This window comes from Leucoraja erinacea, chromosome 2, assembly GCF_028641065.1.
Source record: "Leucoraja erinacea ecotype New England chromosome 2, Leri_hhj_1, whole genome shotgun sequence".
Classification (NCBI taxonomy): Eukaryota; Metazoa; Chordata; class Chondrichthyes; order Rajiformes; family Rajidae; genus Leucoraja; species Leucoraja erinaceus.
Window position 1 is genome coordinate 135,148,758 of NC_073378.1, and position 141,178 is coordinate 135,289,935.

General features: G+C 52.0%; 4 protein-coding genes across 4 annotated transcripts in view; 3 read left to right on the top strand and 1 right to left on the bottom strand.

Moving 5' to 3' along the window:
• The first annotated feature begins 8,997 nt into the window (after positions 1-8,997).
• LOC129706124 (ubiquitin carboxyl-terminal hydrolase CYLD-like) lies at positions 8,998-33,947 on the top strand. Its single transcript, XM_055650125.1, is given in 13 exon segments — positions 8,998-9,291; positions 13,533-13,695; positions 14,352-14,490; positions 15,601-15,664; positions 15,667-15,713; positions 16,382-16,460; positions 18,055-18,248; positions 20,814-20,946; positions 24,702-24,810; positions 27,885-28,003; positions 29,598-29,810; positions 30,042-30,252; positions 32,687-33,947. Coding segments are annotated over 13 exon segments (1,920 nt in total). The 5' UTR covers positions 8,998-9,027; the 3' UTR covers positions 32,872-33,947.
• Positions 33,948-46,143: 12,196 nt separating this feature from the next.
• Positions 46,144-71,156, top strand: LOC129705584 (E3 ubiquitin-protein ligase TRIM7-like). Its single transcript, XM_055649190.1, has 6 exons — positions 46,144-46,624; positions 52,058-52,153; positions 55,248-55,478; positions 58,910-58,932; positions 63,316-63,449; positions 65,700-71,156. Exons 1-6 carry the CDS (start codon positions 46,259-46,261, stop codon positions 66,218-66,220), a joined length of 1,371 nt encoding a protein of 456 aa, XP_055505165.1. The 5' UTR covers positions 46,144-46,258; the 3' UTR covers positions 66,221-71,156.
• Positions 71,157-79,562: 8,406 nt separating this feature from the next.
• gars1 (glycyl-tRNA synthetase 1) lies at positions 79,563-115,413 on the top strand. Its single transcript, XM_055649433.1, has 17 exons — positions 79,563-79,830; positions 88,790-88,891; positions 92,378-92,480; positions 94,432-94,573; positions 96,424-96,512; positions 97,171-97,247; positions 99,517-99,662; positions 99,794-99,943; positions 101,110-101,272; positions 103,167-103,331; positions 105,459-105,566; positions 106,809-106,954; positions 108,207-108,292; positions 110,147-110,256; positions 111,595-111,688; positions 113,210-113,398; positions 115,104-115,413. The coding sequence occupies exons 1-17, from the start codon at positions 79,573-79,575 to the stop codon at positions 115,220-115,222; spliced, it is 2,247 nt and encodes a 748-aa protein (XP_055505408.1). The 5' UTR covers positions 79,563-79,572; the 3' UTR covers positions 115,223-115,413.
• Positions 115,414-117,147: 1,734 nt separating this feature from the next.
• LOC129705575 (E3 ubiquitin-protein ligase TRIM21-like) overlaps positions 117,148-141,178 on the bottom strand; it is a 25,722-nt gene continuing 1,691 nt past the window's right edge. Inside the window, exons 2-6 of the mRNA XM_055649178.1 lie at positions 129,288-129,383; positions 126,717-126,974; positions 121,286-121,308; positions 120,343-120,476; positions 117,148-118,225 (exon numbers count right to left, since the gene is read on the bottom strand). Of these exons, the coding sequence (XP_055505153.1) occupies positions 117,705-118,225; positions 120,343-120,476; positions 121,286-121,308; positions 126,717-126,974; positions 129,288-129,383 (1,032 nt within the window). The 3' untranslated portion in view covers positions 117,148-117,704. The remainder of the gene's footprint in view (positions 118,226-120,342; positions 120,477-121,285; positions 121,309-126,716; positions 126,975-129,287; positions 129,384-141,178) is intronic.

Genomic DNA, 141,178 nt, shown 5'->3' on the forward strand with positions numbered 1-141,178 from the left:
AAAAGTCTGTACAAGATCCTCACCTACCCCCCTTGATGTTAACATGGTTTTGGGCCGCGGTCACAGGTTTGGTTCACTAGCGGTAGAGTTGCTGCTTTAAAGCGAATGCAGCGGCCGGGTCAAAACCCAGATACTGGGTGCGTCTATACGGATTGCACGTTCTCGAGATATTTGTGTTCCTCCCACACTCAAAGACTCCAAAGACACCCAAAGGTGGGAGGTACATTAGTAAAGTAAAAATGTACCTGTGGGTGTAGGGATAGTGTTAATGTGGGATCGCGGGTGTCGCACGGACTCGGTGGGACGAAAGGCATGTTTCCGGAGCTCTATTCTCTCAACTAAACTAAAACCAGTATAAGATCACTCTCACCTCTCGCTCCAAGGAATAAAGGGGGGTTTCTTTTTTCCAGCTACTTGGCATATCCCTATAGATCAAGAGTGAACCTGAGTGCGAGGAATGTGTGAATGCCTGCATCTAGGGACAATTTACCAATTTTTACCCAAGCCAACCTGAATGTGGTACGGGTCAAGAGTGTGGTGGAGGCAGGTACAGAATAATTGGATCAGCAGCATCTCTGGCGAAAAAGGTTGCGGGAGCTGCGGGGACGGACCTTCTTCCGAAGCGGACAGATGACTGCTGCCCCGCTAGGTTACTCCAGGATTTATGTCGATCTGTAGGTGTAAACAAGAATATGCGGTTTCCTTTCGGCCCTCCCGAAATTGTCTGTTGGCCCGGATACGGGTCGGCGCAGCCGGGTGAGAGCTGTGCCTCACGCACCAGAGACCCGGGTTCAATCAGAAAGTGTGCTGCCTGTACGGTGTTTTGTTACGTACAAAGATCAAGTGTTACGGTTTGTAGTTTACTGGGATTCTGTATAAAGGAAATTGTACACCAGGTACGTAGCGACAGTGTTAGTGGCCGGGATCCACGGTCGGCACGTGATCGGTGGGCCGAAGGCGTTTCTGCGCTGGATCTCTAAAAAAAAAGTTTCTGCATGCTGCAGGACCAGTCCAAAGGAAGAAGGAACAGAGCATGCTGTGCAAGGTGCCGATTGGACTAATCGTGAAGCAGGGAAATGTTGCGGCCATGTGGACCCACTCCAGCCCAGCATCTGTGGAGTCAGGAGGGCGGCGGCATAGTGTATGGTGGGGGGGGCGCGCAGTGAGCGAGGGTGGAGGGGCGGAGGGGGGGGAGATGTGGGGGGGGGGAGAGGAGAGGTGGGAGGAGAGAGTGATGGTGGCGGGGAGTTAGGGGTGAGACGTGAGGGTGGAGGGGAGGTTAGGGGGGGGAGAGTGAGGGTGGAGGCGGAGATGTGGGGGGAAGAGTGGGGTGTGGGGGAGGGGAGGCGAGTGGGGGGGAAGGGAGAGGGGAGGGAGAGGGGAGAGTGCGGGTGGATGGGAGGTGAGGGTGGAGGGGAGAGTGGGGGGGCGGGGCGGGAGGGTGGAGGGGACGTGAGGGGGAGATGTGAGGGTGGGGGAGAGGAAGGGGGATGTTGTGAGGGTGGGGGTGAGGGAGGAGAGAGAGGGAGGGTGGCTGGGGGGGAGGGGGAAGCGGGAGGAGTGGAGAGGAGTGATGGGGAGAGGAGGAGAAGAGAAGGAGATAGAGGGGAGGGGAGAGAAGAAGGGGGGAGGAGGGGGAGGAGAAGGGGGAGAGTGGGGGGCTGGGGGGCGGAGATGTGATGGGAATGGGGGGGTGGGGGAGGGGAGGGAGATCGGGAGGGGGGGGGGAGTGGCGGGGGAGTGAGGGAGGTGGGGTGGGAGGGAGACAGGGAGGGGAGAGGGGAGGGAGGTGAGGGAGAGAGTGAGGTGAGAGAAGGAGAAGAGTGAGAGGGGAAGAAGTGGGAGGGGAGAAGTTAGTGGGAGGGGGAGAAGGTGGAGAGAGGAGAAAGACAGGAGTGGGGGAAGAAGGGGAGAGTGGGGGGAGGGGAAGGGAGGTTTGGAAAGGTGGGTGTAGGAGTGTTGGGGAATGTAGGGGAAAAGGGGAGGGGGACGGGGAGGGAGTGGGAAGAGTGAGGGATGGTAAAAGAGAGAAAGGTAGGTATTAGTGCTGAGTATGGAGGGGTAAAGTGGAGAGAGTGAAGGGTGAAGTGTTAGTATGAGACCAGTAGAATGAACGAGGGGAGACTAAATTGATGGGATAAAGGAGATATGATGTGATGGGGGGGGAGGAGTGAGTGAGAGGTAATGGGAGATGTGAGCGGGGGAGAACCTGAGGTGGGAGGTGGAGAGTGTTAAGGATGAGAGGGGTGGAGTGGAGAGGGGGGGGGGGAAGAAGAGAGTTAAAGAGCGGAGGAGAATGAGGGGGGGAGGAGAGAGTGGAGGGGGAAAGAGGGGAGAGGGTGGGGAAGAGTGAGTGGGAGGGTGAGGGGGAGGGGAGTGTGGAGCGATGAGGGGGGAGGAGAGAGGAGGGGGGAGCTGGGAGGTGGGGGAGGGGAGAGTGAGGTGGGAGAGAGTTGGGGGTGGATGGGGGGAGAGGGGAGGGGGGGGGGGGTGGGGGGGGGGGGGGTGAGGGGAGGGGTGAGAGGGAGGGAGGGGGAGGTTGAGGGGGGGGTTAGGGATGGGGTGAAGTGGGGTGAGAGAGGGAGGGTGGGGGGTGAGGGGGGGTGAAGAGGGAGAGGGTGAGGGGGAGAGGGGGGAGGGGAGGGGGGAGGGGGGGAGGAGAGGGAAGTGGGAGGGGGGGTGAGAAGGGAGGGGGGAGGAGAGGGGAGGGGGGGGTGGGGGGGTGGAGGGGAGGGGAGGGTGGGGGAGAGGGAGGGGGGGGGAGGGGGGGGAGGAGGGAGGGGGGGAGGGGAGGAGAGGGGGGGAAAGTGGGGAGGGGGGGGGTGGGGAGGGGAGAGTGAGGGTTGATGGAGGAGGGGAGGTGGGGGTTAAGGGGGAGTGAGGGGGGGGAGGGTGGGTTGAAAAGGGGGAGAGGTGAGGGTGTGTAGGCGGGGAGTGAGGGGAGTGATGGGGAGTGAGGAGGAAAGTGAGGAGGGGGAGATGGGGGGTGGGGGGGAGAGGGGGGGGATGGAGTGGAGAAAGAGGGGAGGGTAGTGAGGGGGGGGGAGGGAGGGGTGGGGAGAGGGGAGAGGGAAGGAGGGGGGAGGGGGAGGGGGCGGGGAGTGGGGGGGGGAAGGAGGGTGGGAGGGGGGGGGGAGAGAGGTGAGGAGGGGAGGGGGAGGAGGGTGAGGAGGGGGGAGGGAGGGGAGGTGGAGGAGAGAGAGGGGGGAGGGGAGAGGAGGGTGGGGGGAGAGTGAGGTGAGGGGGTGGGAGGGGAGGTGAGTGGGAGGGGTGGAGGGGAGGGGGAGAGGGGAGGGATGAGTGGTGAGGGGAGGAAGGGTGGGGGAGGTGAAGAGGGGCGGGATGTGAGTGAGGGGAGCGGGGAGGGATGGGGGGGAGGGTGGGGGAGAGGTGGTGGGATAGAGAGGGAGGGAGGGAGGGGAGAGGGTGGAGAGAGGAGTGGGGGGGAAGGAGCGAGAGGGAGGTGGGGGGGGGGAGGGAGGTGGGGGGAGGAGGAGGGGGAGGAGGGGTGGAGGGGCAGGAGGGGGAGGGGAGGGGGGAGGGTGGGGGGGTGGGGGAGTGAGGGGGGAGGGAGGAGGGGGGAGGGGGGGGGAGGGAGGAGGGGGGGGAGAGAGTGGGGGGGGGGTGGGGGAATGAGGGAGGGAGGAGGGGGGTGGTAGAAGGAGGGACGGCGAGGGGAGGAAAGAGGGAGGAGGGGGAGAGAGGGGGAGGGGAGAAGGGGAGGGGGGATGGGAAGTAGGAGGGGGGCGAGGGGAGAGAGGAGTGGGGAAGGGAGGAGGTGGGTCAGATTGGGGGGTAGAGGCAGAGGAGGGAGAGAGGGGTGGGGGAGGAGAGTAGGAGGAGAGAGAGCGTGAGGGAGAGGAGAAGTGAGGGTGGAGTGGGGGGGGGGGGGTGGAAAGAGAGGGGGGGTGTGGGGCTGGGATGATGTGGGTGAGAATCCTGGAGGACTGGATGGAGGATAAAGAGAGAGGCAAGGTGGTATAAGAAGTTGGGGAGGGATACAGTAGGGAGTTCTGGGCACCAGGTATAGGAAGATGTCTGCCAAGTGGAAAGGGTTTTTCAGAGAAGATTTACGTAGGGGATGTTGCCAGGACTAGAGGGTGTGCATGCTATTTAGGAGGCGGTGGGCTTGGGGTACTCTAGTCCTTGGAGCGCAAGGAGGATGAAGGGGGGATTCTTATAGGAGGGGTATAAAATCAAGACTCTAGAACAGACCCTCTCTCTCCCCCTGGGACCAACTATTCCTCCACATGGCCTTCATGGTTTGTAATATTAAGGGTGAGGATGTGGAACTGCTATGTAGGTCATAGAACAGTACATGAACAGGCCCTTCAGCCCACAATCTCTGTGCTGAACACAATGCCAAGACCAACTCTTAGCCACCTGCATAAAATCGGCACGGTGGTGCAGCGGTAGAGTTGCTGCCTCACAGCGCCAGAGACACGGATTCCATCCTGACTACGGGTGCTGTCTGTACGGAGATCTTCAAGTTCCTCCCACACTCCAAAGACTTACAGGTTTGTAGTATAATTGGCTTGGTATAAAGTTAAACTGTCCCTAGCGGGTGTAGGATAGTGTTAATGTGCGGGGGTCGCTGGTCGGTGCGGACTCGATGGGCCGAAGGGCCTGTTTCTGCGCTGTATCTCTATACTAATCAAAACCCGTTAACACTAGTTCTTGGTGTCTGTCTTTGGCAGAAACCAGCATGTGTAGTTCCTTCCTTGAGGTTGAGGGGAGACCTGATAGAAGCGTACAAAACGATCAGGGGCAAAGATAAGACAGACAGTCACGACCTTCTTCCCAGGATGGGATCAGATATGAGGACAAGGGGTCACAGCTTAAGGATAAGGGGGAAATCCTTTAAAACCGAGATGAGAAGAACTTTTTTCACACAGAGTGGTGAATCTCTGGAACTCTCTGCCACAGAGGGTAGTTGAGGACAGTTCATTGGCTATATTTAAGAGGGAGTTAGATGTGGCCCTTGTGGCTAAGGGGATCAGGGGGTATCGAGAGAAGGCAGGTACGGGATACTGAGTTGGATGATCAGCCATGATCATATTGAGTGGCGGTGCAGGTTCGAAAGGGCCGAATGGCCTACTCCTGCACCTAATTTCTATGTTCTATGTTTATATGAGAGGGCGTAGCTATGTGGTGAGAGGGGCAAAGTTTAAAGGACAAGTATTTTGAACACAGTGCTTGGAACGCACTGCCAGGGGTGGTGGTGGAAGCAGATATGATAGTGGTGCTCAGGAGGCTTTTGGATAGGCACGTGGATATGCAGGGAATGGAGGGCTATGGATTTCGCTTTTGGAGAAAACCCCACGCAGGTCACGGGGAGAATGGACAAATTGCGTACAGACAGCTCCCGTGGTCGGGTTGGAACCCGGGTCTCTGGCGCTGCGAGCGCTGTAAGGTGGCAACTCTACCGCTGCACCACCGTGACTGCCCCAAAATGAACCTGCAAAAACCTGTACGTCTTCGATTCGATGGTCGGCGTGGACTCAGTGGGCTGGATCTTGCCGTCAACCGAAACAATGTTGACTTTTACTGATAACGTGACATTTTTTCCTCAGAGTCCCGTTATAATGTATTCTTGTTCCTCCCGACCCGTCCTTCCCCGGAGACAAGCTTAAGATAACTGGCCAGTTATTTCCTGCTTTCCATCCGTAGCACGAAGCTAAAAATGTTAAAGTATCTTTTTTTTCCTCAAAAAAGCGATAAATCTAACAATGTTGTTTCTCGCTGTGCAAAGCATTGGTAACAAATTATAGACTATATCGAGATGTAGGTGGTTACAATGTGAATGCCAATACAAAGACATTATTTCAAGCTGACCAAGGTTTCGTTTGGTTGATAGAGACACAGGCCCTTCGGCCCACCGAGTCCGCGCCGACCAGCGATCCCCGTACACTAACACCATCCGACACACACTAGGGACAATTTACAATTTTACAGAAGCCAATTAGCCTACAAACCTGTACGTCTTTGGAGTGTGGGAGGAAACCGGAGCACCCGGGGAAAACCCACGCAGGTCACGGGGAGGACGTACAAACTCCGTACAGACAGCACCCGTAGTCAGGATGGAACCCGGGTCTCTGGCGCTGTGAGGCAGCAACTCTACCCGCTGCCCCACCGTGTGAAATCCATGAAATGAATCTCAGCGGATATTCAATACATATTTGTAGAAATAAGGAACTGCTGGTTTACCAAGGGAAGATGCATAGTTCTGGTGAACTCAGCGGGTCTGGAGATATTGTCGGGCTAATTGTATAGCCCCTGTGCACACCACAGTGGCGCAGTGGGTAGAGCTGCTGCCCCAACAGCGCCAGAGATCCGGGCTTGATCCTGACCTCGGGCTTTGCCTAAGTGGTGTTTGCACGCTCCCCCTTTGACCACGTGGGTTACCTCCAAGTGGCGGCACGGAGTTGCTGCCTCACAGCGCCAGAGACCCAGATTCGATCCTGACTACAGGCGCTGTCTGTACGGATTTTGTATGTTCTCCCCGTGACCTGCGTGGGTTTTCTCCGCGTCATGGAGTGATACAGAGTGGAAACAGGCCAACTCACCCACACCGGCCAACATGTCCCAGCTACACTAGTCCCACCTGCCTGCGTTTGGTCCATATACCTCCAAACCTGTCCTATCCATGTACCTGTCTAACTGTGTCTTAAATGTTGGGATAGTCCCAGCCTCAACTACCTCCTCCGGCAGCTTGTTCCATACACCCACCACCCTTTGTGTGAAAAAGATACCCCTCAGATTCCTATTAAATCTATTCCCCTTGAACCTATGTCCTCTGGTCCTCGATTCCCCAACTCTTGGCAAGAGGCTCCATGTATCTACCCGATCTATTCCTCTCATGGTTTTATACAACTCTATAAGTTCACCCCTCATCCTCCTGCACTCCATGGAATAGAGATCCAGCCTCCTCAACCTCTCCCTACAGTTCACACCCTCTAGTCCTGGCAACATCCTCGTAAATCTTCTCTGTATCATTTCCAGCTTGACAACATCTTTCCTATAACATGGTGCCCAGAACTGAACACAATACTCTAAATGCGGTCTCACCAACGTCTTATACAACCAACATGATCTCCCAACTTCTATACTCAATACTCTGACTGATGAAGGCCAATGTGCCAAAAGCCTTTTTGACCACCTTATCTACCTGCGACTCCACCTTCAAGGAACCATGTACCTGTACTCCTAGATCCCTCTGCTCTACAACACTCCCCAGAGGCCAACCTTTCACTGTGTAGGTCCTGCCCTTGTTAGACTTCCCAAAATACAACACCTCACATTGTATATAACCGGGTGCTCCAGTTTCCTTCCACATCCCAAAGAGACGTACCGGTTTGTAGGTTAATTGGCCGCTGTGATCATTGCAGGGGGTGGGAGCGGGGAGGGGCAGGACAAAGCCTGACAGGTCATAGATGAAGGTAGATACCAAATACTGGAGTAACTCAGCGGGACAGGCAGCATCTATGGAGAGAAGGAATGGGTGACGTTTCGGGTCGAGACCCTTCTTCAGACTCACCGACTCTACGACCACATCTTAACCCAGACCCGTTACGACAGGTCATAGATAAACACAGGCGAGGTGGATTGTAGACAGGTAGAAGTGTACACACACTAGGTGTGAGACAAAAGGATCAGAGAATTGCCAATTGTGCAGCTAGAGGATTGAATTGTTTCACAGTGTGGGTGTAGAGGAAGACAATAGACAATAGACACAGGAGTAGGCTATTCGGCCCTTCGAGCCAGCACCACCATTCACTATGATCATGGGGCTGATCATCCCCAATCAGTACCCCATTCTCATAATCCCTTGACTCCGCTATCTTTTAAGAGCTCTATCTAATTCTCTCTTGAAAGTATCGTGAATCGGCCTCCACTGCCTTCTGAGAGAGAATTCCACAGATTCACAACTCTCTGGGTGAAAATGTTTTTCCTCGTCTCCGTTCTAAATGGCCAACCCCTTATTCTTGAACTGTGGCCCCTGGTTCTGGACTCCCCCAACATCGGGAACATGTTTCCTGCCTCTAGAGTGTCCAAACCCTTTAACGATCTTATATGTTTCAATAAGATATCCTCTCATCCTTCTAAACTCCAGAGTGTACAAGCCCAGCTGCTCCATTCTCTCAGCATACGACAGTCCCGCCATCCTGGGAATTAACCTTGTAAACCTACGCTGCACTCCCTTAATAGCAAGAATGTCCTTCCTCAAATTAGGAGACCAAAACTGCACACAATACTCCAGGTGTGGTCTCACTGGGGCTCTGTACAACTGCAGAAGGACCTCTTTGCTCATATACTCGATTCCTCTTGTTATAAAGGCCAACATGTCATTGGCTTTCTTCACTGCCTGCTGTACCTGCATGCTTACTTTCAGTGACTGATGAAAGGGGGGGGGGGGGGGAGAGAGGGTGGTGTTTATGGGGGAGAAAGGGAGAGGAGGGGGAAGGGGGGGTGATGGAGAGATATAGAGAGAGTGATATATAGAGACGGAGAGAGAGAGAAGGAGACAGAGAAAAACAATAGAGAAAGAGAGGGAGGAGACACAGAGAGAGAGGGGGTGAAAGAGGGAGAGAGATATAGAGGGACAGAGAGAGAGAGAGAGAGAGAAGGAAACAAGGAGACAAAGAGAAAGACAATTGAGAAAGAGAGGAAGGAGACAGAGAGATAGTGGGTGAAAGAGGGAGAGAGATATAGAGGGACCGAGAGAGGGAGAGAGAGAGGGAGACAAAGAGAGACAAAGAGAAAGACAATAGATAATTGAGAAAGAGAGAGGAGGAGAGACAGAGAGAGAGGGGGTGAAAGAGGGAGAGAGATATAGAGGGACAGAGAGAGGGGGTGAAAGAGGGAGAGAGATATAGAGGGTCAGAGAGAGGGAGAGGGAGAGAGAAAGGGAGACAAAGAGAAAGACAATAGACAATTGAGAAAGAGAGGAAGGAGAGAGTGGATGAAAGAGGGAGAGAGATATAGAGGGACAGAGACAGGGAGAGGGAGAGAGAGAGATAGACGGAGATGGCTTCAGCGTGTGTGTTTAACTGTGCCATGTTCTGTGTTGTTGCAGCCAGAGAGAGTGGGACGGAGGTGGATGGATTGCAGCAGGAGCAGGGCCTCGTTCAGCAGGCCCTGGTGAATGGAGACAGCCCACCGCCCCGCCACTGGCTGGGGGTCAAATCCACCGTGCAGATCGACATGAGCAAGGGCCCTCCGGTGACCGGGGTCATCCAATGGACCGGGCACCTGCCGGGAGTGGACGGGCAGCAGGCTGGTGTGGAACTGGTGAGTGCCCCACTGACCGGGACTCTCCCTGGGAGAGGGAGTGGGGCCACTGGGAACGGGGCCATTGGAGACGGGGCCACTGGGAGAGGGAGTGGGGCCACTGGGAGAGGGAGTGGGGCCACTGGGAACGGGGCCATTGGAGACGGGGCCACTGGGAGAGGGAGTCGGGCCACTAGGAACAGAGCCATTGGAGACGGGGCCACTAGGAGAGGGAATGGGGCCACTGGGAGAGGGAATGGGGCAGCTGGGAGAGGGAATGGGGCAGCTGGGAACGGGACCACTGGGAGAGGGACTGAGGCCTCTTTGAGGCCCCGGCTGTTATCAGGTAACTGAACCACCCTACCAACAACTAGAGAGCGGTCGGTCCTGAGCTACTATCTACCGCAGTGGAGAGCCTTGGTCTAGCTTTGTGTAGGAAGGAACTGCAGATGCTGGTTGGTTGAAACTGAAGATAGACACAACATGCTGGAGTAACTCAGCGGGACAGGCAGCACCTCTGGGGAGAAGGAATGGGTGACGTTTTGGGTCGAGACCCTTCTTCAGACAGCAAAGTTTCCAGGAGCAGAATTAGGAGGAGAACGGAATGTTCAGACCCTACATTCTGTGCCTCCCACTGAATTGGGAGGAATGACCAGGATAGGGCGTCTTTGATTATGTTGGCTGCTTGTCACCGTCATAGTCACAAAGTCATAGAGTGATACAGTGTGGATCAGTGATACAGCATTCAGCCCAACTCACCCACACCGGCCAACATGTCCCAGCTACACTAGTCCCACCTGCCTGCGTTTGGTCCATATCCCTCCAAACCTGTCCTATCCATGTACCTGTCCAACTGTTTCTTAAACGATGGGATAGTCCCAGTCTCAACTACCTCCTCTGGCAGCTTGTTCCATACACCCACCACCCTCTGTGTGAAAAAGGTACCCCTCAGATTCTTATTAAATCTTTTCCCCTTCACTTTGAACCCATGTCCTCTGGTCCTCGATTCCACTACTCTCAAGATTCAAGAGAGTTTATTGTCATGTGTCCCAGATGGGACAATGAAATTCTTGCTTTGCTTCAGCACAACAGAATATAGTAGGCATAAATACAGAACAGATCAGCGTGTCCATATACCATTGAATATATATATATATATACACACATAAATAAACAGATAAAATGCAATGGGCTATTAATGATCAGAGTTTTGTTTGAGGAGTTTAATAGCCTGATGGCTGTGGGGAAGCAGCTATTCCTGAACCTGGACGTTGCAGTCTTCAGGCTCCTTCTACCTGAGGGTAGCGGGGAGATGAGTGAGTGGCCAGGATGGTGTGGGTCCTTGACGATGCTGCCAGCCTTTTTGAGGCAGCGACTGCGATAGACCTGGGCAAGAGACTCTGCGCATCTACCCGATCTATTCCTCTCATGATTTTATACACCTCTATAAGATCTCCCCTTATCCTCCTGGCCTCCAAGGAATAGAGAGAGACCCAGGCTACTCAACCTCTCCCTGTAGCTCAGACCCTTGAGTCCTGGTGGTATCCTCGTAACAAAGGTCGATCTGGTTGATCGAGTCATCTCGGCAGTGCAAGGTCTGCCAGATAGATCTGCTGTGAAAAACTGAAACCAAAACAAAGGTGTGGCTGGAAATTCCCAGCCGATCTAACCAGTTCCAGGAAATAGAAACCAAAATTGCATTAATAATGACCTCAAACAACATCCCTCCCCCCCCATGGCGTAGGAAGGAACTGCAGATGCTGGTTGAAACTGAACGTAGTCACAAAATGCTGGAGTAACTCAGCAGAACAGGCAGCTCACTCTGGAGAGAATGGGTGATGTTTTGGGTCGAGACCTTTCTTCAGAAGATAGATATAGATATGCCATTTATTGTCACTATACATGTACAGTGAAACTGAAAGCTGCTCGTACTCAGTGCATACATACAATTTAGCACAAAAAACAAGAAACAGAAAAAACAAAAAACAGAAGGGAGATGGGGGTTGGAATAGGTGCACAATTTCTGCGACGCTACATACATATATACATATATACAGATGGAAGTCCGTGTTGGGCTGTGAAGTCAGTGCATGTGTGAATTTGAATTAAGAGTAGTTATAATTCTCGGAAAGCAACTATTCCTGAGTCTATTTGTCCTGGATTTGATGCACCTATAGCGCCTTCCAGAGGGCAGCAGGTCGAACAGTCCAAACGCAGGATGGGAGCTGTCTTTGATGATCTTCTTTGCCTTGCTAAGGCAGCGGGAGGTGTAGATGTCCATCAGGGAGGGGAGAGGGCACCCAGAAACGTCACCCATTCCTTCTCTCCAGAGATGCTGCCTGCCCCGCTGAGTTTCTCCAGCATTTTGTGTCTTATAATCCCCCGTGTAGGATCGTTGAGGTACAGTGAAACGTTTTGCGATCAGATCAAGTACCAAACCATCCCTTTCCTCCAGAAACGTCAGCCATCCTTCTCCTCCCCGTTCCCGTCCTGCAGAAGGTACAGAAGCTTGAAAGAGCGCACCACCAGACTAAGGAACAGCTTCTTCCCCTCTGTTATCGGGTTTCTGAATGGTCCTTCCACAAGCTAGGGCACTGTCCGATTCACCTCGACCCCATTGCGGACATTGGACTTTGTCTGTGGAACTGATGTGCTACAATGCTGAGAACTATATTCTGCACTCTGTATCTTCACCTTTGCTCTACCTGTTGTACTGGAGTTTGACTTGATTGTATTAGCGTACAGTATGTGAACTGAGTGGATAGCAGGCAAAAAAAGGCTTTTCACGGTAAGTGAGAATAATAAGCTAAATGTGATGCAACTGGACAGTATTCTCGCCCTGTATTAGTTCCAGTAAGTATTTAACGTAACACTGAATGTAAGCATGCAGGTACCGCAGGCAGCGACGAAAGCCAATGGCATGTTGGCCTTCATAACAAGAGGAGTTGAGTATAGGAGCAAAGAGGTCCTTCTGCAGTTGTACAGAGCCCTAGTGAGACCACACCTGTGTGCAGTTTTGGTCCCCTAATTTGAGGAAGGACATTCTTGCTATTGAGGGAGTGCAGCGTAGGTTCACATGGTTAATTCCCGGGATGGCGGGACTGTCATATGCTGAGAGAATGGAGCGGCTGGGCTTGTACACTCTAGATTTTAGAAGGATGAGAGGGCATATCATTGAAACATATAAGATTATTAAGGGTTTGGACACGCTAGAGGCAGGCAACGTGTTCCCGATGTTGGGGGAGGCCAGAACCAGGGGCCACAGTTTAAGAATAAGGGGTAAGCCATTTAGAATGGAGACGAGGAAACACTTTTTCCCACAGAGAGTTGTGAGTCTGTGGAATTCTCTGCCTCAGAGGGCGGTGGAGGCAGGTTCTCTGGATACTTTCAAGAGAAAGCTAGATAGGGCTCTTAAAGATAGCGGAGTCAGGGGATATGGGGAGAAGGCAGGAACGGGGTACTGATTGGGGATGATCAGCCATGATCACATTGAATGACGCATTTTTGTGCCTATTACCGAACAGATATGTGTAAGAAGGAACTGCAGATGCTAGTTTGCATTGAAGGTAGACACAAAAAGCTGGAGTAACTCAGCGGGACAGGCAGCATCTCTGGAGAGAAGGAATGGGTGACGTTTTGGGTCGAGATCCTTCTTCAGACTAAGAGTCAGGGGAGAGGAAACTAGGGGTGTGAACACAGGTACAGAACAAGTCAGGGCCTGCACCGTTGGCCCAGGAAAGGTGGAGCCCATAATGGTCCATTGTTGGCTGTGGAGGAGGTGATACGAACAATGAAACTAGCAGAACAACTAGTATGGGTGGGGCGGAGAGAGAGAGAGAGAGGGGGGGAATGCAGGGAGTTACTCGGCAATAGAGAAATCAATCTTCATACCACAGATAGACACTAAATGCTGGAGTAACTCAGCGGGACAGGCAGCATCTCTGGTGAGAAGGAATGGAATAGGAATAGGACCACTTTATTGTCACTTGCGACTACTCACAGTGAGATTCTTTGCGTGCATACACAACGTATACAAATAACAGCCACCTACGGCACTGAAGTTACAAAGCATCGCCCCCCCTCCCCCTCCACATTGGTTCCCCATTGCCCTTTGTCTGGTCGAGACCCTTCTTCAGACTCATGCCGCTGGGTTGTGAGCGTCTCGGGTGGAATCCGAGGTGGTGTTGGGCTGGAGTGAGTTTGTGTGTGTGCCCAGGCTCTGGCAGTGGAGGAGATGTTGCATCAGATACGTTGACTTGCAGGACGTGGACCAGGGCGTGACGGATGGGTGCTGGCAGGGCATGTACTACTTCCACTGCCCACCCAAGAGGGGGATATTCGTCCGCCTGGCCTCCTGCCAGCCCGACGCCAGGTTCCAGTCTCTCTCCCCCTCGCGGGACAACTGGCAAGAAGGCAAGGCCATTGGTAAGGGTCAACTCTTCAACCCCGGTGAAGACAGGCGCGGGGGGGGGGGGGGGGGGGGGGGAAGGGTGGCGAGGAATGGGGATGGGAGAGGAGGGAGGAGGAGGGGGAGAGGAGGGGGGAGGGGGAGGAGGAGGGGGGAGAGGAGAGGGGGGAAGAGAGGAGGGGGTGGGGAGAGGAGGGTGGTGGGGGGGGGGATGAGGGGGAGGGAGGAGAGGGAGAGTAGGGAGGGGGATGGAGGAGAAGGGAGAGGGGGGGAGAGAGAGAGAGAGAGAGAGGGAGAGAGAGAGAGAGAGAGAGAGAGAGAGAGAGAGAGGGGGGAGAGGGAGAGAGGGAGGGAGAGAGGAGGGAGGAGGGAGGGGGGGGAGGGAGGGAGGGAAGGAGAGAGAGAGAGGGAGAGAGAGGGAGGGAGAGCGAGAGGAGAGAGGGGGAGAGAGAGGAGGGGGATGGAGGAGGGGGGAGAGAGGGGGGGGAGAGGAGGGGAGGGAGAGAGAGGAGGGGGAGGGGTGTGGATCAGTGTGGGGAGAGTGGGGGGAGGAGATGGGGGGGCCAGTCATTGTAGTGATGGGGGGAGAGAGGGGGGGGTGTGCTGGGAGGGGGTGTGGGGGATGTGAGGGCCAGTGTAGCCATGTTTCCCACACCCTGGCCCTGTGTCGCAGCCGGCAGCCGTGAGTCGTGCGTGGTGACAGAGTTGATCGCTCCCCCCAGGGAGGAGGAGGCGGTGCGTGTCCTGCAGGGGAGGATGCGTGGGATCCAGGGCCACTGTAACTCCTGCTACATGGACGCTGCACTCTTCAGGCAAGGATCCACGCTGTCTGCCCTCTGTGGGGCGGGGACGGACGGGGACGGGGCAGGGGATGGTGGATGGGGACGGGGGAGAGAGAAAGGGACCGAGGAGACAGGAGAGGGGACAGGCCGCTCTTTACCTCAAGACCCAGGGCCACAGGGGCTGGAAGTGGGATAGGGCCTTGTCTCTGTAGGCCTACCTGGAATAGGCCTAGGCTTTGCCCTACCTGTAGGACCCAGGCTTTGGCCTATCTGGAGTAGGCCCAGGCTTTGGCCTATCTGGAGTAGGCCCAGGCTTAGGCCTACCTGGAGTAGGCCCAGGCTTTGGCCTATCTGGAGTAGGCCCAGGCTTTGGCCTACCTGGAGTAGGCCCAGGCTTTGGCCTATCTGGAGTAGGCCCAGGCTTTGGCCTATCTGGAGTAGGCCCAGGCTTTGGCCTACCTGCAGTAGGCCCAGGCTTTGGGCTACCTGGAGTAGGCTTGGCTACAGATTGTCCAACAAGAAGAGGCCCTGTTCCTGGAGAGAACTAACCCATGTATTCCCCCATCGGAATCCCTTTAAGACAGCACGATGGCGCAGCGGTAGAGTTGCTGCCTCACAGCGCCAGAGACCTGGGTTCCATCTCTAGTGAGTCGGATAGAACTAGTGTACGGGGTGATCGCTGGTCGGCACCATCTGGGTGGGCCAAAGGGGCTGGTTCCATACAATACTGCGACTCTAAAGTCTTGAGTTCTAGTGGGAGAGTCCAAGTCCACAGGGCACAGCCTCAGAATAAAAAGATGTTCCTTTGGAAAGGAAATGAGGAGGAACTTTGTTAGGCGGAGGGTGGTGAGGGGGGGGTGGGGGGGGGGGGGGGGGGGGGGGGGTGGGGGGGGGGGGGGGGGGGGGGGGGGGGGGGGGGGGGGGGGGGGGGGGGGGGGGGGGGGGGGGGGGGGGAGGGGGGGGGGGGGGGGGGGGGGGGGGGGGGAGGGGGGGGGGGGGGGGGGGGGGGGGGGGGGGGGGGGGGGTTGGGGAGGGTGGGAGGGTGGGGAAGGGGTGTGTGGGGTGAGGGGGAGGATAATACATCCCCCACTCCCTGTCTCCCCGTATGTGAGGGTGTGACTGTGTCTCTCTCTCCTGCAGCCTGTTCTCCTGCAGCATGGTGCTAGACTCCATGTTGTACAAGACCACTGCCCGCACACAACGCCCAGCTGCCAGCAGATACTGCGTGAAGAGATTGTCAACCCACTCCGCAGGTCAGCACCTGCATCAGGTGGGGGGTGGGGGGGGGGGGTTGGGGGGGGGGGGGGAGGTGAGGGGGGTGATGGGGGTGGCGGGGGGTGGGGAGCGGGGGGGGTGATGGGGTGGGGGGGAGGGAAGCTCTCCAGGGGATGGAGTTTAAGTGAGGGTCTCTCCGATATTTCCCATGCTATGCATTGTTCCCAGCGCTTTAAACCCACACCATGTGTGGGAGAATAATGTTAGTGGTCCCTAATGTTGTATCCTCTTCACCTCATTTACTGCCTTTCCTCTCCACTACCCTCTCCACTACAACTCTTGCCCCTCCCCTCCCCCCCTCCCCTACAACCCCCGCCCCCCCCTAACTCCCCCTCCCAAACCCTTCCCCCTACCCACCCCTCCCCCCTAACTAACTCCCTCCCCCATTGCCCCACCTTCCTCCTCCTCCACCTCCCCACCCCCTCCCTCTCCTACCCCTCCCCTCCTCCACCTCCCCCCACTAACTACCCCTCCAACTTCCCCCTCCACATCCCCCTCCCCCTCCCACATCCCCCTCCCCCTCCACTCTCCTGTTCACCCTCCACCTCTCTCCCCTTCTACTCTCCCTCCCCATTTCCCACACACCCGGTCTCTCTCACTCCCCCCCCCCTCCCCCTCCCCACCCCCGTGTGTGTCTGTGTTGCAGGGACGGGTTTGTGGACTGCAAGAAGGTGATGAATCTGCGGCAGGAGCTGACACAAGGCGGATACTGTGCCCGGCTTCACGTCTGAGAGAGAAAGGTCAGTGAGGAGGAGTGAGGCTTCCCTGGTTCCCCCTGCTCCAGCACCACCTTCCCCCCCCCCCACCCACCCCCCTCATTCCCCTCAACCCCCCCCCCCCCCCCCCCCCCCCCACTCCCCTCCCCCCCCCCCCCCCCCCCCCCCCCCCCCCCCCCCCCCCCTCCCACCCCTCACCCTCCCTCTCCCCTCCTCTCACCCTCCCACTCCCCCCCACTCCCCAATCCAGGATGGGCAACTTGAACATATCTCCAGTCACATGCGAGAGGTTGAGCAGGCTGGGACTCTATTCCTTGGAGCGCAGGAGGATGAGGGGTGATCTTGTAAGTAAGTAAGTAAGTTTATGGGCCAAGTATTCACATACAAGGAATTTGCCTTGGTGCTCCGCCCACAAGTAACAACATGACATACAGTGACAGTTACGAATGACTCAGAAAACACTAAACATTAATAATAATAAAACATTAATGATAAAACACCATTGATCAAGCATGTGAACCAACAAAATACAAGGTGTATAAAATCATGACAGGAATAGATCAGGTAGATGCACAGAGTCTCTTGCCCAGAGTAGATGGATTGAGGACATAGGTTTAAGGTGAAGGGGAAAAGATTTAATAGGAATCCGAGGGGTAACTTTTTCACACAAAGGGTGGGTGGGTGTATGGAACAAGCTGCCAGAGGAGGTAGCTGAGGCTGGGACTATCCCAATGTTTAAGAAACAGTTAGACAGGTACATGGATAGGACAGATTTGGGGGGATATGGACCAAACACGGGCAGGTGGGACTAGTGTAGCTGGGACATGTTGGCCGAGTTGGGCTGAAGGGCCTGTTTCCACGCTGTATCACTATATGACACTAACAAACTTCTACAGATGTACCGCTGAAAGCATAGTGTCGGCTCGCATCACAGTTTGGGAACAGCTCTGCTCAAGACCACAGGAAAATGCAGAGAGTTGTGGATGCAGCCCAGTCCATCACACAGACCAGACTCCCCTCCATCAACTCCATCTACACTTCACGCTGCCTCAGGAAAGCAGTCAACATAAAAGACTGATAAACGGGTCCCGACCCAAAGTGTCACCCATCCATTTTTTCCATAGATGCTGCCTGACCCGATGAGTTACTCCATCACTTTGAATCTATCTTTGAGCAAAGACTTGTCCCACCCCGGTGATTCCTTCTCCCCGCTCCCGTCCGGCTGAAGGTACAGAAGCTTGATAGCGTGCACCACCAGACTCAGGAACAGCTTCTTCCCCTCTGTCCTTCCATAAGCTAGGGCACTGTCCGATTCACCTCTAACCCCATTGCGGACATTGGACTTTGTCTGTGGAACTGATGCGCTACAATGCTGAGAACTATATTCTGCACTCTGTATCTGCTCTACCTATTGTAGTTGGGTTTGGCTTAATGGTATGTATGAATAGTTCATAGTCATAGAGTGATGCAGTGTGGAAACAGGCCCCACTTGCCCACACCGGCCAACATGTCCCAGCTACACTAGTCCCACCTGATCATCTCTCATCCTCCTGCGCTCCAAGGAATCGAGTCCCAGCCTCTCCCCATAGCTCAGACCCTCTAGTCCTGGCAACAGCTGGTCTGTTTGGATAGCGTTGAGAAACCAAGCTTTCCACTGTACCTCGGTGCACATGACAGTAAAAAACCTAAGTGCGTGTGTGTGTGTGTGTGTGTGTGTCCTTGCCTTGCAGACCCCGAGGAGTTTCTCAACGTGATCATGCAGCAGGTGCTGGGACTGGAGCCTCTCCTGAAGCTGAAGTGAGTTTGTGAGGGTTTCATGTTCCTCAATGCTGCAATCTTGAACACAACCTGTGGTGGGCTGGGGAGGGGGGTGAGTGGGTGGTTACAGCATCTGTGCCTTGCCCTTGGAGAGGTGGGGGCTGGACGCTCTGTGAACCCCCGCATCGAGTGAAGTGGCGTGGGGAGGGAGTTCCCAGGCTCAGACCCGTCCTGGTCTGAAGAAGAGTCCCGACCCCAAACATCACCCAGCCTTCATCCCCAAAGATGCTGCCTGACCCACTCCAGCAGTTTGTGTCTTCTGTATAAACCAGCAGCTGCAGTTCCTTGTTTCTGTCGAACAGTACAGCTCAGTACAAGCCGTTTGGCCCACTGTGTCTGTCCGAACATGTGTAAGAAAGAACTGCAGATGCTGGTTTAATCGAAGGTAGAGTCACACAAAATGCTGGAGTAACTCAGCGGGACAGGCAGCATCTCTGGAGAGAAGGAATGGCCGATGTTTCGGGTCGAGATCCTTCTTCAGACTGATGTCGGGGGAGTGTCTCTGTGTCTCTGTATCTCTGGGTCTCTGTGTCTCTGTGTCTCTGTGACTGTGTCTCTGTATCTCTGGGTCTCTGTGTCTCTGTGTCTCTGGGTCTCTGTGTCTCTGTGACTGTGTCTCTGTGTCTCTGTGACTCTGTGTCTCTGTGTCTCTGTGACTCTGTGTCTCTGTGTCTCTGTGTCTCTGTGTCTCTGTCTGTCTTTGTGTCTCTGTGTCTCTGTGACTCTGTGTCTCTGTGACTCTGTGTCTCTGTGTCTCTGTGTCTCTGTGTCTATATCTCTGTGTCTCTGTGTGTCTCTGACTGTGTCTCTGTGTCTCTGTGACTCTGTGTCTCTGTGACTCTGTGTCTCTGTGACTGTGTCTCTGTGTCTCTGGGTCTCCGTGACTTTGTGTCTCTGTGTCTCTGTGTCTCTGTGACTCTGTGTCTCTGTGTCTCTGTGTCTCTGTGTCTCTGTGTCTCTGTGTCTCTGTGTCTCTGTGACTGTGTCTCCGTGTCTCTGTGTCTCCGTGTCTCTGTGTCTCTGTGACTGTGTCTCCGTGTCTCTGTGTCTCTGTGACTGTGTCTCCGTGTCTCTGTGTCTCCGTGTCTCTGTGACTCTGTGTCTCTGTGACTGTGTCTCCGTGTCTCTGTGTCTCCGTGTCTCTGTGTCTCTGTGTCTCTGTGTCTGTGTCTCTGTGTCTCTGTGTCTCTGTGTCTCTGTGTCACTGTGTCTCTGTGTCTCCGTGTCTCTGTGTCTCTGTGACTCTGTGTCTCTGTGTCTCTGTGACTCTGTGACTCTGTGACTCTGTGACTCTGTGTCTCCGTGTCTCCGTGTCTCTGTGACTCCGTGTCTCCGTGACTCTGTGTCTGTGTCCTGTGTCTCTGTGTCCCTGTGTCTCTGTGTCTCTGTGTCTCTGTGTCTCTGTGTCTCTGTGTCTCTGTGTCTCTGTGTCTCTGTGTCTCTGTGTCTCTGTGACTCTGTGTCTCTGTGTCTCTGTGACTCTGTGTCTCTGTGTCTCTGTGTCTCTGTCTCTGTCTGTGTCTCTGAGTCTCTGTGTCTCTGAGTCTCTGTGTCTCTGTGTCCCTGTGACTCTGTGTCTCTGTGTCTCTGTGACTCTGTGTCTGTGTCTCTGTGTCCCGGTGTCTCTGTGTCTCTGTGACTCTCTGTGTCTCTGTATCTCTGTGTCCCTGTGTCTCTGTGTCTCTGTGTCCCTGTGTCCCTGTGTCTCTGTGTCCCTGTGTCTCTGTGTTTCTGTGTCTCTGTGTCTGTGTCTCTGTCTGTGTCTCTGTGTCTCTGTGTCTGTCTGTGTCTCTGTGTCTCTGACTGTCTCTCTGTCTCTGTGTCTCTGTGTCTCTGTCTCTGTGTCTCTGTGTCCCTGTGTCTCTGTGTCTCTGTGTCCCTGTGTCTCTGTGTCTCTGTGTCTCTGTGTCTCTGTGTCTCTGTGTCTCTGTGTCTCTGTGTCTGTGTCTCTGTGTCTCTGTGTCTCTGTGACTCTGTGTCTCTGTGTCTCTGTGTCTCTGTGTCTCTGTGACTCTGTGTCTCTGTGTCTCTGTGTCTCTGTGACTCTGTGTCTCTGTGTCCCTGTGTCCCTGTGTCTCTGTGACTGTGACTCTGTGTCTCTGTGACTATATCTCTGTGTCTCTGTGTCTCCGTGTCTCTGTGTCTCTGTGTCTCCTTGTCTCCGTGTCTCTGTGACCCTGTGTCTCTGTGACTCTGTGTCTCTGTGACTCTGTTTCTCTGTGTCTCTGTGACTCTGTGTCCCTGTGTCCCTGTGTCTCTGTGACTGTGACTCTGTGTCTCTGTGACTGTGACTCTGTGTCTCTGTGACTATATCTCTGTGTCTCTGTGTGTCTGTGTCTCCGTGTCTCCGTGACTCCGTGTCTCTGTGACTCTGTGTCTCTGTGACTGTGTGTCTCTGTGACTGTATGTCTCTGTGACTCTGTGTCTCTGTGACTCTGTGTCTCTGTGTCTCTGTGTCTCTGTGACTGTGTCCCTGTGTCCCTGTGTCCCTGTGTCTCTGTGACTCTGTGACTGTGACTCTCTGACATTGACCCTGTGTTTCAGGTCGGAGGGACACAAGGACCAGGAATGCTACTGCCACCAGATCTTCATTGACCCCGACGATGAGCTGCTGGTGCCCACGGTACAACAGCTGGTGGAACGTTCCTTCCACAGCAACCACCTCAAGCTGGCCGAGGTGAGTGAGTGAGTCACCTAAAGGGCCTGTCCCACTACGACACTCTCATCACCTCCACCTCAAGCTACACCACTCGCATCACCTGCCTCCACAACACAAGAAGTGTAATACACCGAAATATAATCGCCACATTGGGAATGAACTTATCTACAACAAACCTAAGGACCGATAACTTTTAAACAAACAAATAGTTTATTTAACGCCAGCGTCACGCGCAAGACAGCGTACGTCAGCGTGTGACAGGGCGCACAACATGATGAAACACCCAGATGTCGCCTGAAGATTTTGAACATTCCAAAATCCAGGGGTGACAGGAAGTCAACTCACGCCCCGACCACCTCACGGCAATCTCTTTTCAGGCTGTGGCCGAAAATGTCGCCCTAGTGGGACAGGCCCTTAAACAGCCCCCAATATTTATTGTCTCCTGGAGACATGACCTTGAAGTTGGCCTCTTTTCCCATCATACTTCTCCAGTAATAATAATAATAACTTTATTTATAAAGCACTTTAAACAACTGCAGTTGCCACAAAGTGCTGTACATGAGAACTCATGGACAAGAAGTTATTACAAACCATTAAAAACCGTAAAACAAAGGACTATAAAACAGTAAAAATTAAAAGTCATTAAAAGCACTAAAAACAGGAGCAATGTCTCAGCCAGTGTCGAAAGCCAGAGAATAAAAATGAGTTTTTAGGGTGGATTTGAAGATGGACAGTGAGGGGGCCTGTGTGATGTGCAGCGGCAAGGTGTTCCAGAGTGCCGGAGCAGCAACAGAGAAGGCTCTATCCCTCAGTGTGCCATGTTCTCAGGTCAACTCTACTACAAGTGCACAGCTTTCTTCTCATTCCCACAACTGGGGCGGCACGGTGGCGCAGGGGTAGAGCTGCTGCCTCACAGCGCCAGAGATCCGGGTTCCATCCTGACCACGGGTTTGTGCGTTGGTGCGTTCTTCCTGTGACCGTGTGCATGGGTTTACTCCAGATGCTCTGGTTTCCTCCCACGCTGCAAAGACATGTGGGTTTATAGGTTAAATGGCCCTAGTGTGTAGGATAGTGCCAGTGTACAGGGTACTTTAGGCTGTGCATGCCATACACAAGAAGAAGTGTACAGGGTGATCGCTGGTAGGTGCGGATTCGGTGGACCGAAGGGCCTGTTTCTGTGCAGTATCGGTAAAGTCTGAAGACTAAATCTCCTCCTTCACATAAAATCCATGCCTGCACTTCATTGCAGCAAGAGTCAAGTGTGCATTATTGTCACATGTCCCGAAACTTTATTCTTAGGGCTTTATTCTCTGGAGCGCAGAAGGTTAAGGGGGGGGACTTGATAGAGGTTTTTTAAAATGATCAGAGGGATAGACAGAGTTGACGTGGAAAAGCTTTCCCACTGAGAGTAGGGAAGATTCAAACAAGGGGGCATGACTTGAGAATTAAGGGACTGAAGTTTAGGGATAACATGAGGGGGAACTTCTTTACTCAGAGAGTGGTAGCTGTGTGGAATGAGCTTCCAGTGAAGGTGGTGGAGGCAGGTTCATTTTTATCGTTTAAAAATAAATTGGATAATTATATGGATGGGAAGGGAATGGAGGGTTATGGTCTGAGCGCAGGTATATGGGACTAGGGGAGATTATGTGTTCGGCACGGACTAGAAGGGTCGAGATGGCCTGTTTCCGTGCTGTAATTGTTATATGGTTATTATATGGAAACGTAACGTTAAGATTCTTGTCTGCAGCAGCGCAAGAGGTTTTAGGTTAAAGATACAGCACGGAAACCGGCCCTTCAGCCCAGCGAGCCCGCACAGACCAGCGATCACCCATTCACACTCGTTCTATCCTACACACAACTTACCAAAGCCAATTAACCTGCAAAACCTGCACGCCTTTGGAGTGTGGAAGTAAACCGGAGCACCTGGAGAAAACCCACGCAGGTCACGGGGAGAGCGTACAAACTCCGTACAGCCACTAGGGACAATTTACAAATTCACCAAAGCCAATTAGCCTACAAGCCCACACGTCTTTGGAGTGTGGGAGGAAGCCAGAGCACCCGGAGAAAACCCACGCAGGTCACGTGGAGAACGTACAAACTCTGTACAGGCAGCACCCATAGTCAGGATAGAACAATACAGTACAGGAACAGGCCCTTCGGCCCACAATGTCCATACTGAACATTTTTAGTTGAGTTTAGTTTGTATACAGGGGTACAGTAGAAAGCTTTTTGTCGCGTGCTAGCTGGTCAGTGGAAAGACTATACATGACTACAATCAGGTCGTGTATACATGTTTATAAGGTCATGTGATAGGAGCAGAATTAGGCCATTCAGCCCATCAAGTCTATGCCTTTCAGTCGTGGCTGATCTATCTTTCCCTCTCAATCCCATTCTCCTGCCTTCTCCCAGTAACCCCTCACACCCGTACTAATCACAAACCTATCCATCTCTGCCTTAAAGGTATCCACTGACTTGGCCTCCACAGCCGTCTGTGGCAATGAATTCCACAGATTCACCACCCTCTGGCTAAAGATATTTCTCCTCATTTCTATCCTAATGGAACGTCCTTTTATTCTGAGGCTATGTCTAGTCCTAGACTCTCCCACTAGTGGAAACATCCTCTCCACATCCACTCTATCCAGGCCGTTCACTGTTCGGTATGTTTCAATGAGGCCCCCACCTCAGCCTTCTAAACTCCTGCGAGTACAGGCCCAGTGCCGTCAAGAGTGCACAAGAATCTCACCCCTTCCTCCACTCCGAGAACAAAGTGGGAGCCAGCTTGGGGGAGCCGCTGAGATCATGAGAGGAATAGATCGAGTAGATGCACAGTCTCTTGCCCAGAGTAGGGGAATCGAGGACATAGGTTCAAGGTGAAGGGGAAAAGATTTAATAGGAATCCGAGGGGTAACTTTTTCACACAATAGACAATAGACAATGGGTGCAGGAGTAGGCCATTCGGCCCTTCGAGCCAGCACTGTCATTCAATGTGATCATGGCTGATCATCCCCAATCAGTACCCCATTCCTGCCTTCTCCCCATATCCCCTGACTCCGCTATCTTTAAGAGCCCTATCTAGTTCTCTCTTGAAAGCATCCAGAGAACCTGCCTCCACCGCCCTCTGAGGCAGAGAATTCCACACTCACCGCTCTCTGTGAGAAAAAGTGTTTCCTCGTCTCCGTTCTAAATGGCTTACTCCTTATTCTTAAACTGTGGCCCCTGGTTCTGGACTCCCCCAATGTCGGGAACATGTTTTCTGCCTCTAGTGTGTCCAAACCCTTAACAATCTTAAATGTTTCTTAACCCTTCAAAGGGTGGTGGGTGTATGGAACAAGCTGCCAGATGAGGTAGTTGAGGCTGGGACTATCCCAACATTTAAGAAACAGTTAGACAGGTACGTGGATAGGAAAGGTTTGGAGGGATATGGACCAAGCGCGGGGAGGTGGGACTAGTGTGGCTGGGATATGTTGGCCTGTGTGCACAAGTTGGGCCGAAGGGTTTTTTTCCTCGCTGTATCTCTCTGCGACTCTATAACGGAGAGATACCTGGCATGGGGGGGGGGGGGGGGGGGGGGGGTACAGGACAGAGTGGAACCATTGGGTTACTATACTGAATACCTTCTCTGTGCCCCTTATGTGGCCACTCTTTGCATACCTTGTGTGTGGTTTGCAAAACGAAGAATCTCACTGTGACTTGTCACACGTGAGAATAAAGTTTCAATCAATCAACAATCCTCCCTCCCACCCACCTCGCAATTTAACTCTTTTCACCCCCAGGTTCCCTCCTGCTTTATCATCCAGATGCCTCGCTTTGGGAAGAGTTACAAGATGTTTGAGAAAATCATCCCTTCTCTGGAACTGGACATCACCGACCTGCTGAGTGAAAAAGTAGGTACACAGAGGTAGGGGGTGAGGGGGCACAGGTATGCCGCCTCCCCCCCCCCCCCTCCTCCCCCCCCCCCAAATCTCCCCCTCCCCCCTCAAACCCTCTCCCCCCCACCCCCCCCCCCCCCTCAATTTCCCTCCCACCCTGCCCCCCACACCCCCCTCAAATCCCCCCCCCCCCCCCCTCAAATCTCCACTGCCCTCAAATCCCCTCCCCCCTCAAATCCCCCTCCCCCCTCAAATCCTCAAATCCCCACTCAAGCATCCTCAACCCCCCTCCCCCTCAAATCCCCTCTCCCCCTCAAATCCCCCCCCCCCCCCTCAAATCCCCTCACACCCTCAAATCCCCCCCCCCTCAAATCCCTCCCCCTCCCCCCTCAAATCCCCTCCCCCCTCAAATCCCCTCCCCCCTCAAATCCCCCTCCGCCCTCAAATCCCTCCTCCTCCCTCCCCCTCTCAAATTTCCTTCCCACTGCCCCCCCTCAAATCCCCTCCCCTCAAATCCCTTCCCACTCCGCCTCTCCCCCCCACCCTCAAATCCCCTCCCCTCCCATCTCATCAAATCTCCCTCCCACCCTGCCCCCCCTCAAATCCCATCCCACTCTGCGTTCCCCTCCCCTCCCCCTCCCCTTCCCCCCACACCCAACTCCCAGTTCCCCTCCCACTCTCCTGCGCCCTTCACCCACCTCTCCCCTCCAGCTCGCCCCCCCCCCCCCTCCTCTCCCCCCACCCTCACCCTCATAGTCTGTAGTTTGTAGTGGGCTTTTAAATGTGTATATGTGGGGGGGTGGGGGGGGTGGGGGGGGAAACTTTTAAATCTCTCCCCTGCACGGGGAACCGACCTTTTCCCTGTCGGGTCTCCGTTGCCGTTGGGGCCGAGCGCCGTGGATGTTTTTAATGTCCTTGGAGCGGCCTCCAACCGGAATGACCTGGAGGCTCAAGTCACGGAGCCTGCGGAGCCCGCGGAGCTGCGGACCTACCATCATGGAGCTGGCCGGCTTCAGAGCGTGGAGAGCTGCGGTGGCGCGCTGCTGCGACCCGACTCCGGTGGATGGTGACACCGGGAGCTCACGGGTCCCCGGTGGGAGACCACTTTGCGGGGCACCGGCAACGGCGACTTCTCCCGCCCGAAATGCGGGGTTGAGTGACCTGGAGCGGGGCCTCACAACGCCCGGCGCGGCTTTAAATGGCCGTGGGACTTGCTAGCGCCCACCGGGGGCTCCAACATTGGGATCCGGGGCAGGGCCTTATATCGCCCGGCGCGGCTTTAAGTGGCCGTGGGACTTGCTAGCACCCGCCGGGGCCTTTGACTTTGACTTTCACTTCGGGAGAAAAATGGAGAGCAGGGGAGAGACAAGACTTTGCCTTCCATCACAGTGAGGAGGAGATTCACTGTGATGGATGTTTGTGTGAATTGTGTTGGTGTGTGTCTTGGTTCTTTTCTTGTATGACTGCAGAAACCAAATTTCGTTTGAACTTCACGTGAGGTTCAAATGACAAATAAACGGTATTGTATTGTATGATGTCACAATTGTATACACTTTATAATGTCTCCCCTCAACCTCTGTCGCTTAAGAGGAAACAATCCACCTCTATCTAACCTCTCCTCGCAGCTAATATCCTCTCTTCCAGAAGGTTCCAGCAGGTTTTCCCTCAGCTAATACCAGAGGAGGTTTACAAGAATGATCCCAGCAATGAGTGGGTCAACCTATGATGAGCGTTGGTCGGCACTGGGACTGTACTCGCTGGAGTTTAGAAGGATGAGGGGGCACTTCGTTGAAACGTACAGAATAGTGAAAGGCTTGGATAGAGTGGATGTGGAGAGGATGTTTCCACTAGTGGGAGAGTCGAGGACCAGAGATCACAGCCTTAGAATGAATGGATGTTCAATTTGGAAGGAGATGAGGAGGAATTTCTTTAGTCAGAGGGTGGTGAATCTGTGGAATTCTTTAGTCAATAGTCTATAGTCTATTTAATTGTCATTTGGACCCCTGGAGGTCCAAACGAAATGCCGTTTCTGCAGCCATACATTACACACAAATAGACCCCAGACACAACATAATTTACATTTTACATAAACATCCATCACATCGCTGTGATGGAAGGCCAAAAAAAAACTTATCTCTCCCCTGCACTCTCCCCCCCCCCCCGATGTCAGAGTCCAAGTCAAAGCCCCCGGCTGGCGATGGCGATTGTCCCGCGGCCATTAAAGCCACGCCGGGTGGTGCGAGGTCGTGTTAGAAACCCCGGCGTGTGCTCGCAGAGTCCCGCGGCCATTCCAAGCCGCGCGGGGCGGTGATGTCAGGCCCCGCTCCAGGAGCTCTTCAACCCCGCAACTCGGGCGGGAGAAGTCGCCGTTGCAGGAGCCCTGAAAAGCGGTCTCCCTCGAGGGATCCGCGGGCTCCCGGTGCCGCCGTCCGCAGACCCGCAGTAGCAGCCTCCGCAGCAGCAGCGGCAGCTGGCAGCGGCAGCGCTCCTCCACCGCTCCACCCGCTCCGGTCTCGGCCAGCTCCGCGACGGTGAGGTGAGTCGGCACCAGAGTCCCCGGCTTCTCTGTTGGAGGCCGCTCCTCGTTGCGGCCTCAACGACAACGGAACCCGACGAGAAAAAGGTCGGGTCTCCAGTGTAGGGAGAGATTTAAAAAGTTTTCCCCCCCCTCCCCCACCTCCACCCCCCACACACACACACACCCCAACATAAAATAACAAAAACTACATATAAACACAGACAAAAAATAATAAAAACGTGGACAGGCTGCAGAGGCCGCTGCTGACCAGAGTCGCGCCGCCTACCGGTTCGGTATACGGTATACGGTTCGGTTTACCACAGAAGGCCATCAATGGATACGTTTAAGGCAGAGGTAGGTAGATTCTTGATTAATACGGGTGTCAGGGGTTATGGGGAGAAGGCAGGAGAATGGGGTTAGGAGGGAGAGGTAGATCAGCCACGATTGAATGGTGGAGTAGACTAGATGGGCCGAATGGCCTAATTCTGCTCCTGTAACTTCTGAACTTATTGTGGAAGTTTGTACCGCACCGACTGACCTGTGTTGTTCCCTTCTCCCTGTGTCCTCAGGCCCCAGGGGGTGCTATGTGTGCAGCGAGCTGGCCACCCAGGAGTGCGAGGACTGCTTCAAAGACAAGCTCTTCTCCAAAACGGGCCTCAAGCAGTTCTGTGACATTTGCTGGCACCAGGTAAAAGCGCCCACCTCTCCCTCAGAGCCCTGCCATTAGAGACAGCGCCGAGACAGGCCCTCCACACTGACCCACACGCCCCACCTGTTTGTGTTTGTCTTTGGCCCATATCCCCCTCAACCTGTCCTATCCATATACTTAGAGTCAGACAGCCCTTCGGCCCAACGCCTCCATGCCGACCAACAGAGCCCATCTAGGCCAATCCCTGCATTTGGCCCATATCCCGCCAAACCTTTCTTATCCATGTACCTGGTTAGACAGTCGTACAGCACGGAAACAGGCCATTCGGCCCATCTAGTCTGTGCTGACCGCAATGTCCCGTCTACACCAGTCCCATTTGCCTGCGTTTGGCCCGTGTCCCGCAAAATCTTTCCTGCCCATGAGCTCCAATTTTAGGTGATCTCTAACTCCCCTCCAAGACATTGCCCCTCTCCTTCCCCCCCTCCCCCCCCCCCACCCTTTCTTTCCCCCCCCCTCCCTGCTCTGTGTCCCCCCCCCCCCCCCCCCTCCCCCGCCACTTTCCTCCCTCTGGCTTCACAATCCACAACTCATGAAACCTCTCGCACCTTCTGCTCTTATCTCAGGCCTTTCTTCCAACCATCTGCCTATCAGCCCCTCACCCCGTGCCCAACCTATTACCCTGCTGCGCTTTTCCCCGCCTCTCCCCTTTCCCAGAGCTCTTCCCTCACGCCTCCCTACACTCAGTCTGAAGAAGGGGTCACCCATTCCCTCTCTCCACAGACGCTGCCTGTCCCGCCGAGTTACTCCAGCTTTTAGTGTCTATCCTTCTGACAAGGGGTGCAGGATGATGGGGGGGGTCACTCTTATTACTCACGCCATCACTCTCTCTCATCACTGGCTGCGTTACTCCCCCCCCCCCCCCCCCCGGTTCAATCCCATCGCTTGCTGCATTACTCCCTTCCCTCGTTCACTCCCATCAATAGACAATAGGTGCAGGAGTAGGCCATTCGGCCCTTCGGCCATTCAATGTGATCATGGCTGATCATCCCCAATCAGTACCCCGTTCCTGCCTTCTCCCCATATCCCCTGACTCCGCTATCTTTAAGAGCCCTATCTAGCTCTCTCTTGAAAGCATCCAGAGAACCTGCCTCCACCGCCCTCTCAGGCAGAGAATTCCACAGACTCACAACTCTCTGTGAGAAAAATGTGTTTCCTCGTCTCCGTTCTAAATGGCTTACCCCTTATTCTTAAACTGTGGCCCCTGGTTCTGGACTCCCCCCCAACATCGGGAACATGTTTCCTGCCTCTAGCGTGTCCAAGCCCTTAACAATCTTATATGTTTCAATGAGATATCCTCTCATCCTTCTAAACTCCAGAGTGTACAAGCCCAGCTGCTCCATTCTGTCAGCATATGACAGTCCCGCCATCCCGGGAATTAACCTTGTAAACCTACGCTGCACTCCCTCAATAGCAGCAATGTCCTTCCTCAAATTAGGGGACCAAAACTGCACACAATACTCCAGGTGTGGTCTCACTAGGGCTCTGTACAACTACAGAAGGAGCAATCACTGACTGCGTTATTCCCCCCTGGTTCACTCCCACCACTGATTGCGTTACTCCCCCCTTGCTGCAGGTTCACTCGCAGGCGTCGGGGCGCCGGTTCACGTGTCGTTGGCGCTGCGTTGCCCGACGGGGTACGAGGGCGGGCGTTGGGCGGGGGTCCCCCGCGAGCGGATGCAACTCTTCGCTGTGCTGTGCATCGAGACCAGCCACTATGTATCCTTCGTCAAGTACGGACCGCAGAACAGTGACTGGATGTTCTTCGACAGCATGTCCGACAGGCACGGTGAGGCTCAGCGGCACACCGCTCACCCACTGGTTCACACCCACCACTGACTGCACACACCCCCTGGTTCACTCCCACCACTGACACGCACACCACTGGTTCACTCCCACATACTGCACACCCACGGTTCACACACACACACGTTACTCACCCAGGTTCACTCCCACCACTGGCTGCGTTACTCCCCCACACACACACACACACTGATTGCGTTACACACCCTTGCTGCAGGTTCACTCGCAGGCGTCGGGGCGCCGGCACGTGTCGTTGGCGCTGCGTTGCCCGACGGGGTACGAGGGCGGGCGTTGGGCGGGGGTCCCCCGCGAGCGGATGCAACTCTTCGCCGTGCTGTGTATCGAGACCAGCCACTACGTATCCTTCGTCAAGTACGGACCGCAGAACAGTGACTGGATGTTCTTCGACAGCATGTCCGACAGGCACGGTGAGGCTCAGTGGCACACCGCTCACACACACACACACACACGCACGCACACACACACACACACACACACACACACACACACACACACACACACACACACACACGCACACACACACACACACACACACACACACACACGCGCACACACACACACACACACGCACACACACACACACTCATTCACTCACACCTTGCTGACCAGCAACACAGCAATGGATGGAGTGACGCTTTATTGCCATACCTGACCAGTCCCAGTGAAAGGGTCGGCACCCTTCTTCACATTGTCTGTGGAATTCTCTGCCTCAGAGGGCGGTGGAGGACGGTTCTCTGGATACTTTCAAGAGAGAGCTAGATAGGGCTCTTAATAGTGGAGTCAGGGGATATGGGAAGGCAGGAACGGAGTATTGATTGTGGATGATCAGCCATGATCACATTGAATGGCGGTGCTGGCTCGAAGGGCCGAATGGCCTACTCCTGCACCTATTGTATATTGTCTATTGATTTAGTGGTTGGGGGGAAAAGCTGTAAGAGTGGAGATCTCTCGGGAGAGGTTGGGCAGGCTGGGACTTTAGTCCTTGGAGCACAGGAGGCTGAGGGATGATCTTACAGAGGTGGATAATATCATGAGAGGCACGTCTCTGGAGTGTGGGAGGAAACCGGAGCTCCCGGAGAAAACCCAGCACCAGTAGTCAGGATGGAACCCGGGTCTCTGGCGCTGTGAGGCAGCAACTCTACCTGCTGCACCACCGTGCCAACCTATCCTCCCACATCCCAAAGACGTGCGGGTTTGTGGGTTAATTGGCCCTCTGTAAATTGCCCCCTAGTGTGTAGGGAGTGGATGAGAGAGTGGGATAATATACAACTAGTGTGAACGGGTGATCGATTGGTCGGCATGGACTCAGTGGGTCGAAGGTAGACACAAAATACTGGAGAAACTCAGTGGGTCTCGACCCGAAACGCCGCCAATTCCTTCTCTCCACAGATGCTTCCTCAACCCGTTGAGTTTCTCCAGCGTTTTGTGTCAACCTTCGATTTTACCAGCGTCTGCAGTTCCTTCTTAAACAATGGGTTGAAGGGCCTGTATTGTGCGCTGTGTCTCTAAATCACCACTAGTGTGTAGGGAGTGGATGAGAGAGTGGGATTAGATGGAGCGAGCGTGAAGGGGTGATCGCTGGTCAGCATTGTATTGTATTCAAATTTATTGTCATTGTTTCAATTTGAGACAACGAAATGAATTTCCCTTACAGGCAGTATCATAAAAAAAAATAATTTTAAAAATAAATAATTAATAAAACATATTAAAAATAAAATTGAAATTGAATTAAAAAAAAAAAAAAAAAAAAAAGCACAAACACAGAAAGTCCACGACACAACATAACATAAATGGCACCAAGGTGAGGATGGCACCATAGTCCAGCCAGCCTCCCCTCCGTGTTCATCCGTGGTCGGGGCCTTCCGAGCACCCGCAGTCGCCGCCCCGGGTGGCCCGATGTTCAGGCCCTCACGCCGGGGCCTGGTCAGCATGGGCTGGGTGGGCTGAAGGGCCTAACATAGAAACATAGACATTAGGTGCAGGAGTAGGCCATTCGGCCCTTCGAGCCTGCACCGCCATTCAATATGATCATGGCTGATCATCCAACTCAGTATCCCGTACCTGCCTTCTCTCCATACCCTCTGATCCCCTTAGCCACAAGGGCCACATCTAACTCCCTCTTAAATATAGCCAATGAACTGGCCTCGACTACCCTCTGTGGCAGAGAGTTCCAGAGACTCACCACTCTCTGTGTGAAAAAAGTTCTTCTCATCTCGGTTTTAAAGGATTTCCCCCTAATCCTTAAGCTGTGACCCCTTGTCCTGGACTTCCCCAACATCGGAAACAATCTTCCTGCATCTAGCCTGTCCAACCCCTTAAGAATTTTGTAAGTTTCTATAAGATCCCCTCTCAATCTCCTAAACTCTAGAGAGTATAAACCAAGTCTATCCAGTCTTTCTTCATAAGACAGTCCTGACATCCCAGGAATCAGTCTGGTGAACCTTCTCTGCACTCCCTCTATGGCAATAATGTCCTTCCTCAGATTTGGAGACCAAAACTGCACGCAATACTCCAGGTGTGGTCTCACCAAGACCCTGTACAACTGCAGTAGAACCTCCCTGCTCCTATACTCAAATCCTCTTGCTATGAAAGCTAACATGCCATTCGCTTTCTTTACTGCCTGCTGCACCTGCATGCCCACCTTCAATGACTGGTGTACCATGACACCCAGGTCTCGCTGCATCTCCCCCTTTCCCAATCAGCCACCGTTTAGATAATAATCTGCTTTCCCGTTTTTGCCACCAAAATGGATAATGGATAACCTCACATTTATTGCCTGTTCAGTTTCTGCGCTGTGTCTGTGAAGTAAAGTGACAATGTGACGGTGCTTGTGACCCACAGGTGGGGAGAGCGGCTACAACATCCCATCGGTGACGGCCTGCCCCGAGGTTGGTCAGTACATGGACATCCCTCCCGCGAAGCTGGCCAAGCAGAGTGGCCGCGACATGGCGGGAGTGGCCAAACGGCAGTTCTGTGACGCCTACATGTACCTGTACCAGAACCCCAGGATGGCCGTGTACAAGTGACCACATCCGCCCCCCCCCTCCACAATCCCACCTACTCCACACACCCAGCCCCAGTGGCCCTGACGCTGGTGGTCTCGCACCTCCCACACAAGGGACTGTCTCTCCAGCTCATCCAGCCTGGCCCAGCATCCAGCGTCCACCTATTCCACACACCCAGCCCCAGTGGCCCTGTCGCTGGTGGTCTCGCACCTCCCACACAAGGGACTGTCTCTCCAGCTCATCCAGCCTGGCCCAGCATCCAGCGTCCACCTATTCCACACACCCAGCCCCAGTGGCCCTGTCGCTGGTGGTCTCGCACCTCCCACACAAGGGACTGTCTCTCCAGCTCATCCAGCCTGGCCCAGCATCCAGCGTCCACATGCTCCACACACCCAGCCACAGTGCCAGCGAGTCTGGCCTGCTGCTGCCTTGCAGAGAAACATACACAATAGGTGCAGGAGTAGGCCATTCGGCCCTTCCAGCCAGCATCGCCGTTCAATATGATCATGGCTGATCATCCCCAATCAGTACCCCGTTCCTGCCTTCTCCCCATATCCCCTGATTCCGTTAGCTAAATCTAACTCTCTCTTGAAAACATCCAGTGAATCGGCCTCCACTGCCCTCTGTGGCAGAGAATTCCACAGATTCACAACTCTCTGGGTGAAAATGTTTTTCCTCGTCTCAGTCCAAAATGGCTTTACCCTTTATTCTTAAACTGTGGCCCCTGGTCCTGGATTCCCCCAACATCGGGACTATATTTTTCCTGCATCCAGCCGCTCCAATCCCTTAAGAATGTAATATGTTTCTGTAAGATCCCCCTCTCATCCGTGTAAATTCCAGTGAGTACAAGCCCAGTCGACCCATCCTACAGTAGGGAGGGTGTCCCAGCTTATCCAACCTGGCCCAGCGTCCGCAGACGTATCCCCAGTGACAGTGAGTCTGGTGTCTCACACCCTACAAGGGGCAATGTCTCCCCGTCTCCTCCAGCCCGGCCCAGCTTCCAGCGTCCAGATTGCTTTCCCAGTCTCCTGCTTTTTATAGGAGACTGCCAGATTTATATTGCAACAGTACATTTATAAATAAAGAGATTTATTTCATTTTTTATGTTGTGGTGTGATTGCTGTGTGAAAAACCATTGGAGATATTACCCCTTTAGTTTAGAATGAAGATGTAAAAAGCTGCAGTAACTCAGCGGGAGAGACAGCATCTCGGAGAAGGCATGGGTGACGTTTCCGGTCGAGATCCTCCTTTGGAAGGTTTAGTTTAGAGATACAGCATGGAGTCGGGGCCCTTCGGCCCACCGAGTCCATGCTGGCCAGCGATCACCCCGTCCCCGTACACTAACACTATCCCACACACACTAGGGACAAGTTCCAAATTTACCAAAGCCAATTAATCTACAAACCTGTACGTCTTTGTGGAGTGTGGGAGGAAACCGGAGCACCCGGGGAAAACCCACGCAGGTCACGGGGAGAACGTACAAACGTACAAACTCCGTACAGACAGCACCCGTAGTCAGGATGGAAGCAGGGTCTCTGGTGCTGTGAGGCAGCAACTCTACCCGCTGCACCACCATGCCGCACACCCCCCCCCCTCGAAATCTGAACTCACTCCATGCCCTCCCCTCTCGGCCCCTGTCTACACTCACCCTTACACTTAAAGCAGCATCTGCAGTTCCTTCCTGCACACACACGACCGTGCCGGCAAGATTCTCTGCCAACTCTGTCTACCAGTCGGCAGATAATTCCACGTGGCGGGCCTGAGCTCACACATTTATAAATCAGAGCATTGAGTATAGAAGCTGGGATGTAATGTTAAAATTGTACAAGGCATTGGTGAGACCAAATCTGGAGTATGGTGTACAATTTTGGTCGCCCAATTATAGGAAGGATGTCAACTAAATAGAGAGAGAGTACAGAGGAGATTAACTAGAATGTTGCCTGGGTTTCAGCAACTAAGTTACAGAGATAGGTTGAATAAGTTAGGTCTTTATTCTCTGGAGCGCAGAAGGTTAAGGGGGGACTTGATAGAGGTCTTTAAAATGATGAGAGGGATAGACAGAGTTGATGTGGACCAGCTTTTCCCATTGAGAGTAGGGAAGATTCAAACAAGAGGACATGACTTCAGAATTAAGGGACAGAAGTTTAGGGGTAACATGAGGGGGAACTTCTTTACTCAGAGAGTGGTAGCGATGTGGAATGAGCTTCCAGTGGAAGTGGTGGCGGCAGGTTCGTTGGTATCATTTAAAAATAAATTGGATAGGCATATGGATGAGAAGGGAATGGAGGGTTATGGTATGAGTGCGGGCAGGTGGGACTAGGGAAAAAAAGTTGTTCGGCACGGACTTGTAGGGCCGAGATGGCCTGTTTCCGTGCTGTAATTGTTATATGGTTGTATAACAAGCAGGAAGGAGATGGAGAACTTTGTAACTTGGTGTCAAGGCAGCAACCTCTCCCTCAACGGCAGCAAGATGAAGGGGCTTGTTACTGGCTTCAGTGAAACGCCATTCAGTACACGCTCTCGTTCACATCAATGGGGCATAGAGGCAGAGATGGCCAAGAGCTTCAGCTTCCAAGGTGTAAATATCACCAACAATTTGTCCTGGTCCCACCACATGGACTCTAGGGCCAAGGGTGCAGACTGACACCTCTAGTTCCTCAGAAAGCTAAGAACATTTTGGAAAAGGGCAACACGGGTGGTGCAGCGGTAGAGTTGCTGCCTCACAGCGTTGAGACCCGGGTCCCGGGTTTAGCTATATTTAAGAGGGAGTTAGATGTGGCCCTTGTGGCTAAAGGGATCAGGGGGTATGGAGAGAAGGCAGGTACAGGATACTGAGTTGTATGATCAGCCATGATCGTATTGAATGGCGGTTCATGCTCGAAGGGCCGAATGGCCTACTCCTGCACCTATTTTCTATATTTCTATGTCTCCATCCTGACTACGGGTGCTGTCTGTACGGAGTTTGTACGTTCTCCCTGTGACTTCGGATCTACGGTTTCCTCCCACACTCCAAAGATGTACAGGTTTGTAGGTTACTTCGCCTGGTACAAATGTAAAATGTCCCTAGTGTGTGTAGGATAGTGTTAGTGTGTGGGGATCGCTGGTTGGCGCGGACCCGGTGGGCCAAAGGGACGGGCTCGACCCGAAACGTCACCCATTCCTTCTCTCCAGAGACGCTGCCTGTCCTGCTGAGTTACTCCAGCTTTTAGTGTCCACAGCAGGCCGAAGGGCCTGTTTCCATGCTGTATCTCTAAACTAAAATTGGGCCTGCCTCAAATGGTGCATCAACTTGTAATGATGCAACACAGAAAGGTTCTGACTGTCTACCCTATCCATGCCTCTTACAATTTAATATACTTCTATCTACATAGGGGGCGCTGCTCTGGCAGCAGCCATGTCAGCAGCGCGTCAGTTTTTTCAACCTTTTTTTTATTTTTTAGTATGTTTTAAAGTATGTATTTAATGTTCCTTCGTGTGTTTGTGTGGGGGTGGTGTGGGGGGGGGGTAAGGGGGAAACCGCCTCGGTCGCCTCCTCCATGGAGAGGCGAGTTTTTTCAGGTCGCCTCCCCCGTGGCCTAACATCAAGGATCGGCGCGGCCTTTCCCGGAGACACGCCCAGGGCTTCAGCGGCAGGCGCAGCGAGGACTCTCGTTGTGGAGCGGGTGAGCCCTCGCTGGGGCTCGCTGGTGGGGAGCGCTCCGTTTCGCTGGCCCGGGGCTGCCGGCAACCTGAAGCCGCGGTCCGCAGAGTTCCAGCTGGCGCGGCGTCTACAGCCCGGGATCCCTCGTGGGGGATCCGGGGGAAGAAGAAGCCATCACTGCCGGCCCGCGGCCAACTTCTACCGTGGGTCCGGCATGGACTCACCATCACCCCTGGAGGGGAGCTTCGACCGCCGGCCTTGCAGTCTACGGTGCTTCTGGCTGCGGCGGAGTCTTTAAATCTCGACCGCCGTCCTGCGGCCTACAACAACTTAAAGCCGCGGTCTCCGGTGAGGAAAGACCGATCCTGGACTGACTCTGGACTCTGGTCCTGTCCATGGGGGGAAATGGAGGAGGACTGGCCACATTTTGTGCCTTCCACCACAGTGATGAATGCTGTGGTGGATGTTTGCGTTACAGTTTTATTGTGGTTCTGTGTTCTTTATTATTGTATCGCTGCTGACAACCCAAATTTCCACCGACCCTGGTTGTGTGGCAATAAATTATATCTAAATTATATCTAAATCTGGTCTCCTGAAACCTCTGGTGTTTCAGAGAAACCAAGTCTGTCTAGCCTCCCTCTCCAGATACCCCCTCATCCCGGCAATATTCTGACAAATACACGAAAGGACACAAAAGTGCTGGAGTAACACATTTCAGTTCAGTTTACTGCCGCGTGTAGTGAGGTACAGTGAAAAGCTTTTTGTTGCATGTTAACCAGTCAGCGGAAAGACAATACATGATTACAATCCAGCCATTTACAGTGTACAGATACATGATAAGGGAATAACGTTTAGTGCAAGGTAAAGCCAGCAAAGTCCAATCAAGGATAGTCCGAGTGTCCCCAAAGAGGTAGATAGTAGTTCAGGACCGTTCTCTGGTTGTGGTGGGATGATTCAGTTGCAGCGGGTCAGGCAGCGTTCCTGGAGAACGTGGATGGGTCGAGACCCTTCTACAGACCCTCTGGTTCATGGTTCTGGTAAACCTCCTCCGTACCTTTTCCAAAGCCTTCACATCCGACACTAATTCCTCTACCAAAGACTGTGCATTCACCAGACCTGTGCTCTCATGATTGTACACACCTCTATAAGATCACCACCACGGCCTCCTGCACTCCAAGGAATGAAGTCCCAGCCCCTCCAACCTCTCCCCCTAGTTCAGGTCATGAGCTATTGAGAATGTGGGACTGGGTTCAACAAGGGCAAGGAAGGTACTTCAGTTGAGTTTATTATCATGTGTACCGAGGTACAGTGAAAAGCTTTTGTTGCGTGTTATCCAGTCAGCATAAGGTTCATGTATTGTCACATACGCCAATTGGTGCAGTGTAGTTTCACGGGCCAGGTCAGTCATACAATTTAAAAAAGCAACAGATCACTCAAAAAACACATTTTAACATGAACATCCACCACAGTGACTCCTACACATTCCTCACTGTGATGGAAGGCGAAAATAAAGTTCAAGTCCTTTCCCTTTGTTCTTCCTTGGTCGGGGGCCTCGAGCCCTCCGTTGACGGGACGATCTTGACTCCCGTAACCGGCAGCGTTCAGGCCCTCCGCGTTGAGGCGTTCAGCTCCTGCATCGGGGGGGAGTCAGCTACCCCACGCAACGGGCGATCAAACCTCACGTCGGGGCTGGACGAACCTTCTGCGGCATTGGAGCTCCCGACTCAGCCTCACCCGAGACTGTGAGCCCTCGATGGTAAGTCCACAGGCCGCGGTGGGAGCGATCCCAGGCAAGGGATCCGCTCCGATGGTAAGGGCTCACGACAGTCCGAGGCGGCTTCTAACTCCGTCGATGGTAGGCCGCAGAGCCCAGAGGATATGATCCAAAACTTGATCACCTCTCCGGGAATGTAAGAACTTGAAAAGAAAGTTACCTCCGATACCCTCCCCTCTCCCCCCACACACAACAAACAGAGGAACATTAAAACAAACTTTAAACAAACGCTAAAAATAACAAAAAGGATGAAAAACAAACAGACTGCCAGCAGGGCTGCCATCTCCCTTCTCCGATGCCCCGTAGGCAAAAAGACAATGCATGATTACAACCGAGCCATTATAGTGTGTAGACCAAGGGTTCCCAGCCTGGGGTGTAATATTGTTGATTCTGGAACTAATGTTAAAAACAGTATTTAAAAATGGCCCCTTTGTCAGTTGCTTTCTTGTGGAAGAAGTGAAAACTCAAATTACTGAACAAAACAGGATGGGGGTAAATTGACTTTCAAAAAGTTGCCTGGGGTAAACGGGACAAAACAAAGGTTGGGAACCCCTGGTATAGGTGGATGATAAGGGAATAGTACAAGGTTAAACCAGCAAAGTCCAATCAAGGATGTTCGGATTTGGTCCAAGAATGCTTTATACGTTTGCAACACAAATAATTCCCTGATTTGCTTCTGGGAAGTGGTATAAGGGAATTGAGATTTGGCTGGCAGTGAGTGGCAAGAGTCAAGAGTGATTCATTGCCATATCTACCAACAATGGAACAATGATATTCTCACTTGCAACAGTTAAACGGGCCCACAATATAACACACAATATATGTCTATATTTTAAATCGATAAATCAATACAGGTTCTACAGGTGCACAGTAGAGAGCATGCTGACCGGTTGCATCGTGGCTTGGTTCAGCAACTTGAGTGCCCTGGAGCGGAAAAGACTACAAAAAGTAGTAAACACTGCCCAGTCCATCATCAGCTCTGACCTTCCTTCCATCGAGGGGATTTATCGCAGTCGCTGCCTCAAAAAGGCTGGCAGTATCATCAAGGACCCACACCATCCTGGCCACACACTCATCTCCCTGCTACCTTCAGGTAGAAGGTACAGGAGCCTGAAGACTGCAATGACCAGGATCAGGAATAGCTGCTTCCCCACAGCCATCAGGCTATTAAACTCAGCTCGGACAAAACTCTGATCATTAATAGCCCATTATCTGTTATTTGCACTTTATCAGTTTATTTGTTCATGTGTGTATATATTTATATAATGGTATATGGACACACTGATCTGTTCTGTAGTCAATGCCTACTATGTTCTGTTGTGCTGAAGCAAAGCAATAATTGCATTGTCCTATCAGGGACACATGACAATAAACTCACTTGACTTTAATCTTGAATTAATAACAGTAATAATAATAATAATAATCTTTATTTATATAGCACTTTTCAACAAAACCAGTATTTGAACCAAAGTGCTTTACAGAGATTGATTAAATTAATTGAACAGATCTAATGTCAATATATCCATACAAACAAAAAAGAGAAAAAAAGAAAAAAGACACAGAACAGTACACTATAAGTAATACAAATGCATAAAACCAAAGTCCTTAGTGCAACCAAAATCAGTCCTTGGCAGTTCATTTGATGCTAGTCTTGTGTAGTGCTGAGCTTGATGGCTGAAGGGAAGAAGCTGTTCCTGAACCTGGGAATTACAGTTTTCAGACTCCTGTACCTTCTTCTTGATGGCAGGGGTGAAATGAGAGTGTGGTCAGGGTGGTGTGAGCCTCTGATGATGCTGGCTGCCTTATTGAGGCAGAGCCTCCCGTAGATCCCTTTGATGGTGGGGAGGTCAGTACCAGTGATGGACGGGGCAGTGTCCACAACGTTTTGTAATCTCCTTCATTCCTGGGGCGTTCTAGTGGCCAAGCCGGGCCGTGATGCAGTCGACCAACGCTCTCTCTACCGTACACCTGTACAAGGCCAAGAGAATATTTGTCTCTTCTCCTCAACCTTCTGAGGGAGTAGAGGTGTTGATGGGCTGTCAATGAGCTGGGTCCAGGGCAGATCTTCAGAGACGTGCCGCCCAGGAACTTGAAGTCAAGTCAAGTCAAGTCAAGTTTATTTGTCACATACACATACGAGATGTGCAGTGAAATGAAAGTGGCAATGCTCGCGGGCTTTTGTGCAAAAGAGAACAAAACAACCAAACAAACTATAAACACAATCATAACACACATATTCTTTTACATAATAAATAATGGAAGGAAAAACGTTCAGTAGAGTTAGTCCCTGGTGAGATAGGTGTTTACAGTCCGAATGGCCTCTGGGAAGAAACTCCTTCTCAACCTCTCCATTCTCACCGCATGGCAACGGAGGCGTTTGCCTGACCGTAGCAGCTGGAACAGTCCGTTGCAGGGGTGGAAGGGGTCTCCCATGATTTTGTTTGCTCTGGAGTTGCACCTCCTGATGTATAGTTCCTGCAGGGGGGCGAGTGAAGTTCCCATAGTGCGTTCGTCCGAACGCACTACTCTCTGCAGAGCCTTCTTGTCCTTGGCAGAGCAATTCCCAAACCAGATGGTAATGTTCCCGGACAAGATGCTTTCCAACGCCGCTGCGTAGAAGCTTCTGGCACTCCTCTATGGCACTCTGAATTTCCTCAATTGACCTGAGGTGGTAAAGGCCAGGTGTGGCCTTACTCACGAGTGTACTGAGTAGTGTGATGCTCCATTTCATATCCTCAACTAGATGTGGACTCCCATTCGCTTTGTCGACTCCTGCTGCACCCATGCCTGATGAAGACAGGTTAGTGGATCCTCGGCCTTCATCTTCCAAAGTCACTAGGTCATGCTGGTTGATGTTCTGGCAATGATAAGTATTAGATACTGGATCATAGTAGGTAATCACACTGGTAGACTAAAAAAATAGTTTCTACCATTGTGCGATAAAAGAGCTTAACTCCAATAGTGAACACTGGGAAGCAAGAAGTAACTTCGAGGAATACCGCTAAATTCTTTTCATCTCTTTTAAAAATGTATTTATATCCAGACTATTAATGTACATATGTGCATTGGTGTCGTGTTGAGCCTTGCTTTACCCCGGAGGAGAAGCAAATGGAATTTCGTTGCTCAGTTTTGTGCAATGACAGCCAAACATATTCTATTCAATTCTATTCTAGTATTCCTTGTCTTCAAGCTTGTATTATCTAGCTTGCTCTGTGTGAAAGCATTTGAAGTCCTGATAACCATATAACTGGTATTATTATTGGATATGCTAAAGTCAATTCGAACAATTCTATAAAACTCATCAACAAGTTTACCTAGAGGGGTTATGCGACTTGGTGTGTGGGTACCACTTTCCAATGAGCTGCTATCCTATGTTGTAATGTCTTGTGCTGTATGTTTTATGTTGGACCCCCTCGAAAATGAGATGACTGTCCATCTCAAGGGGTTATCCATGAATAAACTTGTTTCAAACTTGTTTCAATGAGTCTCGCAGTGAGATGGAGTGGGAGAATGTATGGCTCATTCAGTGGGTGGTCAGTTTAGATTAGTTCAGAGATACAGCGTGGAAACAGGTCCTTCGGCAAACTGAGACCGTGCCGACCAGCGATCACCCCTGTACACTACTAACACGATCCTACACGCTACGGACAATTTAACATTTTCACTGAAGACAATGAACTTACAAACCTGCACGTCTTTGGAGTGCGGGAGAAAACCGGAGCACCCGGAGAAAACCCACGGGTGTCACGGAGACAGGATAGTCGGGGTATAACCTGCGTCTCCGACACTGAGAGGCAGCAACACTGCCGCTGCACCGCCGTGCCACCCAACGTGATATGTGACCCTGGCTCTTGCGGCCGAGCTCTGACTTTGACAAGCCACACACGGCCTGGTTATTGCTCGGGTACTGTCTGTGTGGAGTTTGCACGTTCTCCATGTGACCGCGTGGGTTTTCTCAGGGTGCTCTGGTTTCCTTCCAAACACCCGTTGACCAGAGGTTAATAAACCAAAGGTTTAAGTCGAGAGGGAATGATTTAATCAGAACCTGAGGGGTAACTTTTTCCAGGTGGGTGTATGGAACAAGCTGCCAGAGGAGGTAGTTGAGGCTGGGACTATCCCAACGTTTAAAAGACAAGTACAAATACATGGGCAGGAAGGGTTTGGAGGGAGTGTGTAGAATGGAACTGCAGATGCTGGTTTATTCTGAAGATAGACACAAAGTGCTGGAATAACTCAGCAGTCAGGCAGCATCTGTGGAGAAAAACCTTTCAACCTTGACACTGTGGCATCTAACTGTGAGACTCAATGAATGGTGTCAGAACAAAAATCACCCCTTTCCCTCTAGAGATGTTGCCTGACCTGCTGAGTTCCTCCAGGGATTAGCGGGTAAATGGGACTAAGTTGGATGGGGCATCTTGGTTGGCACTGACGGGTTGGGGCAAATAGATTGGGCAGAGTCTCTTGCCCAGAGTAGGGGAATCGAGGACCAGAGGACACAGGTTTAAGGTGAAGGGGAAAAGATTTAATAGGAATCCGAGGGGTAACTTTTTCACACAGAGGGTGCTGGGTGTATGGAACAAGCTGCCAGAGGAGGTAGTTGAGGCTGGGACTACCCCAACATTTAAGAAACAGTTAGACAGGTACATGGATAGGACATATCTTGAAAATTGGAAATTGGAGGAACAGCACCTCATATTCCGTTTGGGGAGTCTGCACCCCGGGGGCATGAACATCGAATTCTCCCAATTTTGTTAGTCCTTGCTGTCTCCTCCCCTTCCTCAGCCCCCCTGCTGTCTCCTCCCATCCCCCAGCCTTCTTGCTACTCCTCCTTTTCCCTTTCTTGTCCCCACCCACCCCCGCCCCCGATCAGTCTGAAGAAGGGTTTCGGCCCGAAACGTTGCCTATTTCCTTCGCTCCATAGATGCTGCTGCACCCGCTGAGTTTCTCCAGCTTTTTTGTGTAACCATGGATAGGACAGGTTTGGAGGGATATGGACCAAACGCAGGCAGGTGGGACTAGTGTAGCTGGGACATTGTGGGCAAGTTGGGCCGAAGGGCCTGTTTCCACACTGTATCACTCTATGACTATGAACGGCCAGTTTCCCTGCTGTGTGTCTGGGCCAGTCTGGTATGCGGACAAGCAAGGGTGATGGTGGGATTTGCCGGCCATTCAATGTGTCCATTCACATGTTGCAACTTATATCAGTGCTGTCTTATCGCAGCTGTGGTGCTGATTCAGCAGCCTTTGTTGGTTAAAAGTGGCCCATTGTGTTGTTGCTCTTTCACACAGCATCTAAGGCCAGCGTGTTCCTTCACCCAGTTTTATGCTGAGCTTGGAGATCTGAGCCTCAATCTGAGCCGTGACCTCCATCCTCATGGGCGGAGTACGTGCTGACGGGCGCACTGAAGCGCGGTGCAGCCAACGCCAAGGCTCGGTGGGGGAGGACCACAGTGTAGGGCCCTTCCGCTGCTGGACATGGGGGGGGGGGGGGGGGGGGGGGGGGGGGGAAGAGTCCGATGGGCGTAATCCAGATTTGGATTGTTTTCTATGGAATACCAGAGGTTGAGGGGAGACCTGATAGAAGTGTATACAATGATGAAATGCATAAATAGGGTAGACAGTCAGAACCTTTTTGCCATCACGTGCAGGTGGAAGAGATTTGATTTAGTTTAAGAAGGAACTGCAGATGCTGGAAAATCGAAGGTAGACAAAAATGCTGGAGAAACTCAGTGGGTGCAGCAGCATCTATGGAGCAAAGGAAATAGGCAATGTTTCGGGCCGAAACCAAAGGAAATAGGCAACGTTTCGGGCCGAAACCCAAGGAAATAGGCAACGTTTCGGGCCGAAACCCAAAGGGTTTTGGCCCGAAACGTTGCCTATTTCCTTTGCTCCATAGATGCTGCTGCAACCCCTGAGCCGAAACCCGAAAGGGTTTCGGCCCGAAACGTTGCCTATTTCCTTTGCTCCATAGATGCTGCTGCAACCCCTGAGTTTCCCCAGCATTTTTGGGTACCTTCGATTTTTTTCCTTGGGTTTCGGCCCGAAAACGTTGCCTATTTCCTTCGCTCCATAGATGCCGCTGCACCCGCTGAGTTTCTCCGGCATTTTTGTCTACCTTTGATTTAGTTTAGTTCAGTTTAGTTTTAGAGATACAGCGCGGAAACAGGCCCTTCGGCCCACCACCCGAGTCCGCACCGACCAGCGACCCCCCGCACACTGATGCCCCTGTCCCACTTCGGAGACCTAAACAGCAACCTCTGGTGACCTTGCCCGCCACCCAAAAAAAAAATCAAGGTCGAGGTGACCTGCAACCTCCTACCACCTCCCGTGCACATGTTGAAAACCTTCCTCCACTATGAAGAAAACCGGCTTCCACTAGACCTGCGACTAAAAAAATATCGATTTACAAAAAACCTATTTACAGTCGAGGCCGGTTTTAATCATGATGAAAAAATAGCAGCAACCGAGATGAAGCCTCGACCACACGGAGACCACTTTCAACCATCAGGGAGAGTGACCAAAACCTCCGGTGACCTCACGGAAACCTTGGGTGGCGGGCAAGGTCACCAGAGGTTGCTGTTTAGGTCTCCTAAGTGGGACAGGGGTTTAACACTATCCTACACCCATTATAGACCATTTACATTTCCGCCAAGCCAATTGATCCACATTCCTGTACGTCTTTGGAGTGTGGGAGGAAACCGAAGATCTCGGAGCAAACCCACGCAGGTCACGGGGAGAAGGTACAAACGTCAGGATTGAACCCGGGTCTCAACAACTCTAGCACTGCACCACTGTGATCTTGGCATCATAGTTTGTTGTGGGCTGAATGGCCTGCACTGTTCTATGACACCCTATATACCAGGGAAGGGATATTGCTTGCCCCAGGGGACACATGAGTGTGAAGCTCGTTTGTTACCTGTTCCTAAACAAGAGGAGTGGCATGTGAAGCCAGAGGATGGGATGTAGGTGGAAAGGAGGGGGGGGGGGGTGATGGGGTGAGGGGGGAATGGGGAGAGTGGGAGAAACAGGGTGGGGCACAGGGAATGGGGGGGGGAGGGGGAGAGAAGGGGGTGATAGTGTCAGCTAAAACTGGAGTAACACAGTGGGTCAGGCAGCATCTGTGGAGAGAAGGAACGGGTGACGTTTGGGTGTTGGACCCTCCATCATGAGTTCAGGGAGGAGCAGGCCATTCGGCCCATCGAGTCTAGACAATAGACAATAGACAACAGGTGCAGGAGGAGGCCATTCGGCCCTTCGAGCCAGCACCACCATTCAATGTGATCATGGCTGATCATCCCCAATCAGTACCCCGTTCCTGCCTTCTCCCCATATCCCCTGACTCCACTATTTTTAAGAGCCCTATCTAGCTCTCTCTTGAAAGTATCCAGAGAACCCGCCTCCACCGCCCTCTGAGGCAGAGAATTCCACAGACTCACCACTCTCTGTGAGAAAAAGTGTTTCCTCGTCTCCGTTCTAAATGGTTTACTTCTTATTCTTAAACTGTGGCCCCTGGTTCTGGACTCCCCCAACATCGCAAACATGTTTCCTGCCTCTAGTATGTCCAGACCCTTAACAATCTTATATGTTTCAATGAGATCTCCTCTCATCCTTCTAAACTCCAGTCTACTCCTCCATTCACATTCTGTCTGGTCTCCATTGGGTTGTGAGGGGATGTTTGTTGGTCCGGTTGGCGTGTGTGTGTGTGTGGGGGGTGGGGGGGGGGGGGGGTGTTAGGTGTGGACACTGGGCGTGTGTGAGGGGGAGCGGTCAGTTTTTGTCCATTGGGCTAGCAGGGCGGGGCCGGGCCGAAGGGCGTGTGTGTGTGTGTGTGTGTGTGGGGGGGGGGCTGGGGAAGGGTTAACCCCGGGCTGTCCTGTCCTGTCCTGTCCTGTCCTGTCCTGTCCTGTCCTGTCTCTGTCTCCCTCTCTCTCTCTCTCTCTGTGTCTGTGCTGCCGGCTCCGCTCCCCGCGGTCACTCTGCTGCTGCCGCCGCCCATGGACACCCCGGTGCCGGCGTCGGACTGCGCCGTGTGCCGCTCCCCCGGTCTGGCCGCCAGTGCCCGGCGTCTGCCCTGTGGTCACCGCCTGTGCTCCGACTGTGCCCGATACTCGGATACAGCGCTGGGTGGAAGCCTGGACTGTCCCACCTGTAGTGGCCCCGTCACTGCCCCGCTCCCCGCACTAGATGTAGCAACAGTAGCAGCAGGTGGACGGGCCGAGCGGCTGTGTCCCCAACACGGGCAACCCCTACAACTCTTCTGTCAGCAGGACGGACAGTGTGTGTGTACATCGTGTATGGACAGTGGAGCTCACCGGGAACACACCGTCACATCGCTGGATACTGCCCGGGACTCGCTCAAGGTAAACACACAGGGGTAGACAAGGGGGTGACAAGGGGGGAGACAGGGGGGTGACAGGGGGGTGACAAGGGGGGGTGACAGGGGGGTGACAGGGGGGTGACACAGGGGGGTGACAGGGGGAGACAGGGGGGGAGACAGGGGGAGACAGGGGGGAGACAGGGGGGAGAGAGAGGGGGAGAGACAAGGGGGGGGACAAGGGGGTGACAGGGGGGGGAGAGAGAGAGGGGGGGGAGAGACAGGGGGAGAGAGACAGGGGGAGAGAGAGAGGGGGGGATACAGGGGTAGAGACAGGGGGTAGAGACAGGGGGGGAGAGAGGGGGGAGAGAGGGGGAGAGACAGGGGGGAGAGACGGGGGGAGAGACAGGGGGTAGAGAGAGAGAGAGAGGGTACATAAGGGGGGTACAGAGACGGTGGCATAGAGAGAGGGGGGGCAGGGACAGACGGGTGCAGGCCAGCTGGGGGCTGGGGAGAGAGGGGGACATGGAGGGGGGGGGGGGGTTGGAGAGAGAGGGGACGCTGGGGAGGGAAGAGACGGTGATGGAGGGGCGTAGAGGTACAGAGGGGGTGCAGACAGAGTTTAAGAGAGATGGCCACAGTGGGACGCGGGGAGAGAGGGGTTCGAGGAGAGGAGGTACAGAGGGGGTAAGGGATGTAGAGAGTGTAGGGGTAGAGGGACAGAGGGGCACAGTGGTGTAGAGAAGTGCAGAAAATACAGGTGTGGACAGGGAAGGGCAGAAAATACAGGTGCAGGGAGAGGGAGAGGGACAGGGAGAGGGACAGGGAGAGGGAGAGGGACAGGGAGAGGGACAGGGAGAGGGAGAGGGAGAGGGCCAAGCCAATTAGCCTACAAACCTGTGGGTCTTTGGGGTGTGGGAGGAAAGCCACACGGTTTCTCACGGGGAGAAGGTACAAAGCCCGTACAGACAGCGCCCATAGTCGGGATTGAATATAAATATGATCATTGATCTATTTCATCTATTGCGTTACTCTGCCGCTGCGAGCTGTAAGCACTGTTAAAGCAGCAACTCTACCGCTGTGCCACCGAGTTACTCCAGCTCTGTGTGTCTGTCTATATTCTGCCTTCTCTTGTCATTCCTACCTGTTGCATGCTGAGATTATCTGAGTTACTGTCAATCTTAATTAAATCTGTAATTTATATTTAATCTATCGCATTTCTGTGGCCATTCTGATTTAATTTTATCTAACACCGCCCATATTATATTTATTAGTTGATCTAATATGTTAATCTAATTACGGCAATATTTTTTTTTAATCAATCAATAACACTTTTTTATTTATATAGCACATTTAAATCAACATGTTTTAGTCAACAAAATAGAGAGAGTACAGAGGAGATTTACTAGAATGTTGCCTGGGTTTCAGCAACTAAGTTACAGAGAAAGGTTGAAAAAGTTAGGGCTTTATTCTTTGGAGCGCAGAAGGTTAAGGGGGGACTTGATAGAGGTTTTTAAAATGATGAGAGGGATAGACAGAGTTGACGTGGATAAGCTTTTCCCACTGAGAGTAGGGAAGATTCAAACAAGGGGACATGACTTGAGAATTAAGGGACTGAAGTTTAGGGGTAACATGAGGGGGAACTTCTTTACTCAGAGAGTGGTGGCTGTGTGGAATGAGCTTCCAGTGGAGGTGGTGGAGGCAGGTTCGTTTTTATCATTTAAAAATAAATTGGATAGTTATATGGACGGGAAGGGAATGGAGGGTTATGGTCTGAGCGCAGGTATATGGGACTAGGGGAGATTATGTGTTCGGCACGGACTAGAAGGGTCGAGATGGCCTGTTTCCGTGCTGTAATTGTTATATGGTTATATGGTTATGTTGAACAAAATATGATTAAATAAAATTATTTCCAAATTTTTAATACTGTCCAATTTATGATATTTCTGATTTATTGATCTAATACTGTCAATAATCTGATCGAGTCAAGCCAAGTTTATTTGTCACATACACATACGAGATGCGCAGTGAAATGACAAGTGGCAATGCTCGCGGACTTTGTGCAAAAAGACAAACACACAACCAACCAAACAAACTACAAACAGAATCACATATTCTTTTCCATGTTAAATATTGTGGGCGGAATGAAAAAGTTTCAGTAAAGTCGTACTTGTATCTAATTGATGATATAGAAACATAGAAATTAGGTGCAGGAGTAGGCCATTCGGCCCTTCGAGCCTGCACCACCATTCAATATGATCATGGCTGATCATCCAACTCAGTATCCCGTACCTGCCTTCTCTCCATACCCCCTGATCCCTTTAGCCACAAGGGCCACATCTAACTCCCTCTTAAATATAGCCAATGAACTGGCCTCGACTACCCTCTGTGGCAGAGAGTTCCAGAGATTCACCGCTCTCTGTGTAAAAAAAGTTCTTCTCATCTATGATTTGTTATCAAGTACTGTTGGCGTTATGCTTTATTTTATCTAATATTGCGAAGTTCTGATTTTTGTTTATTCTAATTTTGATATTTCTGATTTACTATATTGCCCATATTCTGAATTCACAAGTTCTAGGAGGAGAATTAGGCCATTCAGCCCATCAAGTCCACTCTGCCATTCAATCATGGCTGACCTATCTCTCCCTCCCAACCACATTCTCCTGCCTTCTCCCCATAACCCCTGACAACCCCTGATCAAAAACTATCTAAGGTTACGCACCACACAAGAAGTGGTGAATCTGTGGAACTCTCTGCCACAGAGGGTAGTTGAGGCCACAGTTCATTGGCTATATTTAAGAGGGAGTTAGATGTGGCCCTTGTGGCTAAAGGGATCAGGGGGTATGGAGAGAAGGCAGGTACAGGATACTGAGGTGGATGATCAGCCATCATATGGATGGCGGTGCAGGCTCGAAGGAAATTGTCTATGTTTTCTATGCAAATAGCTGGAGAGACTCAGCGGGGGGCAGCGCATCAATGGAGCGAAGGAAACCCTTCTTCAGACTTCTATCTTCAGACTAAATTTAGACTTCAAGAATCTATCTATCTCTGTTTTAAAAATACCCATTAACTTGGCCTCCACAGCCTTCCGTGGATTTATTTCATCTAATTATTCATGTTATATATTTTTTAATCTAATGCTGATCAAATTCTGATTTTTTTTAAACTAATTATTTCTCTGGAGTTGTACCACTATATTCTGCCCACTGTTTCCCTTCTCTTTACATTATCTGTAGCAAGCAAAGATAGTTAGTCTGGATATTAGACTCTATCCAGTTCATTTGGATATTACCATTCTATTTATCTGCATTTTCCCTGTGGCTGGAACACTATATTCTACACTCTGTTTCCTTTTCTCTTTTGAACTACCTGGTGTGATCCGACCAGTTTGCTGGCAGAAGAAGAAGTCTGAAGAAGGGTTTCGGCCAGAAATGTTGCCTCTCTCCTTCGCTCCATAGATGCTGCTGCACCCGCTGAGTTTCTCCAGCATTTTTGTGTACCTTCGATTTTCCAGCATCTGCAGTTCCTTCTTCAACACCCTGTAGCTGTGTTCTGTGGACGGCTAGGTTGTATGTGTGTACAGCATTTTCTTTGACTGGATAGCACACAAACAACAGCTTTTCACTACACCTCAGTACATGTGACAATTTCTAAAGAATGGTCTCGCTGCCGAAATGTTGCCCATTCCTTCTCTTCAGAGATGCCGCCTGTCCCGCTGAGTTACTCCAGCATTTTGTGTCTACCTTCAGTGTAAACCGGCATCTGCAGTTCCTTCCTACACAGTCATTGCAGTCACCGAGTTAAGCAGTGTGCCACCCACAAGTTGTCTCCTTGCTCCTAATTACCCCCTTGAAGCACTTGGGAAGGGTGTGGAGGGACATGTGTCAAATGCAGTTTCATGTAAAAGGAGCAGAATTAGGCCATTCGGCCCATCAAGTCTACTCCGCCAATCAGTCATGGCCAATCTATCTTCCCCTCTTAATCCCATTCTCCTGCCTTCTCCCCCATAATCCTTGATAACCGCACTGATCAAGAATCTATCCATCTCCACCGTAAAAATATCCATTGACTTGACCTCCACAGCCTTCAGTGGCCATGAATTTCACAGATTCACCACCCTCTGACTGAAGAAATTCCTCCTCATCTCCTTCCTAAAAGTACGTCCTTTTATTCTGAGGCTGTGCCCTCTAGTCCTAGACTCTCCCACTAGTGGAAACATCCTCTCCACATCTACTCTATCCACTAATCGTTAAGTTTCAATGAGGTCCCACCCCCTCATCCTTCTAACTCCAGCGAGTACATGCCCAGTGCCGACAAAAGTTGTGGAGACGCAATCGAAATTCCAGGTGGTGTTCCGGGCCAATCCGGGGATGTGAACTCTGACCCAGTGCCGACTTTTCCATGTGACGTTGATCTGCGTTTATAGGGACCTTCATTTTGAGTGTGATGTTAACATGTTTGGGAATTGAGCGAAAAGGTGAATCTACTGTAAAACGTTTCACATTGTGTACGTGCTCTAACACTAGGATAAGCGCTCAACCAAGAAAACCCAAACTCAATGCCAAAAGTAGTATCTAAACCCCTTATACATACTTAACCTATAGTTTGTGCGGCACGGTGGCGCAGCGGTAGAGTTGCTGCCTCACGGCGCCAGAGACCCGGGTTCCATCCTGACCTTGGGCGCTGTCTGTACGGAGTTTGTACGTCTCCAAATCTGAGGAAGGACATTATTGCCATAGAGGGAGTGCAGAGAAGGTTCACCAGACTGATTCCTGGGATGTCAGGACTGTCTTATGAAGAAAGACTGGATAGACTTGGTTTATACTCTCTAGAATTTAGGAGATTGAGGGGGGATCTTATAGAAACTTACAAAATTCTTAAGGGGTTGGACAGGCTAGATGCAGGAAGATTGTTCCCGATGTTTAGGGAAGTCCAGGACAAGGGGTCACAGCTTAAGGATAAGGGGGAAATTCTTTAAAACGGAGATGAGAAGAACTTTTTTCACACAGAGAGTGGTGAATCTCTGGAACTCTCTGCCACAGAGGGTAGTCGAGGCCAGTTCATTGGCTATATTTAAGAGGGAGTTAGATGTGGCCCTTGTGGCTAAGGGGATCAGAGGGTATGGAGAGAAGGCAGGTACGGGATACTGAGTTGGATGATCAGCCATGATCATATTGAATGGCAGTGCAGGCTCGAAGGGCCGAATGGACTACTCCTGCAGCTAATTTCCATGTTTCTATGTTTCTATGTTCTCCCCGTGACCTGCGTGGGTTTACTCCGGGTGCTCCGGCCTCCTCCCACACTCCAAAGACGTGCCGGGTTTGTAGGCTAATTGGCTTCAGCAAAAATTGTAACCTTGCGATGGTGTGAGTGTACGGGGTTGTCACTGGTCGGCACCCACTCGGTGGGCCGAAGGACCTGTTTTTTTCCCACGCTGTATCTCTAAAGTCGAAAGAGTTCAAACCTGCTCTCTCCCCAGGCCAAGCTGCTCACCCGTGTGAAGACTCTGTTCCAAACTCAACAGAATTGTCACTTCAAATATCAGGACCTGAAAAAGACAGAGAATGACATAAAGGTAAGTGTGGGCATGGAACTGTGGGCGGGGACGTGGATGGCAAAGTAATGGCACTTTCACGCTGGTTTGACTGAAGTCGTTCAACGTTATTGTCGTATGACAACAGACAATAGACAAGAGGTGCAGGAGTAGGCCATTCGGCCCTTCGAACCAGCACCGCCATTCAATGTGATCATGGCTGAATAAGGGCTTGGACACGCTAGAGGCAGGAAACATGTTCCCGATGTTGGGGGAGTCCAGAACCAGGGGCCACAGTTTAAGAATAAGGAGTTAGCCATTTAGAACGGAGACGAGGAAACACTTTTTCTCACAGAGAATGGTGAGTCTGTGGAATTCTCTGCCTCGGAGGGCGGTGGAGGCAGGTTTGCTGGATGCTTTCAAGAGAGAGCTAGATAGGGCTCTTAAAGATAGTGGAGTCAGGGGATATGGGGAGAAGGCAGGAACGGGGTACTGATTGGGGATGATCAGCCATGAACACATTGAATAGCGGTGCTGGCTCGAAGGGCCGAATGGCCTCCTCCTGCACCTATTGTCTATTGTCTTTTGATGAACTGGGCTGATTCCAACACTCTCTGCAGCCTCTTGCGTTCCTGTGTGTTGGATTGCCGTACCAGGCCACGATGTGAGGATACTGCCTACAGGGCATCTGTAGAGGTAGGAAGGCTGATGACAAGAAATAGTTTAGGTTTAGTTTAGAGATACAGTGTGGAAACAGGGCCTTTTGCCCACCGAGTCCACGCCGACCAGCGATCTCCCCCCCCCCCCCCCCCCCCCCCCCCCCCCCATACACCAGTTCTATCTGACACACTAGGGGCTATTTACAGAAGACAATTAATTGTAAGCCCGCACGTCTCTGAGACGTGGGAGGAAGCCGGAGGACCCGGAAGAAACCCACGCGGTCATGGGGAGAACGTGCAAACTCCGCACAGGCAGCACCGGCAGCAGTGTGCAATGGGGAAGCAGGAACTGGTGCAAGGGAGGAGACGAGGCGTGGAGATAGATGGGCCAGGATCACGTTGAACGGCAGCGCGGGCTCGAGAGGGCCCCCCCGTGTTCACGTCTAGCAGGACGGTAGGTGTGGGGCGCGGGACCAGCACCTGTTCCCTCTGATCGAGGGAAAGGGATGGAGTTGTAGAAAAGGTGGCTCAAGAGACTGCAGGGGCTGCAACCTTGTATTCAACACAAGGTGCTGGAGTAACCCAGCGGGACAGGCAGCATCTCTGGAGGGAAGGAATGGGTGACGTTTCGGGTCGAGACCCTTCTTCAGGCTGAGAGTCGGGGGAGAGGGAAACAAGAGATATAGACGGTAAAATAGAGAAGTATAGAACAAATGAATGAAAGGTATGGAAAAAGTAACGATGGTCAAAGAGAGGTGGAGCAGTTTCAGTCTAAACAAAGGTCCCACACAATTGCTGTCTTCCTCCTGGTGATTCCATGTGGTTATAGAACTGTCACATTGTGTGTATTATCCATTATCTGTGTGTGTTGTGTGTACAGGCTTGTTGTGCTGCTGCAAGTAGGCATTTCATTCTTCCATACAACAATTAACCACGCTCAACTCTCTTACTCCCACTCATATCCTGCTCTCTAGACTGCTACCTTACTATATAGGATGCAGCACAGCACAGGAACAGGCCCTTGGGCCCACAATGTCTGTGCTGAGCATGATGCTGAGTTAAACTAATCTCCTCTGCCTGCACGTGATCCATATCCCTCCATTCCCTTCATACCCATGTGCCAATCCTAAAAGCCTCATGAATACCACGATCATATCTGCCTCCACCACGTTACAGGCACCTGATATCCTCTAGGTAAAATTAAATGCCCTTCATATCTCTTTTAAACATTTCCCCTTCCATTGTAATGCTGTACTTCGGACATACAGCGTGGAAACAGGTCCTTTGGCCCCACCGAGTCCCCCCCCCCCCCCCCCATGAACCCCCCGCCCCCCCCCCCCATAAACCCCCCCTCCCCCATAAACCCCCCCCCCATGAACCCCCCGCCCCCATGAACCCCCCCCCCCCCCCATAAACCCCCCCCCCCCTGAACCCCCCCCCCCCCCCCCCCCCATCCCCCCCCCCCCCCATAAACCCCCCCCCCGCCCCCATAAACCCCCCCCCCGCCCCCATAAAACCCCCCCGCCCCCCATGACCCCCCCCCCCCCCCCCCCATAACCCCCCCCCCTCCCCCATAAACCCCTCCCCCCCCCCCATAAACCCCCCCCCGCCCCCATAAACCCCCCTCCCCCCCGCCCCCATAACCCCCCGCCCCCCCCCCCCCCACCCCCCCCCCATCCCCCCCCCCCCCCATAAACCCCCCCCCCTCCCCCATAAACCCCCCCCCCCCGCCCCCATAAACCCCCCCCCCCCCCCCCCCTCCCCCATAAACCCCCTCCCCCCATGAACCCCCTCCCCCATAAACCCCCCCCCCCCATGAACCCCCCCCCCCCCCCCCCCCCCCCCCCCCCCCATAAACCCCTCCCCCCCCCCCATGAGCCCCCCCCCCCCCCCCCCCCCCCCCCCCCATTGACCCCCCCCCCCCACCCACCATAACCCCCCCCCATCCCCCCCCGCCCCCCCCCCCCCATAATGAACCCCCCCCCCCCCACCCCCAAAAGCCCCCCCCCCCCCGAACCCCCCCCCCCATAACCCCCCCCCCCCCCCCCCATGAAACCCCCCCCCCGCCCCCATAACCCCCCCCCCCCCCCGCCCCCCATAAACCCCCCCCATGAACCCACCCCCATAACCCCTCCCCCCACCCCCATGAACCCCGTCCCCCCATGAACCCCCCCCCCCCATAAACCCCCCCCGCCCCCATAACCCCCCTCCCCCATGACCCCCCTCCCCCATAACCCCCCTCCCCCCCCCCCCCCATGAACCCCCCCCCCCCCCCCCCATGAACCCCCCTCCCCCATGAACCCCCCCCCCCCCCCCACCCCTGCATAAAATGTCCCCTCGGAAAATGTCCCTCAAAAGAAAGGACCCCCAAAGAAAGATCCCTTCACATGTGGAGGTGGGGGTGTCTCCCCTCCCCCTCCCCCGCCCCAGTGCCAGAGCATGTTAACGGACAGGCGGCCATGGTTTGTGGGTTGCAGACACAGATGGGCCGGCTGAAGGGGAACCTGGCGAAGAAGTTCTCGGAGTGGCGGGAGAGCCTGCGGGAGGGGGAGGAGGAGGTGCTGAGCATGGTGGACGAGGAGGGTCAGCGCCTGCTGGCCCACAGCTCCCGCTCCTCCCACATGCTGGACCGCACCATGGACCTCATCCAGCAGATCGACGAGCAGTCCCAGCGCCTGACACAAGAGGACCCCCTCGACTTCATCCAGGTATGTCCACCACGCCACACTCTCACACTCGCACACTCGCACACGCTGCTCCAGTTCACCGCCACCTCCAATGGTGAGAGGAGCACAACTAGCCCATTCGGCCCATCATGGCTGACCTATCTCTCCCTCCTAAACCCATTCTCCTGCCCATAACCCCTAACACCCTGTGTGGGAAGGAACTGCAGATGCTGGTTTACACCGAAGACAGACACAAAGTGCTGGAGTAACTCAGCGGGACAGGCAGCATCTCTGGAGCGGAGGAGGAATGGGTGACATTTCAAGTCGAGACCCTTCTTCAGAGTCCATTCCCACTATCCGGAGAAGCTGCCTGTCCTGCTGAGTTAAGGCCCTGTCCCACTTCACCACCTAATTCACAACCTCTGCCGAGTTTGCCCTTGACTTATACTCGCAGCATGGTCGTCACGAGGTCGTAGGTCGTTCGTAGCAGGTCGTGATGCTAGTCGTAGGTACTTGTGGCATCAAGTAGGTCGGGGCGTTTTTCTAGCCTGATGAAAAATGTCCACGAGTAAAAAAGGTTGTGAATGAGGTCATGAAAGTGGGTCAGGCCAGGCCCTTTTGGCTACCTCTGCCACCCATCCTAATTAAGAATCTATCTATCTCTGTCTTAAAAATATCCATTGACTTGGCATCCACAGCCTCCTGTGGCAGTGAATTCCACAGATTCACCACCCTCAGAGGAACAGTGAAGGTTCATGTCCTGTTCTGCATTGCCCAGAACAATAACCACAATGGAGTAAGTAATGGAACAGTTGTTTACTAATTAAACCACCATCATCGTAACTTGGCAACAAGATAAATAGCTGCAAACTTTCAAACTGTGTCTCCCTCCACCCCGGTCGAGACCCGCGCAAGTCTTGCTTCACCGTCCTCCGGTTCGAGGGTGTTTCCAATCTATCCCGGCAGGCAGGGATGTCGGCACGCCTGCACGGAAGAAACCTCCACCTTAAAAAATACCCAATGACTAGGCCTCCACAGCCATGCACCTCAAACCCTCTCATATGTTCATGTCATCGGAGCAGAATATATATGTGTAGGTCAGTTCAACAATCTGTATAAGAGGAAGGGTCTCGACCCAAAACAACACCCATTCCTTCTCTCCAGAGATGCTGCCTGTCCCGCTGGGTTATGCCCCTGTCCCACTTAGGAAACCTGAACGGAAACCTCTGGAGACTTTGCGCCCCACCCAAGGTTTCCGTGCGGTTCCCGGAGGTTGCAGGAGGTTGCAGGTAGAGGAAGCAGGTAGGAAGACTGACAAAAACCTCCGGGAACCGCACGGAATATGGTCTACGCTATATGGACACACTGGTCTGTTCTGTATTTATGCCTACTATATTGTGTTGTGCTGCAGCAAGCAAGAATTTCATTGTCCCATCTGGGACACATGACAATAAACTCTCTTGACTTGACTTGACTTGAATCAGGCCTTTCACCCCATCAAGTCTACTCCATAGAAACATAGAAAACATAGAAAATATGTGCAGCAGGAGGCCATTCGGCCCTTCGAGCCAGCACCGCCATTCATTGTGATCATGGCTGATCGTCCCCAATCAATAACCCATGCCTGCCTTCTCCCCATATCCCTTGATTCCACTAACCCCTAGAGCTCTATCTAACTCTCTCTTAAATCCATCCAGTGACTTGGCCTCCACTGCCCTCTGTGGCAGGGAATTCCACAGATTCACAACTCTCTGGGTGAAAAAGTTTTTTCTCACCTCAGTCTTAAATGGCCTCCCCTTTATACTAAGACTGTGGCCCCTGGTTCTGGACTCGCCCAACATTGGGAACATTTTTCCTGCATCTAGCTTGTCCAGTCCTTTTATAATTTTTATATGTTTCTATAAGACCCCCCCCCCCTCATCCTTCTAAACTCCGCCATTCAATCACGGCCGATCTATCTCTCCCTCTCAACGCCATTCTCCTGCCTTCTCCTCATAACCCCTGACACCCGCAGTAATCAAAAATCTATCTCTGCCATGAATATATCAACTGATGTCCTCCACAGCCTTCTGTGGCAATGAATTCCACAGTTCACCACCCTCTGCCTAAAGATCCACAGGTTACCACCCTCCGACTGAAGAACAGCCTTTTGGTTGCGGTGCTAACCAGTCAGCAGAGAGGCAGCACAATTGAGCCGTCCACAATGTACAGATAAAGTCAGTGCATGATAAAATCCAATTAAAGATGGTGCAAGGGTCTCCAATACAGAAGCCAATTAACCTACAAACCTGCACATCTTTGGAGTGTGGGAGGAAACCGGAGCACCCGGAGAAAACCCACGCGGTCCCAGGGATAACATGCAAACTCCGTACAGACAGCACCATATAGCCATATAACAATTACAGCACGGAAACAGGCCATCTCGACCCTTCTAGTCCATGCCGAACACGTATTCTCCCCTAGTCCCATCTACCTGCGCTCAGACCATAACCCTCCATTCCTTTCCCGTCCATATAACTATCCAATTTATTTTTAAATGATAAAAACGAACCTGCCTCCACCACCTTCACTGGAAGCTCATTCCACACAGCCACCACTCTCTGAGTAAAGAAGTTCCCCCTCATGTTACCCCTAAACTTCTGTCCCTTAATTCTCAAGTCATGTCCCCTTGTTTGAATCTTCCCTACTCTCAGTGGGAAAAGATTATCCACGTCAACTCTGTCTATCCCTCTCATCATTTTAAAGACCTCTATCAAGTCCCCCTTAACCTTCTGCGCTCCAAAGAATAAAGACCTAACTTGTTCAACCTTTCTCTGTAACTTAGTTGCTGAAACCCAGGCAACATTCTAATAAATCTCCTCTGTACTCTGTCTCTATTTTGTTGACATCCTTCCTATAATTGGGCGACCCAAAATTGTACACCATACTCCAGAATTGGCCTCACCAATGCCTTGTACAATTTTAACATTACATCCCAACTTCTATACTCAATGCTCTGATTTATAAAGGCCAGCACACCAAATGCTTTCTTTACCACCCTATCTACATGAGAATCCACCTTCAGGGAACTGTGCACAGTTGTTCCTAGATCCCTCTGTTCACCTGCATTCTTCAATTCCCTACCTCAGCTCCCGTAGTTAGGACCGTTCTACGCTGTAAGGCAGCAACTCTACCGCTGCACGACCATAGCTGTGGAAACAGATACAACCATGACTTTCAAAGGACATTTGGGCAGATATAGGGGATTGGAGGGATGAGGGCCAAATGCAGGCAAATGGGACCAGCCAACTCGGCCAGCATGGACAGGGTGGGCCGAAGGGCCTGTTTCCGTGCTGCACAGCTACCACGACTCTAAACTCCTCCGCGCCGTTTCCGGCACCTCCCCTTCTCCCGCTGCCGTTGGTTTACCGGGTGTAATCATTTAAAACCGTGATCTAATCGCCTCTCTCTCTCTCTGCCTTTCTCCCACCCAGGCCGTGAAAGAACTCCTTTCAAAGTAAGTCCGTTACAGCCGTGAGATTGTCGTATGCTGTTAAGCCTGAAAGATCGCAGAGAGGATTTCCCAGCTTGTTACCAGGACCTGTAGGTCTGAGCTATAGGGAGAGATTGAGACCAGAACACTATACCTTGGAGCACAGGAGGATGAGGGGTGATCTTATAGAGGTGTAAAAGATCATGAGAGGAATAGATCGGGTAGATGCACAGACTCTCTTGCCCAGAGTAGGGGAATTAAGAACCATAGGACATGGGTTTATGGTGACATGGGGAAAGATTTAATAGGAACCTGAGGGGGCAACTTTTTTTTACACAAAGGGTGATGGGTGTATGGAACGAGTTACTGAAGGAGGTAGTTGAGGCAGGGACTATCACAACATTTAAGATAGGTACATGGACAGGACAGGTTTAGAGGGACACAAAATGCTGGAGTAACTCAACGGGACAGGCAGCATCTCTGTAGAGTAGGACAATAGGTGCAGGAGTAGGCCATTCAGCCCTTCAAGCCAGCACCGCCATTCAATGTGATCATGGCTAATCATCCACAATCAGTACCCCATTCCTGCCTTCTCCCCATATCCCCTGAATGGGTGACGTTTCGGGTCGAGACCCATCTCTCCCAAATGGTCTCCCATTCCTTCTCCCCATAGATGCTGCCTGTCATCTTGAGTTACTCCAGCAATTTTGTGTCTACCTTCAATTTAACCCAGCATCTTTCCTACAGGTTTAGAGGGAAATGGGCCAACACGCAGGCAGGTGGGACTAGTGTAGCTGGGGGGCATGTTGGTTGGCTAGGGCAAGTTGTGCTGAAGGGGCTGTTTCCACACTGTATGATTTTTGATGAAAACATTTTGAGAGGAGTGAAAATAATTTTGCTAAGTTGACGGCAGGAGGTGTTTGTAATTGAAAAGATATGGGCAACGGAGGCAGCTGGTTGGACGAAAGCCAGAGATGTAAAGACACAAGGCGTGAGACAAAAGGATTGAAGAGTTGTGAATTGTGAAGCTAGAGGAAGGAATGGAGGGAGGGTGAGTCATGGTTGTGAGTCCAGGTGGGGGCATAGATGGGGGGGGGGGGGGGGGGGACATAGCTATTTAAAATATCTTTTAATTTTGGCGTGGAGGCAGGTTCTCTGGATACTTTCAAGAGAGGGCTAGATAGGGCTCTTAAAAATAGCAGAGTCAGGGGATATGTATCAGGGGGATTGAGTATAGAAGTTGGGATGTAATGTTAAAATTGTACAAGGCATTGGTGAGGCCAATTCTGGAGTACGGTGTACAATTTTGGTCGCCTAATTATAGGAAGGATGTCAACAAAATAGAGAGAGTACAGAGGAGATTTACTAGAATGTTGCCTGGGTTTCAGCAACTAAGTTACAGAGAAAGGTTGAACAAGTTAGGGCTTTATTCTTTTGGAGCGCAGAGGTTAAGGGGGGACTTGATAGAGGTTTTTTAAAATGATGAGAGGGATAGACAGAGTTGATGTGGAAAAGCTTTTCCCACTGAGAGTAGGGAAGATTCAAACAAGAGGACATGACTTGAGAATTAAGGGACTGAAGTTTAGGGGTAACATAGGTAACTCCAGGACAAGGGGTCACAGCTTAAGGATAAAGGGGAAATCCTTTAAAACCGAGATGAGAAGAACTTTTTTCACGCAGAGAGTGGTGAATCTCTGGAACTCTCTGCCACAGAGGGTAGTTGAGGCCAGTTCATTGGCTATATTTAAGAAAGAGTTAGATGTGGCCCTTGTGGCTAAGGGGATCAGAGGGTATGGAGAGAAGGGGTACGGGATACTGAGTTGGATGAAGCCATTCATTTGAATGGCTCAGGAGAGGGCCGAATGGTGGCTGTTGTGAGGGGGAACTTCTTTACTCAGAGTGGCAGCTGTGTGGAGTGAGCTTCCAGTGAAGGTGGTGGAGGCAGGTTCGTTTTTATCATTTAAAAATAAATTGGATAGTTATATGGACGGGAAGGGAATGGAGGGTTATGGTCTGAGCGCAGGTAGATGGGACTAGGGGAGAATACGTGTTCGGCACGGACTAGAAGGGTCGAGATGGCCTGTTTCCGTGCTGTAATTGTTATATGGTTATATGGGGAGAAGGCAGGAACGGGGTACTGATTGGGGATGATCAGCCATGATCACATTGAATGGCGGTGCAGGCTCGGCCTACTCCTGCACCTATTGTCTATTGTCTATTGTCTATTTTGAAAGAAGTTTGTTATTGCAAGTGTGAAACTCTTTAACATTTGACCTCTTTCCCCATTGATACAATTGGTTTTGGATTTCCATGGTTCTTCAGTATGCAACAGTAGCGTTTAGCAGAACCATCTGTATCTTGGTTCAGGGTTACTCTGTTGAACAGTGTAACATTGGCTGCTACTTCAAGGCCATCGGACACAGAGCATCAGTGAGGGGAGGCCTGCTTCAGTATCTCTGTAAACTGGGCAGCAGAAGGCAATAGATACATGTTTTGTGTTACTGCGGAGGGGTGGTTACTGTATCCAGCTCCAACTTGAGAACAAAATTGGCCACAAATCATACTTGTGACCTAGAGGTGGCTCAAGTTCATCTAAAGGCCCTGTCCCGCGATGCGAGTTTACCCAAGAGCTCTCTCCAGTAAAGAACAAACTCGTTGTAAGTACGTAGAATGTACGTGGCGGGTACGTCGGAGCTCGTGGATGTCTCGTAGCGGCTCGTAACACTAACGGCAGGTACTCGGGAAACGCGGAAACCCGTGAAGTTTTTTCAACAGTGTGAAAATTGTCCAAGAGAAAAAAAATACTTGTGATGAGGTACCACGAGTTTGATTTTGTTTTTAACTCGGGAGAGCTGTTGGGTGAACTCGCATCGTGGGACAGGGGTTTTAGTTTTAGCTTAGATTTACCTTCCATCCCAACAGCGGGTGCTGTCTGTGTGGGTTTGCACGTTCTCCCTGTGACCATGTGTGTTTCCTCCCACGTCCCAAAGACATTGGGCGTTGCAGGTTAATTGGCCTCTGCAAATAGTCCCCAGTGTGTGTAGGATGGAGCAAGTGCAGGGCCAAAGGGTCTGGTCCCATTCTGTATCTCTAAACAACACAAACTAAATTGCCCCTAGTGTGTAGGGAGTGGATGGGGAGACTAGGATCGATGGTTGGCGTGGGCTGAAGGGCCTGTTTCCGTACAAAAGCACTAGATCCCTGTAGGTTTTCAGGCTCAGAGGGGTCAGGAAGCCAGTCTCTTTAGTTTGGTTTAGAGATACAGCGCAGAAACAGGCCCTTCGGCCCACCGGGTCCGCGCCGACCAGCGATCCCCGCATATTAACACTATCCTACACACACTAGGGACAATGTTTACATTTACACCGAGCCAATTAACCTCCAAACTTGGTGTGTTGGAAGAAAAATAAAAACTCGGAAAAAACCCACGCAGGTGACGGGGAGAACGTATAAACTCCATAGAGACAGCACTCATAGTCTGGATCGAACCTGGGTCTCTGGCGCTGTGAGGTAACAACTCTACTGCTGTGCTACCCTGATTCCTAAGACCTCCTATTTGAGATGGTCTTGTGAGCTCCCTGTACTGATTACTGCCCCCCCCCTCCCCCCCGAAGTGCCCCTGAGGGAGGAGAGGGGGTGGAATAACACTGCACAAGATGCTTCATCGGGCTGAGATTACGAGAATGATCCCAGGAATGAGTGGGTTAACATGTGATGAGCGTTTGTCGGCACTGGGCCTGTATTCGCTGGAGTTTAGAAGGACGAGGGGAGACATCATTGAAACGTACAGAATAGTGAAAGGCTTGGATAGAGTGGATGTGGGGAGGATGTTTCCACTAGTGGGAGAGTCTAGGACCAGAGGGCACAGTCTCAGTATAAAAGGATGCACCTTTAGAAAGATGAGGAGGGATTTCTTTAGAGGGTGGTGAATCTGTGGAATTCATTGCCACAGACGGCAGTGGGGACCAAATAATTTAAAGCGAAGATTGGTTCTTTAACCTGAGATTATGGGGAGAAGGCAGGAAAATGGGGCTGAGAGGGAAAGATAGATGGCAGAGTAGACTCGATGGGCTGAATGGCCTGGTTCTACTCCTATGGCTTGAACTATGAGATGATTTGAGGTGAATGGCTGTGAAGACCAAGTCAATGGATATTTTTAACATAGAAACATAGAAAATAGGTGCAGGAGTAGGCCATTCGGCCCTTCGAGCCTGAGATTGATAGATTCTTGATTAGTACGGGTGTCGGGGGTCATGGGGAGAAGGCAGGAGAATGGGTTTGAGTGGGAGAGGTAGATCAGCCACGATTGAATGGCGGAGTGGACTTGATGGGCCGAATGGCCTAATTCTGCTCCTATCACGTGAACCTATGAGTCCGTGCCAAGTGAATGTTTCTCTTCCGTTTCAGGGCCTCAGAGGTACAAAAGCAGAAGATTCCAACTCACCACAAGGACACGCTGAACATGAACCTGATATCTGACTACACCAAGGAGAGGGTGCAGAACTCCATGCTCTATCACTCCGCCATCACCAGCATTGTCGGTGAGTTCTAGAGACCGACAGGAGGAGAGGGAGCTGGGTTGAACGCAGAGTATTTTACCAGGGGGGAGGGGGAAATCCAGGACCAGAGGAGATAGGTTTAAAGGGCCTGTCCCACACTACGAGGTAATTCAAGAGTTCTCCAGAGTTTTCCCCTGATTCGAACTCGGAGAATGTCCGTAGCGGGTCCGTAGGAGTTCGTGGATGTCTCGTAGCGGCTCGTGCAAGCAAAAAGTAACAATATTTTTTATTACGAGTATTTTTTTTACTCGTGGACATTTTTCATGCAGTGTTGAAAAAACGTTACGAGTTTACCGGATGTCCTACCGTTACTCGTACGAGCCGCCACGAGTCATCCACGATCTCCTACGGACATTCCCCGAGTTCGAATCGGGGGCGGGGGGAACTCGGGAGGGCTCTTGAATTACCTCGTACAGTGGGACAGGCCCTTTAGTTGTGAGTGGAAAGGTTTAATAAGGAGGCACGGTGGCACAGCAGTAGAGTTGCTGCCTCACAGCGCCAGAGACCCGGGTTCGATCCTGACTACGGGGGCTGTCTGTATGGAGTTTGCACGTTCTCCCCGTGACTGTGTGGGTTCCCACCGGGCGCTCGGGTTTCCTCCCACACTCCGAAGACGTGCGGGTTTGTAGGTTAATTGGCTTCTGTAAATTGTCCCTGGCGTGTACAGGATAGTACTAGCGTGTGCGGGGATCGCTGGTCGGCGCAGGCTCGGTGGGCCGAAGGGCCTGTTTCTGCACTGTATCTCCGATACTAAAAACTAAATACAATCTTCTAAGGAAGTAGAGGTGGTGATGGGCTGTGTTTGTGGTTGCGTCAATGTGCTGAGTCCAGGACAGATCTTCAGAGATGTGCATGCCCAGGAACTTGTCGTTAGGTTGTCATTACAAGAAACTGCAGATGGTCGCAAAATGCCAGAGTAATTCAGCGGGAGAACATACGTGATGTTTTGACCCGAGAAGTCACCTATTCATGTTCTCCAGAGATGCTGCCTGACCCACTTAGTTACTCCAGCACCTTGTGTCGACCATGCAATTATTGGATGTGGAGAGGATGTTTCCACTAGTGGGAGAGTCTAGGACCAGAATAAATGGAAGTTCCTTTGGGAAGGAGATGAGGAGAAATTAATTTAGTCGGAGGGTGGTGAATCTGTGGAATTCTTTGCCACAGAAGGCAGTGGAGGCCAGGTCAGTGGATATTTTGAAGGCAGAAATAGATAGATTCTTGATTAATACGGGTGTCAGGGGTTATGGGGAGAAGGCAGGAGAATTGGCTTAGAATGGAGAGATAGATCAGCCATGATTTGAATGGCGGAGTAGACTTGATGGGCCGAATGGCCTAATTCTACTCCTATTTCTTATGACGTCATGACTCTCTCCACTACTGTTCCCAGGCAGGTTTGTTTTGGGGGGTGGGGGGGGGGGGGGGGGGGGGGGGGAGGTCAGTGCCCGTGATAGATCAGGCGGTGTCAACCACTCTTGACTCTCAGATGTTCCTGATCTCCAAGTGTTGGGCTAGTTCATAACTCACTGGAGCAGAATTAGGCCATTCAGCCCATCAAGTCTACACCATTCAATCAAGGTTGACCTATCTTTCCCTCTCAACCCCATTCTCCTGCCTTCTCCCCATAACCCTTGACACCCGTACTAATCAAGAAGCTGTCAATATCTGCTTTAAAAATACCTAATGACTTGGCCTCCACCGCCGTCTGTGGCAATGAGTTCCACAGATTCACCACCCTCTGTCTAAAGAAATTCCTCCTCATTTTCATTCCGAAGGAAAGTCCTTTTATTCTGAGACGATTGCCTCTGGTTCCTAAAACCTCCCACTAGACTTCAAGACTTTAGCGATACAAGCACGGAGACAGGCCCTTCGGCCCACCGAGTCCACGCCGACCAGCGATCATTCTAAACCCTAGCGCTATCCTACACACTAGGGGCAATTTGCAATTTTGCTGAAGCCAATTAACCCACAAAGCTTTGGGATGTGGGAGGAAACCGGAGCACCCGGACAAAACCCACGTGGTCACGGGGGAGACCGTACTGACGGACCGCATCCGTAGTCGGGATGGAACTTGGGTCTCTGGCGCTACTCTACCGCTGCGCCAACGTACTGCCCCAACGGAAGCGCCCTGTCCACGTCCACTGTGTCCAGGAGCCCCCCTGGACTGGAGCACGGCTGGTGTGGGTCAGTAGGTCAACGCGGATGACACTGTCTCTCTCTCCCTCTCTGCAGGTGAGTGGGCTCGGCTGACCTTGGACCCCAAGACGGCCTACTGGTTCCTGACGGTGTCAGAGGACGCCCGCTCCCTGAGCTTCGGCTACGACCTGCAGCCGTACCCGTCCAACCCCGAGCGCTTCCGCACCCACCGCCAGATCCTGTGCTGCCAGAGCTTCTCGTCGGGCTACCACACCTGGGTGGTGGAGGCGGAGGGCATCGCCTGGGGTATTGGCGTGGCCTACGGCAGCATCGCCCGCGAAGGCCTCACCTCAGACCTGGCCAACAGCGACAAGGCCTGGTGCGTCCACTTCAGCCACGGCACCCTGACCGCCAGCCACTCCGGAGCCCACACCGACATCATCAGCGACCCCACCTACAACAGGTTCCAGGTGGAACTGGACTTTGACATGGGCACTGTCTCCTTCTACCAGGTCAACCACTCCCTCAAGCACCTCCACACCTTCAAGACCACCTTCAGTGAGCCCATCTTCCCAGCCTTCTCCTGCTTCTACATCTCATCCCTCAAGCTCTGTTAAATCAACCCGTACCTTCAAATCACCTGTAGTTTAGTGTGCGTGTAGATAGGAACTGCAGATGCTGGTATATACTGAAGATAGACACAAGGAGTAACTCAGCGGGTCAGGCTGCATCTCTGGAGAAAAAGGATTGGTGACGTTCTTCAGAAGGTTTAGTGTGGTTTAGTCTGGATAGATACCTAATGCTGGAGTAACTCAGCGGGTCAGGCAGCGACTCTGGAGAAAAAGGATGGGTGACGTTCTTCAGAAGGTTTAGTGTGGTTTAGTTTGGATAGATACCTAATGCTGGAGTAACTCAGCGGGTCGGGCAGCATCTCTGGAGAAAAAAAATGGGTGACGTTTCATAGAAACATAGACAATAGGTGCAGGAGTAGGCCATTCGGCCCTTCAAGCCTGCACCGCCATTCAATATGATCATGGCTGATCATCCAACTCAGTATCCTGTACCTGCCTTCTCTCCATACCCTCTGATCCCTTTAGCCACAAGGGCCACATCTAACTCCCTGTTAAATATAGCCAATTAACTGGCCTCAACTACCTTCTGTGGCAGAGAATTCCAGAGATTCATTCCTCTCTGTGTGAAAAATGTTTTTCTCATCTCAGTCCTAAAAGATTTCCCCCTTATCCTTAAACTGTGACCCCTTGTCCTGGACTTCCCCAACATCCGGAGCAATCTTCCTGCATCTCGCCTGTCCAACCCCTTAAGAAATTTGTAAGTTTCTATAAGATCCCCCCTCAATCTTCTAAATTCTAGCGAGTACAAGCCGAGTCTATCCAGTCTTTCTTCGTATGAAAGTCCTGACATCCCAGGAATCAGTCTGGTGAACCTTCTCTGTACTCCCTCTATGGCAACAATGTCTTTCCTCAGGGTCGGTCGGGACCTGTTAGGTATGTTCTTCAGGAGGTTTACTGTGATTAGGTTTGGTTTAGTTTGGATAGACACAGAGTGCTGGAGTAACTCAGCGGGTCAGGCAGCATCTCTGGAGAAAAAGGATGGGTGGCATTCTTCAGAAGGTTTGGTGTGGCTTTGTTTGGATAGACACAAAATGCTGGAGTAACTCAGCGGGTCAGGCAGCATCTCTGGGGGAGAAAAAATAACATTGGTGATATTTCGGGTCGGGAGCCTTCTTCAGTCTGAAGAAGGGCCCCAATCTGAAACATCACCTATCCATAAATGCTGCCTGACTCGCTGAGTTACTCCAGCACTTTGTGTCCATCTCCCCAGTCTTGCTGGTGTGGAGAGCACCATTCAATGATTCACACAGTTACAGGGGTCAGGAGAATGGGCGGGTTGGTCAGGAGGTGACCACTGACACACACGTATGATAAAGTGATCCTGGTCCTTCAGAAGAGTTTGTTGAGTTTAGATGGACGCAAAGTGCTGGAGTAACTCAGCGGGTCAGGCAGCATCTGTGGAGAAAAAGCACAGGGTGGCACGGTGGCGCAGCGGTAGAGTTGCTGCCTTACATCGCCAGAGACCCGGGTTTGATCCTAGCTACGGGTGCTGTCTGTATGGAGTTTGTACGTTCTTCCTCTGACCACGTGGGTTTTCTCCGGGTGCTCCGGTTTCCTCCCACACTCCAAAGACGTGCAGGCTTGTGGGTTAATTGGCTTGGTGTAAGTTTAAACTGTCCCTAGTGTGTAGGATGGTCAGATAGTGTATGGGTGATGGCTGGTTGACGTGGACTCGGTGGGCCGAGGGACCTGATTTTTGTGTCATTTCTCAAGTCTAAGGACGATTCAGTTGGAGGCCCTTGTTGAGACTGTTTGATTGATTGAAAGCTACAGCACGGACACAGGCCCTTCAGCCCACCGAGTCCACGCCGACCATCGATCACCCTTTCACACTAGTTCTATGTTGTCCCCCCTTTCTCATCCATTCCCTTCAGGCAGGAGGGGAATTTACAGAGCTGTCTGTGTGGAGTGTGCACGTTCCTCCTGTGGGTTTTTGCCCAGTGCTCTGCTTTCAGATTCAGATTCAGATTCAACTTTAATTGTCATTGTCAGTGTACAGTACAGAGACAACGAAATGCAATTAGCATCTCCCTGGAAGAGCGACATTGAATACGATTTCAATAAATAAATCTGTTTACATGGAACGAGTGTACCTGTCCCCCGCACAAAAACCGGCCATTCGGCCCACTGAGTCCGTGCCGGCCATAGTGCACCTGTGGGCACACTAATCCTATTCTCCCACATCCCAAAGATGTGCGGGTTTGTAGGTTAATTGGCATCTATAAATTGCCCCTAGTGTGTAGGATAGAACGAGTATACGGGTGATCAATGATCGGTGTGGGCCGAGGGACCTGTTTCCATGCTGTGTCTCCAAACTAAACTACACACTAGGGGAATTTACAGAGGCCAATTAACCTACAAACTAGCACGTCTTTGAGATGTGGAAGGAAACTGAAGCATCCGGAGAAAACGCACGCGGTTACGGGTATAACGTACAAACTCCATACAGACAGCACTGGTGGTCAGGTTCGAACCCAGGTCTCTGGCGCTGTAAGACAGCAACTCTATCCGCTGTTCTGATCGTATGCAAATATCGTATAGCGGAACAAGATAGGCCACTCCTGCTAAACGCAATGGGCTGACGTGTAGTACGCAACGGAGTGGAATGTGGGCCTTTTTTTCATCCATTTCAGTAACCCGACCTGACCCGACCCGACTCGCAGTGTAATCAACATTGCGGGGGAACAGTTTGTGCTAATAAATTATAATTCTGAAAATGAGGGGAAGATTTTCACCAAAGAACTTTTATTTTTACGAGGATGTTTCCGTAACCGGCTCCCGTCTCCGCACTAGTATCTTTGCTCCGCTACGGGATCTTTGGTGCGGAGACGGAAGCCGGTTACGGAAATGGGGCCGAAAATGACCCATGAATCTGCCCGTGACCGTACTACGTCTTTATCGTCAAGTGGGCCATCTTGCTCGCTAGAGGATCGTAGGGGCTGAGGAAAGCTGGAAAATGAAGAAAGTCAGGACCTGTGTGGGAGGTAATAGCTCGACACAAGTGAGGGATGCAGCTGGTTGGAATAAGAATGGAAGGAAGGTGTGGGACATGTTGGAAGAGTTGCGGATTGTAAAGGTACGTTAGTTTCTTGCCACGTGTGCCAAGGTACTGATGTAAAAAAACTTTCACTGTCCCTCGATACACGTGACACTAAACTAAACCTGTCCCCCCGCACACTTAGCGGAAAAACAGGCCATTCGGCCCACTGAGTCCGTGCCGACCATAGTGCACCCGTGTGCACACTAATCCTATCCTGAACCACTCCCAATATGAAGAGATATAGAAACACAGTGCTGGAGTAACTCAGTGGGCCAGGCAGCATCTGGGGAGGAAGAAAAGACACAAAGTACAGGATTATCTCAGCGGGCCAGGGAGCAGAGAAGTCCGATGAAGGGTCCTGGCCTGAAATGTCACCCAGCCATGTTCTCTACAACTGCTGTCTGGCCTGAGTTACTCCAGCACTTTGTATCTTTTTGTAAGCCAGGATCTGCTGTTCCTTGTTTCAGCATCTTTGGAGGATGTGGATTGGTGACAATTTGAGCTGGGACCCTTCCTCGTATTCCCGACCAGTTTTACCCTCCCCTCCCCCACACTTCTTGGCCTACTAGGTCCACTGTTCACATCCATGTATCCCTCTCCTTTGCCAGTCTTCCCCAGCCAACAATGGACCATTGTGTGCTCCAGCAGTACACAAGTCAGTACACAAGAGTCGCCACATTTCCAGTGCCATCTTGTACCTTTCATGTTTCAAAGTTCTCAGATGAAGTGCCTTATCTTGGCCTTGAAGGCCCATAGTCCTGGCGACGGCACTGGTTTGGCAGGCCATGTGTTCCAGTTGTTCTGGGTGAGAAAGTTCCTTCTCGGATCCCCGATGAATCTCTTTCCCCTTCACTTTAAAAAAAATCTTCCTCTCCAAAAAAACCCAGGATCTACCTAATTTGAAACACTTCCGCTGCCATCTACGCATGAGTTCTGAGTAGTATAGGTTTATTATTGTTATGTGTACTTGGCTACAGTGCTATTCAATACAAACAAGTCAAACTCCAGTACAACAGGTAGAGCAAAGGGGGAAGATACAGAGTGCAGAATATAGTTCTCAGCATTGTAGCACATCAGTTCCACAGACAAAGTCCAATGTCCGCAATGGGGTAGAGGTGAATCGGACAGTACCCTAGCTTATGGAAGGACTGTTCAGAAGCCTGATAACAGAGGGGAAGAAGCTGTTCCTGAGTCTGGAGCTGTGCGATTTCAAGCTTCTTCCTGCCGAGAGCAGGGAGACGGAATGACCGGGGTGGGACAAGCCTTTGGTTGTGTTGGCTGCTTTTCTGAGGCAGGTGGAATCGATAGTGGGGAGTCCGGTCTGTGTGATGGGCTGGGCTACATCCACGACTCTCTGCATTTTCTTGCGGTGTTGGGCAGAGCTGTTCCCAAACCAGGCTGTGATGCTTGCCGACAGTGTGCTTTCTACGGTGCACCTGCAGAAGTCACTAAATGTGATGTAAGTAAGGAAACACGATTCACTGCCACGGAGTGAGGCCAAGTCACGGTGTAATTTTAAAGCGGAGTTGGTAGGTTCTTGTTTAGTAAGGACGTCAAAGGTTATGGGGAGAAGGCAGGAGAATGGGGTTGAGAGGGACAGATAGATCAGCCGTGATTGAGTGGCAGAGCAGACTCGACGGGCCGAATGGCCTAACGCTGCTCCTTTGTCTCATGGTCTTACGATTTTACGAGTGTCTGAGCCATATTCTCTGGTGGTTCCAATGTCTCGGCCCACTAACACCGATTCTTTTTCTTTCATTGCCGCCCTCTAGCTGAATATTGACCCAGCTGCTTCCCCTGCACCAGACCCTTTCCGGGTTGTACGACGTGTGACTTTGTGTGCTGTGACTTTCCTCCCCCAAATAAAGTGCAAACGCTTCACTTCCTCGTTGTCTTATTGTTGTCGAGTTTCAAACCGGCTGCAGGTCAAAGAGAAAGGAGTGTTCTGAGCCTACACTCGGGCAGGCGCAGCAGGTAGAGCTGCTGCCTCACAGCACCGCAGACCCGGCTTCCATCCGTGTGTGTGTGTGTGTGTGTGTGTGTCTCTCCCCCTCTGTGTGTGTGTGTGTGTGTGTCTCTCCCTCTCTCCCTCTCTCCCTCTCTCCCTCTCTCCCTCTCTCCCTCTCTACCTCTCTCCCTCTCTCCCTCTCTCCCTCTCCTCCCTCTCCCTCCCTTCCTTCCTTCCTTCCTGTGACCGCGTGGGTTTCCTCCAGGTGTTCCGGTTTTCCTCCCACATCCAATCCAGTCCAACTTTATTTGTTAAGCACTTTAAGACAACCAATGTTGACCAAAGTGCTGTACAGAAGAATAATGACAAGACATCATAAACAGACAACATAACAGAACATAACATAACAGCTCACATAAAGCACAAAAATTACATATGAAATACAACATTAAATTAAAAGACATAAAACATGAGTAAAAATAATAACCGCGCAATGAAGCAATCAAAAAAGAAATTAAATCAAGTAAATCAAGTCGACATCTTACTGGGTATCAAAGGCCACGGAGAAGAGATGGGTTTTAAGAAGTGATTTAAAAAGACATGCAAGATTGTAGGTTATGGGGAGAAGGCAGGAGAATTGGGTTGAGAGGGAAAGATAGATCAGCCATGATTGAATGGCGGTGCAGGCTCGATGGGCCGAATTGCGTAACCCTGCTCCTTTGTCTCATGGCCTTACGATTTTACGAGTGTCTGAGCCATATTCTCTGGTGGTTCCAATGCCTCGGCCCCTCTGTAAATTGCCCCTGTTGTTTAGTTTAGATCGTGCAAAGGTACAGCAATTTAGGGACAATTTACAGAAGCCAATCATCCTACAAACCTGCACGTCTTAGGAATGTGGGAGGAAACCGGAGCACCTGGAGAAAACCCACGCGGTCACAGGAAGAATGTGCACACTCTGCACAAACTGCACCCGTAGCTAGGATTGAACTCTGGTCTCTGGCGTTGCGCCACTGTGCCGCCATTTTGTAAGTGTAGTACATGCATTATAAAGCAGATAGAACCAGCGTCAACGGGTGATCGATGGTCGGGCCAGTGCCTGAAGGGCCTGTTTACAAGCTGTATCTCTAAACTAAAAAACTAAACACCCCCTGTATCTGAAACTTCCTTGAGGGAGTATTTCTGTTAGTTCATTATTATCAAGTGTACCAAGATACAATGAAAAACCTGTGTTATTCAGTCAGACTATACCATACATGAGCATAATCGAGCCATACACAAGTACAATAGGTAGTGCAAAGAGAACAACACCAGAGTGCAGAATATTGTGTTAGTGTTACAATTATGCAGGAAGTGCAGAAAAAAAGTGCAAGGTCAGCAATGAGGTAGGTTGGAAGATCAGAATTACATCCAAGTTTATGGGAAGACCAAAATAAGGTTCATTTATTGTCACATACACCAATTGGTGTAGTGAAATTCCACTGGCCAGGTCAGTCATACAATTTAAAAGCCACAAGACTAAAAAAAAAAAATTTTTAACATAAACATCCACCACAGTGACTCCTGCACATTCCTCACCGTGATGGAAGGCGAAATAAAGTTCAAGTCCTTCCCTTTTTGTTCTTCCTTGGTCGGGGGCCTCGAGCCCCCCGTTGACGGGACGGTCTTGAGTCCAGTAGCCAGCGGCGTTCATGCCCTCCGCGTTGAGGCGTTCAGCTCCCGCAACAGGGGATCGAACCTGGCGTCGGGGCTGGACGAACCTTCTGCGGCATTGGAGCTCCCAACTAGCCTCTCCCGAGACTGTGAGCCCTCGATGGTAAGTCCACAGGCCGCGGTGGGAGCGATCCCAGGCAAGGGATCCGCTCCGATGTTAAGTCCCCGCGGTGGGGCTCACGACAGTCCGAGGCAGCTTTTCAACTCCATCGATGGTAGGCCGCAGAGCCCAGAGAATGTGATCCGAATCTTGATCACCTCTCCGGGAAGGTAAGAACTTGAAAAAAAGAACTTCCCCCGATCCCTTCTCCCCCCCACATAAAACAAACAGAAGATTAAAACAAACTTTAAACAAACGCTAAAAAATAACAAAAATAAACACAAAATGCTGGAGTGACAGGCAGCATCTCTGGAGAGAAGGAATGGGTGACGTTTCTGGTCGAGACCCTTCTTCAGACAAAGTCACGGGAAAGGGAAACGAGAGATACAGACGATGATGCAGAGAGATATAGAACAAATTAATGAAAGATATGCAAATAAGGTAACAGTGATAAAGGAAACGGGCCATTATTAGCTGTTTGCTAAGTGAGAACGAGAAGCTGGTGTGACTTGGGTGGGGGGGGAGGGATGGAGAGATGGGAGGGAATGCAGGGATTACTTATAGGAAGACCATTCAGTCGCCTGATAGCAGCACGGAAGAAGCTATTCCTGAACCTGGTAGTGCGGGCTTTCAAACTTTTGTATCTTCTGCTTGTTTAGTGAGGGGAGAAGAGGGATTGCCCGGGGTTTGAATGGTCCTTGATTCACATATGTTTGAGGTGTTATATTTTGGGAAATCGCACCAGGACAGGACCGATCCGGATTGAACGGTAGCCCTGGGGATGTGTGGTAGAGCAGAGAGATCAAGCATTACTAATCGACAGACGCATGAGGGGGGGTATCATTGGCTGATGGGTGGAGTACTCACTAAACAAGTGACAAAGGTTAGAGATGAAAAGGAGATGATAGGGTGTCAGATAAGGAAGAGGGACAATAGACAAGAGGTGTAGGAGTAGGCCATTCGGCCCTTCGAGCTAGCAACGCCATTCACTGTGATGGCTGGTCATCCCCAATCAGTACCCCGTTCCTGCCTTCTGCCCATATCCCCTGACTCCGCTATCTTTAAGAGCCCTATCTAGCTCTCTCTTGAAAGCATCCAGAGAACCGGCCTCCACCACCCTCTGCGGCAGAGTTTCCACAGACTCACCACTCTCTGTGAGAAAAAGTGTTTCCTCGTCTCCATTCTAAATGGCTTACCCCTTATTCTTAAACTGGGGCCCCTGGTTCTGGACTCCCCCAACATCGGGAACATGTTTCCTGCCTCTAGCGTGTCCAAGCCCTTAATAATCTTATAATCAATGAGATTCCCTCTCATCCTTCTAAATTCCAGAGTGTACAAGCCCAGCTGCTCCATTCTCTCAGCATACGACAGTCCCGCCATCCCGGGAATTAACCTTGTAAACCTACGCTGCACTCCCTCAATAGCAAGAATGTCCTTCCTCAAACTAGGGGACCAAAACTGCACACAATACTCCAGGTGTGGTCTCACTAGGGCTCTGTACAACTGCAGAAGGACCTCTTTGCTCCTATACTCGACTCCTCTGTGATGGTAAAGCTAGGGGAGAGGGTTGTAGGTGGAAAGGGGGGGAGGTAGAGGTGCTGGATAGTGGGAGAAATGGGTGTGCATCTGGGGAGGGCACAGGAAAGGAAGGGGGGGGGGGTGATAGCTAAAATTAGAAAACTTAATATTCATACCGCTGGGTTGTAAGCTACCCAAGTGGAATCTGAGGTGCCTTCCCTCCCAGTTTGCCTCACTCTGCAATGGAGGTGGCCCATGACAGAAAGGTCAATGTGGGAATGGGAAGCGAAGTTAAAGTGGTTAATGACCAAGAGGTGTAGTAGACCCTGGCAGACTGAGCCAAATTGGTTGGCGATGTACAGGAGGCAACATCGGGAACACCGAATGCAGGAGACGAGGTTAGAGGAGGTGCATGTGAACCTTGGTCTCACCAGGAAGGGCTGCAGTGTGGGTAGGATGGAGTGTGAATCGTAAAAGGAGTGATCTCTAGATACCACGTCCACAGTTCCCCGAAAGTGGCCTCATGAGCAGTTTGGGTGTTGAAGAAGTCTTCTGGCTTATTTGGCCTTCATCAGTCAGGGAATTAAGTACAGAAGTAGAACTCCTTCGCAGAGATTGGGATATTAAGTTGCAGTTGTACAAGATGCTGATGAGGCCACGTTTGAAGTATTGTCTTCAGTTTTGGTCACCCTGCCGTAGGAGATTAATATGGAAAGAGTGGAGAACTGTCAGTTTCCTGAGCCAACCTCTATTCCATCTCGCCAACGGAACACTGTGAAGCACATGTGGGCAAGACAAAGTGCTGGAGTACCTCAGCAGGTCAGGCAGCATCTCTGGAGAACCTGGATAGGTGACGTTTCAGGTTGGGACCCTTCACCTTTACACAAGCCTCCATGGACCAACTTGCACTTCCATGATTTTGTTGTTTTAACAAAAAATTGTGTTCTGCATTAATGTCTTGGTATTTTGCTGTCTATTTATTTTAGTCGTGTTAATATATTGTCACTTGTACCGAGGTACAATGAAAAGCCAGTCTGTGGAAAAAACTATATATGATTACAATCGAGCCTTCCACAATGCACAGATACAAGATAAAGGAAGCAATGTTCTTTCACTATGTCGACGAGTCTGTGTAGAGTCCCGACCCGAAACGTCGCCAAACCATGTTCTCCAGAGATGCTGCCTGACCTGCTGAATTACGCCAGCACTTTGTGGAGAGTAGCTAATGTTGTTCCTTTATTTAAGAAGGGAAGGAGAAGGAATGCGGGGAATTATACCCTGGTGAACCACACACTTCAAGTATGAAGAACTGGTCATAGACTGCCGTAAGCAGGGCTGGAAGGCAAGGTGTATGCCCATCGAGGTTGGCTGCAGAGGTTTTTCAGGGCAATCGCTCTACAAAGCCTTGAGTGCACTGGGCATCAACGGAGTGGCGAGGAGAAGAGCCATCAAGAACACCACAGAGGCAGCGGAGAAGGCCTCGAGATGGCTCTGGATCAGGAGAGGAGGTCCATGGGGAGGAACAAATGCCACCTGAACACAAGGTGTGGTCTGATCAACCAGGGCTGGGTCGCCTGGGTGAGGGTGTCTGATGTTGAATGACCCGAAACACCCAATGAACCCAGGTTACATCACCAATGATGTGTTCAGGAGCATCTATCAATGTATTTGTATCAATAGGGAGGCTATTGGAAAGAATTGTTTGGGATGGAACTTGCTTCCAATGGGAAGAGAATGGGTTAATTTGGGACAGTCAGCATTGCTTTATACACAGCAGGACGTGTTTTACTAACTTGATTGAGTATTTTGATGTGATCAATGAGGTGGTAGATGTTGTCTACATGCATTTTAGTAAAGCTTTTGATAATGGTCCTCGTGGTAGGCTGATCCATAAGATCAAGGTGTACTGGATTACACTTTAGCTTCCATATCTCTAGTTTCCCTCTACCTTGACTCTCAGGCAGAAGAAGGGTCTCAACATGAAACATCACCCATTCCTTCTCTCCAGAGATGTTGCCTGTCCTGCTGAGTTACTGCAGCATTTTGTGTCTAATTTTGCTGAAAACCATGGGATTAACAGAATAAATATTCCAGCATTTTGCGTGTAACTTCAGGATTAACAGTGACTTGTTTGTATGGATTTAGAACTGGCTCACTGATGGAAGACAGGGTGGTGGTGCAGGTACAATGTTTGGGCAGCAGATTGGGAGAACACGGATAGGTGATGCTTGGGGCAGGGACCTTCTGGGTCCAGAACATCACTTACCATCTGCACTACCTTCTCCCGAGGAGCCCCTGAAGTCTGGATCTGGGCCCGTGATTCATAAGTGGTACGAGCAGAATTAAGCCGTTCGGCCCAATAAGCCGACTCCGCCAAACCTAATTCTCACCATAACCCCTGACACCCATATTAATCCAGTCAAGTCAAGTCAAGTTTATTCGTCACATACACATACAAGATGTGCAGTGAAATGAAAAATGGCAATGCTCGCGGACTTTGTGCAAAAAGACAAACAAACAAACAACCAAACAAACTACAAACAGAATGGAACACAGAATCACATATTCTTTTCATATTAAATATTGTGGGCGGAAGGAAAAAGGTGAAAGAAAACCAGCGATTATGTCAATCTCTGTCTTAAAAATATCCATTGACCTGGCCTTCCTCCACAGCCTTCTATGGCAATGAATTCCACAGATTCACCACCCTCTGACTAAAGTAATTCCTCCTCATCGTCTTCCTAAAGTAACGCCCTTTAAGTCTGGTCCTAGGCTGTCCCACTGGTGGAAACTTGCATCAACCCCCGCCTGCAGTTCTACAAACCCGCGGCTGGCGGCGCTGCTCCTGGAGTCTGGAAAAGGGGCCCGCGATTGCACCAGTCCCACCCCGTCCCCCCCACACACTGACCCCTCCCCCCTCTCTCAGCAGCCGTTGGTGCGCGTCACCGCGCGGCTGACTCCTCCCTCCGCTCCCCCCCTCCCTCAGCCACTCCCCTAGCCCCCCCCTCCCTCCAGCCCCTCCCCCTCCCCCCTCCCCCCCCCCCCAGCCCCCCCCAGCCCCTCCCCATGTAGCCCTGGGTGCGCCACCGCGCTGCTGACCCCTCCCCCTCCCTCCCTAGCCCCTCCCCCTCCCTCAGCCCGCCCCAGCCCCTCCCCCCTCCCAAGCCCCTCCCCCTCCTCCAGCCCCTCCCCCAGCCCACCCCCTCCCCAGCCCTCCTCGGCCCATCCTCTAGCCCCTCCTCCTCCAAGCCCCTCCCCCTCCTCCCCTCCCCCCCCCCCCCTCCCCCAGCCCCCTCCCCCTCCCTCAGCCACTCCCCTCCCCCTCCCCTCCTCCAGCCCCTCCCCCTCCCCCCTCCGCCCCGCCCCAGCCCTTCGCGCCCCATGTAGCCATGGGTGCGCATCACCGCGCCGCTGACCCCTCCCCCTCCCCTCCCTCAGCCCCTCCCCCTCCCCAGTCCCTCCCCTCTCCAGCCCCTCCCCCAGCCCGCCCCAGCCCCTCCCCCTCCCCTAACCCCTCCCCCTCCCCCTCCCCAGCCCCTCCCCTTCCCACGCCCCTCCCCCAGCCCCTCGCCCCTCCCCAGCCCCTCCCCTCCCCCAGCCCCCCGCCAGCCCGCCCCAGCCCCTCGCGCCCCATGTAGCCATGGGTCCATCACCGCCCCTGACCCCTCCCCAGCCCCTCCCCCAGCCCACCCCCCCCCCAGCCCCCATCGGCCCATCCTCCAGCCCCTCCCCCCTCTCCCAGACCCTCCCCCTCCCACAGCCCCTCCCCCTCCCCAGCCCCTCCCAAGCCCCTCCCCCTCCTCCAGCCTCTCCCCCTCCCCTCCCCCTCCCCAGCCCCTCCCCTCCCCCTCCCCAGCCCCTCCCCCTCCCCAGCCCCCCTCCCACAGCCCCTCCCCTCCCCCTCCCACAGCCCCTCCCCCTCCCCCCCCTCCCTCAGCCCCCTCCCAAGCCCCTCCCCCCCTCCCCCTCTCCCCCTCCCCTCCCCCCCTCCCACAGCCCCTCCCCTCCCCCTCCCACAGCCCCTCCCCCTCCCCAGCCCCTCCCCTCCACCCCTCCCCCCCCCCTCCCCCAGCCCCTCCCCCTCCCCAGCCCCCTCCCTCCCACTCCCAGCCCCCTCCCCTCCCCTCCCCCCCTCCCCCTCCCCCCCCCCCCTCCCCCCCCCAGCCCCTAGCCCAAAGATCCCTAGGATCTCCCCATCACTGCGCTGCTGACCCCTCCCCCTCCCCCTCCCTCAGCCCCTCCCCCTCCCCAGTCCCCTCCCTAAGCCCCGCCCCAGCCCCTCCCCAGCCCCTCCCTCCCCGCCCCGCCCAGCCCCAGCCCCTCCCCCCCCCCCCACCCCTCCCCCTCCCATCCCTTCTCAGCCCCTCCCCCAGCCCCCCTCTCCCCAGCCCCTCCCCCAGCCCCTCCCCCTCCCCCAGCCCCTCCCCCTCCCCCAGCCCCCCCCCCCTCCCCAGCCCCTCCCCCTCCCCTCCCCCAGCCCTCCCCCCACAGCCCCTCCCCCTCCCCTCCCTCCCCAGCCCTCCCCCTAGCCCCAGCCCCTCCCCCTCCCCCCCCCTCCCCCCCCCCCCCCCCCCCCCCCCCCCCCCCCCCCCCCCCCCCCCCCCCCCCCCCCCCCCCCCCCCCCCCCCCCCCCCCCCCCCCCCCCCCCCCCCCCCCCCCCCCCCCCCCCCCCCCCCCCCCCCCCCCCCCCCCCCCCCCCCCCCCCGCCCCCCCCCAGCCCCCTCAGCCCCATCCCCTTCCCCTCCCCCCTCCCCACCCCTCCCTCAGCCCCCTCCCCCATCCCTTCAGCCCCTTCCCCCAGCCCCTCCCCCAGCCCCTCCCCCTCCCTCCCCCTCTCCCCCTCAGCCCCTCTCCCTCCCCCTCCCCCTCCCCATCCCACAGCCCCTCCCCATCTCAGCCCCCCCCCTCCCCAGCCCCCTCCCCATCCCCCAGCCCCTCCCTCCCTCCCCTAGCCCCTCCCTCAGCCACTCCCCTAGCCCCCCCCTCCCCCCCCCCCCTCCCCTCGCCCTCGCTCGTGCCCCATGCAGCCGTTGGTGCGCGCCGCTACCGCCGTGTCCTTGTCCCTCGCGTCTCCCTGTGCTCGCGCGTTGCTGCCACTGCGGTTGTTGTCCGGCGGGTGGACGCCGCCGCCGCTGCTGCAGTCGGGCCCCGGCCCCCATCACCACCACCACCACCACCGGCATCAGCTGCAGCAACCGCCACAGGCCGCCACCATGGACGGGGACGCGACCGGCATGGAGATGGTGCTGGCGCCGCTGAGGCAGGCGGTGCGGGAGCAGGTAGGACAGGGCAGGGGAGGGGATGCCGGGGTCCGGGCCCGGGCCCGCGGTGGGGTCGCTCAGGGAGACGCCGAGGCATCGGGAGATGAGCCTAGGCCTCGGTGCACTTTCACATTGCAGCTTAATTTACTAATTCATTTACAATTTGTCACTGCTCGGTTCTCGGGTGCTGAACGTAAAATTCCCTCTTCTGCCCTGAAGTCCCGAATCGTCACCCATTCCTCCTCTCCTGCTGCCGCTAAATTACTCCAGCGTTTTGTGTCTATCTTCGCATTTCCCTCTCTGTAGGGGCGGACTGCAGATGCTGGTTTAAACCGAAGATAGACACAACAAGCTGGAGTAACTCAGCGGGTCAGGCAGCATCCTCTATGCCCCGTTGTCTGTAATCGCCATCGTGATTAAATTTACAATTTATTTATCTTATATTTCCATTAATCCATGCCTAACCTTTGATGGTGGCAGAAGCTTGCGGAAAGGAAGGGGAATCTGCAAGGTTAACAAACATGATGCAATAATTCGTGGGATTGATTTATAAGTTTTTTTCTCATCTCACTCCTAAATGGCTTACCCCTTATTTCTAAACTGTGACCCCTGTTTCCTGACTGCCCCAACATTGGGAATATTTTTCTTGCATCTAGCCTGTCCAATCCTTTAAAAAAATTATATGTTTCCATAAGATCCCCTCCCATCCTTCTAAATTCCAGTGAATACAAGCCCAGTCGACCCATTCTTTCATCATATGTCAGTCCCGCTATACTGGGAATTAACCTGGTGAACCTACACTGCACTCCCTCAATAGCAATCATGTCCATCCTCAAATTAGGAGGCCAAAATTGCACACAATACTCCAGATGTGGTCTCACCAGGGCCCTGTTCAACTGCAATAGGACCTCCTTGCTCATAAACTCAAATCCTCTCACAATGAAGGCCAACATGCCATTAACTTTCTTCACTGCCTTCTATACCTACCTGCATGCTTACTTCAGTGATTGATGTACAAGGACACCCAGGTATCATTGCACTTCCCCTTTTCCTATTCTGACATTCAGTCTAAAGAAGAGTCTTGACCTGAAACATCACTTACCCATTGCTTCTCTGCAGAGATGCTGCCTGTCCCGTTGAGTTACTCCAGCTTTTTGTGTCCACCATTCAGATAATAATCTGCCTTCCTGTTCTTGCCACCAAAGTGGATCACCTCGCATTTATCCACATTATACTGCATCTGCCGAGTTGCCCAACCTGTCCCAAGTCACCTTGCAACCTCGTTGTATCCTCCTCGCAGCTCACACTGCCACCCACCTTTGTGCCATCTGCACACTTGGTGATGCCACATTTAATTCCCTCGTTTAAATCGTTAATATATATTGTAAATAATTGGAATCCCAGCACTGAACCTTGCGGCACCCCACTAGTCGCTGCCTGCCATTCTGAAAAGGACCTGTTAATTCCTACTCTTTGCTTTCCGTCTGCCAATCAGTTCTCTATCCATGTCAATACCTGACCCCCAATACCATGTGTTTTAATTTTAATTCTTGTGTGTGACCATGTCAAAGGTTTTTTGAATGTCCAGATACACCACATCCAGTGGCTCTCCCTTATCCATTCTACTTGGTACATCATCAAAAAGTTCCAGAAGATTAGTCAAGTATGATTTCCCCTTCATAAATCCACGCTGACTTTGACTGATTCCTCCCACACTCCAAAGGAGTAGGCCATTCGGCCCTTCGAGCCTGCACCGCCATTCAATATGATCATGACTGATCATCCAACTCGGTATCCTATACCTGCCTTCTCTCCATACCCCCTGGATACCTTTAGCCACAAGGGCCACATCTAACTCCCTCTTAAATATAGCCAATGAAGTGGCCTCAACTACCCTCTGTAGGAGAGAATTCCAGAGATTCACCACTCTCTGTGTGAAAAATGTTTTTCTCATCTCGGTCCTAAAATATTTCCCCCTTATCCTTAAACTGTGACCCCTTGTTCTGGACTTCCCCAACATCGGGAACAATCTTTCTGCATCTAGCCTGTCCAACCCCTTAAGAATGTTGTAAGTTTCTATAAGATCCCCCCCCTCAATCTTCTTAATTCTAGCAAAACATCTTTATAATCAACTCGAGCATCTTCCCCACTACTGATGTAAGGCTAATGTCTGTAATTCCCTGTTTTCTCTCTCCCTTCTTTCTTAAAAAATGGTCTGTAATTCCCAGTTTTCTCTCTCCCTCCTTTCTTGAAAACATCCAATTAATTGGCCTCCACTGCTTTCTGTGCGATCACGGTGGTGCAGCAGAGTAGTTGCTGCCTTACAGCGAATAGAGCGCCGGAGACCCGGGTTCGATCCCGACTACGAGTGCTCTCTGTATGGAGTTTTACGTTCTCTCCCGTGACCTGCGTGGGTTTTCTCCGATATCTTCGGTTTCCTCCCACACTCCAAAGACGTACAGGTTTGTAGGTTAATTGGCTTGATAAATGTAAAAATTGTCCCTAGTGGATGTAGGATAGTGTTAATGTGCGGGGATCGTTGGCCGGCGCAGACCCGGTGGGCTGAAGGGCCTGTTTCCGCGCTGTATTTCTAAACTAAAACTAAAGAATTAATTCCACAGATTCACAACTCTGGGTGAAAAAGTTTTTCTTCATCCCAGTCCTCAGATTATCTTAGTTAGCTTGGTTGGGAAGGATGAGAGGCCAAATGGCCTGTTTCTGTGCTGTATAACTCTGGGACTCCATGATGGCATTATTAACATATGCCGGAGCTCCCGCAACGCGACTTCTCCAGCCCGTGTCGCGGGGTTGGAACGACCCGGAGCGGGGTCGTACATTGCCCGGCGCGGCTTCATGGCCGTGGGACATCACAGCGCCCGCGGGGGGCTCCAACATTATGATTTTTAGACTGGGAGCGGGGCCGTAAATTGGCCGGCACGGCCTAAAATGGCCGTGGGACTTATCATCGCCCGCCTGGGGTTTGGACATCGGGAGAGACATGGAGAACAGGGGAGAGAAAAGACTTTGCCTTCCATCACAGTGGGTTCACTGTGATGGATGTTTGTGTGAATTAAATTGTGTGTATGTCTGTAGGAAATTGTCTCTGTTTGTATGGCTGTGGAAACGGAATTTCGTTTGAGCCTCACTGAGGCTCAAATGACAATAAATATTATATTGTATTGTATTGTATTGCAACCTGTACCAAGTACCCCACAGTGAGTGAAGCAGGTTTACTCTTGAGGTGTTGGGAGCCAAATCCTGTCCCGGGAGCCCCCCACTAAAAGCACTGTGCTAACTACCAGATCACTATTTCCAGTAATACTGATGGAAGGAGAACTATTGGTTAGCGAATGAGAAGTCCCTGCCTTTTGTTGGAATTAGTGCCACAATGCTAATTCAATCCATATGAAGGCAATGGGGCCCCTCTTTTTAACATCTCATCTGAAAGAGACAAGTGTTTTTGTGAAGAAATTGCAGTGCTCCCTCTATGCCGCAATGGATTGTCAGTGTTGTGCTGCTTGGATTCCTGCAATGGGATTTGAACTGAGCCAGGGATGTGGCGTTTGAGATCCAGTGTCTGTTCCTCTGCACAGCTGTTAATGAAAATTGTTCATTAGTACAGTGAAAATTAATTTTGCATGCTATCCAAACAGATCAGATAACCATATACATAAATATAATCAAGCCAAACCCAAGTACAATAGGTGGAGCGAAGGACGAGATACAGAGTGCAGAATATAGTCCTCAGCATTTTCTGCAGAAAGGTCCCAACCTGAAACATTACCTATCCACGTTTTCCAGAGATGCTGACTGACCCGCTGAGTTACTACAGCACTTTGTCTTTTTTTCAGCATTGTAACATGTCAGTTCTAGGGACAAAGGGCAATGTCCTTTTATGTCCATTTTATTTTATGTCCATTTATGTTATGTTGTGTTGTGGACTTTTTGTGTTTGTGCTTTTGTTAAATTTTGTTGAATTTTTAATTCAATTTCAATTTTATTTTTTTAATATGTTTTATTATTTATTTATTATTTATTTTTATTATTTTTCTTGTGATTTTTTTTAACGATACTGCTGTACGGGAAATTCATTTCGTTGTCTCAAAGTGAGGCAACGACAATAAAATTTGAATACAAGAATACAAGAATACAATGTCCACAATGGGGTAAACTTCAGCCCACCGAGTCCACGCCGACCAGTGACACTAGGGCCAATATTCTAATTTTTACCAAAGACAATTAAACTACATACCTGTACATCTTTGGAGTGTGGGTGGAATCCAGAGCTCCCGGAGAAAACCCATGTGGTCACAGGGAGAACGTACAGACTCCGTGCAGACAGCACCCATAGTCAGGATTGAACCCGGGTCTCTGGCGCTGTATGGCAGCAACTCTGCCGCTGTGCTGGCAAAGGGGCAGATTGGACAGTTGTGTTAAATGTTTATACTGACCTGTATCTAAAGTTGTTTTTTGATATGCTGGGATCTGGAGTGGGCAGGTTTGCCTTGTTAGCTGGTATTGAGTTGTATGGTTGGAACTGAATGGAAAAGGCTCGTGCTTGTATTTGGAAGTGTGAGTTCCAGCCCCTGACACACTGTGATCAATTCACTGAGATGCTTTTCAAAAGCTGCCTCTGATTGTGAGATATGCTGCAGGGGTGACAGGACTTTCCCTCAGGGTGTGCCGGGACTGTGCCTTGGGGCGAGAGTGCAGTGGGGCTGTATTTCACGTTACCTGGGACTGTACTTCAGGGTGTGACGGGACTGGCTGAATGATTCAATTATACTTTATTGTCACATACAGTGAAATGCTTTGAAATGCATACAACCCAGTAAAGTCATACATCAGAACTCGCCAAGGCAGCAAAAAAGGTTTGGCACGTTTCTGGCGTCAACAACGTTACAAAAAATGTGTCAAAAAGTTTTCTTCTGCGCTACGAGCATACCTCAGGTTACCTCGGGACCACCGGGGTACTTTAGGATACCTCACACTGTACCCCAGGGTGAGAGTGAGGTGGGAGTGCTCCGCAGGGTGCGGGTGTGCCTTGGGGCGAGGTTGTTACAATTCCAGTTTAGTTTACAGTTACTGTGTGGTGTGGTGGGACGGTGCTGTTTCTGCTGTACTCATCGAGTGAGAAGTCCCTGCCCTCCCAAGTGACAAGTGTAACAGTTCCTCCAGCACCTGCTGTGGCCGGTCCACGTGTGTTTCTGTCCAGTCTCCCACACTGCAGCTCCAGCAGCCTGCCTGCTGCAGTAGAAATCTACAACTCCCGCCCCTGCCACGTTTCTTCCTGCACCACTAAGATGCAGCCTGAATGACTCACTCCTGTTTTTACAGCATTTCTGCATAACAAATTTATTTCTCGTATTCCCATCCAAGTTCCCACTAGACTCAGTGCAATGCCTTGTGCCCTTGTTGTCGTTTTCATGGGGTGCTTTTCTGATCCAAAGAACAACAGAAAAAGCCTCCAGCACACCCCTGTTGGTGCGTTCCACCACCCTCTATGTAAAGAAAACATGCCCAGCACATCTTTAAACTATGCTCCTCACACCTTAAAGTGTCTGTGCAGCAGGGCCTGCAGATTACTTCCTGTTGACACTGTTTAGTTCAGTCTTCTTGTGTATGTCGTGCACAGCCTAAAGTTGTAGGACAACTTGTTCTATTTGATCTTATGTGATTGTGCACGCCAGGTTGATTTCATTCGTCGAAACAGGGCGGACCACGTGAAGGTTGCAATCTCCCACCCCTGTTTAGTTCAGCGTTTGGCTTAGTGCTTAGGCATAGAAACAGGGTCTTCCGGCCACCGAGTCAATGCTGACCATTGATCACCCGTTCACACTGGTTCTATGTCATCCCACTCCTTACGTACTGGGGAAATTTTACAGAGGCCAAATAACCTACAAACCTGCAGGTCTTTGAGATGGGGGAGGAAACTAGAGCACCATGAGAAAACCCACACGGCCACGGGGAGAATGTGCAAACTCCTCACAGACCAAGCCTGAGGTCAGGATGGAACCTGCGTCTCTAGTGCTGTGAGGCAGCGGCTCTAACAACTGTGCCTGGTAATTACTGGTGCTGGTGAAGACATCCAGGCCCGGATTGGCAGTCTAGAACCTCAGAACACTCTGGTTATTTTTTTCTAAGGCTTGCTGCAAAGGCTTGCTGAATAAACTCAATGGTCAGGCAGTATCTGTGGAGGAAATAAAGCTCTTTGTGACGATGTTTCAATTCAGGACCCAGTCTGAATCTGTCTGAAAAGGCCACAAAGTGCAGGAGTAATTCTGCGGGTCAGGCTGCATCTCTGGAGAGCATGGATAGATGACGTTTCAGGTCGGGACCTTTCTTCAGACGATTCATTCTGTTGACTCTGCAGAAGGCTCCCAACCTGAAACATTGTCTGTTCAGTTCCCCCCAGATGCTGGTGTGTTTTGCTCAAGTTTCCCGCTCTGCAGTCCCATGCCTCTATTTGTTGATCAGTTTATCTGGTTATTGTTGGTATCAGTATGTTATTGTCATGTACTGAGATACAGTAGAAAAAAACTTGCTTTGCGTGCTATTCGGTCAAATCACTCCATCCCGTACCAAACTACACAAGCACAGCAGATGGTGTAAAGCGAAAATAAACGGAGTGCAGATTATAGTATTGCAGCTACAGAGGAAGTGCTGATTTATAAAAAGAAAAGCAGGGGCCCCATCGAGGTAGATAGCAACTACACCTAAGTTTAAGAGACTGTTCAATTGTCCAATATGGGGGAGATTTTTAAGATAAGCACAATTGGCGGAGTTGCTGCCCCATAATCAGTGGCCCTGGTCCAATCCTGACCTCTGGTGCTGTCGCCATATGAAGTTTGCATGTGACCGGGTAGGCCTCGTTCAGCTGCACTGCTTTACTCCCACATTCACTCGTTGTATTGGCCGCTGTAAGTTGCTCCGAATGTGTAGGTGAACGGTACAATCTGCAGGCAGTCAATGGTGGCATTCAGGGCGGCACAGTGGCACAGTGATAGAGCCAGACACACGGGTTACATCCTGACTACGGCTGCTGTTCTCCCTGTGACCACGTGGGCTTTCTCCAGTGCTCCGCTTTCCTCCCACACTCCAAAGGTGTACAGGTTTATAGGTCATCTGGCTTCTGGAAATTGTAAATTGTCCCTGTTGTGTAGCATAGTTCTAGTACGATACAATAACCATATAACAATTACAGCACGGAAACAGGCCATCTCGGCCCTACAAGTCCGTGCCGAACAACTTTTTTTCCCTTAGTCCCACCTGCCTGCACTCATACCATAACCCTCCATTCCCTTCTCATCCATATGCCTATCCAATTTATTTTTAAATGATACCAATGAACCTGCCTCCACCACTTCCACTGCAAGCTCATTCCACACCGCTACCACTCTCTGAGTAAAGAAGTTCCCCCTCATATTACCCCTAAACTTCTGTCCCTTAATTCTGAAGTCATGTCCTCTTGTTTGAATCTTCCCTATTCTCAAAGGGAAAAGCTTGTCCACAATACGATAGAACTTTATTTATCCCAGGATGGAAAGTGGTCTGCCAACACTCATAAAATACAACAAGATACATGAAACATGAAATTTAAGTGACGAATGGAAAGGATTGGGGATGTGCAAAGATTGGGGAGGGGTGAAGGGGGAGGAGGGGAGTCTGTCAACCCCATGACAGAAGGGGGAGGAGTTGTACATTGATAGCCACAAGGAAAAAGGATCTGTGGCATTCAGTGCTGCATCTTAGTGGAACCAGTCTGTTACTGAAAGTTCTCCTCAGATTGACCCAATGTGTCATGGAGGGGGATGAGCTGTATTGTCCATGATGGTCTGCAGTTTGAGGAGCATTCTCCCTCGTCCCGAGCATCCAACACCACGTCCCAAGAATCCAACCACGCCCCCAGGCGGAGCCAGCCTTCCTGATGAGCTTGTTGATCCTGTTGGCATCCGCGGCCTTCGCTCTGCTGCCCTAGCACACGACAGTGAAGAAAATAGCACTAGCCACCACCGATTGGTAGAGCCTCATCAAAATGTACAGCCGGCTCTGTCCCTTCTTGTACAGGGCCTCAGCGTTCCTGGACCAGTCCAGTTTAATGGCCAGGTAAACTCCAAGGTATTTGTACATCTTGGTAAACTGCTCATCCACACCATTGATGGAGACAGGGGTGTTCCTCACCTAAATTCTACCACTAACTCGTTAGGGTGTTCAGCGGCAGGTGATTCAGCCCACACCATTCAAGAAAGTCATTGACTATGCCTCTGTATTCAGCTTCACTCTCCTCACTGATGCAGCCCACAATTGTAGAGTCATCTGAAAACCTCTGCAGGTGGCAGGAGTCCGAGTTATATCAGAAGTCCGAGATGTAGATGGTAAACAGGAAGGGAGATAGGACGGTCCCCTGTGGAGCCCTTGTGTTACGCACAACCATATCCGAGACACAGTTCTGTAGCCTGACATACTGTAGCCGTCCAGTTAGATAGCTGATGATCCAGGTCACCAATGGAGCATCCACCCACATCTTTGTCAGTTTGCTCCCCAGTAATGCAGGCCGGATGGTTTTAAAAGCACTGGAGAAGTAAAAAAAACCATGACTCTCACAGTGCTTCCCGGCTTATCCAGGTGAGCATAAGAACGATGAAGCAGTGTGATCGCTGGTCGCGATGTTTTTGTATAAAGCAGGGAGAAACCTTATTCCAAACTGTGTGCGGAACAGTGGGGCAGCGGTAGAGCTGCTGCCTCAGAGTGCCGGAGAGCCATGTTCAAATCCTGACCTTGGGTGCTGTCTGTGTATGGAGTTTGTACATTATCCCTGCGACTGCTGGGGTTTCCGCAGGGTGCACTGGTTTCTCCCACATCCTAAAGTCGTGTGGGTCTGTATGTCAATTGACCGCTGTAAATTCTCCTTAGTGTGCAGACTGTGAGTGTACTGCTCCAGCATGTCCTAATTCGGCTCTGTTCTGTTCCTTTCCAGGGAGAACTTGTTCGGAAGTTGAAAGCCGAGAGCACGCCTCAGGTGGACGTTGATAGAGCAGTGGCTGAACTGAAAGTGCGGAAGAGGTTCTTGGAAGCCAAGGTTTGAGCTGAGGTCTTGCTGCTGTCAATGTCGGCTTCCACCGAGACGTCGTGGTGCTTCCATCTTGCTCTCTCCTCCGTGCTGGAGAATCAGCATTCTCTGACTGCTGTCTGCACATGCCGATGGTGTCAGATCCCCGTCCTCTTCCACCCCTATCCCTCCCTCCCGGTTTTACATTTCACTCCGCTTCTATGGTGTTGTCACATGTTGGTTTAGAGGGATATGGGCCAAACACAGGCAGGTGGGACAGGTAGAGTATCTTGGTTGGCGTGGGCAAGTTGGACCGAAGGTCCCGTTTCTATATCTCTGATTATGTCTGACTCTCTGTACCTAGGTAGAGTGAAACATTTTTGCATATAATTCAGTAAAGTCCTATTATACATAATCACAATTATACCCACTTCAACCATGTTAAGTATGTGGATTCCACTGAGGCAGTACACAAGAATCGCCATTTTTCCAGTACCATCTTGTATCTTGCAAGTTCAAACACGTTAAAAATATCGAGTCTTATATTGACTTTAAAGGCCCGTTGTCCTGGATTGGTGAGAGGTTAGAAGTTGGTATGGAGGGTGGTGAGAAAAAGTTTAAAGGACAGAATATACAGGAGAAAGGCAGAAAGCGAGGAAGTTTAAACTGCACAAATTTTAATGCAAGGGGCCTGACGGGTAAAACGGATGAGCTTAGGGCATGGATAGCTTTGTGCGACTAGGCCGTTGTAGCCATTACTGAAACCTGGTTAAGAGAGGGGCAGGACTGGCAGCTCAAGGTTCCAGGGTACAGGAGAGAGAGGGGTGAGGGTGAAAGAGGAGGGGGGTTGCAATATTGGTTGAGGAGGATGTCACGGCAGTGATGAAAGGTGACATTACGGACGGTTGGTCCAGTGAGGCGATATGGGTGGAGCTGAGGAACAAGAATGGGATGATCACCTTGTTGGGGGTGTACTACAGACCCCCAAATAGTCAACGGGGCTATTGCAGACAGCTGCGGGTCAAATAAGGTTGTTGTAACGGGGTTTTTTTTAACTTTCCCAATATTGACTGGGAAAATTATAGTGTGAAAGGCTTAGATGGGGTGCAATTTCACGAAAGTGTTCAGGAGAGTTTCTCCAGCAATATGTAGAGGACCCCACACGTGAGAGGGCAACACTCGATCTAGTGTTGGGAAATTGGGATGGGCAAGTAAATGAAGTGTCTGTGGAGGAGCATTTTGGGACCAGCGACCACTGTTCGATTAGGTTTAAGATGGTTATGGAGGTTAAATAGTTAAAATGCTAAATTGGGGTAAGGCCAACTTTGAGGGTATGAGTGAAGGTCAAAATCAAGTTGCTCGGAGCAGGTTATATGAGGGAAAAGAAACATCAGTCAAGTGAATGTTTCCAAAGGTATGCTGACAAGAACTCAGGATATGTTCGTCCCTGTTCGAGTGATGGGCAAGGCAGGCAAACGTAAGGAAACTTGGCTGATGAGAGAAATTGAGGCATTAGTCAAGAATAAGAAGGACGCAGGGGACTGTATAGGCAGCTGGGATCAATTGTATCCCTGAAGGAGGTTTGGGAACGAAAGAGCAAACTAAAAAAGGAAATCAGAAGAGCAAAAAGGGGCCAGGATATAGCTCTGGCAAATTGTATTAAGGACAATGCCATGAGGGTTTATAAATATATAAGGGGGGGGAAAGGTAACTAGAAAGAGAGCGGGACCCTCGAGAATCAAAGTGGTCAACTGTGTGGAGCCACAGGATTTACCTCGGAGAAAGACAGGAGGACGGGAAGAGCTTGGGGCAGTCGATGGAAGTGTCTTGAGAACAGTCAGTATTACGGTGCTGAAGGTACTATCGTGTATGAAGGTAGACAAATCTCCAGGGCCTGATCAGACCTGTGGGAAACTAGAGAGGAAATTACAGGAGCCCTGGTTGAAATTTACGAGTCGTCTTTAAATACAGGAGAGGTGCCGGAGGGTGGCAAATGTTGTTCATTTATTCAAGAAGGGACGCAGGGAAAATGCTGGGAACTAGAGGCCAGTGAACTTAAAATCTGTAGTTGGAAAGTTACTAGAGATTATTCTAAGGGATATGATATAGAGGCATTTAGATGGACAAAGGCTGATTAGAGATAGTCAGCATGGTTTTGTACGTGGGAGATCATGTCTCACAAATATTTTGAAGACATGACCAAAAAGGTTGAGAGCAGAGCTACAGATGTATATATGAACTTCAGCAAAACATTCAACAAGGTTCCGCATGGCAGGCTGCTCTGGAAGGTTAGATCGCGTGGCATCCAGGGAGAGTTAGCTGAATGGATAGAAAATTGGCTTTATGGGAGGAAGCAGAGGGTGATGGTGGAAGCTTGCTTCTCAGACTGGAGGCCTATGACTAATGGTGTGCCTCAAATAGGACCTACACAGTGAGTGGTTTGGTTCTGGGGAGTGGTTGTAGAGCAGAGGGATCTAGGAGTGCAGGTGCATGGTTCCTTGAAGGTGGATAAGGGGGGTCAAAAAGGCTTTCGCACACTGGCTATCATCAGTCAGAGTATTGATTATAGTTGATGGGTCATGTTGCAGTTGTATAAGACGTTGGTGAGGCCACATTTATATTGTGTTCAGTTCTGGGCACCTTGTTGTAGAAAAGATGTTGTCAAGCTGAAAAGTGTACATAGAAGATTTACGAGGATGTTGCCAGGACTAGAGGGTCTGAGCTGTAGGGAGAGGTTGAGCAGGCTGGGTCTCACATGCTCCCTCCATTTCCTCTACTGCAGTTGTACAGGTTCTACTGCAGTTGTACAGGGTCTTGGTGAGACCACACCTGGAGTATTGCATTCAGTTTTGGTCTCCTAATCTGAGGAAAGACATTCTTGCCATAGATGGAGTACAGAGAAGGTTCACCAGACTGATTCCTGGGATGGCAGGACTTTCATATGAAGAAAGACTGGATAGACTCGGCTTGTACTTGCTAGAATTTAGAAGATTGAGGGGGGATCTGAGAGAAACGTACAAATTCTTAAGGGGTTGGACAGGCTAGATGCAGGAAGATTGTTCCCGATGTTGGGGAAGTCCAGAACAAGGGGTCACAGTTTAAAGATAAGGGGGAAGTCTTTTAGGACCGAGATGAGAAAATCATTTTTTACACAGAGAGTGGTGAATTGTGGAGTTCTCTGCCACAGAAGGTAGTTGAGGCCAGTTCATTGGCTATATTTAAGAGGGAGTTAGATGTCGCCATTGTGGCTAAAGGGATCAGGGGGTATGGAGAGAAGGCAGGTATGGGATACTGAGTTGGATGATCAGCCATGATCATGTTGAATGGCGGTGCAGGTTCGAAGGGCCGAATGGCCTACTGTACCTATTTTCTATGTTTCCATGCTGCTATTCCTTGCTTAGCTCAGGCTTCGGGCTCTGGCATTCACACTGTCAATGTTCCATTGGTTTTAGACGGCCGGTTTGTTGTTATTTCGATCCTGCACCCACCTAAGCACCTTTGTCCCTGTCTCCACAGGAGTTGGCTCTGCAACCAAAGGATGATATTGTTGACCGAACTAAAATGGAGGACACGCTAAAGCGGAGGTTCTTCTACGATCAGGCGTTTGCCATCTATGGAGGTAGGAGAGTCTTGGGCTTGTGTGGGGAAGTGAGAGTCTTGGGGGCTTGTGTGGGGGAAGTGAGGGTATCATGTAAAATGAGTCAGAGAGGTTCTACTGCAGTTGGGGTGAGACCACACCTGGAGTAGAATCCAAATTGACATTATTGCCTGCTCTTCCAACATTCCTGGGTTGATCTCAAATAAGTTCATAAGTCAGGGGCAGAATTACAAAACAATTCGGCCCATCCCGTGTCTACTCCAGGACGCCATTTGATCCCTTTAAAAACCGAGATGGCTGAATCTTTTTTTTCCAGAGAGTTGAATCTCTGGAATGCCACAGAGGGTATTCCCCTGGCCTTTTTCAGGGGGTATGGAGAAAAACCTTGGATGATCAGCCCTTACTAATCGAATGGCCTAACCTGAAATCTTCCCCGCCTTTTTTCGAAAAATACCTAATCATGACCTGAAATCTTCCACGGCACCTGAATTGTACGTCAACCACCCTCTGGCTAAAGAAATCCCTCCTCATAGTGAAGTGTAGAGAGTGACGTGTAGCTTTCCGCAGGGAAGAAGTCAGTCACTTGGGTTCTGTAGCAGCTCAGCAACTTTCCTGGTGCAGGACCATTGATTTGCGTTCCAGTTTATGTAGCATGGGATTCTTTAAAAGTGACTTTTGGGCTTGTCTGTTCTTCCCATGACCTGAGTGGCTTTTCACTGGGATGTCAAGTTTCCTCCCACACTCTAAAGACGTACGGGTTTGTAGGTCAATTGGCTTGGTATAATTGTAAAATTGTTCCTAGTCTGAGTAGGATTGTGTAAGTGTGCGGGGATCACTGGTCAGAAGGATTTGGTGGACCGAAGGGCATGTTTCCATGTTGTATCACTAAACTAAACTAATTGATTTGAGTTATGCAGTTTGTCCCTGCTTTAATAATGTCTCTGGGGCATGGGCATTACTGGCGAAGGCAACATTTACTGTCCATCTCTGGATGTCCTGATGCAACTGAGCGGCTTGCCAGGTCACTGCAGTGAAGGGTTAGCAGTCAACCCAGTTTTGGATCGGATCTGCATCTAGGCAGGACTGGTACGGATGCCCTATTGCTAGCTCGAATAGGTGTTGTGAAACTGTTAGGATTCTGCAAATTCTCAACAGGCTTGTGGTCACTTTTACCTGACTGCATGTCTGAGTTTTTAACATTGCTTAGCAGGAGGAAACAAAAATCTAAAGCTGCCCACAGAGGCGATTGAACCAGTCCTGTGAATCTTTATTGCAAGCCTCTGGATTGCTGATCCACTAGTGTAAATCGAAGACATTCACAAAATGCTGGTGTAACTCAGCAGGGCAGGCAGCATCTTTGGAGAGAATGAATGGATAGTGTTTCGGAACAAGACCGTTCTTCAGACGGTCTCGACCCGAAACTTCACCCATTTCTTCTCTCCAGAGATGCTGCCTGCCCTGCTGAGTTACTCCAGCATTTTGTGGATGTCTTCGATTTAAATCAGCATCTGCAGCTCCTTTCTACACACTGGTGTATTCCTGGGAATGTTCAATACCTTTGGACGGCACAGTGTCACACCCACAGGAACCATTGCACCCCTGTTCCAGCAACCCAGACCATTGTTTACTGTACACTTTAGAGATACATCGTTAGAAACAGGCCTATGTCCACCAAGTCTGCACCAGCCAGCGATCACACTAGGGACAATTTACAATTTTACAATTAGTCCTGTGAATCTTTATTCAACGCCTCTGTGTTGCTGAGCCACTAGCGTATTCCGGGCAGCGTTCACCACCTTTGGACAGCACAGTGTCACATCCAGTGGCTCACTGCTCCATCAAGCCAGAACCACCCTGTCCAATTCTACCTGTAGGAAAGGTGGTGTGGTGTATGGGGCTGCTGTCAGGGTGGTGGGAGGAGGATAGACGGCCAGTGTGTTGGGTGACCGGTGTCTAACTCTGCCTGGCCCAGGGGTGAGTGGTCTGTACGACTTTGGTCCTGTCGGCTGCGCTCTGAAGAACAACACCCTTCAGATCTGGAGGCACCACTTCATCCAGGAAGAGCAGATCCTGGAGATCGACTGCACGATGCTGACTCCAGAACCTGTCCTCAAGTAAGTCCCTGTACTGTGGGTGCATGGAGCTTGTGGTGGGACAGTGGGTGGTGTGGTGGGGCTGCACTGTGTGTGGGGAAAGGTGCACAGTGTTTCCACCTTCCTCAGCCAATCGATAGTAGCTTATTCATTTCAAGTATACCAAGATGGTGAACAGCTTTGTTAGCATGATATCCAGCTATAGAGTAATAGTGTGGAAACAAGCTAACTCGCCCACACGGACCAACAATGCCCCAGCTACACTAGTCCCACTTGCCTGCGCTTGGTCCATATCCCTCCAAACCTGTTCTATCCATCTACCTGTCTAACTGTTTCTTAAACGATGGGATAGTCCCAGCCTCAACTACCTCCTCTGGCAGCTTGTTCCATACACCCACCACCCTTTGTATGAAAAAGTTACCCCTCGGTAACTATTACTATTAAATCTTTTTCCCTTCACCTTAAACCTATGTCCCCTGCTCCTCGATTCCCCTACTCTGGGTAAAAGACTCTGTGCATCTACCCGATCTATTCCTCTCATGATTTTGTAATTCCTCTCATGATTTTGTATCATACTATACCCAAGTTTAATTTAGTTTATTGTCACGTGTACTGAGTGACAATATACGAGGTACAGCTGACTGGTTAGCACACAGCTTTTGTTAACCAGTCAGCGGAAAGACAATACATGATTACAATCAAGCCATCCACAGTGTACAGATAAATGATAAAGCATTTTGTAAAGTAACCAGTCATGCGGAAAGACCAATACATGATTACAGCAATCAAGCCATCTCGGCCCACAGTGTACTTAGTCCCACCTGCCTGCACTCATACCATAACCCTCCATTCCCTTCTCATCCATAATGATTTAAAGAGAATATCATTTAGTGTACCAAAGTAAAAAGTCCCCCTCATAATTAAAAAAAATAGTCCCTATTCCAAATGAGATAGATGGTAGCTAAGGACCGCTGTCTAGTTGTTGATAGGATGGTTCAGTTGCCTGATAACAGCTGGGGAGAAACAGTCCTTGATTATACTGGTGGCCTTGGCCCTTCTTTAAAGTTAGCATGGCGGTGATATGGATGCCTAAGCTGATGACCATCTCTGCAGCAGCTCTGTTGGGTGTGTTCACCTCCCTGCTTTCTTAGATCAACAATCAATCTGTTCCTCTTGCTGACTAGTTAAGGGCTAGTCAGCAAGTTAAGGGCTAGCTGCTGTTCTGGCACAAGATTCTCGATCTCTTTCCAGTAATCCTCTCACCATTGTTGATCCGGCCGACAGCTGTGGCATTATCGGCAAGATTAAAGATGGAGTTGGTGCCATACCTAGCCGCACAGTCATTGGCGGACAGGGATTGAGCACACAACCCTGAAATGCACCAGTGTTGAAGGTCAGGGTGGAGAAAGTGTTATTCACCAATTCTAACCGACTGACATCTGTCAGTCAGGAATTCTGGAAACTAAATGAGGGGAGATTTTTAGGTCTGTGGGGAAAGAGCATGGGGTGGGACTGATTGGTCAGCTTTTGCATGGATTTGATGCAAGGGAAAGATACCGAGTGCAGAATATAGTGGGGTAGAGGTAAATCGGACAGTACCCTAGCTTATGGAAGGACTGTTCAGAAGCCTGATAACAGAGGGGAAGAAGCAGTTCATTGTTCACTCTGGCCACCAACTGCTGAATGAACTCGTATCCCAGAGATTGTTACACGGAGACTCTCCTTGGGTCACCCTGACAGTGATTTACCAATAACACTGGGTTGCCTTTAATCCATGACTGTGGGGAAGGATGAATGAGGAGGCTGAGGAACTCTTGACATTTTCCCTAATGTAAGACAGTGTGCCTGATTCTCGGCGCTTGGCGTTGCAGGACCTCTGGCCACGTGGACAAGTTTGCTGACTACATGGTGAAAGATCTGAAGAATGGGGAATGTTTCCGAGCCGACCACCTGCTCAAAGGTAATGCATTGTGTAGAGCATCTACTGAATCAGAATTAGGCTATTCCCATTCAACATTTTTGAATCGGGGGCCTTACTCAGATTGATAAACAGGGTTTCAATTCAAAACTTTGCCTATCGCATCAGTCTGAAGAAAGGTCCTGACCCTAAACGCCTCCTTTTCCATTCCCTCCACAGATGCTATCTGACTCTCTGAATTCCTTCAGCACTTTGTGTTTTGCTCAAGATTCCAGCATCTGAAGTTGTTGTGTCTTCACCTATCACTTTCCAGGCTTTGTTTCACCCCTTGTCTCTTTTCCAACTTTCTCGCCCCCACCCACTCCAATAAGTCTGAAAAGGGGCCCCAACCGGGAATGCCATCTCCCCATTCTCTCCACAGATGCTGACTGACCTGAGTTCCTCCAGCATTCAGCTACTTGAATGCCCAGTATTCTAAAGGCTCTTATGAAGTGAATATGAATTTTTGACTTTTTGAAATTTTATAGAGAAATCTTAGGAAAAGGCTCAGGAGATCAGGCAGCGTCTGTGGAAAGAGAGACAGCTGAAGACTTGATGGTCACTTGCTTGGCCTGTTGGCCATAGGACTGTTCCACACCTGCAGTCAGGTGTGGGACTGTTGTACAAGATGGTAATCACTCATTGTCTTCTGCTGTTGCAGCTCATTTGCAGAAATTGATGTCCGATAAGAAATGCTCAGTGGAGAGGAAAGCAGAGATGGAAGATGTCATCACCCAGGTAAGCAGCACCTTCACTTTGCGTTATTATTATCATGTGTATCAGGGAAGAGTGAAAAATGTTTCTGGTCAAATCATACTCTGCCTTACCTGACTACCACCAGGCTATGCACATGTGCAACAGGTAGTGCAAAGAGAAACACAACCAGAGTGCAGAATATAGCAGAATACAGTGTTATAAAGACTGTGCCAAATCACCTCCTCCATAGGCAACAATGGACCATTGTGGGCTCCACCTTTCCTGGGTCATAGGTGCCGGCTCTGATTTTTTTCTGTACATTTCCATATCTCCAGTTTCCCCTCTCCCCTGACTCTCAGTCTGAAGAAGGGTCTTGACCCAAGATGTCAGCTGTACCTTCTCTCAAGTGAGTTATTCCAGCATTTGGTGCCTATCTGCAATGAAGTAGGTTGGGAGCTCATGACTCCACCCTAACTTGTGGGAGGACCGTTCAGTAGTCTGACAACAGCAGGGGAGAAGCTGTTCCTGATTCTGGTCGTGCATGCTTTCAATCTTCTGTCCGAGAGGAGAAGAGGGAATAAATAACCGGGGTGAAAATGGTCCTAGATTGCATTGGCAGTTTTTCTGAAGTGTAGATGGAGTCGCTGGGGGGGGGAGGCTGGTTTGTGTGATGGACTGGGCTTGTCCACGCCAGTTCACTTTGTTATAGTTTAGAGGTACATCACGGAAACGGACCCTTCAGCCCCCCCCCCCCCGTCCATGTCATCAACCCATTCACATCAGTTCTATGTTATCTCACTATATATTCTCCCATCGTATGGCCATTTCACTGAGTGTTAACTGTGTGCCACATCTTCACTGCTGTCTTGACCAGCCCGATTGTTAGATTGTATGAGAGGCTTAGATAGAGTAGACAGTCGGATCCTTTTTCCCCAGCATGTAAAAATCAAATACTAAATGGCATAGTTTTAAGGTGAAAGGGGCAAAGTTATACTCTTGTATATCAGCGAGACCAAGCGCAGGCTCGGCGATCGTTTCGCTGAATACCTCCGCTCAGTCCACCTAAACCAACCTAAACTCCCGGTTGCACCCATTCCCACACTGACCTTCCTGTCCTGGGTCTCCTCCATTGTCAGAGTGAGGCCCAGCGCAAATTGGAGGAACAGCACCTCATATTTCGCTTGGGCAGTTTACACCCCAGCTGTATGAACATTGACTTCTCTAACTTCAGATAGCCCTTGCTTTTCCTCTCCATCTCCTACCGCTTCCCAGTTCTCCGACCAGTCTTACTGTCTCCGACTACATTCTATCTCTGTCCCGCCCACTCCCCTGACATCAGTCTGAAGAAGGGTTCTGACCCGAAACGTCACCCGCTCCTTCTCCCCAGAGATGCTGCCTGTCCCACTGAGTTACTCCAGCATTTTGTGTCAATCTTTGTAGTATTTTATGTTTGTTTTAAACCCCATTCTGAGAGCATGGCCTTCCCAAATTGTCTGCGGACCCCTACTTTTTTTAAACCTCCCTTGACGTAGTTCAGGTTTTGTGCGGCATGGTGACGCAGCGGTAGATTTGCTGGCCTCACAGCGCCAGAGACCTGGGTTTGATCCTAACTGGGTGCTGTTTGTATGCATTTTGTTTGTACAGTGCTGGAGTAACTCAGCGGGTCAGGCAGCATCTCTGGAGAAAAGGAATAGGTGACGTTTCAGGTCGGGCATCTCCTTCAGACTGATTTCAGTGGTTTGAACCTGACTACGGGTACTGTTTGAACGAAGTTAGTACGTCCTCCCTGTGACCCCGTAGGTTTTCTCCAGGTGTTCCCGGTTTCCTCCCACACTCCAAAGACGTGCACGTTTGTAGGTTAATTGGCTTTTGTTAAAATGGTAAATTGTCCCTGGTGTGTGGAGCATATTGCTAGTGTACAGGGTGGTCACTGTTCGGCGAGGACTTGGTGGGCCGAAGGGCCTGTTTCCACGCTGTCTCTCTAAAGTCTAACAGAATGGCTCCTTCATTATCTGGGTGGGGATGGCTCCCATCTGAGGTCATGGTATGTATTCAAGAGAGAGTTAGATAGACTCGGGGCTAATGGAATCAAGGGATATGGGGAGAAAGCAGGAAGGAGGAACTGATTTTGGATGATCAGCCATGATCATGTTGAATGATGGTGCTGGCTTGAAGGGCCGAATGGCCTACTCCTGCACCTATTTTCTATGGTGACGATTGTGTGCAGAACCCTTGTTGCATTGACTTGAAAGCTGCTGACAGCTACTTGTTGCAGAGAAATGGTATGTTTGCATTTTGCTTTTGCGATTAGATGGACAATTACAGCCAGCAAGAGTTAGCGGACCTGTTTGTGAATTACAACGTCAAGTCCCCAGTCACCGGGAACGACCTGTCCCCGCCCATCTCCTTCAATCTGATGTTCCAGACATCCATCGGACCAGGGGGCAACATGCCAGGGTGAGATATATTACCAACCCAGCGCACTTGGGGAACTTCCGTACTGTGGAGGGCTTTCGAGAGCTTATGACGAACACCCAGCTCGGGTGTGGAGCTGATCTTAAACTCACAGCTTCCATTTATGTTTCCAGCTACCTCAGGCCTGAAACAGCTCAAGGGATTTTCCTCAACTTCAAACGGTTGCTGGAATTCAATCAGGGAAAGCTTCCCTTTGCCGCTGCCCAGATTGGCAACTCGTTCCGTAATGAGATCTCCCCGCGATCAGGCCTCATCCGCGTCAGGTAGGAGACTCGTGGCAAATTACTGACGCTGTTCTGCTTTGGTATTGGTTTGTTATTGTCACCTGTGCACTGATTTGCAGCTTATCCAGTTAAATCAGTGGCGCTGAGGTAGAGTTGCTGCCTAACAGCACCAGAGACCTGGGTTTAATCCTGACTACGGGTTCTTACTATGCGGTGTTTGTATGTTCTCCCTGTGACCGCGTGGGGTTTCTCCAAGTGCTCTGGATTCTTCCCACAACTCCACAGACGTGCAGGTTTGTAGGGTAGTTGTTTTCTGAAAATTGTAGATTGTCCTCAGTATGTTGAGTGGTGCTAGTGTATGATCTGGGGTGATCGCTGGTTGACGTAAACTCGGTGGGTTGAAGGGCTTGTTTCCATGCTATCTCTTGTCTAAATATATACTACCCATGAGTACAAACAAACCAGAATAAGGTGCTACACTGTTATAAAGTAACAGTTCCAGAGAAAGTGCAGATAAAAAAGAAAGTGCATGGTCCACAGTCGGGTAGATTGGAAGATCAGGACCGCAATGAAGTTTTGAATTTGGGACCACAACCTAGCTAATGGAAGGATCGTTCAGGAGTCTGATAACAGAGGGGGAGAAACCTTTACTGGATCTGGTGGTGTACGTTTCAAGCTTTTGTATCGTGTGCCCGATGGGAGAGGAGGGAATGGCTGGTGGTTAAGTGGCTTTCCCCGAGGCAGCGTGAAGTGTAGATGGAGTTGTTGGTGGGGAGTGTAGTCTGTGTGATGGACTGGGCTACATCCACAACTGTGCGATTTCTTACTGTCGTGGGCAGAGCTGTTCCCAACACAAGCTTTGATGCAACTTCACAGGATGCTCTCCGCAGTGCATCAGTCAATGTTTGTAAGAGTCGTAGGTGACATGCCGAACTTTCTTAGTCTTGTGATGCAGTGGAGATGTTGGTGTGCTTTCTTGGTTTGCTTCAGACCTTCAATGTGATGGACCAGGGCAGATTGTTGTCCTTTGCCCTATTGCCCCCTTCAGTGGTCTCTCTTACCCACCCTGCATGGCCGCTGTTGGTTATTTCTGTGTTTAGTCGGGTAGTTGCTTCTGCAATGGACTGTCCCAGACTTGGCGATGTGGGCACAGTGTGGGCGCGGGCATTTCCCAGTGGCATTCTCAACTCCCTCTCGCTGTCCAGGGAGTTCACCATGGCAGAGATTGAGCACTTTGTGGATCCCAGTGAGAAGAACCACCCCAAGTTCTCCAACGTGGCCGACCTCGAGTTAATGCTGTACTCGGGCCAAGCCCAGACCAGCGGGCAGTCGGCACGGAAGATGCGGCTAGGAGACGCCGTGGAACAGGTGAGCTGTGTGTCTGTGTGTGTCTGTGTGTGTGTGTGTGTGTGTGTGTGTGTGTGTGTGTGTGTGTCTGTGGAATTACACAACAGCCCACTATCATCTGGTGTGCTATGATCTGTCTTGTGGTGCTCTTGATTTTTGCCAACTACACCCCTCTGCTACACTTCTTCTTTTCTCTCTCCTTTCTCCCTCCCCCCCCCTTCTTTCTCCCATCTCTCTCCTTATCCCCTTTTCCCCCTCTTCCCCTCTCCCTCTTTTCCCTCTCCCTTTTTCACCCCTCTCCATCTCCCCTTCCCTCTCCCTTCAATCATAGTGTTGCAGATAGATAAACAGTTTGAGATTCGGGGAAAAGATGTATTTGGTACAGCTTTTACATTCTCAGGTGACAAGATTGCACAGAAATGTGATTAACAGTAAAACTGGGTCTTGATTACAGAACAGGGTTTAATTAGGTAACAAACTAGGTCTTGATTACAGAATAAAATGATTATCCGCAAGTCTCAGTTGACGGTAGATCCAATTTTCTGATGGGTGCCCGCTGTAACATAATCAAAGAAAGTTCTTAAAACTCTGGTGTAGTCACTGCTGAATTCCATGTCTCTACTTTCAAAGTTCCAAAGGTCTTTTATTGTCATCTGTACAGTGAAACTCCATTTACCGTGCAGCCAAACTAAAAAAAGCAACAAGACACAACTACATAAAAGTTAACATAAACATCCACCACAGCGGATTCCCCACATTCCTCACTGTGATGGAAGGCAATAAAGTCTAATCTTCTTCCCTCCTTTTCTCCCGCGGTCGGGGCAGTCCAATCATCGGCAGTCGGGGCGATCGTAGCCCTCACGTCGGGGAGATCGAAGCTCCCACGATCGGGGTGGTCGAAGCTCCTGCGGCTTGGAGCTCCCGAAGTCGGTCTCTAACCAGCGACCGTGAGCTCCATGATGTTAAAGTCCGCAGGCTCCCGCGGTTGCAGCTCCCAAAGTCGATCTGCAGATCTAACAACTTCACGATGTGAGGCCGCAGTGCGGACGGAGAACCGCTTTTAGGCTTTGTTTGCAGTCCCCTATCACCACATTAGCGTAACCCCTATTTACTACTTATTAATCCTTGCTATTCTTTTCCCTACAACACATGTTTCAAAGAAAAAGTGCAGAAGAATACAATCAAGCTGTCCTCGGTGCACAGATCAAAGATAAAGGGTGCACCATTTAGTGCAAGATAAAGTCTGATTAAAGATAGTTCAAAGGTCTCCAGTGAAGTAAATTAAAGGTTCAAAGTTGCTTTACTTGTCCCATGTGCGACTGCACAGTGGAATTATTTTTGCATCCTTGCACATGTGGGCACTGCCATGTCTTGGCGCCATTTCCAAAGTTTGTTCCGTCCACTCGCTCGATCTACTGGAGCTGCTCCCGTTCCAGGCGAGCTCCAGGCGAGCTCCAGGCTCCTGCAGGGCCGTCTGTCGCACCACAAGACAGATCATTGCACACCAGATGATAGTGGGCTGTTGTGTAATTCTTCAGCCCACGATCCGACGTCCCTCTCCTCGTCTGGCCAATGTTGTGTCCAGGGGAGCCGACTTTGATGGTGCTGGAGGCTTTACCCTGGTTCACCCTCCTACTGGCCTTTGCTCCTCACACCCGTCTCTCCAGTGGCGTCCGCCGAGCCTTTGGGTCCCCGTTCTGCGGTCCGCTGGGTCACTCGGGCCGGATCCTCCGTTCCGCGGTGTGCTGGGCCCCCCCGGGTGGGTTTCCTGGTCCTCGGTGTGCCGAGCCTTCAGGCCGGCACGCTGGCGGGATTCCGGTTAAAGGCGGTGACAAGTGGGGAAGGTTAGGACTGCGCTCCAGCTGGTGAGGGGACAGCTCAGCTGCCTGATTTACAGCCCCATCTTCCATTGCAGGGGATCATCGATAACTCTGTGCTGGGCTACTTCATCGGAAGGATCTACCTGTTCCTGGTCAAGGTGGGCGTGTCGCCCAGCAAGCTGCGCTTCCGGCAGCACATGGAGAACGAGATGGCCCACTACGCCTGCGACTGCTGGGATGCCGAGGCCAAGACCTCCTATGTAAGTGTGCTCCCGCTGGACCAGAGCGCAGGCAGCTCCTGCCTCCACAAACCCTTCGCCACAAACTTAGTGTGGAGATACAGCGTAGACACCGGCCCTTTAGCCCACCCAGTCCACCAATCACCCCGTTCACACTAGTGCTATATTTTCCCAGTCTTGCATCCACTCCCTACACACTAGGGACAATTTGCAGAAGCCAATTAACCTACAAACCCCCACATCTTTGGAGTGTGGGAGAAAACCAGAGCACCTGGAGGAGACCCATACAGGTCACGGGGAGAACGTGCAAACTCCGTACAGACAGCACCCGTAGTCAGGATTGAACCCGTGTCTCTGGCGCTGTGAGGCAGCAACTCTACCGCTGCACCGTTCCGTGCACATCTCTGTGTTTGTGGTAATTGGTTTGTTTCATCACTGCAATCTTCTGCCCCCGAAGTGTGTAGTCAGTCGAACAGCCCTTTACCCTCTCCTCTGATTGCGAATCAGCTTCTTAAGTAGGGTGGCATCGGGTGAAAGCATTGCTTCCTTAGTGTAGTTTAGAGATATAGCCCCAACGGGTCCGCGCCGACCAGCGATCCCCACGCACAAACACTATCCTACACACACTAAGGACAATTTTTACATTTACCAAGCCAATTAACCTACAAACCTGTACGTCTTTGGAGTGTGGGAGGAAACCAAAGATCTCAGAGAAAACCCACGCAGTTTCATGGGGGAGAACGTACAAACTCCGTACAGACAGCACCCTTAGTCAGGATGGAACCCGCGTCTCTGGCGTTGCATTCGCTGTAAGGCAGCAACTCTACCGCTGCACCACCGCCTCTTTCCACCTCCTTTACCCTGTGGTCTCCCTTCCCACCCAGGGGCATGTCTGCAGTAGCTATTGATTCCAGCTCTGGATGCCTGGTAACTTACCACATATCCACCTGGAGGATGTTGCAGGGTCTAGAGGACCTACACAGTGAGTGGTAGGGCTTTGGTGAGTGTTATAGAGCAGAGGGATCTAGGAGTGCAGGTGCATGGTTCCTGGAAGGTGGAGTAGCAGGTAGATAAGGTGATCAAAACAGCTTCATCAGTCAGAGTATTGAGTATACACGTTGTGTGGTCATGTTGCTGTTGTATAAGACGTTGGTGAAGACGCATTTAGAGTATTGTGTTCAGTTCTGAAGACTATGATATAGGAGAGATGTCAAGCTGGAAAGGGTACTGGGAAGATTTACAAGGATGTTGCCAGGACTAGAGGATCTGAGCTATAGGGAGCGGTTGAGTAGGCTGGGAGTCTATTCCTTGCAGCGCAGGAGGATGTGGGGTGATCTAATAGAGGTATCACTCGAAAATGAAAATAGAGGGTTTGAGTTACCAGGTTGTGTTTTTTTTTTTTTCTCGATAGTGCAGGAGATTGAGGGGAACCTTATTGAGGTTTATAAAATCCGGAGGGTCATAAACAAGGGTTATTTTTTCCTCAGGAAAGGGCTGTATAAAACTAGCGGGCATAGGTTTAAGTGGGGGAGAATGATTTAACAGGAGCCTGAGGGCATGAGCTATGGGGAGAGGTTAGGCAGGTTAGGACTTTATTCTTTAGAGCGCAGGAGAATGAGGGGTGATCTTATAGAGGCGTGGTCGTTGTGGCTATCCCTCGAGGTCGAGGATGATGGTCCACTTTCAGTTGTTTTTACGTTCTGTTGCTTTTATGGTGTACAAATTCATGCAAGGAATAGACGGGGTAAATGTACAGAGTCTTTTACCCAGAGAAAGGTAATAACGAACCAGAGGACGTAGGTTTAAGGTTTAAGGACGTTAGTTTGAGAAAGATTTAATAGGAAGCCGAGGGGTAACTTTTTCACGCAGAGGATGGTGGGTATAGGGAACGAGCTGCCAGAGGAGGTAGCTGAGGCTGCTACTAGAAAAGCATTTAAAACATATTTGGATGGCTACATAGATAGGAAATGAAAGTTGGATGGATACGGGCCAAAAGCGGGCAAATGAGGCATCTTGGTGGGCATGGTCGAGTTGTGCGACGGCTATAATCCGTGGGCATTGCTGCCCTGCAGAGGATAGTGTGTGGCTATTTGCCTGGGTGAATAACTCTCCTCTCCTGCCGTCTCACTCTGTCTTCTCTCCCCGCAGGGCTGGATCGAGATAGTTGGCTGTGCTGACCGATCGTGCTACGACTTGGCCTGTCATTCCCGGGCGACCAAGGTGCCTCTGGTGGCAGAGAAGCTTCTGAAGGAACCCATATCCTTATCAGTGTGGAGCCTGAGCTGGGAGTAATCACTGAATACAGGCACCCCCTTCTTGATCAATACCCACAGATTGGGAGCAGGAGTAGGCCATTCGACCCATCGAGCCGAGAGGTGGCAATATGGAACGAACTGCCAGAGGAGGTAGTTGAGGCAGGGACTATGACAGCATTTAAACGCCATTTGGGCAGGTACATGGATAGGAAAGGTTTAGGGATATGGGCCAAACATGGGCAGGTGGGATTAGCATAGATGAGGCATCTCTGTCAGCGTGACTAGACTGTACTAAATGTTATTCTCTTCATCCTGTATCTACCCTGTGGATGGCTCGATTGTAATCATGTATAGTCTTTCCACTGACTGGTTAGCACGCAACATAAAGCTTTTCACTGTTGTCACACATGATAATAAACTAAACTAAACTAAACTAGTGTAGATGGGGCATCTTTGTCAGCTTGGACAAGTGGCCTGCGTCTGTGCTCTGTAGTTCTGTCACCTGTCCATGTTCACCAGAGATGCTGCCTAACCTGCCGAGTTACTCCAGCACTTTGTGTCTTTTTTTTTTTTACCCCTGAGAGACAAAAGGGGTCTGACTTTAAAATATAATCTTAGACAGAGCACCTGTATTCCCACCTCTTCTTCTCCAGCCTCCACCCCCCCACCTCTCAAATCCCTTGGGGTGTCAGCCAAACATGTTGGGGAGCAGAGAATCGCCTGTAGTTTTGGGGTTTAAAAGAACGAGGTGGTGTCCTTGAGGCATTCAGTGTTGAGGGGATTAGATACTGAGTGACTGTCCTGCACTGTACTTTCAACATAGTAGTGTTGAAGGTTACACAAAAAAGCTGGAGAAACTCAGCGGGTGCAGCAGCATCTATGGAGCGAAGGATTTCCTTCGCTCCATAGATGCTGCTGCACCCGCTGAGTTTCTCCAGCTTTTTTGTGTAACCTTCGATTCTCCAGCATCTGCAGTTCCTTCTTAAACACATAGCAGTGTTGAAGATGTTTTTGAATATGGATATGGTGAATGGAGGGGTAAATCAGTGCAACAGCAGAATGGTACAATCTGGAATAATGTATAGAAAGGTACGACGGTAATACCAGTAACGGGATTATTGAATGACTGCGTCAAGCTCCCTTTAGGATGTCGTGTGTTTGTACGAGGGCGAGGTGCCTCGCAGGCTGCGGGAGCAGAGTACTTTTGGATATATTGTTGCGATTTCCCTTAACGTTAGTACACAAAACTGTCAGCGTTGTGCAGTTTGAGCCCAACAAGAGCGCCATTGGCAAGGTGTTCAAGAAGGAGGCCAAGATAGTGATGGAGTACCTGAGTGTATGTGACGCGTGCTACATCACAGAAATGGAGACGGAGCTGAATGAGAAGGGGTGGGTATCTGTAATCTCCCAGCTCCACCACAACTCAGAACCACACAAGAGTTTCATTGTCAGATGTCCCAAAATCTTCACCTCAACTCAGCCTCTCGCCCAGTGGGAGGCGCCGCAACACCTAGCCTTGCTTTCATTTGCTAATCAACTCATTTGGATGTCCTCGCTCACTGCTCACACTGGTTGTGGTTCAAATGAAATTTTGTTTCTGCAGTCATACACACAAGAAAAAGACCCAAGACACAACACAATTTACACAGACATCCATCACAGCGCATCTCCTCCTCGCTGTGATGGAAGACAAAAAATTATCCCTCCCCTGCACTCCCCATTCCCCTCCCGATGTCAGTCAAAGCCCCCGGCGGGCGATGGTAATTGTCCCGCGGCCATTAACGCCGCGCCGGGTGATGCAAGGCCGCGCTCCAGTTCTTGTTGTTGGAGCCCCCGGCGGACGCTAGCAAAGTCCCGCAGCCATTCCAAGCCGCGCGGGGCGGTGATGTAAGGCCCCGCTCCAGGTAATCTTCAGCCCCGCAACTCGGGCGGGAGAAGTCGCCGTTGCGGAAGCCCCGTATAAGCGGTCTCCCAGCAGGGACCCGCGGGCTCCCGGCGTTACTGTCTACCAGACCTGTGGTTGGAGCCTCCGAATCTCCGGGGGGGGGGGGCAGGTCACAGCAGCGCGCCACCACCGCTCCACCCGCTCCGGACTCGGCCAGCTTCGTGATGGTACGTACGTCTGCAGCTCCGTGACTGGAGCCCCAGGTCGCTCCTGCTGGAGGCCGCTCCATGTTGCGGCCCCAACGACAACGGAGACCCGACAAAGAAAAGGTTGGGTCTCCCGTGCAGGAGAAAGATTTTAAAGTCTTCGCCCCGCCCCCCCACACACATACCCCATCAAAACAAATAAAATAAACTACATTGAAACGAGACAGAAAATAATAAAAAGACAGACGGACTGCAGAGGCTGCTGCGACGTGAGGTGCATGGAATGCAGGGATGTGGATCACATGCCAGCAGATAAGAGTTGGTTTTGGCATTATGTTCAGCACAGACATTGTGGGCTGAAGGGCCTGTTCCTGTGCCGTACCGTTCTGAGTTCTCTGGAAACAGGTAAGGTGTGCACTGGGTTCTCCCTCCCTCCAGGTTCAAGGTCACTGGACAGGCCAGGGAGATTTCACCACCAGTTGGTTGTTTCAAATTTCTTGCCACCTTCCGAGACTGATCTTGTTTTATACCGCTTCCCTCCCCCATCCAGGGAGTTCACTTTTGAATCCGACGGAAAGAAGTTCACCCTGACCAAGAACATGGTTGGAGTGAAAAGGTTTCAGAAGACCCTGCATGGTGAGTGGATCCTCTGAGCCTGCAGTGTGTTTATTTACAAATGATTCCCCATGAGCTGAACCTTTGTTCCCACCTCCAGAAGCTGGTGACCAACTTGTGTGGGCATTGAATGACAAGTGTGTGCTGTACACCCACTGCCACACAGTGCTACTGCATGGTTCAGCTCCAATGACCTTTCCTTTGCTATAGGACCGGGGTCTCCCAACTATGGCCCGTGGGTCACATGTAGCCCGCCACGAGATTTTATCCGGCCCACAGCAAGCTCTGAGCTCCGGGTCTTAAGGTCTGGCAACTCAGAGAATTTGTATCGTGTTTACAGCATTTGTTCTCCACACAACAGATTTATTTCCTTTGGAACGGATCTTTGTAAGAATGGGTTCAAACCGAATTCCCGGTTCCAGGTGGGAGCCCGTTGTGCTCAGGCTCTGTCTCTCTCCCTGCAGAATACCTAGATCGTTCCTTGTTTTAGTCACCGCCAGACCCTTCCTTCACCTCTCTCTCAAGTACATCATGTCTGTATCGGTGCTGCTTCCTGCTCTCGTTCATTGCTTTAACGTTTCATCTCCCTCACTGCCAGCTCCCACTTTCCTCTGCTCGAGCCCCGACTCTTCCCTTTGCTTTCTCGCCGTCTCTATCTCCGATTCAGAGAAAACGAGAGTGACCAAAAGTCTATTCCAAGCCTGCGGACGCCATCGGCTACCTTATCTATCAACTACCCGTTTGTGCATCGGAACTGAAATATCCTCTCCAAGGTCGAGTCCTTACAGCAAAACTCACATTTCTTTATTTTTTCCGACTGCCCGCAAAAATGTGCCAAATATATAATGTGGTCCTCATGCTGAAAAGTTTGGAGGCCCCTGCTATAGGACATGATGCTGGTCACAGCCTTGCCTTTCGTGCCTGGGTAAACACAGCATGCGGGTGGTTCAGACACTGGGCAAAGCTCCGGGCGGCACAGTGGCGCAGCGGTAGAGTTGCGCCTTACAGCACTTGCAGCGCCAGAGACCCGGGTTCCATCCCGACTATAAGTGCTGTCTGTACGGAGTTTGTATTTTCTCCCTGTGACTGTGTGGGTTTTCTCCGAGATCTTTGTTTTCCTCCCATTCTCCAAAGGTGTACAGGTTTGTAGGTTAATTGGCTTAGTATAAATGTCCATTGTCCCAAGTGTGTGTAGGATAGTGTTAGTGTGCAGGGATCGCTGGTCGATCCTCCGAGTGTGTCACAGGCACAATGCGGTCCTCACACTCACTAAGTTAACGGTGCTCTGAGTATAGAAACAAGGAGCTGCATGTCCTGGTTAATGCACAAAAGGACACGCAGTGCTGCAGTATCGCAGCAGGTCAGGCAACATTGCTGGAGAACATGCATCAGTGGCATTTTGGGTCAAGACCCTTCTTCAGAATTCAGAGTCTGAATCTGAAACATCACCTATCCATGTCCCCCAGAGGTGCTGCCTGACTCGCTGAGTTACTCCAGCTCTGTGCTTTTCATTTAAATTCTTAATTGCTGCAGCACAGACCTCTAAACATGGCGCTCAATAGCTAATTAACAAATGAAAGTTCAATAAATAAAAAAAGAGCAGGTGTGGAAGGGATTCGGTGAGAAGGCATGAACAGGATACTGAATGGGGATGATCACAGTGAATGGCGGTGCTGGCTTGAAGGGCCGATTGTCTATTGTCTATTGAGTGTAGAGTGCATCATGCTGACAGTAGGAAGGAGCTGAGAGTGTGTCCAGGGTGGTGTGGGTCTCTGGCTACTGTTGGTGGGCAGGGCAGGTCTAGCTTGCCCCCTGTAGCCCAGTGCTTCACTCCCCTCCCCTCACTAATGCTGCCTTCTCTTGGTGCCACTCCAGTTGAGGAGATCACCCCCAGTGTGATCGAGCCGTCCTTCGGCATCGGGAGGATCATGTACACCGTGTTCGAGCACACGTTCAACGTGCGGGCTGGCGACGAGCAGAGAACGGTGAGAGGGACAGACACTCGAGGGTGGGGGTGGTATGCATTAGGTGGGGGAGGTGGGTGGTCAGGGAGAGGTGGGGGTTGGTGGGACAGACACTGTGGGTGGGGAGGTGTTGCTCAGGGAAGAGGGGTGGGTGGGGGGGGGGGCAGTGACGGGGCAGTCCAGTGCATTGCAGGAAAGCAATCGTTGACTATGTGGGTCAAGGAGTGATCTGTTGTGGGATCAGAGCCGACGGTTCGGTGGGCACTGACCACTCCTGGTATTGCTTCAGCGATGAATGAGGGATGAAGGGAACCTGTGCTGGAAGTCCCATGGGAATAATGATGGGAGTTTCTGGTATAAAACAGTCACCAATAATTTTGTATTGTATTGTATTCAAATTTATTGTCATTGTCTCAATTTGAGACAACGAAATGAATTTTCCTTACAGGCAGTATCATTAAAAAAATCACAAAGAAATTATAAAAATAAATAATAAATAAATAATAAAACATATTAAAAATAAAATTGAAATTGAATTAAAATTTTAAAAAAAGCACAAATACAAAAGTCCACGACACAACATAACATAAATGGCACCCATTTGTCCTGAAGCAGCCACGTTGATGCTACGGCTGAGAAAGAACGCTGACGTCTCTACTTCCTTACGAGGCAATTTCCTCAGTCTCCGCAGCTGTAGTAGCGTTGGTCCACGGCAGATTGCTGGTAGTGCTAAAGGGCCTGTCCCACTTGGGTGACCTAATCTGCGAGTTCTGGCGAGTTTGCCCTCGACTGATACTCACAGCATGGTCGACACGAGGTCCTAGGAGGTCTTCATGACTCTCCTTCGAGAGAGTGGTCTCCGTGCACTTGAGGCCTCAACTAGGTCGCCGCGTTTTTTTCAACATGTTAAAAAAAAGGCCGCAAGTAAAATAAGGTCGCCATGGGAAAAAATCAATACTTTTTTTACTTGTAGGTTTAGTCGTAGTAGGTTGGCATGTTAGTTGTAGGTAATCGAGGGTAGTCAAAGGTAGTTGTAGATAGTCTTCAACATAGTCGAAGGGAGATCGAAGGAGGCCGTCTTCACTCTCCACTATTCGGTGTCCAATTTTCCCAAAGCTGGTCTTCAACATAGCCGAAGGAGGTCTTCAACGTGTCATTTTTTTCAAACTCTCCTAAACTCGCCAATTAGGTCGCCCAAGTAGGGCAGCCCCTTAATGCCCAGGAACTGAAGCAGGCTGCCAGATTGAGAATATACGGGGTTGTGCGGGAGGGGGCTGTGAATATGTTGACCTGCTGTTATTGTTCCTGTCTGCACGGTGCTGAGCCTCTCACTGTAACAGCCTCCGTTTCCCTCCACAGTACTTCAGCTTCCCAGCGCCTGTGGCCCCCTACAAGTGCTCCGTTCTGCCGCTCAGCCAGAACCAGGAATTTGCTCCCTTCGTCAAGGAGCTGGGTGAGTAGCCAACCACTGATACGCAACATAGGGTGTAATTCTCATCTTCCAACCTACCGCGTTGCTGCCTTGGCCTACCGCGTTGTGGTGTGACTTGTGTGTGACTTGATTGTATTCATCTATGTTATGGTTTTAATGGATACAAAGTCATACAGGTGTGGAGACGGGCCCTTCAGCCCAACGTGCCCCAGCTACACTGGCCCCACCTGCCTGCGTTTAGTCCACTTTAGTCACCAAACCTGTCCTATCCATCTACTTGTCTAACTGTACCTTAATAGGAATAATAGGAATCCGAGGGTTTAACTTTTGCACGCAAAGGGTGGGGTGGTGTAAGGAACGAGCTGCCAGAGGTGGTAGTTGAGGTCGGTGGTATCACAACGTTTAAGAGGCATTTGGATAGGTACATGGATAGGATAGGTTTAGTGGGATACTAGACTAAGTGGGGCCCGTTGGGTCCTAGTCACACGGGAGGCCTGGTCCCCCAATGCAACCCATTCCCCACTCACCCGTTCCTCCAACGCAATATTCCACTGCTCACCCATAGCTCCTAACTGCGCAGGCGCGGCTCATTTCCCCTCATCCCCGAGCACCCTTGTGGGAGGGGAGGGGGGAGGGAAGTGGGGTGGTGCGGGGGGTGGGGGGGGGGGTTGTGGGGGGGGGGGAGGAGGGTGTGTGTTGGGGATTGTTTGGGGGGGGGATGGGTGTGGGCAGGGGGGTTGTGGGGGCAGGAAGGTCTGTGGGCAGGTGGGGAGTTGTGGGGGAAGAGGGGTGTGTGGGCGGGGGGGAGGGGGGGAAATGAGCTCGGAGAAATGACGGGGGAAGAGCCATGGGGGAGAGGGTGGTATCACGGGAGGGGTGGGGGGGGGGGGGGGGGGGTGCAGGAGCCAGCGAGGGGGACCAGAGGGGTAGGGGCTGGAGCTGACAATACGATGTGGACTCACAGCGGGCGCTGGTCGTTCTCCTCTGCCGGGATCAGAATCTCCACTTTCCGTTTGGCGACATCTCTGACTCCGGCCTGGGCTGGGTCAGGTCTCCGACGTGGGGCTGGTTCGGGTCCGGCTGGCCATCCTCCGCTCCAGTAAAGACACGATGGTGGAGGGAGGGGCGGACCCGGGGAGTGACAGGAGAAGAGACTAATCCGTGCGGCGCTGACTGGCAGGAGAGGAGATCGATCGATCTGTGCACGCGCGTTTTTAAAGATTTTTAAACCTCGCTGACTTTTACAACATTCAACCGATCGGAACGAAACTTGTTGCACTCGCAACATAGGAGAACGGTGATTGAACTCGCGAAAAATCGTATCATTTTTGCACAAATAGAAAGATCACGCAAACCGGAAGATAACAAGAGCAGAGTTTTAGTCGTGTATAGATAGATGGGCCAAACGCAGGAAGGTGGGACTAGTTTAGATGGGGCATGTTGGTTGGTGTGGGCAAGTTGAGCTGATAGGACTGTTTCTATGCTGTATGACGTGTCAATGATAAACCTGTGCTAACGGTGCTCCCTCTGCCCCTCTCCCAGCCGAAGCACTGAACAGACACGGGGTGTCCCACAAGGTGGACGACTCGTCGGGCTCCATTGGCAGACGCTATGCCCGGACGGACGAGATCGGCGTGGCGTTCGGCATAACCATCGACTTTGACACGGTCAACAAGGTGCCGCACACGGCCACGCTGAGGGACAGGGATTCCATGCGGCAGATCCGGGCCGGGCCGAGGTAGGCAGGGGGGGGGTCTCACCTGTCGCTGTGTGTGGACATTTTTTAGAATTTTGTAAGATCTTATAGAAACTTACAACATTCTTAAGGGTTTGGACAGGCTAGATGCAGGAAGATTGTTCCCCATGTTGGGGAAGTCCAGAACAAGGGGTCACAGTTTAAGGATAAAGGGGGAAATCATTTAGGACCGAGATGAGAAAAACATTTTTCACACAGGGAGTGGTGAATCTGTGGAATTCTCTGCCACAGAGGGTAGTTGAGGCCAGTTCATTGGCTATATTTAAGAGGGAGTTAGATGTGGCCCTTGTGGCTAAAGGGATCAGTGGGTATGGAGAGAAGGCAGGTACGGGATACTGAGTTGGATGATCAGCCATGATCATATTGAATGGCGGTGCAGGCTCGAAGGGCCGAATGGCCTACTCCTGCACCTAATTTCTATGTTTCTATGTGTGGCCCCAACATCAGTGTGGCAGCAAGGGCTACACTGTGGAGATGCTGGTTTACACCACAGACAGACAGACAGACATACAAACATGCAGCAACTCAGCAGGGCAGGCAGCATCTCTGGAGACAAGGAATAGGGGACGTTTCGGGTCAAGGCCCTCCTTCAGACCCTTGTTCTCAAGAAGGGTCATGACCTGAATCATCACCTATTCCTTTTGTCCAGGACGACACTGTGACAGGAGCTGGTGTGTACCCATCACAGGCCGGGTACGGCTGTAGTGCCTGTACACCACCTGGTGCCTGACGCCACAACAACACGAGCAACACATTACACCAGCCAAGGAGCACAAAGTGTTGACACAAGGAACTGCTAATGCTGGCTTAGGGCAAAAACACAAAGTGCTGGAGTAACTCAGCAGAGTAGATAGGGTGGTTAAAAACACTTTTGGCATATTGGCTTATCATCAGTCAGGATAATGAGTACCGAAGTTGGGATGTTATGTTACAGTCGCTTAACTGTTTTACATTGGTGAGGCCGCACTAGGGGTGTTGTGTTCAGTTTTGGCTACCCTGGTACCGGAAGGATGTTGTTAAAGTTGGAAAGAGTGCAGTGAAGCTTCTTGAGGATGTTGCCAGGACACGAGGGCCTGAGCTACAGGGAGAGGGTGGGCAGGCTTAGACTTTACTCCATGGAGTGCAGGAGGATGAGGGGGAATTTTATAGCGGTGTATAAAATCATGAGGGGAATAGATCGGGTGAATGCACAGAGTCCTTTCCCCAGAGTAAGGGGAATCAAAAGCCAGAGGACATAGCATTAAGGTGAGAGGGGAAAGATTTCATAGTGACCTGAGGGGGCAACATTTTCATACAGAGGGTGGTGGGTATTTGGAATGAGCTGCCTGAAGAGGTAGTTGAGGCAGGTACTAAAGACACAATTCAAAAGACACTTGGATTGGTACATAGATAGTACAGGTTTAGAGTAATATGGACTTAACTCTGGCAGTTGCGAGCAGTTGCAACAGGGCATGTTGGTCGGCATGGACAAGTTGGGCCGAAGGGCCTGTGTTGATTCAGTGCTACCCTGTCCACGCCAACCTGTCGCGTTTCCATGTTGTCCAGCTCTGTCACTCTATCTGCAGAAGGGTGTTGCTCAACACCTCACACTCCATGTCTGTAGCCTGTCACACAGACCGGTCATTTGGCTGCGGGCCATCCATTGTCCGTGCTCAGAACAAACCCTTTATTGTTGTCCACAGATTTCACAGCTGCCGCAAGTTGTCCGGGATTTGTCCAACGGTTCCGTGACCTGGGCTGGCATTGAGGCCAGCTACCCATTGTTCGAAGGGCAGGAGACCAGCAAGAAGGAGAATTAAACAGCCGGTACCCCCCGCCCGCACCCCTCCCGTCCCGTCCCGGAGCCATGTCGGTTGCGTGGGGCAGCGTCGTTCGGTAAGGAGTGGCCGCAGAGTGGTACCGAGACGATGACCACTCCACCCAGTGAATGTCAGCCCACCCCCCCACCTGTCAGTGGTGTTCCCAGCAATAAAGTCTGAGTGGGAAACCACCTCTTGTGCTTTCTGATCTCCAGCCCGGGGCTTTCATCAAAGAACCAATGGGTGAGGTATTGTGTTGCTGCGCTACAAACACAGGGTGGCTTGTCTGTCTTAAACCATGCTCTTGACCGGGCACCACTCCTCACCCAATGATGGGCAAGAGCTGTTCCATGCCAATGGGGCACCGGTCTATGTCAATGGGGCACCGGTCTATGTCAATGGGGCACCGGTCTATGTCAATGGGGCACCGGTCTATGCCAATGGGGCACCGGTCTATGCCAATGGGGCACTGGTCTATGCCAATGGGGCTCTGGTCAATGTCAATGGGGCACTGGCCTATGCCAATGGGGCACCGGTCTATGCCAATGGGGCACTGGTCTATGCCAATGGGGCACTGGTCTATGTCAATGGGGCACTGGTCTATGCCAATGGGGCAATGGGGCACTGGTCAATGCCAATGGGGCACCGGTCTATGCCAATGGGGCACCGGTCTATGCCAATGGGGCACCGGTCTATGCCAATGGGGCACTGGTCTATGCCAATGGGGCACTGGTCTATGCCAATGGGGCACCGGGGTATCACTCCTCACCTAATGATGGGCGAGAGCTGGTCTCGGCCAATGCGGTCTAACGCTGGGTTCAGAAGGATATGAACTAAATGGACACAAAGGGGATTTGCCCTACGTGCCAACTTTGTGGAAATACCTTGTCCTGTTTCCATGTTGTGTTGCTCTATAACTCTTCATCTGCAGAAGGGTGTTGTTTCTTTTGTTGCATGCTCACCTTACTGAACCCTAGGACAGCTGAACTGGTGCAGAGAGAGAGAGAGATAGATAGGGTTGGAACTTGTTCAATCCTGATACAACTGGACAGAATAGATGCAGGAAGGTTGTTCCTGGTGGTGGGATAGCCCAGGAACACAGGGTGGGCTGTGTGACACTATGATGAGGAAAGACTTTGACAAATCTGGCATTTCAGTACCAGAGAAGGCCATTAAATCTGTTCCAAACAGAGGGATATATTGTTGGGGTGAGTGGGAATAAGGAACAAGGAGGGGAAAGCTGGAATGTGGATCAATGATGGGCCAAATGGCCTGCTGCTACATGTCCCTATTGAAACGAGGTCATGGACCGTTTGGCGAGAGCATGGCTAATCGGTGCTCCTGTACTGATGGGGACTTGTGCTGTTCCTACCAAGCTAAACAGGACACAGAGCTCTCTGGAGAGGCTTGGCCTTGGCTTGCGCTCAAAGAATCCAAACATGTTTAATTGCTCAAGTTTATTTAGTGCAGAAATTCTTGACATCACAAAACAGGCGGCCAGTACAAAACATGGAGGATGCTTAGTTTAGTTTATTGTCACGTGTGCCGAGGTACAATGAAAAGCTTTTTGTTGCATGCTAACCAGTCAGTGGAAAGACAATACATGATTACAATCAAGCTATCCGCAGTGTACAGATGCAGCGTAAAGAGGATGATGTTTTGTGCAAGAGAGAGTCAGCTGTTGGAGGAGAGGTTTAAGACTGCAGCGATTGTAATGAGTGATTGCAAATCCGCTTCTGGGACCAGCACGTAGAGCGTGGCCTGGCGTGGGTGTCATGTTCTGGGCTCAGGTGCTAGTGCAAGCAGTGAAGCAAGATGCTGGGGTTAGTTTAACATAAATCTTTAGCCATGTCTCTAATCAATCTCTCGTCCTGTTGCAGGTGTTATAGATTTCTCCAATAGATTGGTTAAAGATTGAAGCATAATTTTTAGAAAGAACAAGTCAGATGCTCAAAGCCTACAGCTCCCTCGAGGATGAGTTGGAATGGGTCAGCATGGACACAGTGGGCCGAAGGGCCTGTTTCCCATCTGCACAGCTTTATGACTGAGCACTAATTGTGTGGAGGTGGAATGTGGAATTTGGCTGGGTGGTTTTCAGTGCTGAGAAAGATTTGTGGTGATGAATGGGCCACTAGAGAGGCATGTGATGGGTGTTTTGTATAGAAACTGGAAGTGGTTTACTTTTATAGAAAATGATGCAGCGTACTGGAGTAACAGCGTGTAGGACAACATCTGTGGAGATTTGTGTAACATGTGTAATAGCTGGCGCTTTGGTGGCGTTTTGGGTCAGTAATCTTTAGTGGGTTAGTTTAATCTGTTTAAGGTGTGAGCTATAAATGAAGCGAGATAAACTGAACTAAAGGCCGTGGAGAGTGGGCTGGGTTAATTCACTTACTGAGCGGTGAGGGACCTGGTGACAGACACACCCTCCCCTCCCCGGGCATTGCGGGACAGAGAGCTGACCCTTGTGGGGCGGGTTGTTTCAGCAGAGTTTGAGGGAGGAGTTTCCAGAGCAGGAGAAGGCGGGGTAGACGGGCTCGGTGAATGCGGTGTGGAAGGTGTGGAGGTGGCGGTGTTGTTCTCCAACCTGGTAGAAGGCCAGAGTGCCGCCCTCGTAGTCGAGCTGCAGGCGCACCCTGCTGGTGGCGGGGAAGTCCAGCAGGTAGGCGTGCTGGTCGCAGTGGCAGGCGGTCAGCGTCCCGCGGTAGAAATACAGGCACCACGACTTGGGGCTGCTGGTGAAGTAGGAGCCCAGGCCGCCGCGCTCAATGCTGCCATAAGCCACGCCGGCCCCCCACGCCACGCCTCCCGTCCGCACGTCCCACGAGTGGCAGCCCGCCGTGAAGCTCTGCGCACACAGCACCTGGTGCATGTTCTCAAACATCTTGGAGTTGTGCCACGAGTTCTCCCCCATGTAGCCAAACATCACAGTCTTCTCATCCTCCGACACGTTCAGCAGCCAGTACGCAGAGTCGGGGTCCAACGTCAGCGAAGACCACTGGGCTGGGGGAGGAGGACACCAGCGTTACCCTCACTAGCTCAGGAACAGCACGGAAACAGGCCCTTCAGCGCAACTTGCCCACGCTAACCAACAAGCCCCATAGTTATAGTTGTACAGCACGGAAACAGGCCCTTCAGCCCAACTTGCCCCATAGAGTTATGGTGGTACAGCACGGAAACAGGCCCTTCAGCCCAACTTGCCCACGCCAACCACCAAGCCCCATAGAGTTATGGTGGTACAGCACGGAAACAGGCCCTTCAGCCCAACTTGCCCACGCCAACCACCAAGCCCCATAGAGTTATGGTGGTACAGCACGGAAACAGGCCCTTCAGTCCAACTTGCCCACGCCAACCAACAAGCCCCAAAGAGTTATGGTGGTACAGCACAGAAACAGACCCTTCAGCCCAATGTCCATGCAGCACGGAAACAGGCCCTTCAGCCCAACTTGCCCATGGCGGCCAACTTGCCCCATCAAGCTAGTCCTACCTGCCTGCATTTGGCCCAGATCCCTCTAAACCTTGATGGATACAAAAAACTGCAGTAACCCAGCGGGTCAGGCAACATGTCTGGAGAAAAGGAATAGGTGACATTTCAGGTCGGAGCCCCTCCTTGGACTATAAACCAACACCTCCACATTCTCCAAACCTTTCCTATCCATGTACCTATGCAAATGTCTTTTAAACGTTGTCAGAGTACCTACCTCCTCTGGCAGCTCATTCCATATACCCACCACCCTCCTATTGCTCCTTAGATTCATATTAAATCTTACCCCTCACAATAAACCTTTCTCCTTTGGTTCTTAATTCCCCATACTCTTGGTAAAATAATGTCCATCCGCCCTATCTATTTTGCTCATGATTTTGTACACCTCTATAAGATCACGCCTCCTGTGTTCTAAGGAATAAAGTCTCAGCCGGCCTCTCCCTATAGCTTAGGCCCTCAAGTCCTGCACTCTATCCAGTTTAATGACATCTTTCCTATATCAGGGAGACCAAAACTGAACACAATACTCCAAATGTATCCTTGTCAACACCTTGTTCAACTGTGGAATTCTCTGCCTCAGAGGGCGGTGGAGGACGGTTCTCTGGATGCTTTCAAGAGAGAGCTCGATAGGGCTCTTAAAAATAGCGGAGTCGGGATATGGAGAGAAGGCAGGAACGTGGTACTGATTGTGGATGATCAGCCATGATCACATTGAATGGCGGTGCTGGCTCGAAGGGCCAAATGGCCTCCTCCTGCACCTACTGTCTATTATCTATTGTAACTTAATGTCCCAACTTCTTTATTCAATATACTGACTGATGAAGGCCAATGCTCGCAGTGGAAGCTGAGCCCTGGAGAAATATTGGGCATTGGATAACAATCTTGGGAGGATTCTCCACTCCCCAACTTGGAAGAGAGGATGAAGCAGAGTATTTTATTCTTGTGTAAGGGAATGGAGAACCAGAGGGCTTAGGGTTAAGGTGAGGTGAAAGATTGAATAGGGACCCGAGGGGCAACTTTTTCACACACGGGATGCGTATATGGAATGAACTGCCAGAGGAAGTAGTTGCAGCCGGCACTATAACGATATTTAAAAGGTAAATGTTTAGAGGGATATGGAGCACACAAGGTAAGGTGGGACTAGTGGAAGTGGGCAAGTTTGACCTGTTTCTGTACTGTACAACTCTAAACCTGCAACTACTTTGAGGATATAACCACAGGGTAGATCAGGGTGGACCAGTCGACATGGTATAGGTGGGCATTTAAAAGGCATTTGGTGCAGTTCCAAACAGCTACACACCAGGTTCTATACACTGAAACAGGCCGTTCAATTCAAGTTGTCCATGCAGACCAACAAGTCCCATTTTGCCCACATCCCGCTAAACCTTTCCAATTGTACCTGTGCAATGAAACATTGTTCATGTTCCTACCTCCAGAGCTCTCTGTGTCAGCCTCTTCCATGTGACAAACTTAACCTTCCACTTCCCCCCTAAAAATTGAGCCCTCTCACCGATGACCCTCAGTTCAGACTTCCCCCTGGAGTGCTGGGACCAGCCTGGCCATCCAGCTCATGCTGATGATTTTGCCCATCCTCTTGCTCCCGTGTACACAAGTCCCAGCCTCCCCGCTCACTTACTGGTGGTTCCCAAGATGGCCGACTGGTACATGAAGGAGCTTCTCAGGCGTTTCTTGATGGCCTCCGGGGCACTGCACAGGTTGAGGACCAGCTTCGGGACTTCGGGAGTCGGCACCTTCTCCTCCTCCGCAACTCTGCAACAAGGCGAGGTCTTCATCAGACAACACTGCGCTCCCTTCGCAACTAATCCACCCTCTCCCGCCCTCCCCAGAGCCGTGCATCACAAAGAGGCCCTCTCCGCATGGCGTCATTGAACAGGCCCTTCAGCCCACAATGGTCCTTGCTGAACACAAGGCCAAGTTAAATTAATCCCCTCGTCCTGCACGTGATCCATATCCCTCCATTCCCCATATATACAAGTGCCTGTCCAAACGCCTCTTAAACGCCACTATAGGATCCCCATCCACCACAGCTGGCAACATGTTCCAGGCACCCACCACCCTGTCCTTTAAACCTGCTCCCTCTCACAAAGCTATGCCCTCTACTCTTTGACATTTCCACACTGAGGAGGAAGATGGTTCAGTCTACACTATCTAAGCATCTCATAATTTTGGAAACTTCAATCATGTCTCCCCCTTCAGCCTCTTTTCCCGGAGAAAACAACCCAAGTCCATCCAATCTGCCTTTATAACCAATGCCCCCTAATCTCTTCCACACCCTCTCCAAAGCCTCCACATCCTTCCTGTAATGGGGTGACTAGAACAGCGTGCAATGTCCTCTCCCCTTAGCCTCCCTCCTCAGCTGCCTTGCCTACACAAGAGAGAGGGGGAGAATGTGCAAACTCCAGCGCCAGAGGTCAGGGTGGCACCTGGGTGCAGCAGTTCTACCCGCTGCCGACTGTTCCACTGTGTGAGCACGGCTTTTGTTTTCTGTGGTGTGGGAACGCAGAGACCCTGCTAACACCGTGAACCAACCCCTGCAGCAGTGACTGAAAGACACTTACTTCTGGAGGAGCTGGCTGGATTCCTGTGAGGGGGGGGGGGAGGAGGAAGGAGAGCAGAGGTTAATTAAATCACAGCCAGACTATAAGAGGGAACATAAAACACCACAGCACCAGAAAATAGGCCCCTATTTGGGTTCCTGCATATCCATGTGCCCATGCACAAGCCTCTCAAAAAACCACGATCATGTCTGCCTCCACCACCACCCCTGGCAGCATGTTCCAGGCACCCACCACCTTCTGTTTGAAAATAACTTGCCCCACACATCAACCCCCTCTCCCCTCCCCTACACCCCCTCCCTTCCCTCTCCCCCTCCCCACTCCCCCCATCCATCCTCTCTCTCTCTCTCTCTCCCTCTCCTCCCCTCCCCACTACCCCCTCCTCCCTCTCCTCCCTCCTCTATCCCCCCCCCCTTTCCCCCCCCTCCTCTCCCCACCCCCCTTCTTCCCCCCCCCCCCCCCCCCCGTGTGTGTGTGTGTGTGGGGGGGGGGTTAGTGTGCGTGTGAACTGCAGTAACCCCCCCCCCCCCAAACCACGTGTTGGGGGAACAGACCCAACGGGTCTGCACTTGGTCTAGTCTCTCTTAAATCTCACCTTAACGTTCTGCCCTCCAGTCTTTGAATTTCCACTCTGGGAGAAAGATTGAATGGCCACATTGCCCTTGCCTCTCACAACTTGTCTACATTTACCTGGTCACCCCTCACTGCAGACAGTTGAGGATGTGCAAAGGGCTGTTTATTGTCACGTGTACTAATTAAGGTAGAGTGAAACTCGAATTACCGCACAGCCACACTAAAAAAAAAAGCAACAAGCCTCACAACTACACCAAAGTTAACATAAACATCCACCACAGCGGATTCCCCACGTTCCTCACTGTGATGGAAGGCAATAAAGCCTAATCTTCCTCTTTATTCTCCCGCGGTCGGGGCGATTGAAGCTCCCGCTCGAAGCCTCCGCGCCAGGGCGATCGAAGCTCATGCTAACCAGGGACCGTGAGCTCCACGATGTTATGTCCGCAGGCTCCTGCAGTTGGAGCTCCCAAAGTCAATCTCCAGCAAGAGGCCACCAACTCCTCAATGTTAGGCCGCAGTGTGGACGGAGATACGATATAGAAAATAAATCGCATCTCCGTTGAGGCAAGAGATTAAAAATCGTTTCCCACAACAACCCCCCGCCCACATAAAACATACATTTAACACATACTAAAACAAAGAAGGAAGGAACAGACATACTGTTGGCAAGGCAGTCAATGCTGGCCCCATCCGGATGTAGGCCAATCCATCCACACAGATCAGACTACCATCCACCTTCACTTCCCTTCCCTCAACGACTTCCGCCCAGTTGCACTTACCCCCATCATCACCAAGTGCTTCGAGAGGCTGGTCCTGGCACACCACAAAGGCTGCCTACATTGAATCCCTATCAGTTTGCCTACCGCAAGAACAGGAGTACGGAGGATGCCATCTCAACGGCACTTCACTCTGCCCTCTCCCACCTCGACAACAGAGACACTTACGTAAGAATGCTGTTCATCGATTACAGCTCAGCATTCAACACCATTATATCATCAAAACTGATCACCAAACTCGGTGACCTGGGCATCGACCCCTCCCTCTGCAACTGGATACTGGACTTTCTAATCAACAGACCCCAGTCTGTTAGGTTAGACAAGCACACCTCTTCAACCCTCACCCTGAACACCGGCGTTCCACAGGGCTGTGTGCTGAGCCCCCTCCTCTACTCCCTCTTCACCTATGACTGCACACCTGTACATGGTACTAACACCATCATCAAGTATTGCAGATGATACAACGGTGATTGGCCTCATCAGCGACAACGATGAGTTGGCCTATAGGGAGAAGGTCCAGCTACTAGCAGCATCGTGCGCTGACAACAACCTGGCCCTTAACTCCAAGAAGACCAAGGAGCTCATTGTAGACTTCAGGAAGTCCAGAGGCGGCACGCACACCCCCATCCACATCAACGGGACGGAGGTGGAACGTGTTTCCAGCTTCAGGTTCCTGGGAGTCAACATCTCCGATGACCTCTCTTGGACCCACAATACCTCAACTCTGGTCAAGAAGGCTCACCAGCGTCTCTTCTTCCTGAGGAGACTGAAGAAGGTCCATCTGTCTCCTCAGATCCTGGTGAACTTCTATCACTGCACCATCGAGAGCATCCTTACCAACTGTATCACAGTATGGTATGGCAACTGTTCTGTCTCCGACCGGAAGGCATTGCAGAGGGTGGTGAAAACTGCCCAACGCATCACCGGTTCCTCACTCCCCCTCCATTGAGTCTGTCCAAAGCAAGCGTTGTCTGCGGAGGGCGCTCAGCATCGCCAAGGACTGCTCTCACCCCAACCATGGACTGTTTACCCTCCTACCATCCGGGAGGCGCTACAGGTCTCTCCGTTGCCGGACCAGCAGGTCGAGGAACAGCTTCTTCCCTGCTGCTGTCACTCTACTCAACAACGTACCTCGGTGACTGCCAATCACCCCCCCCCCCCCCCCCCCCCCCCGGACACTCCTCCCACAGGAAAAACACTATGTCTGTATACATGTAAAAAGATTTATTTATTGAAACCATATGCTATGTCGCTCTTCCAGGGAGATGCTAACTGCATTTTGTTGTCTCTGTACTGTACACTGACAATGACAATTAAAGTGGAATCTGAATCTTGAATCTGAATCTGAATCTCCATCTACACCACGCTGCCCCGGGAAAGTAACCAGCAAAACCAAGGAGCACTCTTCTCCTGTCGGGCAGAAGCTTGGAAGCATGTACCTGCAGATTGAGGAACAGCTTCTTCCTCAATTTTATCCTACCTGAGCAACGATGGGCCATTATGGGCTCCAGCTTTCCTGAGGTCATCTGTTGCTCGTCCTGATGTGTTCTGCCCTTTTCCCACCTCTAGTTTCCCACTCCTGTGCTCTCGTCTGAAGAAGAGTTCCAACCTGAAACGTCCCTGACCCACTGAGCTACTCCAGTACTTTGTGTCTATCGTCTGTATAAACCAGCATCTGCTGTTCCTTCCTACACGTTGAACAGACTTCTCTCGGATGGATGTATTCCTGATCTCCCAATCCACCTGGTTGCTGCCATATAACCATATAAACCATATAACAATTACAGCACGGAAACAGGCCATCTCGGCCCTACAAGTCCGTGCCGAACAACTTTTTTTTCCCTTAGTCCCACCTGCCGGCACTCATACCATAACCCTCCATTCCCTTCTCATCCATATGCCTATCCAATTTATTTTTAAATGATACCAACAAACCTGCCTCCACCACTTCCACTGGGAGCTCATTCCACACCGCTACCACTCTCTGAGTAAAGAAGTTCCCCCTCATGTTACCCCTAAACTTCTGTCCCTTAATTCTGAAGTCATGTCCTCTTATTTGAATCTTCCCTATTCTCAAAGGGAAAAGCTGGTCCACATCAACTCTGTCTATCCCTCTCATCATTTTAAAGACCTCTATCGTCCCCCCTTAACCTTCTGCACTCCAGAGAATAAAGACCTAACTTATTCAACCTATCTCTGTAACTTAGTTGTTGAAACCCAGGCAATATTCTAGTAAATCTCCTCTGTACTCTCTCTATTTTGTTGACATCCTTCCTATAATTGGGCAACCAAAATTGTACACTATACTCCAGATTTGGTCTCACCAATGCCTTGTACAATTTTAACATTACATCCCAGCTTCTATACTCAATGCTCTGATTTATAAAGGCAAAAGCTTTCTTTACCACCCTATCTATGTGAGATTCCACCTTCAAGGAACTATGCACGGTTATTCCCAGATCCCTCTGTTCAACTGTATTCTTCAATTCCCTACCATTTACCATGTACGTCCTATTTTGATTTGTCCTGCCAAGGTGTAGCACCTCACACTGCACTTTTTCTGCAGCTGTGACAATAGACCTTTTGCTGTTGCGCGACCTGACTGTACTCGTGTGCAGTAAGTGTGATTTGACTGGATAGTGCGCAAAGATATTCAGCTTCAGTAGACATTAGTTTAGTTTTAGACATACAGCGTGGAAACAGGCCCTTTGTCCAGTGACCCCCGTACAGTGGGACTATCCCAACGTTTAAGAAATAGATACATGGATAGGACAGGTTTGGAGGGATATGGGTCAAACCCAGGCAGGTGGAAGGAATGTGGGTGGGACATGTTGGCTGGTGTGGGCAAGTTGGGCCACAGGGCCTGTTTCCACACTATCACTCTATGACACTGACACTATCCTACACGCTAGGGACAATTTTCAAACACAATTAACCTACAAACCTGCATGGAGTGTCTTTGGAGTGTGGGAGGAAATGGAACGCCTGGAGGAAGCCCAAGGGAGAACGTGCAAACTCCGTACAGACAGCACCCATAGCCAGGATGGAACGCAGGTCTCTGGCGCTGTGAGGCAGCAACTCTACTGCTGCATGTGCCTCGAGATGTGATAATAATATACTAGTCTCCAACCACCCCCCCAGAGAAAACACACCAGCCAAGTGTTCGAGCACGTTTCTGAGCCCTGCGCGTTATCAGAGGGAGTGTTGGAGGTGTTGTACCTGCTCCAGCCCTGGTCTGGCCTCTGATCTCAGTCCCAGCTCTGCCAACCCAAGTGGATTATCAGAGGGTCACCCCACGATGCATGTTTCTGTGGTCACGGGGAGGCCCCAACGAAGCTCCCGCCCCAGAGGACAGGACTGTGCGGCCATGGTGTTGTAGCCCATTCTGTGTACCCTGTGGAAGGGAGGCATGTGTGGAGGGGCACAAAAATGCTGGAGAAACTCAGCGGGTGCAGCAGCATCTATGGAGCGAAAGAAATAGGCAACGTTTCGGGCCGAAACCCTTCTTCAGACTGATCGGGGGGGGGGGGACAAGAAGGGGAAAAAGGAAGAGGAGCCCGAAGGCTGGGGGATGGGAGGAGACAGCAGGGGGACTGAGGAAGGGGAGGAGACAGCAATGACTAACAAAATTGGGACAATTCGATGTTCATGCCCCAGGATAACTGGGGTATGAGTGTTTGACCAATTTCAGGTGCTGCTCGCGGTGCATGGAGAGTTTGACCCGGGGTAGACTGGGGTGTGGTTTGAAGTGCTGATAACGGGTGAGGTTTGGACCCGCCGGATAACGGGTGAGGTGTTTGACCCGGATCGCCCAACCTGAGCTTTTGACCCGGGATAATGGGTGAGGTTTGACCCGGGATAACGGGTGAGGTTTGACCCGGGATAACGGGTGTGGTTTGACCCGGGATAATGGGTGAGGTTTGACCCGGGATAACGGGTGAGGTTTGACCCGGGATAATGGGTGAGGTTTGACCCGGGATAATGGGTGAGGTTTGACCCGGGATAACGGGTGAGGTTTGACCCGAGGTTTGACCCGGGGTAACGGGCGAGGTTTGACCCGGGATAACCCGCAACCACACCTGTACCTGGATAAACTGCAGAGGGCCTTTCTGCACCAGGCTTCGTGTCTCGTCATCAATCAGCTTGATCTGGTTCATCCTATGTATCAACTCCTCCTCGCCGCTCCTCCTGCTCGGCACCAACACCTTCTCCCCCTCAATTAACACACTTTTCTCCCCCTCAGTGTCGATCACCTTCAGTGCACACTCCTCATCCTCCTCCAGACACTTCCTCCACTCCGTGAACTTCTTCGTCAGGTTTCTCTTCAGCTGGTCGATCTGTGTCTGGAACGGCAAAAGCCGGGAACGATTACGCCAGTGGCCGGCGCGCCCAGCAACATGAGGGTACAACCCCTCCGAATCCCACAGACAACATTGCAGATCCTCAAAAGACCAGGACGGGACCTTCACAGTGAACAGTAGGGCCCTGGGGAATGGTGTAGAGCAGAGGGATCTAGCAGTGCAGGTACATAGTTACCTGTAAGTGGCATCACAGGTAGATAGGGTGATGAAGAATGCTTTTGGTACATTGGCCTTCATCAGTCCGGGTATTGAACATAGAATGTGGAAACAAAGAACTGCTGGTCTTTTATACCAAAGAGAGACAACAAGTCAGGCAGCATCTCTGGAGAAAATGGATGGGGTAACGTTTCAGACTGAAGAAGTGTCACCCATCCTTTTTCTCCAGAGATGCTGCCTGACCCGCTGAGTTACTCCAGCACTTTGCGTCTATCTATTATTGAGCATAGATATAGGGATGTTAGTACATTTGTACAAGGATTTGAGTATAAGAGCAGAGAGATTCTACTGCAGTTGTACAGGGTCTTGGTGAGACCACACCTGGAGTATTGCGTACAGTTTTGGTCTCCTAATCTGAGGAAAGACATTCTTGCCATAGAGGGAGTACAGAGAAGGCTCACCAGACTGATTCCTGGGATGGCAGGACTTTCATATGAAGAAAGACTGGATAGACTCGGCTTGTACTCGCCAGAATTTAGAAGATTGAGGGGGGATCTTATAGAAACTTACAAAATTCTTAAGGGGTTGGACAGGCTAAATACAGGAAGATTGTTCCCGATGTTGGGGAAGTCCAGAACAAGGGGTCACAGTTTAAGGATCAGAGGGAAGTCTTTTAGGACCGAGATGAGAAAACCATTTTTCACACAGAGTGTGGTGAATTGTGGAATTCTCTGCCTCGGAAGGTAGTTGAGGCCAGTTCATTGGCTGTATTTAAGAGGGAGTTAGATGTGGCCCTTGTGGCTAAAGGGATCAGGGGGTATGGAGAGAAGGCTGGTACAGGATACTGAGTTGGATGATAAGCCATGGTCATATTGAATGGCGGTGCAGGCTCGAAGGGCCGAATGGCCTACTCCTGCGCCTATTGTCTATGTTTCTATGCAAGACGTTGGTGAGGCCACGGTTGGAGTATTGTGTTCAGTTTTAGTCATCCTGCTGTATGAAGGATGTTGTTAAAGCTGGAAAGGGTGCAGAGAAGATTTACAAAGATGTTGCCAGGACTCGAGGGACTGAGCTACAGGGAGAGGCTGGTCAGGCTAGGATTCCTTGGAGCGCAAGAGGCTAAAGGGTGATCTGATACAGGTGTATCACATATTTTACCCAGAGTAGAGTAGTCAAGAACCCGAGGACATGGGTTTAAGGTGAGAGACGAGAGATTTAATAGGAACCTGAGGGGCAGCTTTTTCCACACAGTGGGTGGGTGTATGGAACGAACTGCCAGAGGAGGCAGTTGAGGCAGGGACTGTAACTGTGTTTGGACAGGTACAGGGATAGTAAAGATTTAGTGGAGGTGACATGATGTTCTACACAGATGCTGCCCAAGTTACTCCAGCAGTCTCTCTTTAGTAAACCAGCATCTACAGGTCTTTGTCTGTAAGATTGAGTGGGATTAATCTGGGCCAAACGCAGATAAATGGGATTAATCATTTGGGCAGGTACATGGATTGGAAAGGTTTAGAGCGCTGAAGTCTCAGGGGAGTTCTGAGGTACAACCCAGGACGTTATAAGGAGGAAATAGTTGAGAGATGCAGCATGGAAACAAGCTTCAATCCATCAATCACCCATTCACACAGTCCCATGTTGCCCCACTTCCCCACTCCACTCCCTACACACTAGGGGCACCAGAGTCCAATTCACCTACAAACCCGCACGTCTTTGGGATGTGGGAGGAAAACCGGAGCACCCGGAGGAAACCCAGGCGGTCACAGGGAGAACGTGCAAACTCCACACAGACAGCGCAGGGTCAAACCTGGGTCTTTGGCGCTTGCGAGGCAGGAATAACTTCTGGAAAGGGGGACAGACCCTTTACCAGCCGCATCACACTGACGCCCGAATAGCTGGAATCGGAAACTCTGCTCCCTCCTCTGTCGCACCAGCCATGACTGGTCACATCTATACAGCTGCTGAAGCACGCTGCCAGACACTCTAATCCCGTGGTATTCCTGCACTGGTGTCCAGATCCCAAATCTTTGTTCCAGTGGGAGCTCTGGGCCACAGGAGCGCTTGCCAGGTTTCATCCAGTCGCCCATTCCCACAATTTTCCCGGACCAAAGTCGGCACCCCCCCCACCCCCCCATCTACCTTTATGTCCGACTCTGAGATTGCCATGTCCTGGTGCTTGAAGTGGCAATCCTGCTGGATTATACGCAGGTTCTCAACTTCCTTCTTCAGTTTCTCCTGTGGAGATGGTTTCAACAATTTAATGAAGAAAGGGAGATGCATCACAGCATGGTTTGGGAACAGCCCCATCCAAGAATTGTAGAGGCAGCCCAGACCAGCACACAAACCAACCTCCCTTCCATTGACCCCATCTACACTTCACGCTGCCTCGGCAAGCCAGCAGCATGATCAAGGTAGACAAAAATGCTGGAGAAACTCAGCGGGTGCGGCAGCATCTATGGAGAGAAGGAAATGGGCAACGTTTCGGCACGAAACCCTTGCGTTCCATAGATGCTGCTGCACCCGCTGAGTTTCTCCAGCATTTTTGTTTACCTTAGATTTTCCAGCATCTGCCATTCCTTCTTAAGCATAATTAAGGACCAGATCTCACCCCCGGTCACTCCCTCTTCTCCCCTCTCCCATCAGGCAAGAGGTACAGAAGTGTGAAAACAAATGCACACCTCCAGATTCAGGGACAGTTTCTTCCCAGCTGTTAACAGGCAACTGAAGCATCCTATCACCAACTAGAGAGCGGTCCTGAGCTACTATCTAACTCATTGGAGATGATCGCACCATCTTCAATCGGACTTTACCTTGCACTAAACGGTATTCCCTGTATCCTGTATCTGTACACTGTGGAAGGTTTGATTGGAACCATCTATAGTCTTTCCGCTGGGCAAAGGCAGTCTTTTATCTCCAGGCAAGGGGAACCAAGAACAAGAGGGAATAGGTTTAAGGTTGGAGGGGGGAAAGATTTAATAGGAAAAACACAGATTACTGGAGTAACTCAGCAGGCCAGGCAGCATCCTTAGAGAACATGGATAGATAACTCGACCCAAAACGTCACCTATCCATGTTCTTCAGAGATACTCCAGCACTTTGTGTATTTTCTTCTTTATAAATCAGCATCTGCACTTCCTTGTTTCTACAAAGATAGGAATCTGAGGGGCAACTTTTTCCCACATAGAAGGTGGTAGGTAGGGAGCGAGCTTCCAGAGAGAGTAGTTGAGGCAGGGACTAATAACATTTAACATTCACCTGGACAAGTACATGGAAAGGAAATATTTAGAGGGATATGGGCCAAATACAGGCAAATGGGAGCAACTTAGACCGTTATTGGTGGTCCATTTTGGTGACAAAAACGGGAAAGCAGATTATTATCTAAACGGATGGCCGATTGCTTGAATTGGCAGGGGAGATGCAGCGACTTCCCTGGGTGTTTCCATGGTACACCATTTCATTGAAGGTAGGCCCCATGCAGAATTGTGCAGCCCAGGCAGTAAAGAAAGCGAATGGTATCGGCAAGTTACCTTTCATTGCAAAAAAGGAACTTTGAGTATGGAGCGAAGGGGAGGTTCTACTGAAACCCTTGCTTTCCAGGGTCTTGGTGAGACCACACCTGGATTATTGCGTACAGTTTTGGTCTCCCAATCTGAGGAAGGACATTATTGCCATAGCGGTGTTCAGAGAAGGTTCACCAGACTGATTCCTGGGATGTCAGTACTGTCTTATGAAGAACAGATTCAGGGACTGGATAGACTTGGTTTATACTATCTACCTAGCAATTTCGGATCTTGATCAGGGGATCTTATACGTTAAACTGTATCCAAAATTCTTAACTGTGGGGGTTGGACAGGCTAGATCCGCTGGGCAAAGATTGTATCCCGATGTTGGGGAAGTCCAGGACAAGAGGTCACAGCTTTAAGGATGGAGGGGAAATCCTTTAAAACCGAGATGAGAAGAACTTTTTTTCACACAGAGGGTGGTGAATCTCTGGAACTCTCGGCCACAGAGGGTAGTTGAGGCCAGTTCATTGGCTGTATTTAAGAGGGAGTTAGATGTGGCACTTGTGGCTAAGGGGATCAGAGGGGTATTGAGAGAAGGCAGGTACGGGATAGGTAGGGAGCGTTGGATGATCAGCCATGATCATACATTTAAATTGGCTGTGCAGGCTCGAAGGGCCGAATGGCCTACTCCTGCACCTAATTTCTATGTTTCTATGTTTCTATGTTATTCCCTGTATCCTGTATCTGTACACTGTGGAAGGTTTGATTGGAATCATCTATAGTCTTTCCGCTGGGCAAAGGCAGTCTTTTTTCTTGACCAGCATGGACAAGTTGGGCTGAAGGATCTATTTCCATGTTGAATTGCACTATGACTGAAGAAGAGTCTCGACCCCAAACCACCCATTCCTTCTCACCGGAGATGCTGCCTGAGGAGACTGAAGAAGGTCCATCTATCTCCTCAGATCCTGGTGAACTTCTACCGCTGCACCATCGAGAGCATCCTTATCAACTGCATCACAGTATGGTATGGCAACTGCTCTGTCTCCGACCGGAAGGCACTGCAGAGGGTGGTGAAAATTGCCCAATGCATCACCGGTTCTTCGCTCCCCTCCATTGAGTCTGTCCAAAGCAAGCGCTGTCTGCGGAGGGCGCTCAGCATCGCCAAGGACTGCTCTCACCCCAACCATGGACTGTTTACCCTCCTACCATCCTGGAGGCGCTACAGGTCTCTCCGTTGCCGGACCAGCAGGTCCAGGAACAACTTCTTCCCTGCCGCTGTTACATTACTCAACAACGTACCTCGATGACTGCCAATCACTCCCCCCCCCGGACACTCCTTCCCCCAGTAAAATTGCACTACGACGACTGTACATATATATATTTTACTGCTCATTATTCTATGTTCGCTCTTCTGGGTGAGATGCTAACTGCATTTCATTGTCTCTGTACTGTACACTGCACAATGACAATAGATTGCATCTGAATCTGCCCCGCTGAGTTACTCCAGCTTTTTGTGTCTATCATCAACTCAGTGACTATATTGTATCTCGTTATTGCTGCCCTTTGATTAGTTCCATATCTCTGTGCTCCCTGGTCCATTATCCTCGAAAACACAATTAAAAATGAAACTGTTGATGCCATTTTCCCTCCTGTGTATAACCACACAGTAATGTCACTAAAATAGTGATAATAGACAATAGACAATAGGTGCAGGAGGAGGCCATTCAGCCCTTCGAGCCAGCACTGCCATTCAATGTGATCATGGCTGATCATCCCCAATCAGTACCCCGTTCCTGCCTTCTCCCCATATCCCCTGACTCCGCTATTTTTAAGAGCCCTATCTAGCTCTCTCTTGAAAGCATCCAGCGAACCTGCCTCCACCGCCCTCTGAGGCAGAGAATTCCACAGACTCACAACTCTCTGTGAGAAAAAGTGTTTCCTCGTCTCCGTTCTAAATGGCTTACCCTTTATTCTTAAACTGTGGCCCCTGGTTCTGGATTTCCCCAACATCGGGAACATGTTTCCTGCCTCTAGCGTGTTCAAGCCCTTAACAATCTTATATGTTTCAATGAGATATCTTCTCATCCTTCTAAACTCCAGAGTGTACAAGCCCAGCTGCTCCATTCTCTCAGCATACGACAGTCCCGCCATCCCGGGAATTAACCTTGTAAACCTATGCTGCACTCCCTCAATAGCAAGAATGTCCTTCCTCAATTAGGTGATCAAAACTGCCTCACAGTGCCCAGAGCAAACAAACATAATTGATGGTGCCCTCCCCTAATTCCCCATTTGATGGTGCCCTCCCCTAAGTTTTTGTAAATTACACTGTTGTAGTTAGCTTGAGTTAACGTACAAACATCTTTGAGATGTGGGAGGAAACCCGATCTATTCCGCTCATGATTTTATACACCTCTATAAGATCACCCCTCATCCTCCTGCACTCCATGGAATAGAGTCCCAGCCTACACAACCTCTCCCAATAGATCAAGATAATCACCAGTACAGAGAAACAGTGTTATAACTAGAGGGGAATTAGATGTTAGAGCTGCAGGAAGTAATATTATTACAGCGACTGACAAATAGGTTGCAGCTACAGTGTTACAGGCTATACAGGGATATATGTCACAGCTTCGGAGATAAAGGTGGTGCAGCCGGGAACAAAACGCGTTCAAGTTACAGGCAGATGGCCCACCCAGTCCACGCTGGAGTAACTAACTCAGCGGGACAGGCAGCATCTCTGGAGAGAAGGAATGGGCGATGTTTCGGGAGTGGATGGGTCTGAGGAAGGGTCTCAACCCGAAACATCACCCATTCTTCTCTCCAGAGATGCTGCCTGTCCCGCTGAGTTAGTTACTCCAGCATTCTGTGTCTACGTTTCGCTTACTACCCTTCCACACTAGTTCTACCTTATCCCGCTTTCTCATCCACTCCGGACAATTTACACTGGGCCGATCAACCTGCACGGTCTCCCGAAGATGCGATGGGGGAAGGAAACCCTCGGGGAGAACGTGCAAACTCCACACAGACAGCACCCGGGTCTCTGGCACAGTGAGGGTGCAGCTCTACCAGTGCGCCCCTGTAATTGTGCCTTACAGCACCTGCCCCTTCTATCAGTGCGCCCCTCTATACCGCTATCTACCCGTGCGCACCTCCATATCCCTTGCGCCCGTCTCTCGTCCCTCTCTGTATACCCCCCTCTCTTCCTCTACCCCCTCTCCCCCTCTCTCTAACCCCTCTCTCTACCTGCCTGTCTCTCCCCCTCTCTCTCCCCCTCACTCTCGCTCTCTCTCCCTCTCTCTCGCTCACTACCCCCTCCACTCTCCCCTCTACATCTCTCTCTCTCTACCCCATCTCTCTCCCTACCCCCTCTCTCCCTACCCCCTCTCTCCTACCCCCTCTCTATCTATCCCCCCCCTCCCTCTCTCCCTCTCTACCCCTTCTCCCTCTCTCTCCCCCCTGTCTCTACCCCTTCAACTCTCTCCCCCTCTCTCTACCCCTTCCCTCTCTCCTCTCCTCCTTCTCTCCCTCTCCTCCCCTCTTCTCCCTCTCTCCCTCTCTCCCCTCTCTCCCCCCTGTCTCTCCTCCTCTCTTCGCTCCCCCCTCTCTCTCCCTCCTCTCTCTCCCCCCCTGTCTCTCCCCCCCGTCTCTCCCCTCTCTCCCTCCTCCCCCCGTCTCTCCTCCCCCCCTCTCTCCCCCTCCGTCCTCTCCCCCCCGTCTCTCCCCCCCCTCTCTCCCCCTCTCTCTCCCCCCCCCTCTCCTCTCTCCCCCCCCCTCTCTCCCCCCCTCTCTCTCCCCCCCTGTCTCTCCCTTTGTCTCTCCCCCCCCGTCTCTCCCCCCCTTCTCCCCCCCTTGTCTCTCCCCCCTCCCTCTCCTCTCCCCCCCTCTCTCCCCCCCCCTCCCCCCCCCCCCCTTCTCTCCCCCCCCGTCTCTCCCCTCCGTCCTTCTCTCCCCCCTGTCTCTCTCCCCCCCTCTCTCCCCCCCGTCTCTCCCCTCCCACCCTCTCTCCCCCCCCGTCTCACCCCCCCCGTCTCTCCCCCCCCGTCTCTCCCCCCCCCGTCTCTCTCTCCCCCCCCGTCTCTCCCCCCCCTTCTCCCCCCCCCGTCTCTCTCCCCCCGTCTCTCCCCTTGTCTCTCCCTCCCTCGCCCCTGTCTTTCCTCTCCCCCCGTCTCTCCCCCCCCTCCTCCCCCTCCCTCCCCCCTCTCCCAGCATCTCTCTCCCCCCCGTCTCTCCCCCCCGTCTCTCCCCCTTGTCCTCTCTCTCCCCCCCGTCTCCCCCCACCCGCTCTCCCCCCCCTCTCTCCCTTGTCTCTCCCCCCCGTCTCCCCCCCCGTCTTCTCCCCCCCCGTCCTCCCCTTGTCTCTCCCCTCCTCTCCCCCCCTCTCTCTCCCTTCCCTCCCTCCCCCCCCTCGTCTCTCCCCCGTCTCTCCCCCCCGCGTCTCTCCCCCACGTCTCTCCCCCCCCCTTCTCTCCCCCCCCTCTCCCCCCCGTCTCCCTCTCCCCTCTCTCTCCCCCCCGTCTCTCCCCCTCCCTCTCTCCCCCCCTCTCTCTCCCCCCGTCTCTCCCCCCTCTCTCCCCCCCGTCTCTCCCTCTGTCTCTCCTCTTTCTCTCTCTCCCCCTCGTCTCTCTCCCCCCGTCTCTCCCCCCTTCTCTCCCCTCTCCTCTCTCCTCCTCTCCGTCCTTCCCCCCCCTCTCTCTCCCCCCCGTCTCTCCCCCCTTCTCTTCCCCCCTCTTTCCTTCCCTTCCTCCTCCCCTCTCCTCTCTCCCCCTTCCCTTGTCTCCCCCCCCGTCTCTCTCCCCCATCTCTCCCCTCCCCTCTCTCCTCTCCTTTCTCCCCCCTTCTCTTTCCCCCGTCTCTTCTCCCCCTCTCCTCTCCCCCCGTCTCTCCCCTCCTCTCCTCCCGTCCTCTCCCCCGTCCTCCTGTTCTCTCCCCCCGTCTCTCTCCCCCCCTCTCTCTCCATCCTCTCCCCCCTTTCTCTCCTCCTGTCCCTTCTTCCTCTCCTCTCCCCCCCCTCTCCCCTTCCCCTCTCCTCCCCTCCTCCCCCTTCCCCCTTCCCTCTCGTTTCCCCCCGTCTCTCTCCCCCCCTCTCTCCCTCTCTCTCTGCCCCTTTCCCCGTCTCTCCCCCCCCCGTCTCTCTCCCCCGCCGTCTCTCCCCCCCCCTCTCCCCTTTTCTCTCCTCTCCCCCCCGTCTCTCCCCCTCCGTCCGTTTCCCTTTCTCCCCTCTTCTCTTATCTCCCCCCCTCTCTCCTCCCCTCTTTTCTCTCTTCCCCCCCTCTCTCCTCCCTCTCCTCTGCCTGTCCCCTTTCTCCTCCCCTTCTGCCCCCCCCCTCCTCCTCCTGGTTTCTCTCCCCCCGTCTTCCTCCCTTCCTCCTCCCCTCTCCTCTTTTCTCTCCTTCTCCCCCCCGTCTCTCCCCCCCTCTCTCACCTTCCCTTCTCTCCCTCCCCTCCCTCTCTCTCCCCCTCTCTCTCCTCCCCGTCTCTTCCCTCCCCCGCCGTCTCTCCTCTCCTCCCCTCTCTCCCCCCCTTCTCTCCCTCCCCTGTCTCTCCCCTTCTCCTCTCTCTCCTTCCCCTCCTTCTTTCCCCCCCTCTCTCTCCCCTCTCTCTCCTCCCCCCCGTCTCTCCCCCCCGTCTCTCCTCCTCCCCTCTCCCCCCCTCTCCTCCCTCCCCCTCTCCTCCCTCTCCCTCCTCTCCCCCTCTCCGTCCTCGGTCTCTTCCCCTTCCCTCCTCCTCTCCTTCTCCCCCTCCTCCCCTCTCATCCCTCCCGTCTCCTCCCCCCCCGTTCTCTCTCCCCTCTCTCTCTCCCCCCTCCCTCCCCCCCCCCCTCTCTCCTCTCTCTCTCTCCCCCCCCCCCTCCTCTCCCCTCCTCCACTATATTTTCCTCCTCTCCCCCTCTCTCTCCTTCTCTCTCTCTCCCTCTCCTTTCTCTCTCACTCTCCCTCCCTCTCTCTTCCTCCCCCTCCCCTCCCTCTTCTTCTTCTTCTCCTCCCCCCTCCCTCTCCCCCCTCTCCTCCCCCCCCTCTCTCCCCCCGTTCCTCTCCCCCTTTCTCTCCTTCCCCCCTCCCCCTCTCCTCCTCCCTCCCTCTCTCCCCCTTCTCTCCCCCCCCCGTCTCTTCCCTCCGCCCCCTCTCCCCTTCTCTCCCCCCCCTTCTCTCCTCCCCCTTCCTCTCCCCCTCTCTCTCCCCTCATCTCTTCCTCCCCCTCCCCCTCCTTCCCTCCCCCTCTCTACCTCCCCTCTCCTCTCTCCCTCCCCTTCTCCTCCCTCATCTCTCTCCCTCTTCTCTCCCCCCGCTTTCCTCTCTCCCCCCTCTCTCTTTCCGTCTCTCCTCCCGTCTCTCCTCCCCTCCTCTCCTCTCTCTCTCCCCAACCCCCTCCTCTCCCCTCTTCTCTCCTCCCCCCTTCCCTCTCTTCCCCCCCCTCTCTCTCCCCCCCGTCTCCCCTCCCTCCTCTCCCCCTTCCTCTCTCTCCCCCCGTCTCTCTCTCCCCCCTCTCCCTTTTCTCCTCTTCCCTCTCCTCTCCCCCCCTTCTTCTCTCTCCTCCTTCTGCTCTCCCCCTCCTTCTCTTCCCCTCTCTCTCCTCCCCCGTCTCTCCCTCTCCGTCCCTCCTCTCCCTCCTCTCCTCCCTCTCCTCTCCTCTCCCGTCTCTCCCCTTTCCTCTCTCCCCCCCCGTCTCTCTCCCCCCGTCTCCTCCTCCCCGTCTCTCCCCTCCGTCTCTCCCTCTCATTGTCCTCTTTCTCCCCCCCCCTTCTCTTTCCCCTCCTTCTCTCTCCCCCCCTCTCTCCTCCCCCCGTTTCTCTTCTCCCCCCCGTCTCTCCCCCCCCTTCTCTCCCCCCCCCTCCTCTCCCCCCCGTCTCTCCCCCCCTCTCTCTCCCCCCGTCCTCCCCTCCCGTCCCTTCCTTCCCCCCGTCTCTCCCTCCCGTCTTCTCTCCCCTTGTCTCTCTCCCCCCGTCTATCTTCTCCCCCGTCTGCTCCCTGTCCGTCTCGTCCCCCCCGCTCTTCCCCTCTCCCCCGCCCCTCCCTTCCCCTCCCCCCCCGTCTCTCCCCCTGTCTCCCCCCCCTCTCTCCCCTCCCCCGCCCTCTCTCCCACCCCCCTCGCTTCCCCCCCCGTCCCCCCCCGTCTCGTCCCCCCCCCCTTCCTCTCCCCCCCCGTCTCCTCCCCCCCCGTCTCTCCCCCCCTCTTTTCTCCCCCCCCGTCTCTCCCCCCTTCGTCTCCCCGTCTCCCCTCCCCTCCCTTTCTTGTCTCTCTCCCCCCCGTTTCTCCCTCCCTTTCTCCCCCCCGTCTCTCCCCCCCCGTCTCCCCTTCCCCGTCTCTCCCTTCCCCCCTGTCTCTCCCCCCTTCTCCCCCCCCCTTCCGTCCTTCCCTGTCTGCTCCCCCCCGTCTCTTCCCCCCTGTCTCTCCCCCCCCGTCTCTCCCCCCCGTCTCTCCCGCTTCTCCCCTTCTCCTCCTCTCTCCCCCCCCTTCTCTCCCCCCCTGTCTCTCCCCCCCCCTCTCCCCCCCCGTCCTCCCCCCCTGGTCTCTCTTCCCTGGTTCTCTCCCCCCCTGTCTTTCCCCCCTCTCCCTCTTCCCTTGTCTCTCCCCCCCTCCTCTCCCCCCGTCGCTCCCCCCCTTCTGTCTCCCCCTCTCTCCCCCCTACTCTCCCCCCCCTTCCTCTCCCCCCGTCTCTCTCCCCCCCCGTCTCATCCCTTTTTCTCTCCCTTTGTCTCCCCCCCGTCTCTCCCCCCACTCCGCTCTCCCCCTTCCTCTTCCCCCTCCCGTCTCTCCCCCCCCGGTCTCTCCCCTTGCTGTCTTCCCCCCCTTCTCTCTCCCCCGTCTTCTCTTTCCCCCCTGTCTCTCCCCCAGTCTCCTCTCTCCCCCCCGTCTCTCTCCCCCCTTTCCCCTCTCCTCCCTCCCTCCCCTCTCTCCTTCCCTTTCTCTCTCCCCCCAGTCCTCTCTCCCTCCCCCTGTCTCTCTCCCGTCCTCCCTCTCTCTCCCCCCGTCTCTCCCCCCAGTCTCTCCCCCTCCCCCTTTCCCCTCCCTCCCCTGTCTCTCCCCCCCCTCTCCCCCCCTATCCCTCCCAGTCTTCCCTTCTCGGTGTCCTTCCCCCCCTCTCCCCATCCCTGCCTCTCTCCTTGTCTCCGCCCTTCTCTCCCCCCCGTCTCCTCCCCTCTCCCCCCCCTCGCTCCCCCGCCCCCCCTGTCCCCTCCCCCCCTCTTCTCCCCCTGTCTCCCCCCTTGTCTCCCCCCCTGTCTCCCATCTTCCCCCCCTTCCCTCCCTCCCGTTCTCCCTCCCTGTCGCCTCCTCCCTTCTCCTCCCCTGTCTCCCCCCTCTCTCTCCCCCTGTTTCTCCCCCCTTGTCTCCCCCCTGTCTCTCCCCCTCTCTCCCCCTGTCTTTCTCTACCCGTACACCCTTTCTCCCCCCTTGTCTCCCCCTTGTCCCCCCCCCCCCGCCTCTCCTCCCCTGTCTCCCCCCTGTCACCCCCCTCTCCCTTCCCCCTGTCCCTCCACCTCTCTCCCCCTGTCCTCCCTGTCTCCCCTGTCTCCCCCTTGTCTCCCCCCTGTCTTCCCCCCCTCTCCCTCTCTCCCCCCTCTCCTCCCCCTGTGTCTCCCCCCTTGTCTCTCCCCCCCTTCTCTCCCCCCTGTCTCTCTCCCCCCTTGTCTCCCCCCCTTGTCTCCCCCTGTCTCTCCCCCTCTCTCTCCCCCTTCCCTCCCCTTTTCTTCCCCCCCCTTCTCCCCCCCTGTCTCCCCCTTGTCTCTCTCCCTCTCCTCCCTCCCTCCCGCCTCCCTTCCACCCCTTGTTCTCCCCCTTTCTCCTCCTCCCACTCCCTCCTTCTCCCCCTCCTGTCCCTACCGGTCTCCCTTCCCTTGTCTTCCCCCCCCTTCCTCTCCCCCCTTCTTCTCTCTGCCCCCTTGTCCTCCCCTTGTCTCCCCCCTGTTTCCTCCCCCTTGTCCCCCTCGCCTCTCTCTCTCTCCCTTGTCTCTCCCCCTGTCTGTCTCTCCCCCTTGTCCCTCCCCTCTTCCTCTCCCTTCTCTCTCTCCCCCCCTGGCTCTCTCCCCCTTCTCCCGTCCTCTCTTCCCCTCTCCTCTCCCCCTTGTCTCTCCCCTTCTCTCCCTTCTCTCTCCCCTCTCTCCCCCCCTTCTCTCTCCCCCTCTCTCTCCCCCTTCTCTCGCCCCTCTCTCGCTCCTCTTCCCCTTCTTCTCCCCCCTCTCTCCCCCCTTATTCTCTCTCTGTCTCTCCTTCTCTCTCCCCCCTCCTTCTCCCTTCCCTTTCTCCCCTCTGTCTCTCCCCCTGTCTTCCCTCGGTCTCTCTCCCCCCCTTTCGCTCTCCTCCCTTTCTCCCCCATCACTCTCACCCCCCCGTCTCTCCCCCCTGTCTTCTCCCCCTTGTCTCTCCCCCCTCTCTCTCTTCCCCTTCCTTCGTCTTTCCCTGTCTCTCCTTCCTCTCTCTCCCCCCTTCCTCCCCCCTTCTCTCCCCCTGTCTCTCTCTCCTCGCCCCTGTCTCCCCCCCTGTCTCTCCCCCCTCTCCTTCCCCTCCTCTCTCCCCTTGTCCTCTCCCCTGTCTCGCCCCCCTCTCTCTCCCCCCTGTCTCCTCCCTGTCTCTCCCCCTCTCTCCCCCTCTCTCTCCCCCCTCTCTCTCCCCCTAAACAAAAAGCCTCTCCTCTCCCCTCTCTTCTCCCCTGCCCCCCCCCTGTCTCCCCCCTTGTCTCTCCCCTCCTCCCCCTCTCCCTCTCTTCTCTCCCCCTTGTCTTCCCCTCTCTCCCCTCCTTTCCCCCCCTCTCTCCTCCCCTTCCCCCTGTCTCCCCCCCTGCTCTCCCCCCTCTCTCTCCCCCCCCTCCCTCTCCTTCTCCCCCTGCTCCTCCCCCTCTCTCTCTCCTTCTGTCCCTCCCTCGCCAGGCCTTCCCCTGTCTCCCCCCCTAGTCTCCCCCCTGTCTCCCCCCTGTGTCCTCTCCCTCCCTCTCCCCCCTCATCTCTCCCCCCCCTGTCTCTCCCCTGTGTCTCCCCCCCCCTTCCCTCTCTCTCCTCCCCTGTCTCTCCCCCCTGGCTCTCCCTTCCCCTGTCTCTCCCCTCTCTCCCTCCCCTTCCTCTCCTCCCCCCTTGTCTCTCCCCCCCTGTCTCCCCCCTTTCTCCCCCCTTTCCTCCCCCCTCTCTCTCCTTCCCTCTCCCCCTGTCTCCCTCTGTCTCTCTCCCCCCTGTCTCCCCCCTCTTTCTCCTCCCCTCTCCTCTCTCCCCTCTGTCCTCTCCTCCCCTGTCCCCCCCTTTCTCTCCTCCCCCCCCTGTCCCCCTCCCTCTTTCTCCCCCCTGTCTCCCCCCTGTCTCCCCCCTCTCTCTCCCCCTGTCTCCCCCCTCTCTCTCTCCCTTCTCTCTCCTCCCTCTCTCCCCTTCTCCCCTCTTCCCCTCCCCCCTTCTCTCCCCCCTGTCTCCCCCCTGTCTCCCCCCCTGTCTCCCCCCCTTCACCCCCTCTCTCCTCCTGTCCTCCCCCCTTTCCCCCCCCCCTGTCACCCCCTCTCTCCCCCCTGTCTCCCCGTCTTCCCCCCTTTGTCTCTCCCCCCCTTGTCTC

What these genes read in the sequence shown, in the direction of transcription:
- LOC129705584 (XM_055649190.1), top strand. Translation starts at nt 46,259, where the DNA reads ATGGACACCCCGGTGCCGGCGTCGGACTGCGCCGTGTGCCGCTCCCCC. An exon ending in ACCCCCTCGACTTCATCCAG is followed by an intron (nt 55,479 to 58,909) that starts GTATGTCCACCA and finishes TCTCCCACCCAG; the next exon opens with GCCGTGAAAGAACTCCTTTC. An exon ending in CGCCATCACCAGCATTGTCG is followed by an intron (nt 63,450 to 65,699) that starts GTGAGTTCTAGA and finishes CCCTCTCTGCAG; the next exon opens with GTGAGTGGGCTCGGCTGACC.
- gars1 (XM_055649433.1), top strand. Translation starts at nt 79,573, where the DNA reads ATGCAGCCGTTGGTGCGCGCCGCTACCGCCGTGTCCTTGTCCCTCGCG. An exon ending in GTTTCAGAAGACCCTGCATG is followed by an intron (nt 108,293 to 110,146) that starts GTGAGTGGATCC and finishes GTGCCACTCCAG; the next exon opens with TTGAGGAGATCACCCCCAGT. An exon ending in CATGCGGCAGATCCGGGCCG is followed by an intron (nt 113,399 to 115,103) that starts GGCCGAGGTAGG and finishes ATTGTTGTCCAC; the next exon opens with AGATTTCACAGCTGCCGCAA.